The 123027-nt window shown below is 34.6% G+C and overlaps 4 protein-coding genes, 2 long non-coding RNA genes and 1 other non-coding gene across 51 annotated transcripts; 3 read left to right on the top strand and 4 right to left on the bottom strand.

The window, feature by feature from the left end:
* Window positions 1–13810: 13810 nt before the first annotated feature.
* Window positions 13811–20510, top strand: ABI3 (AP2/B3-like transcriptional factor family protein). 6 transcript variants are annotated; one of them, XM_020671917.2, is made up of 8 exons: window positions 14547–16496; window positions 17005–17097; window positions 17209–17309; window positions 17508–17554; window positions 17677–17753; window positions 18327–18487; window positions 19763–19883; window positions 20106–20510. In XM_020671917.2, exons 1-7 carry the CDS (start codon window positions 14994–14996, stop codon window positions 19773–19775), a joined length of 1995 nt encoding a protein of 664 aa, XP_020527576.2. In that variant the 5' UTR covers window positions 14547–14993; the 3' UTR covers window positions 19776–19883; window positions 20106–20510. The 6 variants fall into 6 exon arrangements, with proteins under 6 accessions (XP_006852120.3, XP_020527576.2, XP_088725166.1 ...); XM_088869040.1 differs by having other exon boundaries at window positions 14994–16496; window positions 19760–19883; XM_088869041.1 differs by having other exon boundaries at window positions 14994–16496; window positions 19760–19883; window positions 20121–20241.
* Window positions 14748–17162, bottom strand: LOC148781844 (uncharacterized). The gene is made up of 2 exons (XR_016057148.1): window positions 15544–17162; window positions 14748–15369 (listed from the first exon to the last, which is right to left on the bottom strand). It is a non-coding gene; the product is annotated as an uncharacterized LOC148781844 (long non-coding RNA).
* Window positions 20511–26501: 5991 nt separating the features above from the next.
* On the bottom strand, window positions 26502–31537 carry LOC148781843 (uncharacterized). The gene is made up of 2 exons (XR_016057147.1): window positions 31357–31537; window positions 26502–26907 (listed from the first exon to the last, which is right to left on the bottom strand). It is a non-coding gene; the product is annotated as an uncharacterized LOC148781843 (long non-coding RNA).
* Window positions 31538–47049: 15512 nt separating this feature from the next.
* Window positions 47050–51748, top strand: CLV2 (Leucine-rich repeat (LRR) family protein). Of its 3 annotated transcripts, none has more exons than XM_020672082.2 (3): window positions 47050–47404; window positions 47974–48024; window positions 48410–51748. In XM_020672082.2, exon 3 carries the CDS (start codon window positions 48737–48739, stop codon window positions 51029–51031), a length of 2295 nt encoding a protein of 764 aa, XP_020527741.1. In that variant the 5' UTR covers window positions 47050–47404; window positions 47974–48024; window positions 48410–48736; the 3' UTR covers window positions 51032–51748. The 3 variants fall into 3 exon arrangements, with proteins under 3 accessions (XP_020527741.1, XP_020527740.1, XP_006852121.2); XM_020672081.2 differs by having other exon boundaries at window positions 47057–47404; window positions 47974–48035; XM_006852059.4 differs by lacking the exon at window positions 47974–48024 and having other exon boundaries at window positions 47069–47404.
* Window positions 51749–53120: 1372 nt separating this feature from the next.
* On the bottom strand, window positions 53121–68132 carry ABCI13 (non-intrinsic ABC protein 11). 8 transcript variants are annotated; one of them, XR_016057141.1, is made up of 11 exons: window positions 68079–68132; window positions 67549–67928; window positions 66918–67046; window positions 63824–63919; window positions 63602–63679; window positions 63040–63122; window positions 62723–62798; window positions 55557–55664; window positions 54609–54784; window positions 54372–54456; window positions 53121–53564 (listed from the first exon to the last, which is right to left on the bottom strand). XR_016057141.1 is itself a non-coding variant. In XM_088869006.1 (11 exons), the coding sequence occupies exons 2-11, from the start codon at window positions 67771–67773 to the stop codon at window positions 53526–53528; spliced, it is 1074 nt and encodes a 357-aa protein (XP_088725132.1). In that variant the 5' UTR covers window positions 67774–67928; window positions 68079–68132; the 3' UTR covers window positions 53121–53525. The 8 variants fall into 8 exon arrangements, 7 of the variants coding, with proteins under 7 accessions (XP_088725132.1, XP_006852122.1, XP_088725134.1 ...); XM_088869006.1 differs by having other exon boundaries at window positions 63061–63122; XM_088869005.1 differs by lacking the exon at window positions 53121–53564 and adding an exon at window positions 53655–53813 and having other exon boundaries at window positions 63061–63122.
* Window positions 68133–71062: 2930 nt separating this feature from the next.
* Window positions 71063–86226, bottom strand: FHY1 (Haloacid dehalogenase-like hydrolase (HAD) superfamily protein). Of its 31 annotated transcripts, none has more exons than XM_088869016.1 (9): window positions 85617–85885; window positions 84732–84807; window positions 80737–81320; window positions 80344–80636; window positions 79982–80033; window positions 76136–76250; window positions 75922–75992; window positions 71963–72050; window positions 71063–71325 (listed from the first exon to the last, which is right to left on the bottom strand). In XM_088869016.1, the coding sequence occupies exons 4-9, from the start codon at window positions 80488–80490 to the stop codon at window positions 71157–71159; spliced, it is 642 nt and encodes a 213-aa protein (XP_088725142.1). In that variant the 5' UTR covers window positions 80491–80636; window positions 80737–81320; window positions 84732–84807; window positions 85617–85885; the 3' UTR covers window positions 71063–71156. The 31 variants fall into 31 exon arrangements, 29 of the variants coding, with proteins under 29 accessions (XP_088725142.1, XP_088725145.1, XP_088725147.1 ...); XM_088869019.1 differs by having other exon boundaries at window positions 76136–76242; XR_016057145.1 differs by lacking the exon at window positions 80737–81320 and having other exon boundaries at window positions 76209–76242; window positions 80344–80474; window positions 85617–86226.
* A 25002-nt stretch (window positions 86227–111228) lies between these two features.
* Window positions 111229–111335, top strand: LOC148781842 (U6 spliceosomal RNA). Its single transcript, XR_016058722.1, has one exon. It is a non-coding gene; the product is annotated as a U6 spliceosomal RNA (small nuclear RNA).
* Window positions 111336–123027: the final 11692 nt, after the last annotated feature.

Below are 123027 nucleotides of genomic sequence, written 5' to 3'. Positions count from 1 at the left end.
GCTAGCCCTGTAACTAGTTTTGTTAAAGAACTTTGAAGCCTGTTAAGGAAAAACATGTACCCTCCTGAGATGTTTAGATATTTTTCAGAGCAAATTTCTTTAGTTTTAATGCATTATTTGGAGAATGTTTCTCAAGATGACTGGTTCTTGTGCACTCACGTGCATTTCGTATGGAGAGAGATTTCTTTGCCAAAAGTAGAGAGAGATAATGCACAGAGGGAGATTTCTTGGCCAAAAGTGTAGAGAGAGAACAATGCATGGAGAGAGATTTCTTGGCCAAAAGTGTAGAGAGAGAGAGACTGCACTGAAAAAGATTTCTTGGCCAAAAGAAGAGAGATAGATTGCCCAAACGTAGATAATTTATCTAAGAGAAGGATTTCCTTTGGTCTTCATATATAAAAAACGGTTCATGGAGGTCATACTGAATGCTTAGTCTCTTGGGTGATACTTAAGATTTTTTTTTTTAATCTAATTTTTTTTAAGGGAAAAGTTTATATAGAGCTGAGGTTCTAAATAATCAAATTCTACCTCAAAATTTCACGAAAATAGGTTGTTTTGATGCCCAAATATCTTCAAATTGATCATCTTGACATCAAGATGCGTGATCATGAAAAAAAAAGTGGATTTCAAGTTTTGAAAATAGTGTATTTTGTAATACATTTTTTGACTGTCAATTTTCAAGATTTTCAAGTTTTTATAGATCTGTCTATCTACAGTATTTTTGAAGCTTTAAACTTTATAAATAGAGATGAAAATATATTTTAAGGTTTTCACAAAGATTTCAATATTGATACCATTCTTCTCGACATTGTTTTAAGGTAGGCTCTGATTTGATTAATTAGAGCCTAGGCTTTATACAAACTGCACCCTTTCTTTAATCGTAAATAGAATAGAACAAATAATTAGTTTTTTTTTTTATTTGGCTTAACAAGAAAAGTTCGGAGAGATTTTATTTATTTTTTTAAAACAATCTAAATTGGGCGGGGCAAGCCCAATAAACCTAATGGGTTAGGCCGAGCTTCCGAGTATAATTTGGAGCCTTAACACGTTGTGCGGGCTTTTAACGGACGGGCCTGACCGGGCATAGTTCCGGGCCGGGCAAAATCATGTCTGAGCTTTCCCTAGCTCCTAGTTGGGCCGGCTCGGGCTCTGCCCGTTGGCAGCCCACCAAAAGGTCCAAATCAAGAACATTCCTTATTTGATCCGAAGTTTATTGGTCAGGGCTTCCCTTGACCAAATTTAGTGTCTGACTAGTAGGCCTGAATGTACAATCCGGTCTATTGGGACCACCTAATCATTTTTCCTTCATCAAAATCCAAATCCCTTGGTTTCTTTTTCATTTGTGGTAGTGTCATACAAGACCATTTATCTTTGGAAAAAGAGGTCACACTCAACTTGTTGTTATATGTCAAATCCGAAATTGTCACAAAAGTTTTGAGAATTTTTTATTTAAACATAGGAAATTTATCCCAAAGGAAAGTACATAGTGAGACTATAAGGTGGTCATAATTAATCTTGATCATTGGATGCGAAATTGGGTGGCTACATTTATTTCATTGACCAAGCTCAAATTTCAAAAGAAACTTTTTCTAACTTTGTAATGTACCCAAGCTATTAGATTTCACATTGCATGGTTATAAGTAATTGTGACCTCCCTATATTAAAGGTAAATATTATCATTATATACAATCTCTTAACCAAATGCCTACATACCGATGAATTATTATATATTTTACGATATAAATTGATTCAATTTCAAAATACCCATCAAAATACACATGATGATAATGAGTTGAAATAGTAACAAATATATAAAATATTGAATAGTGTGTTTCTCACAGGGAGTTTGAGTGCCACCCAATTTCAAATTTAATATGATTGTGACTTGTACAAAAAATAAAATAACTTTATTATATGTTTTTTCCATTCCATTTTTAATTTGTTTACTAAAGCCAAACATTTCAAGAAACTCGATCATAAAAGAGGGGTAAAGGGTTCACCTATCAAAAGAACTTGCATATATTTTCAGCATTTCCCTTACCACCCAAATTTCATTTATCGTAGAATTAACAATTCTATGTACTTCATGGTGGAATAACAAAGGAGGCATTAACCCACATGGCTTTTGATGAAAGTTAATTAAAACTAGCTTCTTTTTACCATGATCAAATATCTTATTCAGCAAACTAATGTTGTCCGATTTGTTTCGAAGTAGCTAGAAAAGAGAAGTGCTTCCGACAGATAAGGGGGAGTTTTCATACACTATTTAAAAATAAAAAATAAAAAAGTATCTATATTTAAATTCATTTTAAGTTTTCAATAAAAGAAGTATATTCTTCAAAGTTTTAAATACTACACAAGTATTTTTGTAAAATGATGATTATGTGAAGGGTGCTTTTACAAAATTGGCATATATCAAAGTTGCTTTGCAAGAAGTTACTCCGATATCAAGTTAATCGAGATTAATTCACTTCACATTGTAACAGTTGTAATATTTCTTCCAAACAATCTGAGGATGAAAATAGCATGATTCCCCTCCAGTGTGCCATCCAAACTTACAATGAAACACAAAAACTACATTGGTTTATAGAAAGAGATGGGGGAGATGGGTTTTGTAGGGTTAGGGTCTTCGAAACTTCTTGCTTGCCGTCCGAACTAGGAACCCCTAGTACTGGATCCCATCTAACCTCTTCTACATATGGCTAGATGCGAAATATATGAATACAGCGAAAAAACAAGTACAAGAAATAAAGTACATACAAAATGCACACTGCAATAATATACGATTTATGTGGGTCACCGATCTTCTTTGATAAACCTACTCTGAACACCGGTGATCATCCTCGTTCTCATCCTTCCCACCACTAGATCACTACCGAAATGAAAACCTATAGACCAACCCAGAGACTTTATCTAGAAGTGAAATTAGTAACTCGAAACTCCATGAAAGAATCAGTGTTTGATTACTTAGGCGAGCCAGCTCAGACTCACCCAAATAACTCATGCTTACCACCGTCGCGAGCCTAAGTATCCTTGAGTTGGGTGTCGAACTCAAGGATCTTAATTTTTTTAAAAAAAATATAAAAAATAAGAAATTTATTAGCAATATGTTTTTAATCATTTCGGCAAAGATTAAAAATTGTTTTGGCCATGAATACTTATTTTGAAATTTCCTTTTTTTTGAGATTATTTTAAAAAATACCCCCGTTACAAATTAAAAGTTTTTTTTTGTTTTTTTGACATGATTACAAATATTTCATCAATTCATCAAACACAACATTACATAATTACAGCAATTATTCAAAATTCAAAGCCTTAGAAATAAGCATCCCACCCAAGTGATTTCGCTAGACCATTTGCTAATTCATTAGTCTCTCTATAAACCTGATGGATTGATACTTTCAACTCAATACTAATATCTAATGTTTAAAAAAATAAATCGGTGACCTAAATCGGTCTTATCTATACCCGTATCGGATTGATGGATCGAATTGGAGAATCAGCCGAATCGACAATTTTTGTCACAAAAGTTATTCAAAAAATCACTATAAATTTTTAAAATAGTGTTTTTTTAGTTTCTAAAAGAAATTAGGAGTGGTGAATTATGTACTCTCATTACTTTGTAAAAATAGGTGAATATTGAAACGTTTTCCTGTTTAGATGTATATATAATTATCACTTATAATATACTATTATAATATTGCTTCAAAATAATTTAAAAATACTAGAAAATAGTTCCATATTATAACATTAAAAATAATAATTTCCCATATAAAGTAAAATTAGTATCACATGAAAGAATCAAACATTTATTAATTTGCTTTACTCATCAAAAATTATTAAAACCAAGTAACTATAATATTATATGCGGAAATTGAAATGGTTAGTTTATAATTTATAATTACTTTAGTATACATACAACAAAAAATCTAAAGTATCTTGTAATATCATCTAATTTTAAAAATCTTATTTACAACTATAATACATTACATAATTAATAATATAAATAAAATAATAAATACAATACAATATTTGGTTATCAATATATAATTATTAATTATAATATTATAATAAATATGGTTAAAAATTTATTATAAAACACTTCCATATCATATAATTTAAAACAAAAATAAAACCCCCGTTAAATTTTAATATTATAACATTAAAAAATTCAAAAAATATTTTTTCTCTAAAACTTTTGCCCTAAAAAATAGAAAAAAAAAAAAGGAAAATAAAATAAAATAAAAAAAAAAATAAAAAATATATATATATATATATCAAAGCTTCTCGACAGCAAGCACAACATCTATATAAAATAAATAAATTAATATGATAATAATAATTTGAATAATTTTTAAACCTCTTTCAAACATTAAATATAAGTGATAAATTTTATAAGTGTAGTTTTTAGGCAATGACGATTAGGTTTCAAAATTTTAACTTCTTGCTTGTGTTTAAGGTTTTTCAAAATTCAGTTAAAAAATAATTCAATGATAGAATATTGTTACATTTGAGGCAACTATGTGGTCGGGCTTGGATTTACCGTCGCTTGGGCTCCCTCGGGGACCCGGGCTCGATGAACCCCCTCTCGGACAACTGATAAATCCACGCACGCGTCTACGCTCGCGTGCCACATGCGGATAGGTATTCCAACTGTGAGAGGATTTGTAGAGGAGTAAAGAGGTGAACTCGAACACTTACCTCACCGCGATTGAGTTCGTAGGACGCGTCCAAGCCGTAGCCCTCTTAGATCAATTACGAAACCCCTCTGGCTGTCTAGCAGTGTGGTTTGAATTCCGCTCCCTCAGAAATCAACATCTCACATTGACTCTCACTAAAAGGCTGCTTTTAGAATCCGCCCATGGTAACCTCCTCTTGATTATGCGTATGGGATAGGCATTCTAGTTTTAAAGGCTAGAGTGACGGTAAAGATAGATAACAAAGAGAAGAATAAGAGCGGGTTGATGAGAGTTTAGTTTAGAGGTAAAAAGAAGAAGAAGAGATAGAAAAAGTGAAGATATGACCCAAAAATCTAGCAGCCTCCCAATGTAACATCTCCTAAGACATGTTACCGGAGACAAGAGAAAGTACCAAGCTCAAAACCTTGGTACCTGGAGCGTTTGGGAAGTAGAGTTGCAGGACTTAGCCCATGACTATGTCACTAACTCAAAAAGCCTCCTAAAAGTGATTCTGTGAGAGAAGAGAAGAGAGTGAAAGAGATAGAAATCTCTCACAGCTCAAACATTATGTAACCCGATGGTTAGAGTAGTTCAAGGGTTAAAACTCTTAAAAAACTGTCTCAGGAGGACCCCAGCCTGAGTGATTGAGCACAAGAGCATTTGAGTTTCTTATGGCCTAAAACACTATGTGAATTGATGATTAGAGCAGCAGCCCAAGAGTTAGAACCCTCAAAAGCTATCTCAAGAGGACCTCGGCTCAAGTGATCAAGGGTGAGAGAAGGGATGAGTGAGGAAGTAATGAAATGAGGGGATGTGAGTTAGAGAGAATGGTGTAAGAAAGTGAGAGAAGATAATTAGAGAGACGAAGAGAGAAGGTGGACCCGCTTATGGTACGGGTCCGTGTCGGGGACAGTGAGAGAGATGATGAAAGAGAGAGATGACAAGAGAGGATGGACCCTCCTATGGCGCGGGTCCGTGGCTTGGGGAAAGAGTGAGGGCGAGAGAGGGTGAGGGCAGAGAGGGTGAGGCGATAGAGAGGGAGGGACGGACGTGCCTATGGCGCGGGTCTGTAGCTTAGGAAGGATTACTTCGGTTATCCCAAAACCCTATTTGTATTAAAAAACCAACTCTAGGTATTATGAATAGGGAAAAGGTGGGATTAGCCCACGAGCTCATATGAACATATAAGCCCAATGGCTCAGATTGAATCTGGGCGGATCTGACGATCACGGATGTCCGGTAGTATTTGAATTTTAGTTTTTTTTCTACAAATCTAAATCACTTGAAATTTTAAGTGTGTATTTATCAAAAATAGGAGAATCTTAAAAATATCAAAAAAATATTTTACAGGAAATAAATTGATCAAAATACCTTTGAAAATCTTGGGGGGGTATTTTGATCATTGTTTTTTCTCGAATAAATTTTTTTTTTATATTTTTATTAGGTGTGTCTTGATGAAAAAATACATACCTAAAATTTTAAGTGATTTGAATTTGTAAAAAAAATATTAAAATTCAACCACTACAGGACATCCATGATAATTAAATCGGCTCAGATTCAATCTGGACCGTTGAACTCATGTGTTCATATGAGCTAGTAGGCTAATCCTATATTTTCCCTTATGAATAATCATTTTTTTGACTTCTACTGCTTTCCCATCAAAGACCTTCTAAGTTTCTCTCCTTTCATAGCCCCATAACACAAGACGTCTTCGCAAGTTGCCGTATCATTTTTCCCACCTTGCGTAAATACTGATTCAGCATATCAATACGAGTACGAGGAAACACCATTGAAAACCCAACAGCTGAAAAATCCAGCACAAGATATTATAAGCAAAAGAGATGATCTCCGTTCTCTTCAGCTGCCCTAAAAACACATATTAACCTAACCATAGGTCTACTCCTTTTCATCAAATTACCAATCGTTAAGAGTTTTTTTAATTTGAGCAAAGGTATCAATTTGTGCGAAGGTGTTTGTCTCTCCATCTAGAATAATTCTCCAAATATCACACCAAATATAAGGTAGACAAACTTTTTGCTCTTTGAATTTAACGTGATTCCATTGCAAGTTGCCATTTTTCACCTTCTTCTCTCTCACACACAAACAGTACAAACAATTACTATAAGATTATACTCTCTCTCTTTCTCTCACACAGATAATTACTATAAGAGAACACTCTCTCCCTTTCTCTCTAATTGCTTTAAGAACACTCGCTCTTTTTCTCTCTCTGAAATTCATAGTAACTGACTTCAATAAAGGAACACACACACTCTCTTTCCCTCTTACCCATGCGGGCGCACACAATTACTATCTTCACCCACACCCACACCCACACACAAAGGTTTTAATAAAAGTCGTGCGTTAATGTTCAAAAAAAAAAAAAAAAAAAAAAAAAAAAAAAAAAAAGGTGAGAGAAAGATCAGGCATCCATCCAAAAAAGAGAACGAGAGGTGATGCATCTATGAGAGAGAGATCATACATCCATGTACAAGAAGCAATGAGGTTTAAGAAAAAAGAAATATGCACACGGATCATCCATCATTGTACACAAGCCAAGAGGCCTCGAGAAAAACATCAGCACATGGATGAATCGTTCATGTTCAAAGGCAAGCTGGCAGGTGAATACTAGAAACTAGCGTCCAAAGAGAGAGACTTAAAAGTTATAACCAATGTTTTAAGATTCGCATTCGCTTCGGACAACCTAGACGGAAGTGAAGCGAAGTTTTATTGCATTCACTTCGGCCAGCTTCACAAAATTGTCTTTTAAAAAGGCAATTATGTGCTTTTTATTGTTTCGGTGTTATTCGGCTTTTTCTCTACCCCATAGTCCAAAGCATAAAATTGTCTTGAATTTTTAATTTTTATTATTTTATATATAAATATATACTTGATTAAAATTAAATTTTTTTAAAAAATTTAAAGTCTTCCTCCAATTGATCGAAGCATTGAATTAAAAAAATTTAAAGTCTTCCTCCAATTGATCGAAGCATTGAATTAAAAAAAATGAGGATAGAGATGTAAAGGTGAAAGAAGTGAAGAGATATGTAAAGCTACAAAAATGAGGACAGAGAGGGAGAAATGGAGAGAGGTCTGGGGTGTAGAAAGCGGGCAAGTGGTGGCAGAGGTGTTAGCACACGTTCCGCTTTACCATTGGCTGTTGTGGGCAGACGGTTACGGCGTTAGTTTCGTGTGCAACGTAGGTTTACTATTGGCTGCTGTGCGGAAATGGTTACGGCATTACTTGCGTCGCCATCTGTTGATGCCAGCCAACGCACTCCATTCATTACCCAACTCTTTTGAAATAATGCACCAAGTCCAGTCCCAAAAGTAATTCCTAGACTGAATAATAATAGAAGATGGGATCATAGGATCAAAGCACCAAGCTTTTTCGGACCAACCTGTAGAGAGAGAGAGGGAATTGCAGCTATGGCTATAGTGATAGTTTACAACCAAAACTTCATACCATAATTTGGTGTGGGCCACTCTAACCGGTCTTGAAAAAAAAAAAAAAAAAAAAGATTAATTTAATAAGCGCTTAGATCTCGTTCTCTAAGAATTTAGGTCTTTATTCTATCTTTTTCAATATTAAGGAATCATTTTTTTTCAATCTTGCTCTATCCTATATTTTGGGTTTGTATACTATGAGACTGCTGAGGTCACAATCGTTTTTAGCCATTGGATGTGAAATCCAATAGATGAAAATGCATCACATGAATTTTATTTTAGACTTTGTGCCCAAACAATGATACATCCCCAACCATCTGATTTCAAATCTACCTGTCAACTATTATTATTATTCCTTATATAAAAAATAAATGGTCTCATTGTATACATTTCTTTATATTTTTCAAGCAGAGATAGACTGGTCATCAACTTTATTTGGGTTTCTGCATTGTGATGGCATGTAAATTTCGGCTTTTTATGTTTTTAAAACTTGAATGAAAATGTTTTCCTTAATTTATATAGTACATTATACTTCTATAAGCATATAATTTTTTCCTTTACATGGTTTTGAAAATTAAAGACATTTTCACTATTTGCTGTCTCCCTATGTATTTGCTAAGCTATTTTCTCAAAGGCTAAGGAAGCGATTAAAGGCATAGCTTTCATATTTTTTATTTTTATATATCTAGGCATTAGTAAGGATTTTTCCCTATTTCTTTCTCACTTTTCCAATGCATATAGGTCGGATTTGATAACTGTGAAAAGTGGAAAAGGTGCACAAATTTCTTGTCTATCCATTGCTTCATGTCGGAACCCCAAGTTTCTACTGTTTTCTTATGGACAGTTGCATCGAATGAGCTTCATATATATGAGCAGTGTTATCTTATAAAAAAAAAGTGTTTATTTAGTGAATGGATTGTGATTCGTTTGTATGAATGCTATTAGTTTATGAAAAAGTTCTTGAAAAAGTGTTTCTTTACTAGAAGGAATGTGGTTTATTATGTACGGATCATTATACTATGATAAAGTACATTGTTTTCATATGGCTGATGGATTTATCTGCAATAATGCATTATGTCTGACCATATAAGAATGGGTTTTGTAAGTATTATGGATGAATCACTAATAGACTGCCATACAAGATTAGAGTATCCAAGAGGTCATGGAGATTGTTTGAAAGAAAGTATTACGACAATATGCAGCAATAGGGATATCTCTGTTTTAGCAGCGGTTAACAGACATGTGCTCCCAATATGTTCTAGTAGGATGTTAAGGTTCTGCAGCACACTCTTGAATTCTATATGATACAATCGAGGGGAACAAGCATCCATTAACATTACCTCAATGTAAAAATGATTGACCTACTATTCATTGTAAATTACATACAACAATGACGCTGATACCTTGGGCTTATTAGGTGTAAGAATGTATTACCTTATAGATGCATGCTACCCCACTACACGTGGAATCATTACCGCAAATCATGATGCAAGTTACCACCTTAGTGTAGGAGTCGTTTGCATTCCTGAAAATCTATTACAAGGAAACGGATTATAGCATTTTAAGTGTTTGGGTATACCTAAAGAAATAATAACGAAATGAAAATAATCTATTACAAGGAAACGGATTATAGCATTTTAAGTGTTTGGGTATACCTAAAGAAATAATAACGAAATGAAAATAGATTAACCGCCATTTCCCCATATTTGTGAAAATTATTATGCGTGGGAAAGTTAAGAAATCAATTACCGAGAGTGACGGATAATTGTTTACACGCAAAACTATTGTCTTTCTCTCTCTCGTGGAGCGACCTCTCTCACCCTATTCAAAATTAGCATCTGTCTTTGTTACCGTGTCCAAGTAAGAACAATTTTTTTTTTTTTTTCTCTCTCTCTCTCTCTATTAAAAAATAGGGTTCTTATTCTCTCTTTAAAATGACGATGATTGAGATCAATACTTTGCACTCTCTCTATCTTTGGAACAGTGATTATTAATACTTTTATTTCTCTCTCTCTATAATGGTGATGATGTTATAATTAGAAAATCTTTTTGAAATGGTGTGATGACTTTAATTTTACATTTCAATGAAATTTTGTGACAAAAAATAAGAAAAAAGGGATTGTTTATAAGCAAGTGGTGGTAAAATGTTGATAATGCATTTTTCATATTTCTTCCAGACATAGCTAAACAGTAGCAATGTAATTCCCATATTGCATCTAAGTACTACCCAACAATAACAATCCATTTGCATGTAATGTATTACACACTAATGTATTATGCCAGTAATATATTTTACAAATAATATATTTTCAAGTTTCCAAACGACCCCTTAGAGAAAGAAACTTTAGAAGATATCAAAAGAGTTGCTCAATCATCCCATTAAAAAATATTGCTTAGTACAACTTGAAAATTTAGAAAGTGCAAGTATTATATCTTAAGGTCCGATGTTCAAATTGCCATTCCCAGATAGGTTAGGTCAAAATTGTAAATGCCACTTGTATTTTTTGTTCAATATCATTTAAACGAGCACAACCTAAAAAAAGAACTCTTCAATGTCCGGTAATTAGACAAGGAGAACCATCACATTGCATGCAAGAGGAGGAGAAAACAATGAAGAGGTTGACGTCTGTGAGAAGCTCAATTCTCAAAGTAAATCACCATAATTCGGGGTACAATCGAGGGACAAAATTACACCACAAATGTGTGTTGCATACCAAACCATCATAATGGTTAGTGTATTTGTATGTGTATGCGTGTACAAGTTTGTCCCCACTCACATCAATATTTGGTAATGTCATATTGCTCATGGTAACCTTTTGATATGGTTATATACTTATGTTTTTTATTTCAGTAGTGTGAGTACCATTTCAATTCATTGTTGGGCATTTTTCCACTTACTAACTTATATGGAGATCATAATAATATTACATTCTAAAATGTACATCTATAACTTATGCATTAGATGGGTTGTAATAAAAAAATCTTATTCAGAATAGGGATTTTAACATCTAATAATGAAATGCGTAATGAACTACCAATGGAATGCGTAATGAACTACCAAGACAGTATCTCCCAATATCAAACAAACACCAGTACCATTGGTTATCAAACAAGGTTCCAAGGCTCTCTTTCAAAAAAAAAAGGTATAGGTATAGAAAAAAGTATGTTTTCTATGATTGTCACCTAATTTAAAGGTGTGATGCTCTACATCTTTCATTTTTATTGAATGGACGTATATTTTATATATCTTTTACGCACACCGTTCATTTTTATTGAATGGGTATAAATTTTACATATCTTTTAAGCTAATATTAATAGTTATTTACATATGAACATCAAAACAAATGGGAAAGGGAAAAGCTCCATTTTTTCATAAAAAGTATACGCAAGGACGGTCAACTCCCAACATTTTTTTTCTATATTGTCCGTCGATCCAATATTTCTAACATTGTACCGATCTTAAAATCCTTTTTTATTTGAAAATTTTTGGGAATATTGGACCGGCAAACCTCGTACCTATAGTTCGACACCCTATTGCCACAAGATAGTGATCCGAGGTCTTGATGATTGCACATTGGACTAGGCGGTATGAAGTTTGAAACATCATGATTACCCCCAATATAAGGCAATTAAATAAAAAGAATTTAAAACCGATCCAATGGCAACATTGAACCAAAGGCTAATCTAGGAAGAAAAACAAATTGTGGGAACATTCATGAAAAATTGAAGGATTTTGTATTATTCCTTTTGTTTTCATTCATGTTCATACCTAAATAACCCCGGTATCAACGCATATTTTAAATATTATATATTACTGGAACCTCGCTTCTAACCTCACTTTTCGATATAAGGTTGTAACCCCATATAAACTCGTAATTAGGGTGAAAGAGCATGTGGTAGTAAATAACGCATCTGGTTTCATAATATCCCTAGATTATAAAAAATACATGTATTAGTTTCTTTCTTCATGTAATAATTCATGCTATAAAATCCCCCTCTCAATACCTAAAACAAACTTTCAGCATCTACGGTCACATTTGAAAGTTCTACTATAGAGGAAATAAATAAGGAAAAAGTTTACAGAGAGCCAACGCTCTAAGCCACGTCATCAAAATTTTAGGTGGTTTTGATGTCTAAATATCTTCAAATTGAAGATCTCGACATCAAGGTGTATGGACATAAAAAAAAAATGGATTTCAAGTTTTTTAATATACTGCATACATTTTTAAACAGTCAATTTGTCAATTTTTCAAAATTTTTGTCGTAAAATCAGCCCGAACCTCATTATTTTTTAAGCCTTAAATTTTATAATTAAAAATAAATGTATTTTAAAGCTGCCACGAAAATTTTCAATATTAAAATCACATGCACATGTCTCAAGACTATTTGAAAGTACGCTTTATTTCCATCATTTAGAACCTCAGCTCTATATACAAACGGCACCCAATAAATACTAAGGGGAAGAAAGAAGTAAAGAGGGGCAATTGCCCAAACCTGCCCAGGCTTGAGTCCCAGCCACCGGGCCACCTGGGCCGGCCTTCCACAGGCCCATTCGGAGTCCTGGGGTCCTAGCCCAAGCCTGGTTCTAGCATTGGGCATTGTGGCTTAATGAATAATCGGATCAGACCAGACCCATTCTTGACAACAGGCACCAGATACCGAGCGTGGCTCAGCTTCGGGCCAAGTTCTGTAGCCTGGGCCGCGCCTTTCCCGGCCTGGCCGTCCCAGGCTGAGAAAAGAGAGGCTAACTGATGATGCTCGCTCAATTGTAACAAATTGTAGAAGTACTCTCAAGAGTCAAATGACTGGAATGAGTAAATCTGACTTCCTTAAAAAATTGGCCCACTCACGTCCGATATTTTCGATAACCTCCCTTAGTCCTCCCCCAAAGCCGGCAACACTCCCCCACTCCTTCAAAAACCGGCGACACCACGTTATTATGTCTCCAAACCAGTGGCATTCTCATACTTGCAACCTTCTCTTCCTTCCATTTTCTCTCTCTAGAATTTCTCTCTCCTCATTTTTCAGTATCTCCCTTCGAAATTCACATTCTTAGACCAAAAAATGGAGAGATTTTACAGATACGGCCTAGAGAGAGAAACCCAATGAAGCAAAGAAAGAGATTTTAGAGAGAGGGGTCTAGTGAGAGAAAGGACTAGAGTTTCTCTCCTCAAACCAGGCCTGGCGTAAAACCTAAGAAAAGAAAGAAAATTGAACTCCCATACGTGGGGAATGAAGTAGTAGAGAGAGAAAGGAGAGGAGAGAGGAGTCTACGGTTTACATTTTAGAGAGAGAAAGAGGTCTGTCTTGAAAAGAGAGAGGTAGGGTGGTCCAAAGAAAGAGAAACAAATCAGATCTTGCTGGTTTATCTAGAGAGAATAAAATACAGACGAGAATGGCGCTTACAGAGAGAAAGTGGAGGTGTGTGTTTTTAGAGAGAGAAAGATAAGCACGCAGAGGGGGTTGAGGTGGCAGGTGACGTTGGGTGGTGGCGACGCGTAGCAAGGCGCCGCACCATGGACGAATCAAGACAAGGGGCCTGAGCCCTAACCTCCTAAAGTAACCCTATTATTATTTCTAGAGAGAGAAACTTAGAAGCACCGCTTCTTGGCTCCACCCACCGCCTTACGCATGGCCACTTTCTCTCTCTACAAGCTTTTAGTGGGTTTTCTTTGGCTCACCGGCATGTGCCATTTTGCATCCAGTGAGAAAAGCCACGAAGTAAACCAAGGGTTAGAGAGAGAAAGAGAGAGCTGAGGCAATGGCGGCTATAGCCTGAATCCGGCCAAATATTTTACCCATTTCCGGCGAGCTTATCACCGCCTGACAAGTAGTATAACATGGTGGCTTCTTTCTAGGTTTTGGGGAGTTTGGGCTTTTGCTTTCTCTCATTCTCTCTCTAACGGGTTGCACCATTTCTCCGGTTTTCGTTGTTTTACTACCTCTTTCTCTCTCTACCTTGGCTTTTTCTGATGGTTGGGTACATCATTTCGACTGTTTTTGTTGGTTTTTGATAGCTCACGAGCTCTATCTCGGATTTTTTGTTTCCCATCTTTCATCTTGTCCTATTTGGCTTTTTCAGTCTCTCTCTTTCTGGTTTTTGATTCTTCAGGTGATCTTACCGTGTATCTTCTTCTTGATTTTGATTGTGTAGGTTAGCGATCTCTCTCTGTTGGATCACAGCAGCTATCTCTCACTAAAATTCTTAGGTTTTGGATCACAGGCCCTCTCTCTCTCTAAAATTTTCAAGGTTTGTGAATTACGGGGCACAGTCCTTGCTTCTTTGGTGGCGATGAACCATGTTTTCTCTCTTATTTTAGGGGTTTCATGGTTCTCGCTTGTGGGTGAGATTTGGCCCGAAATACCATTCTCTCCAGTTGGGAGGTTTTCCCTGAGTGACCTTTCTCTCTCTAAGATTTCTTAGGGTTTCATGTTCGGATAAACTCTAACCCTAACGGCCTTTCTCTCTCTAAAATTGCTGAATCTGGGATTTCTTTTCATGATTTTTTAGCCACCTTCATGATTTATTCGGCACTGTTTGACGGCAGTCCGGGCCCAAGGATCTTTTCTTTGGGCCGTCTTTTTCCTTGTATGGATAAACTGATTTTTTATAGAAAACCACGGTGGGGACTCTGTTTTTGTTAGTACGATAATGTTTATTACAGTAGGTACTTTCTCTCTCTAGATTTTTCTCCAGACTTTTCCGTGGATCTTCTTAGAGATATATACCTTAAGGGTTTCCCTAAGATTACAATGTAAAAAATATAAATTAACAATCTTGTATCAACTTTGATCGCCTACTAAGCTTTGAGAGAGAGCACTAAGTTCAGTGACAGAAAGCTTCAGAGTTTAGTGACAGAAAGCTCCACAATGAGCAACGGTCATCTTCAAGAGGAAGAAGGCGAAGAGAGAAGCTCGCCTGCCCCGGAAGAGGAGACACCACCACCACAAATTAAAACGGACGATATGATCGAAAAAGAGGACTTACAGGTCGATATTGTGGCGGAGAGTTACGGAGAATTTCTCCCTCTAGAAGTGGATGATCCTACCCCAGCCATCTTCTATGGTGTCTTTCCCTCTCTAGATGAGTTCCCCTGCTTCTCCGCCTCCTCTTCTCACTCTTCGAATTCATCATGCTCCTCCTCGTCTTCGAGTTCAGCCACCCCATGGTTGCAACAAAACGAGGAGAAACCAGCCACTGCAAAAGCTAGCGGTGAAAGTAGCAGTGCTTTCCTAGATCCAGTGCCTGAAGACAAAATGGAAATTCTCGCAGAATTAGAAGACATGGAGCTCTTGGATACACCGGACCTATGGGATCCACCCTCTTCTCCCTTCTTCTCTGAACCGACGACCTATAATGGTGGTTCCGGTGATTTCAGTGGTGGTTCTCAAGTTTCACCCACAAATGATGAAGACTCACCTTCGGATGAGCTTGCTAAGGTGTTCTTTGAATGGCTTAAATCGAACAAAGAATCAATTTCGCCAGAAGAGTTGAGGAGCATAAAGCTTCGTCGCTCCACCATAGAGAGTGCGGCTCGGCGACTAGGTGGTGGTCGGGAGGGCATGATGCAGCTCCTCAAGCTTATATTAGCATGGGTACAAAACCACCACTTGCAAAGGAGGAGAAACGCTGAGTCTCTCTCTCTCCAAAACCAGCCCCACCCACTTTCCCTCTCTAACCCGCCCCTCTGCAACCCTTCTCTCTCTAACCCACACCTCTCCAACCCTTCGCTCCCTAACCCATCTCCCTCCACCCCTCCTCTCTCTAACGCATGGGTGGCTTCAGCTCCAAACTATGTAGACCCATGCATGAATGCATATCCTCTCCCATCCCAACTCGGCTGCCCTGACCTAGGTTTCAGCCATGGTGGTCCTGATAATATGTTGTTGGGCGATGGGGTGTATGGTGGGAACAGATTTTCTGGTTGTCAGGTGAATTTTCAGGGGGAGCGCGGACATTTTCCGGTTGATCCTGGCCATTTCCCTTTGGATCACAGTAACTTCCCAGCGATGTGGGCGGCCCACCACTCGATCCTCGGCCTGAACCCAGGTGGCTCGTTTCTAGGGTTTTCGAACCCGGCCATGGTGCATGGTGATTGCACCATGGCTTCAGCTACGAAGGAGGCGAGGAAGAAGAGGATGGCGAGACAAAGGAGGTTTCTCTCTCATCATCACCACAGTCATGGTCACCATGGTAGGCACAATGGGGAGCATGGGAGAGGGATGCAGGTTAATGAGGAGGGTTTGGTGAGTAATGGGGGCGAGAAGAGAGGAGTGTGGTCTTCGAGCTCTGTAATGGAGGGCGGTGTATCTGATCATGTTTTGGTGCATGGTCAGGGTTTCAATAGGCATGTGGCTTCTGAGAGGCGCCAGGTTTGCTTCTCTCTCTAGGATAAGGTTTTACTTACTGTTTTTCTCTCTAGATGAAGGTTTGGCTATTACTCTCTTTAGTTGAAGGGTTGTTTTTCTCCCTCTTTGGTGAATGGTTGCTTTGCTCTTTCTCTCTCTAGATGAAGGAAGGCTTGTTTCCTTTGTTCCCTAGGGAGTGGTTGTTTTACATTCTCTTTCTCTCTCTGATTGAGAGGAATCCGCGTTTCTCTCTCTAGGAGAAGGGTTGTTTTGCTCCCTCTTTTCTCCCTCTCTGTAAATCATCATTTTGATGTCTCTCTTTGTGAGGGGCTGTTTTGATCTTGCTTTCAAAGGTGAATGGTTGTTTGGCTCTCTCTTTCAAGGTGAACAGTTGGTTTTCGCTTTTCTCTCTCTAGGTGAAGGGTTATTCTGTTCTCTCTTTCAGGGCTGTGTTGCTCTCTCTCTCTCTCTCTAACGCTCTCTCAGTATGAATGGTTCTCTCTCTCTAAGTTGGGTGTAATATGGCGTACAGGGGTGGAAGCCAGAGAAGAACCTGAAATTCTTGCTTCAGAAGGTCCTAAAGCAAAGCGACGTGGGCAACCTTGGCAGAATCGTCTTGCCAAAAGTAATCTCCGTTTTGTCACCTGTTGCTTCTCTCTCTCTCTCTCTCTTCTCCTTTCTCTCACGCTTAAAACCTCATATAAAACCCTTGAAACTTATTCTCTTGTGAAAACAGAAGGAAGCTGAAACCCATTTGCCTGAGCTCGAGGCAAGAGATGGCATCACCATTGCCATGGAAGATATAGGGACCTCTCGTGTTTGGAACATGCGTTACAGGTATGAATCTCTCTCTCTCTCTCAATTGTTGGATGCCTCTTTACTCTTTCCCCTTCTCTCTCTGTCTATCACATTTCTCATGTTTTTTAGAAAGCTTCTTTCTCTTGTATTTGAAATTCAAAAAACAGTTTTATGGTTCTCTCTCTCTTGTTTTCTAAATTTAAAAACTGCTTTATGGTTTTTTGTGTTTTGCACCAGATTCTGGCCCAACAACAAGAGCAGGATGTATCTGCTTGAGAACACGGGTACGCCATGCACCATCTCTCTCTCTCTCTCTAAAATTAGGCTTTTAGTGCTTGCATGCATGCTGGTGCTTTTTATTCCAAGTGTTTAATGCTTAAGAGTATGTGTGATAATGCAATGGCAGGGGACTTTGTTCGCTCTAATGGCCTACAGGAAGGGGATTTCATTGTAATTTACTCCGATACTAAGTGTGGTAAATATGTAAGATTTTCCTCTAATACTTTTTGTTTTTGTGCTTTTGGAGATAGTTCACAATACTATAGTTCATGTTTTAATTCTGGTAAATATTATGCTCTCTATGGAAGTATCTCTTTGATATTTATCTATTTTCAGTAAATGTGCGAGTTTCTCTCTCTACAACAATTCTCTCTCTACAAATCCTCTTTTGCTTGTTTTCTATTATTCTCAGTACATAAGTTTCTCTCTCTAAAACTATTGGCCTTTGATTTCACTGCTGAACTAAGTGGCCATCATATTTCTTAGCTTGCTGCTATTTCTATTGCAGTTATCTATATCTTCTCTCTCTCCTCTTTCCATCTCTCCCCATAATCAGTTCTCTCTCTCCTCTCTCTCTCTACTCTTTCCATCTCTCCCCATGAATTTCTTAGTTTATGTTGAATCTCTCCCTCTCTCTCCTCCCAATCTCATGATCTCTCTCTACTTTCTCTGCCCTCATATACTCACCAGACTTCTCTCTCCTACATTTAGTGGCTTTTTGTTGAATCTCTCTCTATTTTTTGAGGAACAGTAACAACACACTCTCTCTCTACACAGATGATCAGAGGCGTCAAGGTTCCAAGACAAGAATCGAAGGCAGAAACCAAGATGCCTATGATCAAAGTCCAGAAGACATTGCACGCCTCCTCTATAAAGCCACCACCACCTTCCTCTTCCACTCATGGTGATGATGCCTCCTCTCTCCTCGAAGCTGTCACGTAACACTCTCTCTCTGTAACCTCTCTTCTCTCTCTATAACATACATATCCGTGTATCCAACAAAGGCATTCTCTCTCTCTCTCATCAATGATCAACCTCTCTCATAATCACCTGAATTTCAGAACTAACTTCTCTGCCTGTGTTTCAGCTCTATAACAAATTACATGTTTTCTCACCCCATTGCATCTTTCTTAACCCATTTCTCTCTCTCTAGCACAGGCTCTCTCTCCCTAGCTCATCCTGTGCATGATGTTGGGCGTTCAACTTGAAATCTTCTTCTGGATAAATAATGTATCTAGTTTTGGATATATATTATTCATCTTCTCTGAAGGGTGATGATTAGAAGGGTGAAGAAAAATGAAATGTGGGTATTTAGAAGGGTTAGAAAAGAAAAAGAAAAAAAAAGAAAAGGGAATTGTGTTGTTGTAAGGATCTTGAAGAGAGCCTATGTATTTTTGTATCCTCTTTTTCAAAAAAATTGTTGTTATCAATCAATTGTTAGTATTGTTATTCCTATTTTGAGTGAATTTTGAGGGGATATATGTAAGTTATGGATCTTGGAAATTGTCATTCTCGAAAAATGATCGCCGTGTTTATGGACTTTGGATCTCAAATGTTGACCAGGTGAGATGAAAGAGGTGGTTGGATTTTAGTGAGAAAGCGGGAAGAGACAAAGATGAGAGGGTAGATTAAGAATAAATGCTTGATTTGTAACTAACTTGATTCTTTAACTCTTGACCAAGAAGATCCATATGATGGGTGTCTTTTTTTTTTTTTTTCTTCTTCTTCCTTCAAGTAATCCGTTTTCATAGTACTATGTCTCAAGTTCCAACTTTGTCAAAAAAAAATAAAAGAATTATTTCTTAAAAATAATAATCTAGCTAGCTAGGGTTTTGAGCGGGCATCACACCAGTCATATTAGTTGTTAATGTGGGAAATGAGAGGAAAATAATTACAAAGAAAAAATAAAAGAGGTGGTCAGTCTGGAGTCGCTTATCCGTAAGCAATGGTGAGCAGTAGTGTTCAGAAAAATACAGATTCATTAGCTCGGTGACCCCGGTCATCCGAATTGTATGGTACTGTTATTTTTTAAATTTTTTGAGCGAACTACAAAATGACAAAAATAATATCAAAATTCCAAATGAGTAAATTTTGGATTAAAATTACATGGAAAGTTGCTCAACCTGAGATTTTTTATCTTTTTTAATATTGTCCTTAGGTCTAAAGGTATCATCTTTGGACTGCATTTTATTTTTAGTTTTTTTTTATAGTAGGTTTGTTCCCTAATGTTCGGGATAGTGTTGAATCGGTTTGATGTTAGCATCATCGAATCACCTACTGCTTTCTATGGTACTCTTGGAAGAGGTCTGGAGTTGGCATCCTCGGATCGCGAAGGTAACTTTTTTAGGCTCTAATTTGTCAAGAACGTCAATATTGAAATTTTTTAGGCTCTGATTTGTCAAGAATCTCAATATTGAAATTTTTTTAGGCTCTGATTTGTCAAAAATCTCAATATTGATTTTTTTAAAAAAATTTGAATATAGGCCTTGCCGCTTTTGATATATCCAAATTATAGATTATCCTGAAATGCATATTTTTATGCATGTTTGGCTGAAGCTTTGTAAATACCAGAGGGGGAGGCATGATCACGAAGGGTGGAGAATGCAGTGCAGAGGGTTTTTCAAAGGGAAATTTCAAAAGGCTATACGTTTTTCTCATTAGGATTGGGGGTTTCTTTGCTAGAAGGAAGGGCTCAAAACATGATCCAGTTGTGAAGTGATGAAATAAGGGTTAGGTTCTAACAGAGTGTATTCAGTGGGCTTGGATTGAACTGCAAATGAACATAACCACGGGTAATCCTCTCAGAGAAACCCCATGGTGGTTTTTTTCTATGCCGTTGATTTGTTGGACGAGAGAAAGAGGAGAGGGTGTCTTGGATTTGAAGAAAGGTTAGGCCTAGTGAGAGAGAGAGAGAACCGTTCAAAATTTTAGCATCTCCGAAATTTCGTAGTCTTTACTGAATTTTTGGGAATTCAGATATTAGACGGTTATCTGGATATAGAAGGATACGATTTAAGCCCATCAAACATGGTGCACTAACTTTCATAATTAGAATTATATTAAATTCTATAATATCATTTTTCTTATCTTAAAATATGAATGTTAACAAACATAGCCTTAATAAGCAATCAGCTGCCCATTTTGAGACCACCTTCTCTACTCTTAGATGTCCAACCTCGGATTGCCTTTTGGACTTGGAACTGCCTCTCACACTAGGGCACTGCCCTACCAAACAAAAAACTAAAAAATAAAAAAATGGTGTATTTTTTTTATTTTTTATTTTAATGTCTGTACATGAATTACTCTATTTTTTATTATTTTTTGGGTAATTCAATGAAGGGAATGTGCTTCTACCCGTTTTTGAAATCGTTAGTGGTTTGTTAGGGGAAAATGGAAGCCCTTGGCCGGCCGGATGTGGTGCTACCACCACAACCCCAAGCCCTAAATTACTCTTACCTTTTTAGGGGTCTGGATCATTTGATACATAATTGAAACGATTTGGATCGATACATTAGATGGGCAACCGAAACCCCGATTTTCAGGTTTCAAAACCCTTTTTTGTGAATATCCTACTGATGGAGATAGGACTCATGGATACGATGATGCGAATGTCCATGTTTTTTCTTTGAAAAAGACCATTCCATAGGACTCATGGATACAATGATGCGAATGTCCATGTTTTTGCTTTGAAAAGACCATTCCATATGTTAAATATTATTGAAATATGTATTGTTTTAAGAGAGCATTAGATTTTTAGTTCCACTGGGAGAAAAGGTATCCTTAAATAGGATAAAGACGCGGTTAGCATGCGGCCAAGTTCGCACACTTATAAATGCAGTTTTGGCAATAAATATATTTTTTAAATATAATATGATCTTAATTTTTAGAGAATATATAATCTAGATTATGAATATAAATAAATAAATAACATGTATAAATGTAGCTTTGGCAATAAATATATTTTTTAAATATAATATGTTCTTAATTTTTAGAGAATATATAATCTTTAACATGGAGATCATGAATATAAATAAATTTTAAAAACTTGAAATAATAATTATATTAAAAAAAATATTTGGACCTTTAGTTACAATTGATTTTTAGATAGACCACCTATTTGTATCTATTTTTTAAGATGGATGAAGATGAATGCTTTATATTTCATCATTATCATAATTTTAGTTTTTTTTCAATTAATTGAGGTCGGTTTCATGAATCATGATTCTCTTTCCATTCAGGATGTTTTATACCTATGGACTGGATATTCTACAAACCAGCCCGCATGAAACAATTGTTCATTTGATAATACCCTACTTACAAGGAAAGGATTCATGGATAGGAGTGTTTGTGTTTTTGCTTTGGAAAGGATTCATTGATAGTAGGGTTTGTATTTTTGCTTTGGGAAAGTACTGGGTGTTATTTCAAAATACCATTTTGAAAATTATAATATTTGAAAATGTATTATTTGTTAGTGTGAATTTTAGTCCCATAGTGAGAAGCATAGAAAGCTCCCCCTTAAAAATATACGACACAAGCCTCTGAAACTTTAAAGTTGAAAAATTTTACATCCAAAACCCCATCAAACTGCATCTCTCTGATCCACTTTTTAGCTGATAAAGACTCATCCTCTAATCCTAGCTGGTGCTCAGATTTTAACAAGGCATAACCCCTGATATATTAGAGGTGTAGCAGAGTATAACAAACATGATGCTTTACATTGCAGAGAGATTTTACATTGGTTTGAAGAAATCCTTCTACTGGTATTTACAAGAACTAGCCACAAAATTGAAACCATGTAGAATTATGAGAGAGAAATGCAAACTCTCATAGAGATTGAAGTCCCCTTAAACAATTTCAAGGGTAGGGGCCCACTAGGTCTCCAGCTACCCGGGTTTCCGGATCATTTCACTTGAGTAAATCATAACAATCCAAAATATTGGATGGTGAAGAGGGCCGCAGCCCTGGTTATTTGGATAGGGTTGTGGCCTGAATACTATTTGGGTTCGGGACTGGTTGGACATGAACCAACAATACTTTTTTTTTTTTGGTGTTTTTAAGAGTTCTTGTTTGATAACAAGAATTGCAGCTTACAGGGAATTTGGGGCTTCCGGAAAAATAAAAGGCTCACAGTCCTGAAAACTCGAAAGTTTTGTAATGGTTGAGATTTCCCCAGTTGGGAAATCCACATATTTGAACTGCTCATTGCCTAGTTCATTGATTCTATGTTGAAATTTTTCTATCAAAATCCACACATTTTCTCTCTTATAGTCATTCAAAATTCTAAACAAATGCATATCTTTGGGAACAAATCTAGGAGAATTTTCACTTATATGGACTAAAATGTTCTTGTGCTTCAGCCCGAATATCCCCCAAACTCGAGACTGTTTTTAAGAAAATGAACATTGAAAAGACGAATGAAAATTATAAAAGGGCAACTCCTCTCCAATGCATTCCAATATGGGAAAGGTCCTAGGTTTTTCGTGTCCATTAATCAATATAAATATACAAGCTTATCTTAAATGGATAAATACAAATGATAAGAATAGAAATAATGATGTTTATACTATACCTTTTTACTATAAGTACAAGATATTGTACCTACCATTCTCATATAGTGATTATAATATACACCTTTCGTATTAATCCGGTAGACAATATATATTTTCCTTTCACAATCAAATAAAGAAAAAGTTTATGTAAAGTGTCAACCTTATACTATAGAGTGTAGTGCACCTCAAAATTCATGAAAATATTGTTTCAATATCTAAAAACCTTCTAATTCATCTTTTCACTTCAAGATATATGGATATGAAAAAAAAAAAGTAGACCAACTTGATGTCCTAAAATGAGTACATCTGGTAATATATATTATCTAAACGGTCTATTTTTAAGATTTTCAAGTGTTTAAAATTTCCAATAGCGAAATTACATCTTCAGCATAATTTAAAAGTTTTACTTTTATAGTTTAAAATAGATGCTTATATAAACCTCACCCATCCCATAATGAGTAAGGACCTATCATTCAAAGCCCTTTCGATGTTTCCACTCTTTGAGTACAAATCCAACAAGGTATTATTCACTATTTCATATGTGAAAGTGTGAAGACACAATTCCATGAATCTGCATTCCTTGGTTCAATCCTCAAGCTTACCGAAACTCGAAAACCTGGTCCAATCCTCAAGGCATGACTAAAACTAAGGTTTGCGACAAAAATAATTGGGTTGGGCTAGAGTCTACTTCGATTCATCTGAATGAACATTTTAGAAGCTTATATAAACCTCAGCCGTGAAACTTTGAAAATAATATTTATGTATTTTGGAAAAGAAAATTTCTAAATCGATCATTGTCATGGTTGAGATCATCGAACTCTAAAATTTGGATAAAAAATACTAGTGCTATCAAATTCGCTTCGCTTCGGCCGAAGAGGTCGAAGCCTTCGGATTTTAAGCTTAAATTGAAGCGAAGAGAAGCATGGTGCCACCGCTTCTGTCAAATTCGGGCCGCTTCGGGTCTGCTTTCTCAGAAAATAAATACCTATATAAAAGTATTTTTTAAAAAAATTTATTTATTTTTAAAATTATTTATTTTAAATTTTAAATTTTTTCATTATTTTTATATCTTATCTATATAAATATCTATTTTATTTATGTTAAATTTTAAAAAAAATTCAGAATTCTTCCCTCGAATCGGCCGAAGCGCCGAATTGCTTCATTGTTCTCACTAAACCGAAAAAGACTCCGAAGCGAGTATGATAACATTGAAAAATACATCTTTGAGATAGGTTTCAAAGGGCAACCAAACAAGAATAGTGTGAGTCGACCAAATATTTTTTGTTCTATTTTCTGTGGTTTGCCATTTTGGCCTCAAATTGCAACTCAAAATGTAATAAAAAGTTACTCAAGTCTTCTAAGTGTTGTAAAGATTATTGGAAATTTTATTTTGTTTGGGGTTGTTTGTTTCTTCTTATTTTTCCGTCGCTTTCTTTTTTTTTTTTTTTGAGATTTTGTGATTAATGTGATTTTGGGACTAGCGTTTTAGGGCTATTTCTATTAGAAAAGAAATAGGTTATTAAGGTTCATAAATAGAAGAGACTACAGAATGCTTATGGGTGAAAATGAACAGTATTTTTGTCCATAAGCTGGGCGCCGTCCGATTTTTTCGAATGGCGTAGATTAAAGACAGTCATGAAAATAGCATGTCCGTGACGGTCCGTTACAAATGTAGCATGTTCGTGACGGGATTTTTTTTATGCAAAATTTACACAAAAAATATACGGGCACCGCTACGGCTCCCGTAGGTCCGTGGCAGTTTTTAGGCAAAATGGTCACGGATATAGCATGTCTATGATAGGATGAAACATTATAGTAATTCACCTATAGGTGTTTTTAAGACTTTTCCTTCATAATGAGGTGTCGACTTAAGAAAAGCTTTAATGAGGTGTCGACTTATATTGTAGAAGTGAGGTGCACCTACAAATTCACCCAAAAAGATTGTTCTAATATCAAAAAGCATTTAATTGATCATCTCGATCATGACATACAAGAATATGAAAAGAAAAACAAGGGATTTCAATTCCTAAATATAAGGCACATAGTAATATATTATCTACACTTTCCATTTAAAAAAAAAAAAATAAGTTTTTATAAATCTGCTAGATCTCAAGGATTTTGGCACCAAAACTGCATTTCGTTTTTAACAAGATTTAAAGACACACCTTCCATTGTTCGTTTAAGGTTGATATCTTATACAAACCCACGGATTATGTTTGTTATATGATTTTAGAATTTTGTTGTCATGTGTTAAGGTTGTGGAGAAGCTAAAGAGAGATAGAGAGACATTTGATCCTAGAGAGCAGTCCCTATTGTTTCTCATCTACTCCCAATCCAATTTTGTTTGTTGGTGTCTACCATCATTCAGGGACCTGGCCAAGCCCGACTCGGCCCTTTGTCGAGCTAAGTACCGGGATAAATTTTGGTTAATTAAAAAATATAAAATATAAAAATTATATAAAATTTTGGAATTAATGTATAAACATGAGAAATGTTATTTGTGAGTTTTTCTTACAAGATGCCCTATTTTGATTCAATTTTCTGAAATGTATTTCAATTGTAAATCATTGTTGTTGAATCTTTTTTTTTTTCTTTTTTTACTTCTTAGGATTTCTTATGTTATTTTTTGATTTTGTCTCACTTTAACCATTTTTTTTCTTTTTTTATTTTTTAGAGACTTTTAGGCAGTCCACTTGATGAGTTCCTTGACTAGGGCAAGGGCCAGTTACAGCCGTTTAAAACATTACTATGTATAGCTATACCCATCAATTGTCGAACTTACTAATTGAATGGTGATAACTCTTTAGGTCGGATACTTTATTCTACGTACGCAAAATAAAAATTCTCATATTTAAAAAATAATTATTTTTTATATGTTGCATTGAATTCTCATTTTTTATATTTTTTTTCTATAAAATCGTCATTATTAACTTTAAATTGTGGACGGAAATATCTATTTATGTGGAAAAGCCGAATAAAATTCTAATAAATATCCTACCTAATTCTAATAGATATATTTTGCTAATAGATATATTTGTCTAATAGACAAATTTTTAAAATCAGTCGAAATCTCCTGGCCCATCACTGAATATTTTTTTACTATTTCCTTGACAAATTCTTAAAATCACTCAAAATCTTTTTGCCCATTGTTCCAAATTACTCAAAATCTTTACCACTTAAAATATTTTCTTCTATTGTACATCTAATTCTTAAAATCACTCGAAATCTTTTTGCCCATTGTCCCAAATCACTCAAAATCTTTTCTTGTATTGTACATCTCATTCTTAAAATCATTCAAAATCTTTTTGCCTATTCTTCTAAATCATTCAAAATCTTTACTACTCAAAGTCTTTTCTGCTATTGTACATGGAAAAGCAAAATCTAAAAGAGTTAGAGTTCCAAATCATTCAATGGAGAGATCTTGTTATTTAAAACAACATAGAATTACATTGTAATTTCAGTACAAGATTACATTAGAATTTCATTTAAAAGAGCTACTGTGCCAAATCACTCAAAGGAAAGATTTTGTTATTTAAAATAACATAGGATTACATTGTAATTTCAGTACAAGATATAATTACATTATAATTTCGGAACAAGGATAAAAGAGAAAAAAAAATCCCTAAAAAAAAAAAATTGTAATCTCATATATCTTATGTTATTTCAGTGCATCACAACCATAATCCAGACCTCTTCTTTACCCATCCAAATTAATTATAGATGAATCTCAATGCGCTGGCCCTTTTATATGCCATCAAACTCATCACCGGTTCAAATGTTACAGGTATTGGCGTTACTGCAAACACCAACTGCACAGTTTTGAACGTGTGGATCAGTAAAGTCCATAAGCTCTCTCTCGAATTTTATATAACATAAAAATCATATGGGGTCCATAAGCTCTCTCTCACATTTTATATAACATAGAAATCATACGGAGTTCAAATGTTACAGCTATTACCACTACCGCCAACACCAACTGTGGTTATAAACAGGTAGATCAATAAAGTGAATTTTATATAACATAAAAATCATATATATATATGAGAGATGAGTAAAAAAAAAAAGAGGAGAAATAGTGAATTAGAAGTAGGTTTCTATGAACAAGAAGAGACAAAAAGATGAGAAATAATATTATAACTAATTTTAAGAAAAGAGGGGTTAAAACGAAGGGGTGACCAATAGGGGAACAGATGAGCCGAGATTTTATTTTCTTTTTCAATAATAAACTCTCTTTCATCTCAAGTTCAACTTATTATTAAATATGAGAATTGTGGAGGTTTGCTCTCTAAGTATCTTTTCGTGTTTTACTCTCTAATGAAGTTTTAATGATGTCATTTACCTCAAGACATAGCTACGAACCTCACAAAAAAACTTTAGAAAAAAAAAAAGTAACATCTTTATCTTGAGTGAGGACCGTCCAAATTTTAGACCATCGAAATTGAGTGTTTAGGAACTTAAATTTTTCTGTTCTTTGTAAATAATTTTAAATAATTCCATGTAGCATTCTAAGGTAGTATTTATAAAAGGCCCTATATCTTGTCTCTTACTACATTTGGAGTTAATTCTGTGTAGAGAGAGAAAGGGCATTTTACTCTCAATGTTTTTGAGCTTTTGACTGGGGAGCTATATACAAGAAAAAACAGTATTGGGGTTTAAGATGTGATACTAAAAGTATTGGGGGTATGATATCTAGAAAGTTGATTTTGAGGGAGTTCTATAATTTTCCCTTAATTCTACTCCATGTATTGAGAGCTTTGTGATAATGAAGCCTACCAAAGAGTGTTGTAATAATGAACCTACCAAAGAGTACACTTACAATTACACTAATAACAAGTCATGTTCCATGTTCGCCATAGATGGTCTTTGCCTCAGATTGCACAAGTATGGAAGTGGCCTATACCTCATAAAGTACAGTACTTTATTTGATTGGTTAGGTAAAATAAGATTTTAATCGTAGGCAATCTCGGTAAGGTTTTGCCCAACGTGTGCTTGATGTGTAAAAAACATGGTAAATATGTTTCACATCTTTTTGTTCATTGCTACTTTGCTTTTGAAAATTTGAGAATTCTTTCTTAATGTGTTAAGATTCAAGGTATATCATTCATAGCTAGTTTTTCTGTATTACCAAAGCTGGGGTCTATCTTATGGAAACGTCTACCCTCTCCTATGAAGGATATTATCCTTCTGTATATATTCTAAATCACTTAGACTTGGTTTTTTGTCACTAATTAAAGTAGGGGTATCCTTCAGCATATATTCTATACCACTTAGACTTGGCTTTCTGTCACTAATGAAGGTAGGGGTATCACTGTTCGATTAAATTTAGTAAACCTTGTTTTCTCTAATGTCGTAAGGAGAAGGCATGTTTGTTGATGGTTGCCTCCTATTCAAGGGTGCTTAAAGTTAAACTTTGATGGTAGTTTTTTAGTAATCCAGTTGCTTAAATTTAAACTTTGATGATAGTTCCCTTGGTAATTCAGGAGCTTAAAGTTAAACTTTGATGGTAGTTCCCTTGGTAATTTGGGTGAAGCTAGTATTGGAGGAGTAGTGCGAGACTAGCCTAGAACAATTATTTCCCTTGGTAATCCGGGGGAAGCTTGTATTGGAGGAGTAGTGCGAGACTAGGCTGGAACAATTATTCTCGCTTATTCTGGACCTATTGGATATACAACTGCTAATTTCTTGGAGTTCACATCTTTGCTCAGAGTACTATTGTTCATTAAAATCTAGAGAAAATTCCCTTGGTAATCAGGACGAAGCTGGTATTAGAGGAGTAATGCGACACTAGGCTGGAACACTTATTGGACCTATTGGATATGCGATTGCTAATTTTGATGAGCTCACATCTTTGCTTAGAGGACTATTGTTCATAAAATCGATGAACTTGGGGAAAACTTTGATGGTAATTCCTTTGGTAGAAGCTGGTTCATTAAATCTATGAACTTGTAGAAAACTTTGATGGTAATTCCCATGGTAGAAGCTGTTATTGGAGGAGTTCACATCGTTGCTGATAGGACGATTGTTTATTAAATCTATGAACTTGGGGAAAACTTTGATGGTAATTCCTTTGGTAATCCTAGCGAAGTTGGTATTGGAGGAGTAGTGCTAGCTTCTCGCTTATGCTGGACCTATTGCATATGCAACTGCTAATTTCACGGAGTTCACATCTTTGTTGGACTATTGTTCATTAAATCTATAAACTTGGGGAACTTCATCATGGTGGAAGGTGATTCCTTAAATATGATAAAGTGGTGTAACAAGGAGCAGAGAGGTCCTTGGATGCTTCGGTCAATTGGGTCAAATGGATTTGGCGGAGATATTGTGGATATCGTTACATCATGTGTTTAGGGAGTACAATGATATTGCTTATGGTTTAGCCAAAAGAAGTGTTTCCATTACATCATGTGTTTAGGGAGTCCAATGGTGATGTTCATGGTTTAGCCAAAAGAAGTGTTTCCGTATCTCTATCTTGAATGATTTGGTTTAGCAAAAAAAGTGTTTCCCTTGAATCTATCTCTATTATATAAATCCTGAATTATGTAAATCTAGTCTAAATTTATCAATAAAAATTGATAATTTCGGACAAAAAAAATTACACAGAATGTAGTTATAATTATATTATCAAAAGAAAGAATGTAGTTATGATTATACCAATTATTGGAAGTGTTTTTATTAGTATTAAAAGAATTATTATTGATGAAAGAAAAATTCAAAAACAATAGATATTTACATGTAACAAATAAAATGCTTATAAATATGTATGTATCCAATATGTATTGCTGTAGTTCGATCAATCCATATACACTATATACTATAGAGGAAGTACCGCGCTTTTCATCAATTGAATATACGTACTACTTTTATCTATATAAAAATTATTGAGAAATAAGTAAAACTAAAAATAAGAGAAATTATCAGAAATATATCTTAATTTTGACAAATTAAAAAAAAAAAAAAAATCCTCCTTCACATCATTTTTTCTCAATTTTGGTATTTAAAATAACGGGGTACTCATTACAGTACTTAAAGTACTGTAATTGTAGGGCTTCACAATAATATGATTAATATTAAGGCTATTTTGATAATAATAAAAAAAGGATGTGGATGAGCTTTACGAAAGTTGAGAATTTTTTTCTAATTAGATGAAAATAAAGATATATTTCTGATAATTTTCTTAAAACTAAATTAGTAAAAATGATTGTAGGTGATCAATCACTCTTTCGCAGTGTTATGTATATCAATTACATGGCGTGTACAAATGGAAGGCACGAGAGAGAAGTGGATTTATGTGCGTTGCACAGTAAGAGGTAAGAAAATTAATATAACTTATTAGTTATTCATATTTAACTATGAGATATTACAGATTCTTAAATAAGACCTTTAACTTATAACATTTTCATATCGTATATTTATATATTACTATTGCATGGTTGAGGTATATAATATTAGTTATAAAATATTTTTGAAGTATAAAATTTATTTAAAAAGAATAAAGAATGTTGATTTCCTTTTTGTTCATATTTAGACTGACTCATTATCAAGTCAGAGTCCAAATAAATCGAATACTTGCTGACTTGACCAAGTATTGAAATCAATTTTTTTTTAATTTCATTAAATAGGGAATTTTGAATAATGAGTAGAAAGATTGGTATAAGGAATTGTAAATACTATTTTGTTTTCATTGATCGTAATAGATAAAACAAACAAATGAGTTAAAGTGATCTATTGATTTCTTTCTATTGTATATCTTCTCCTAAAGAAGAAAAAAAAAAAGTTGTTATAACGTCGTTTATATTTGTTGCAAATATTTCAACAAAACTAATAATAATGTTGTATAACTATTAGGGAGGGAACACATAATTCAAAAAGAACTAATATTAATAATATATATTATATAATATACTAATATGTAATAAATATAAGTTAACTAATATACTCAAGTATAAGTTGCTTTCTAAAGTTTTTGTTTTTGTTTAAGATAACATATTAAAATTTCTAATACTAAAACAAATACTATTGACCAAGTTTGAAACTTGAACTTAGTCATTCCAAATTTGAATCAAGCATAGTTTAAAAAAGAAAAGAAAAAGAAAAAGAAAAAAAGATTTGGCTTAAAATATGAAAAAAAATACATATTAAAAATGCCAAAAAAAAATTCATAAAAAAAAAAAATACGGGGCTTAAAATAAGAATAAGAAAACAGACACACTTCTAGAAAACCACACATTATAAGGAATATTTATGAATATTTCATATACCTCGTCAGTCTCCTCCGACATCCCAACATATGTTTTTTATTCTGATTGGTTTTGGCATCCAATTTGCTACTTGTATTCTCCCACTGTTTATATATTTTTTATTGTGGTTGATTTTTGGCATCCAATTTGCTATTTGTATTCTCCCACTGTTTTAGTTTGTGGAATTTGGATTCCAATTTGTATTTTTAGCTTGTGGACTTTGAGTTCCAATTTTGTATTGAGGGTAGAAATTTGGTTACTTATAGAGATTGAAAGTTACATGCATAAAGCATGAATCGTATTCCGACATGGAAAGCATGTGATGCAGGAAATATAGAGTATATGATTCCAAAGTTATGATTCAATTTCATGAAAAAGTCATGTAGATTAGATTTGGGCAATGACAGTAAAAATTATTCACTGACTAGACACAAGTGGACCAATCTAGATCACCGATCCAGGCTAATAGTTTAGAAATTTAATATAATATTTTTATATAAAAATAAAGAAATGAAAAGAGAAATCTACATACAAACCTAATATAAGTTTAGGTATTAAAGAATGATCGATATTTTGGAGGTCAAAACTTCTGAGTTCTTATTTTTGGCTTTTATCCTATTTTACCCCACTTTCTAATTACTCAAAACACAAAAAACTAATTGTTTGGGCAATTTGAACCACCTAAAACATTAAAAGATTTAGTAATTGAGAGCTTTGAAAGCCCCGCTCACCCAAAAAAAAAAAAAAAAAACCGGATGATGGTTTAAAAAATAAACTTTTGAACTGCCTAAACACGTGGTTTATTTTTTGTGCTCAGATTAGTTTGAATGCTAGGATTTTTGGCTACACAAATGTTAGTTATTTTGTGTCTTGCTTGTGTTTTTTTTTGTGTTCTGTACGTTAAAAAATTGAACTTTGGAACGAGAGTAAAATGAGAATTAAGTAGCGCTCATAATTTTTTCGCCTCACCACAAAATGTCCAAAATATGGACCATTATTTAATACAAAAACTTATTTTGGTTCCATATGTAAATTTCTTAGAACAAAATGGGATAGAGTCGGGTGATCAATTGATCCTGATGACCTGGTTCTCTAACATAATTACTGGGTTCTTGGCAAGGCAAATTTGTCAAAATCAGATGGATTCCCCATGGCTAGGAACTGAGTCGTTCATCATTGATTCCCAATTCGGATCAACGATTTGTAATTCGGATAAGCATCTTTTCAATCACTGGTTTAAAATTTCATGACTAAAATTAAAGACTATAAACAAACTTCTAAATAGTCCTTTATTTCCAATAATAGATTACATAAAGATGGTTCAAATCTCTTATTTTAAATTGACATAATTGTAAATTATTTTTAGATTTCTTAATTTAAATTAGTATAATAATTTATAAAGAAAATATCATAATTAATCATTTTAAAGAATTAAGAAGGCTTTTTAAAATAGAAATTGAGGAGTTTCATGCTATTAGGACTTTGTCTTAATCCCATGCATGTGAAAAATCTTATTTGTCCCATATATATGAAGAAAACTTATTTGCTATTGCTTCATTGGAGAAAAATTCAATGGGTACTACTAAATCAAACACATGGTTACCCGGTGATTGTTATCTGGAAAATAATTCTTTTATAATTATAAGAAGGATGCAGTTTGCATACGGACGCATCCATAGGTGTAGAGGTAAGGTGCACCTTCAAATTTTATCATGGTACATAATTTTGATGTAAAATGTTTTAGGATTATCTCAAAATCTATTTTTATATTTAATTATAAAATTTTAAATTTCAAAAATAGTTAAAATCAAGTAGATCTATATGCATATGAAAATCTTGAAAATAAACGGTGCAAGTAATATGTTGTAAATGCACTATTTCTGATACTTACAATCTTTTTATTTTTTATAATCATACATCTTGATGTCGAGATGATCAATCAAAGGGTTTTTCAACATTAAAACTGCCTTTTCCGATGCATTTTTGAGGGGCATCCATAGTTCTACATTATAAGGTAGCATCCTTATATAAACTTTTTCCTTATAAAAATGGACTAGTTTTCATAAACAAAAAAAAGAAGAAAAGAAGGCAGCTTTCATATACATTATTTATGTTGGAAAAGGGGAGGAGATGAACTCGTAAAAAATCTCAGATATGGATGGGCAGCATCGTTGGACTGTAAATCGTAGAGAGCCAAAGCTTTTCCAAAACAATTGAAAATAGCTTTTGTTTCTCTTTGTTTTTCCATCACAGAGAAACCCTAATTTGCAAAGGGGTGGGAGGATGTCGTTCTTCGATGTTTGGCTTTTTTTTCTGGAATCAGTGAGAAGTGGCCTTCAATATCTAGGAGATATGGTAGTTATCCACTATATATTGGAAAAAAGTTTTCTCTCTAAAAAAAATCTTTTAAAAATAGATAATAATTAATACATAATATTTTTAAAATATTAGATTTAAAAAAATACGTGGCACAGGTAGGGCCACACAGATGTTACCAACAATTTAAAATTGAGAAGGATGTAAATTATTGATGTAGGGAAGAGGGAGAACACTTTCCATTAGAGCTGCAAATTTATCTTTTTATCTTCAGCTTCTTGTCCAAGGCTGACATATTTGAAAAAGTTACCCTAAAATCTAATTTACTCACCGTCATGGGTTGAATCCTAAGCCTTTATCTTTTATAGATTAAACTTCTAGCCCTTTCATTATCTATAACAAAAAAAAGAAATAAATACTCAAAATTAAAACTAAAACCCAAGTAGCTCCAAACTATCTTAAAAATGTAATAAAATCCTAACTACCTCAATATTTAAATTCGCATGAATTATTTATAAACACTAAAATGTCATATTGTTGTGATTAAAAGATCTAAAAGAAACTAGAAGTTGTTACGTTATTTATTTTTAAATCTATGATATCTAGATCAACATAAATAATTGAATATTCTCTTTTGTCCCTTAAATTTCATTATCATATGAAAATAAAAATCTATAATTAAAAGTCCCGAAACCCTATTTCCAATACGAAAGCCTTAAATAAAGGCATGTTTTCAAACAACTTTTGTTAGATTGAAATAGTTGTAATTATATTTATATCCCATATTTTAAATTACTGTATATGTCTTTTTTGAAAATAAAAAATCATAATTAACAAATCAAACAATTGAGAAGGTAATATATTTATCGCTTCCAAATTTATTGTATAAATCCTTAATTTATTTTTAAATATAAATTTGCAACTAAGTTATAAAAATTTTGGGAGACTTTATTTTGCTCAGTATCAAGCTCTTTTTCAAAATGCAAATAAGTCTTTTATAAATAAATTTCATAATTAAAACTTCAAGGAAGTTGATTTACTTATGGAAAAAGTTTTCGTAAGGTTAGCAATCTTAAAATGTAGTATCAAAGATTCACCTCAAAAATCAATCGAACAAAATTTGTTTTAATATTGAACAACCCTCTAATTGTCGAGATATATGAATGTGGAAAAAAATAATAATTGAGTCACATAAATAGTGCATCTTGTAACACATTATCTAGACCGGTCATTTTCAAGATGTACATATGTTTATAGATCTACATGATTTAACAAGTTTTAAAGTAAAAATTTTATAAATAAATATGAAAATAAATTTTGAGATAATCCTAAAAAAAAATTTACATCAAAATTACATATTACAATATTATAATAAAATTTGGAGGCGCGTCTTCCTTGGACTGTTTGCGATTGCAATCTTATAGAAACCACACCCTGATATATTCCGTTAACTTTGAAAAGCCAACAAATTGAGGGGTTTCAAACGATCAGGTCTTGGTCATTTATTCCATGAAAGAAATGCTTATTTGATAGGAGCAATGTTCTACTATTTCCAACCCGATCATCACCCTGGAGAGGAATTGGTTGGAACTTAACCTATTCTAGGATGATATGGATTCCGGCCCCTTTGCTTTTTTTTTTTTTTTGTTTTTTTTTTTTTTTGTTTTTTTTTTTTAACATTGTCTAATATTTTCTTAAGCCCTTTAAAACCCCACACTATAAACCCCTGTTTTAATTTTTATTTTTATTATTTTTTTAATATTTCTTGATCACTGATTTAGATTGATTCAAACCCAATTCAAATCATCAATCTAGTGATCTAACTTGGATATGTGGATGAATCATCCACCCTACCTATCCAAATATGGCCCTTGATAGAGCGGAATGTTGGAGCAGAATTCATGTAACCAACTCCAAATAGTTGGGATAAGATTCGAATCACGATGATTATGACGGCATGATCTTTCCTCTAAGGTCAATGTTTTAGGCTTAATTTATGTTGCCATCCAATAATTATCCACATCCCATTCTACCACTTATTTCCGTTGGTAGTCTAATATGATCATTTCTTTTTTTTTCACAAAAATATGAAATGAACAATGGAGAGCAGATGAACAACTATATTAAATGTGGAAGTAATTTATTAAATGTGGAGGAACCTTAAAAAAAAAAGCTCAAGATTTTATTATTTTTATTTACCGTAAATTTAATCTATGTTGGTTCAGTTGCTTCTTAGTGTAAATTTAGGGCTTTGTATTGTTGAAAAAAGATCGGCACTCTTGGGTTGACTGACACGGGTCCAGTTTTGGACCTAAATATTGGTCGCGGTAGGTCAAGTCTGGATCCAAACAACCTCGACCCTACCTGGATCTAGTTTGGGTTTGGGTCTTGGTCTAGCTTGGACCTTTTCGGGTTAGGTCGGTTCTAAGTTAAGGTCAACCCAACTCGACATTTATGTGTAGTGCAATTTGTATATAAGTGACATTATTTATATTAAAAATTATTTCTCTTTATCTAGACCTATCTGAGAAAAAAGAATTGAACCACCGTATATGACACGCATTTGGCTTGGGTTTAGGTCGGGGTTGACTCGGACCCAAAGCGAACCATTATCACCCCTCCTTGGGATGTACTTGTGGTTCTACAAAATTTGTTTGACCTAAGAACTATCGAATTTCTTTATTCATATTTGGGATATTTTCTAAAAGAAAAATAAAAGATCGAAGTTAGAGCTCAATAAAGGGTGAAGTTTTTATAAGGTTTCAATTTTAAACAATCCAATTAAGGTGCACCTCCAAATTTTAAAAATTCTTAAGATTATTTGAAAATCTACTGTCACATCTAATTATAAAATTTTAAACTCTAAAAATGGTCAAAATCAAGTTGATCTATAAACATATGAAAATCTTGAAAACGAACAGTCTAGGTAATATGTTGCAAGATGGATTATTTTTAGGACTTAAAATCTTTTTTTTTTCATATTCATAAATCTTGATGTCGAGATGATCAATTTGATGGTTTTTCAACATTAAATAACTTTTTACGATGGTTTATTGGAATGCATCTTTATTTCTACATTTTACGGTTGCAACCTTAAATAAACATTTTCCCTCAATAAATGCGTCAAATTAACTTATCCTCCAATATACTAAGTTTTTTACAGTGTCTGTTTTATCCGTCACCATCATGCAACAAGACAGTTGATATTTTCTTATTTAAAGATGGTCTTCTTATCATTTTCATTTTACTTGTATAAAGTAGAATCTCCCTTCCAAGATGGACTCCGGATTAAAGTTTCCTTGATAATTTATGTTTTTCAATAAATATAGAATATATCTAGATTCCTGATAGATAATATTTTCTTAAATCATGAGAATTTTGACTGTAGACATTTGAATTCTGACTAGTTCATGGGAATTTTAACTCCCTTGGGTATTCCATTGGGTGAAAACACAATGTAACCTTCTCAAACCCAGATATCACCATCATAACAACAACAAGAATAAGGGTAAGGTTTGTATCGACCTTAAACAAGGTACACCTCGAAATTTTATTAAACGACTTATTTTTGGTGCCAAAACTCTTATGATGGCCAAAAAATCTATTTTTCACCTCTATAATGAAATTGAAAGCCTCGAAAATAGTACAAATCTAGCACATCTATAAGCATTCGAAAATCTTGAAAATGGACGATCAAGATAATGTATTACAAGATGCACTATTTTTAAGAATTGAAATTCTTTTTTTTCTTTCATATCCATATAGATCAAGGCCAAGATGATTAATTAAAGAGTTTTTTAATTATGAAACAGCTTTTCCGATGGGTTTTCATTTGCTTTTACAGTATAAGGTTGACACCTTAAACTTTTTCTTAAGAATAATAATAGTAATATTAATTTTTTATAAAATAATATCGTAGACAGTTTATTTAGACTATATGTGCCTGAGAAATTATATGTGCGCACTCTACTTTTGGCTGAAGGAATGCCAAGTGCTATACCCGAAACCCTAGGATCTAAACTAATATTCACCCTTCTCTAAGCATCCTAAACCTATTTTAGCCTAAAACCCATGGCCTTGTACACTGGTCTTATATTGGGAAACCCGCAAACCAACCTTTGGAGTCCAAATAATATAACCCTCCAAAATAAATCTAACATCTAATCAAACCCTTTATAGTCCACATAATATAACTGTTGATGATTGATGTCTTGTATAATGAAGAAATAGATCTGTCAAAGTGGAGTCAAAAAGACGGTTCCGGAGGGCCGTTAAAAGCCCAAAGGGCCAAAGGCCAGTAGGGCTTGAGGCTTAGAGGAGTCGTCCTGACAGGTTGACTCGATGGACTCGGCCCATGTGGGGGTTCGGGGGCGGTAACCTCCGAGAAAAAACTCGGATATATCCGTACATGAGATTCGATATATCTAGGACTTAATATATATCCGTACATGGGTATTTCGGTAATTTATATCATCTATCTGAGACTCGATATATATTGTTGCGATTGGGGGTTCATCAAGGGTTAAGGGAAAAACGCAGATTGCTTTGTAATCAGATAGGCGTGATGGAGGGTTCATCAAGGGTTAAGAGAAAAACGCAGATTGCTTTGTAATCAGAGAGGCGTGAGAAATAGAGCTTTTGTAACCTTATTCTCCATTGCCAGTACAGAAGTTCTCATCTCCCGTGGACGTTGTCGAACCACATATATCATTGTGTTGTGGTTGGTTGTCTCTTTCTTTTGTGTTTGTTTATTCTTTCTAGTCTTCGTAGATTGTTTTTCGTTTCTACAATAACTAACCTAAATATCACTCAAATTGAGCTAATATTAGTTTAGATTGTAGAGGACTTCATACGCTTTTACTCAGTTTAAGAATCACTTAATTCCCATACAGGGTTAGAAAGTTATGGTCAAAATACTAAAGATTTACATAAATTTCATTTGTTCTCTATATGAGTGAGTGTTGACTAGGTGAGAATCGCGTCCAAATCAATGACTTGAAAATGCTTGAACTTTCAAAGCAAGATAGTGGGTCTATTGACTACTCCTGATGCAGCATATAGTGTATTGTGATGAGGGACAGCTTAGATTGAGTTGTCACTTGGTAGGTAGACAGATATTACTTAATAGTGCATAACAACGGATTAGGATTCGTGTAGCTGATTAAAATAATTGAAATTTTTTTTACATAAGATGATAATGGTCTATATAACCCTTTGCAAGTCAAAATGAGGGTACGTCGATGTCTTTTGCGCCTTCTATACCCCCTTTGTCATTTTCTACCATTTTGCCCTTTAACCCTAAAGACCCTAGGAACCTTAAATCAAACCCAGCAGATTCAAACCTGAGATGCCCTCAAACTCCGGGGACCCTTAGCTTCACCTCTTCATGCCAACAAATGGCTAAGGCCTATACACTAGCCTAATATGAAACCCATCATAACCCTAGGTTACTCTAAGCCTCTTTCCTTCAAGGGACTTCAACTTTGAACCAATACCATTCAAAACCTCACAAACTTTGTTCAAGAACCATGTTCAAGTGATCTCAAGGAGTTAGGAGGACGTTGATTCGCTCTCCTTAGTCCAATCCAGGCCCCAAAGGGTATGGTTTGAGGGTATGGTCTGTATAGGGCTAAGACTCTAAAGTCTAAACAATCAAAATAAGGCACACTTTCAAATCGCGTTGAAACATGTTGTTTTTGTGTTAAAAATTTTTGTGATAAAATTGACAGTCTAGATAATATGTTATAAGTTATAGCCAATGGTTTAAAAAACGGATCGGTGACCAGGACCGGGCTTCCAAAAAACTGATCCGGATCTGCGAATCGGCGATCCAGATCGAGAATCAGGTGAATCGGTCATAATAAAGCTTAAAAAAAATCCGAAAAAATTAGTAAAATTCATTATAAATATTATTTTTTAGGAATTCAATAAGAAATGAGGGTACTCCATTAAGAATTTTCATGTTTTTGAATGAATATGCGAATATTGATATGTTCTTTCCCTGCATGAACCGCCATTCAGCATTTAATTTACATCACACAAAAGGATAAACTTATAATTATCATGGAATAAGTATATCAACATACATGTGGACTACAATAAAGCATAAAATTAGTAACGTATGATCTAAAAATAAAATGATAGACGACGTTATTGTTCTTCTTGGTCACGCTGGTGCCATTGATTGAATTCGTTTAACAATTCATTGATTCGATCTAAAAACGAATCATCGATATTAGCAGGCGTCTGACTCTTTCCAAATCCCTGAGTATTAGTGTTTTGTTGTGTTTCCAATCTAAAATCCCCGAAGATCCCCGAAGATTGTTCATCCTTCATGCTCACCTGCACTGTCGTGCTCATCCCTACGCTGTTGCTGAATAATATGGCTGGGATAGGGTGGCCTCAGAATCATCATCTCTCTCATTTTCTCTTTGAATAATATGGATTAAAAAAAAAAAAAAACAAATTTTCAAAAAAATCGATCATGGATTAAAAAAAAAAATCACAAATTTTCAAAAAATTATATCATGGATTACAAAAAAAAATTTGATCATGGATTAAAAAAAAAAAATCACAAATTTTCAAAAAATTCTACTATGGATTACAAAAAAAAATTTGATCATGGATTACAAAAAAAAACAAACAAAAAAAAACAAAAAAAAAAAAACAAAAAATTCAATCGTGGATTACAAAAAAAGAAAAAAACAATTCGATCATGGGCTACAAAAAGTTCAATCATGGATTACAAAAAACTCTATCATGAGTTACAAAAAAAGCAAAAAACAAAAAATTCGATCATGGATTACAAAAAAAAAAACAAACATTTCGATCATGGATTACAAAAAAAAAAACAAATATTTCGATCATGTATTACAAAACATTCAATTATGGATTACAAAAAATTCTATCATGGGTTACAAAAAAAAAAAAAAAATTCGATCATGGATTACAAGAAAAAAAAACAAACATTTCAATCATGAATTACAAAAAATTCGATCATGGACTACAAAAAATTCTATCATGGGTTACAAAAAAAAAAAAAAACAAAAAATTTGATCATGGATTACAAAAAAAAAAAAAACAATTCGATCATGGATTACAAAAAAATCGATCAAGTATTACAAAAAAATCTATCATGGATTACAAAAAAAAAAAAAAAAAAAGTCCGTACGGGACTCGCCGATTCACTGTTCGGACTCGCCGATTCCGTACAGTGAATCGGCGAGTCACTGTACAGAATCGTCCAGTTCTCTCTAGAACCGGACGATTACCGATTTTTTAGCCGATACGATCCACTTTTGCGATTTCCAAGTCGAACCGGGAGAGTCCGGTTCGACTCGGCGTTTTTTAAAACACTGGTTATAGCTATTTTCAATACTTGAAATCTGTTTTTTTTTATGTCCATACATCTTGAGGTCATGATGATCGAATTGAAGATATTTCACCATCGAAACAACATCTTCAAGTGAATTTTTGCGGTGCCTCACCTTTATATAAATTTTTTTCTTTGATATATATAATTGTTGTATGCATGTATGTCAATATTATGTATAACTTTAAGTCAACACTTAATAGTTGAAAAAAACCTCGAATGACAATGATTTATATTTTTTTTTCTTTTGTTTTTAATCTAAAAATCCTTTGATTTGGTGATTCCTAGCCTACGCAATGAGTGGGTTCGTAAGAAAGATGCCAAAAGCGGACCAATTCTACTAATTTAACGGAACCCATCACTCTAAATTCCTCACTTTATAAATTTTGACATCAAATTTAGATGCAAATGAGAGCGGTGAAAGTGCTAGATCTCTTCGTCCAATGCAAAGATAGTAACATCCCAAAATTAAACAAGAACCATCCAAAATTTTTGAGGGAGAAACCTAAGTCTTGAAGAACTCAATATCTTTTTTCTTTTTTTTTCAAAATTAATCATGTACAAATTTTCAAGTGGTTCCCAAAATGTCAAAATTGGAAAGACCCCCCCCCCCCCCCCCCCCCCCCCCCCCCCCCCGGGGTAGCTATTTTGCCGAAGGAGCAAGTGTATACCATGATCCTATGGGAGCATAATTAAACGGTCGATTATTTTCATTGCAAATGTTTGGGTGCACAAAGATGCCCTAGGATTTATAACTTGAGGGTATTATTGTAATTTTACATTCCCCAAATCTACATCAAGGCCCTTAATTCAAGGGAATTGCTCCGTCTCGCTGTCACTCGCCATCAAACTCTAAAAAGCAACAAAGTTTGAATGAAAGAGACAATCGAGGAGTGAAAAATGAAGAGAGAGAAAGTAGAAAGAGAGGAACAAATGAGAGGAAATTTTTAAAAAGAGCAATGATCCATTGCCATGGTAGTATGATAGTATAAATGCAACGGTACGTTTAAGAAATTATATTTGTGGTATTTGTATGATTTTAAAAAAATTATATTTGTGGTATTTGTATGATTTTAAATTTTGCACGCACACTATTTTCATCTCAATAATCAATCTCAAAATAAAAAAAAAATTAATTTGAACTTTAGATATGGTCAAAATAAGTTATTTTTAAAAACGAATCTAGACTACTCATTTTATGAATTTCAAGATTTTAGCTTTTATAAACTCAAAATCATTTTTTTTTTTTTTTAACATTGTTCATCTAATAATAATAAAGTCATCCAAAAGATTAGAAATGAAAAAATCCTTCTAAAGCCTAGATCTAAGTATCTCATCAAAATGAACGGCCTATGTTAATTGGGCTAAAAAAATACTTTTTAAGTTGTGTTTTCAATTTTTTCTTTTTTTTGTGATTGTTCATTAGAATGAAAAGAGTATATTTTTCAAAATATGGATCAAACAAATGGCTCTTAGATGGTTTTTTAATGTTGTTGCATCATAGTACTACACAATGGTTGCATGATATCATTACTCTTTTAAAAAAGGGTGTAGTTGGCATACGAATGCACCTTCAAATTTTATCATGGTATATAATTTTGATGTAAAATTTGTTTAGAATTATCTCAAAATCTATTTTTATATCTAATTATAAAATTTTAAATTTTAAATTTTAAATATAGTTAAAATCAAGTAGATCTATAAACATATGAAAATCTTGAAAATTGACATTGTAGATAATATGATGTAAAATACACTATTTCTGAGACTTAAAATCTTTTTATTTTTCATGGTCATACATCTCGATGTCGAGATGATTAATCAAAAGGTTTTTCAGCAATAAAACTATATTTTCCAATAGATTTTTGAGGTGTATCTGTAATTCTACATTATAAAGTTGTACCCTTATGTAAACATTTTCTTTTTAAAAAAGAGGAATGAAAGAGAGGAGAGAAAAGAATGAAAAATACTCAAATAGAGAAAAAAATTGAAAAAGAAGAGAGAGAGATAGAGGAGAGAGAGAGGGCATTAATTGATGGGGGATGAAATATCGCAAAAAGAAAAGAAGAATAATAGAGAGGTAGGAGAGACACTTGAAGGGCCTGTTTGATAACGAGAAACAAGTTCGTGAATGGTAAGTTGGAAGTTTTTGAAGAAGTATAAAATAGAAGTTACTTAAAAAGTTCATGGTTTTTGTGTTTGTTAATCTCCTTGGTAAGTTAAGAAGTTCAAAGTTTATGTGTTTGATAACTCTTGGGATATATGGTAAATATCTTATATTTATATTTATATCGATAATAATTTAAATATAAATATATAATATTTATAACATACTATATTATATGATACACTGTATTTTATATTTATTTTTAATATATATATATATATTATATTACATAAATATATATTTTATATAATATATATAACGTAGTATAATATATAATATAGTGTATTTTATATTTATTTTATTATATAATATATTTTATTACATAATATAAAAATATCATATTACATAAATTTATAATATATATAACATAATAATGTACTTTTTATTTATATGATTATTATATATTTACATAAAATAATATAGTATATTATACATTGTATTTTATATTTATTCTATTAATATATATTTTTGTTATATAGGATTATAAATATCTATTATATTTTATAATACATATATATATATATATATATATATATATATATATATATATATATAAGTATCATATATTACATAAATATATAATATATAAATATATATTTTATATAATATATATCACATAGTATAAAATATAATGTAGTGTATTTTATATTTATTTTATTATATAGCATATAATATGTATTATATAATGAAATATATTATATTACATAAATGTATAATATATATAACATAATAATGTATTATTTATTTATTTTATTATATAATACATATTTATATAAAATAATATAGTATATTATACATTGTATTTTATATTTATTCTATTAATATATATATTTATTATATATCATATTATATAAATAAAATATGATATATAATAAAATATATGATATATTATATAAAAATATATTATATATTATACAATAAAATATATACATATATCATATATAACTTAATATAAAATATAATATAGTGTATTTTATAGTTATTTTATTGATATATATTTGTATTATCTCAGATATATTATATAGTGAATTATTTTATTAATTGATATTTTTATTATATAATATACATAAAATAATATTATATAATATATAACGTAATGTAAAATATAATACAGTGTATTTTATATTTATTTTATTGATATATATTTCCATTATATAAGATATATTATATAGTGAATTATTTTATTAATCTTTATTTTTATTATATAATATACATAAAATAATAATATATAATATACAACGTAATGTAAAATGTAATATAGTGTATTTTATATTTATTTTATTGATATATGCTTGTATTATATAAGATATATTATATAGTGAATTATTTTATTAATCTTTATTTTTATTATTTTATATATATATATATATATATATATATATATATAAAATTTAAATATTATAATTAAAGGACTTGGTTTCTATGTGGCCAAGCCCTCATATATAGAAATGCGGGCCTATTAATAAATCTATTTTTGAGATGCAATTTTTTACTTAATTTTTAAGAATATGTAATCTCTAACATAGACCGTTAGTTTCCATTATTTTTAGATGGAGTACCTACTTGTATCCATCTTTAAAATGGGTGCTTTACACTTTTTGGACCGTATATATAGAAATATTGTCTAGCCTGCATGAAACAATTTTTCATAATTAAAATATATAGTTATATTTAAAATAAATATTAGTTAAATATTATCAAAATATTATATATTAAATATTATTTATATAATAAAGCTATTCCAGTTGAGTTGTATGCGGTTTACATGGATCTGGACCTAGACCTGAATAGGGTTCAAGTCTAATATTTGGACATGGACCCGACCCGTTGGGTTCAATTCTTGAACCCATACCAAGACCTGTGGTGGTCTGGACATCAGGTCGTGGGTCGGGTCCATTGCTACCCCTAGCTAGGATTGGCCCGGTACTTACCTTGAGAGAGAGAGAATAATAGAGAGAAAAAAAAAAAAAACATAGAGGTATTAGAGAAAGGGGGGTGAAGAAGATAATGAATTGAAGGGTGAGGTTTGTATACGGTGCCAACCTTAAACAATAAATGCTGCTCAAAATCTTGTTACAAGATATATTTTTGATGTCAAAACTCTCATTATGGCCTAAGTGTTTATTTTTTAATGTATTATGAAATTGAAAACTTTAAAAATAGTGTAGATCTATCAGATTTATGAACACTTAAAAATTTTAAAAATGGACTATTTAAAAAATATGTTATAATATATATTATTTTTAAGATTTAAAATTTATTTATTTTTTATATCCATAAATATCAAGATTAAGATGGTCAATTAGAGATTTTTCTAATGATAAAACAATATTTTTTTTTATGAGTTTTTGAGATGTACTTTACTTCCACGTTACGAGGTACGCATCTTATATTATTTTTTTTTTTTCTTAATCGATGGAATGCAAACTTCGAGAAAAATAAAAAAAATACAAAAAAAAAAAAAAGAAAAAAAAAGAGAATGAGAATGAAGGAATAGGGAGGGGAATTAATAGGGATAGGGATAGGGATGCCAACTCTAAAACGAGGGAGAATGAAAGCTAAATGGAGAGAGAGAAAATTAGTGATGGGATGCGTGCGATGAAAGGCATATTTAGAGGGCACGGATTTCAAACCCATTAAATGAAAGGGGGCTTTGGGAGTGTTTTGGAGTCCGTATGTCTGTCGGCCGTTAAACCACGCTTCTCAAATTTTTTTTTTTTTTTTCCGTTTTCTCTCTCCTCTCTGTCAGCCAAAACCTTTCATGCTCCCAAGGGATCATACTATACCAAAAAAACAAGTTTATGGGACTTAACTATGCTATTCTTCGTAAAAAAAAAAAACAAATGAGATTGTTTACAAAGAGATTATTTACTTTTTGTACAAAAAGGCCATAACTATTCCCACTCAATAGAATAGCTATTCTCACAACAAATGGAATTTCGTGTTTAATCAATGGTGCTCTTACAATCATATATTTTGAAATATAAATGACAAGAATAATTTGTGACTTTTTTGTGTAAAAAGTAAATGGTCTTTTTTTAAACAATCCCATATAAGTTATATTTTTTATCGGCTTGAAATAAATAATGCTAAATATTGAAGGGAAACAATCAAATTTTTGAAAGGTGAAATCAAAGTGTTAAAAAAAATTTAATTTTAAAATTTGTAATATAATCATATGGAGATTTTTATGTGGTTCTAAAACTTTGGATCAAACTTTTTTTTATAAATTAGTCTTCTTCCTGAAGTAGAGAGATTGAAAAAGATTGAGGAAGACGTCATACATAAAATTAGAGTTGGATGGACGAAGTAGAGATGTGCATCCAAAGTTTTATGTGCTTGCTACATATCATTGAGATTGGAGGGGAGTTCTATGAGACCGTTGTAATACCAACCATGCTTTAGAGGACGAAATTTAGGGTGGTCAAAAAACAATATATCTATAAGATGAACATAGCTAAGATGGATAAATGGAAAGACAAGAAAAGATAAGAGATAATACGATAAAAAGTAGACTTAGGCAAACTAACTACGTACAACATACACTTAATACAATGTCAGTTAATATATAAAATTTGGTTCAAATGGAAGGATATAAAAAAGCAAGAAGAATTCTTAAAAAGATGTGGATATAAATAGTGTAAAAATATTATAACATTTGATCTAACTAAAATATGGCTCTTGATAGAGAAAAATAGAAAATCAAAATACATATAAGTAATCTCGAATAATTGGGATAAGACTTGGATGGTACCGTCTTCTTCCTGTACCGTCTATGTTCGCGCGGGAGCATAGTATACATGAATTCTTGGAATTTCAAAACATTCCTCCCTCTCTCATATTAACGAAAAAAATCTCTGAAAAAAGAAACGAAAAAAAAGGCAATTCTTCTGAATTTTAAAATAAGACAGTGAAACGAGAAAAGAATGAAGTGAAAACCCTCGGGAGCGACGCTTGCAGGGACGATTACCGCAAAAGTGGAAGAAGCTTTACTTTCTCTCTCTAATCCTCTCTGCTCTCTCTCTAGAAGTGGAGTACGCTTTTTCTTCTCCCCAATCTCTCTCTAGGAGTTGAAGCTTTTTCAAGCTCTCTCTCTTTCAGAAGAAATGGGAGAAGTTTCTTGAAGCACACTCTCTCTAAGCTTCTCTCTCCCCTGAAAATTGACGAGGATTTGAGGTTTCGGAATGCTTGGGCGCTTTGGTATTCTGCTTTAGGTTCGTCTCTATCTTAATAATGGTTTTGTTTCTGCTTCATGAAAACTCTCTCTCTCTCTCTCTCTCTCTCTCTCTCTCTCTCTTAATTCCAGGTCTGCTCTCTCTTTCTCAGTTGAATGTTTTGCTTCATGATTTTGTCTTCACATCTGTCTTCTTGGTTGAGGTCATGTTCGTTTAGAGGACTCTCTTTCATGTGACTCTCCTCTCTCTCTCTCTCTCTCTCTCTCTCCGTAATCTGCTTGAAGGCTCTGATTCTGTCTCCCTGCCCTTTACTCATTGAAACCTCTCTCTCTCTCTCTCTCTCTCTCTGGCTGAGAGCGAATTGCCTTCAATTAAGGGAAAATACCCTGAATAACCTCAAATGTTCTCCAGAAATAGATGCCGAGGAAGCGTTTCAAGCCTTTTTTTTTTTTTTTGCCAAATAATATCATGCTCAAGTCCAGGATATTGAGAAATTTCACACCATTGATTTTCTTTCTTTTTACCCTCATTTATATTGTCACTGAATTTGGAATGTCCGTTGAGCCATTGTCTAAATTCTAAAACATTAAGTTTTATTTGCCCGACAGGCCAAACTGAAGTTTTTGGGGCTGAAATCCGGCGTTCTCATTGAAATTAAGGTCAGTTTCAGGTGAGCGTTGTTTGAATTTCTGGCAAAATGGTCACATTTGATCCAAATTTGATCAAATTTTCACCTGAAATTTTAATGTTTTCCTTACCTCGGGCAATTTTACCCCCTAAATTTGGATAAACTCTGGTTCGAACTACAGTTGGGGTGTTGGCAAATTTGGTTAAAAATGAAAGGAGGGAGGCAAAATTTGGGGGGCTTTTCACCTGATTATGTCTTGGCTGAGTCTTAGTCTCTAGTAAAGTAAGATAAATGTATCAAGAAGATGGCCCTGATATTGGAATAGATATTGGAATAACAAATATTGCTTTTTCTTATATATCTTGTTCAGAAGGTATTTGTTGGTAAATAATTTGTCTTTTTTTAATTATTTGCAGGCCATTTCCTTGGATTTGGCGATGGATAGGGCCATCCCGTGCTATCTCCTACAATTCCCGTCTGTAATTTTGCCCACATTTCTGAATTCTCAGTAAGCTTTTTTTAATCCCCAATAATGACTAAAAGAATACCCTCATTAACTCTCTGCAACACATGAAAACTCCTACCAAGAGAATTCCTATACTGTCTACTCTTTTATAGAAGCAGGTTTCATGAGGCATTCCTGCTCTTTGTAGTTGTACACCTTTTTATCTCAGTTCATGGAAGAGAAAAGCTAAGGCAGAGAGAGGAAACTGGTGGATAGTAACTGTAGTAAGAGAAAACCCATGCATCAAGTTTGCAGAGAAAGAGAACCCATGTATAGAATTTGCAGAGAGTTGAAACCCATGTCCATGAATCCAATTTCATTAGTTTTGCTACTGTGTTTGGTTCTGAGTTCTTCTGCCACTGAAATGGGGAACAGCACCATGATCCATGTCGGAGACAAGGAAGCTCTTCTAAGATTCAAGTCATGGTTGAAGGACCCAAAAGGGAGTTTGACAAGTTGGGTTGGCTCTGAATGTGGCCATTGGAATGGCATTACTTGTGACCATGAGACTGGAAGAGTCCTCCATATCGATCTGAACTCGATGGGTCTCGCGGGCCCGATTAATCCTCAGCTCTGTGAGCTCACCATGCTCAAGACCTTGGTCCTTTCCTCTAATAATATCGGTGGTTCAATCCCTTCTTGCTTAGGTTCTCTCTCATGGCTGCAAAGGCTAGACATTCAAAGGAACCAGCTTCAGGGCAGCATTCCATCAGAGCTATCGGGCCTTCTCAATCTCGAGAGTCTCATACTTGCTGATAACCCAAGTCTCTTGGATGGTGGGAATTTGGAATGGGTTGGGATTTTGACAAGCCTCACTATGCTATCTATCTCTAATTGTAATTTGTCCATAACAAAGATCCCTGATTCATTCTCTTCTCTCTCGAAACTATCAGTTCTTATGATGGCAAATCTCAGCTTGAAGGGGGATGTTTCAGAGGGTATTGGCAAGCTCCCCAGTCTGAAGCATGTTGACCTCTCTTACAACCAATTACAAGGAACCATACCGGAGTTGAACCAGTCTCTTGTTACAGTATCCGTGGCTTTTAACAATATCTCTGGTACATTGCCCTGTTTCTCCAAATCCATCAACTCTCTCTCTCTACTGAACCTCTCTCACAATTTGCTTGTGGGTAGTGTTCCAACATGCATAACCTCTCTACGGGAGCTCACTGTGCTCAATCTTTCCTGCAATTCCCTGACAAATCAGCTTCCGCCCATTCTCTCTTTCTCAGACAAGCTCCTGGTTCTTGACGTTCACTCAAATTCCCTCTCTGGTCACCTCCCTCCAAGAATCGCTGAGACCTCTGAAAATTCAGGGATAATTCTCTTGAACTTGGCCTCAAACCAATTCTCTGGTGAGATACCCACCGGAATTTCTGACCTGAAAATGCTTCAAGGCCTCTTTCTCTCTCATAACCAATTCACTGGAAAAATCCCTCCAGCCATTGGAAATTTGACATTCTTGCAAGTTCTCGATGTATCTCACAATAGGTTAATTGGCTCTTTGCCCCTCGAATTGGTTGGGTGTTATCAACTGGTTGTTTTGAAGCTCAATAACAACAATCTCTCTGGTATTCTGCACCCTGAATTGGATGCATTAGCTGGATTGAAAATCCTCGATTTAAGTAGTAACCAATTTTCTGGCGAGATCCCATTGCCTTTAGCTGGATGCAAGTCATTAGAGATTGTCGATCTTAGCTGGAATAATCTTTCCGGCCAAATTTCCGATGCATTTACAAGGTGGGTGGCCCTCAAAAGCCTCTCTCTTGCTGGAAACTGCTTTTCCGGTGAGCTCCCGAGTTGGGTTCTCTCCTTTCCATCCCTACAAACCTTAGACCTCTCAGGAAACAACTTCTCTGGCTCAATACCAGATTTCGAACCGAACCACAATTCTGGATGGTTCTCTGGCGATGATTCCTGGTTTTCTGGTGGGTGTAGAGCCAAAGCTGTGGTTTCAGCCACTCTAACTGGATCCCATGAATTGAGGGTTGTTTATAGTTCACAAATTGGGTTGTGTGTTGATTTATCGGAGAATTCTTTTCGTGGTGGTATTCCTTCTGGTCTGTTAAGCTTGAAGGGGCTCAAGTATCTGAACTTCTCATATAACTACTTCTTTGGCCAAATTCCAGCAAAATTAACAGAATTAAAGGGCTTGAAGAGCTTGGATTTGTCTCATAATTTGTTTTCCGGTGAGATTCCAGCTGGTTTATCCGGCATGGAGAGCCTGGTTTTCTTGAATCTTTCTTATAATTGCCTGTCTGGTTTTGTGCCAAAAAGGCAGAGGTTTTGGCGATTTCCAGGCGCATTGGTAGGAAATCCTGGTCTTTGTGGGGAATTTTATAGAGAGGGTTGCCCTGACAGTGGTTTCTCTGTGAATTCTGGGGTGGTTTTGGTGGGTGAAGATGATGGTTTTATGTCACTCTCGGCTTTTGGAATCAGTGTTTTAGTGAGTTTCTATGCTTCTTTTGTGGCAATCTTTTGCTCTGCTAAAGCAAGGAATTATATTGTAAGACCATGGAAACCAGCTTCCTAAGGTATTTCTTGGGCAACTAAACAAAAGAAAGGTGGTTTTGAGGTACATGATCAAGTATCAAAGACAAAAGAGGGGTTTTCAGGTCCCACCACAAAAATGAAGATGGTTCTCAGGTACCAAAAAAAAAAAAAAAAGGTGTTCTTGAGGTCCTTGGACCAAAAGTTGGTTTTCAGGTACCAGGACAGAGAAAGATGGTTTTGAGGTACCAGAAAGGTGGTTCTCAGGTACCAAAACAAAAGTAAAGGAAGGTGGTTTTAAGGTACATTATGGTGAGCAGCAAAAGGAAAGGTGTTTTCTGGTACCTGGAAAGGAAATAAAGCTTTCAGGTCCTAGAGAAAAGATGTGGTTTTCAGGTACCTAGACATAAAGGTGGTTTTATAGGCACCCGGTCAAAAAAAAGGAGAGTGGTTTTCAGGCACCTAGACAAAACCAGCTTTCCAGTGCCTAACTGAAAGTAGGGCGGTTTTTGTTTTTTTTTAGGTGGTTTGGAGGCAAGAAGCCCCTGTCTTTATGAAGCTGATCAAGCTGGAGAGTTTGTGATTGAAGTAAAAAATTTTCCCTTGTTTAGAGAATCTTTTGTTTTGTTTTGTTTTCCTTCTTTTTTTATTCTTTATATTTTTTTTTCTTTGTATTTCATATTTAGATTGTGATGAATTTGTGTTTCATAACTTTGGAAGGATTTATTATAAGTTTTAGTAAAATTTTATGTTGGCTGTCTACCTAACATAAAATTATGATTAAGTGAAAATTTAACCCAACCTTTTTATCCGTGCATAGGATGGATTAAAGAAAAGTTTAAGATCTTTATCCGGACATGACAGACCAAGATTCATATAGCAGACTCTAATTAATTAGAACAAAAAATATGATGATGATGATAATGAACTTTGAAAGGAAATGGAAGATACTGATGCACAATACCCTAGCTCCCTATATTCATTTAGGGGTGACAATGGGCAGGGTAGCTCGCTTCGGATTGCTCATCTTGGCCACTGAATTTGGGCAAGGCTTGAGATTGAAATATAAACACATGTCTGGGCCAGACTTGTGTCATGCGTCGGGCCAGCAAAACATTTGTGTTTTATGTTTTCTAATTATAAGTTTTTTTTTTTTGGTAAAAAAAAAGTGAACATGAAAAAAAAAAGGAAAAAAGAAGAGGATTTAGGGCTAGTCATGTCATTTCTGATGACATTTTGGATTATTTTCTTAGAACCAGTGGTTGTTTAGGGTAGTTTTTTCCATTGCAACTTTTTAGAAAATGAGGAATTTTCTTATGACGATTCATGGTGGTGGTGTTTGATTGACTGGTCACTGCTTGGCGGTGCTTGTGTTTGACTAAACTCTACTCCACTTTTTCTGCATGGTGGTATTTGTGCTTGATTAGACCCTAGTCTTCTCTTTTTGTTTTGTTCTTCGATCTTTTCGAAGAAAAACTCTTTACCCTGTGATCCCATCGCAGTCTAATAGAGCTGGCAATTGGCTAAAAGACCTGGCCCTAAAAAACTTGGGGCTTGGCTACAAAATGTGACCTGAGACTGGGCCATGAGGGCTAAGCGGGCCCAAAAGCCAAGGCTCAGGCTCCAAAATGCGGCTCAAGGGCCTGGTTTGAGCCACCTCAAGGCCAGCCCAGCCTATTTTTCATTTGAATCTATTAGGCCTGGGCGACAGCTCCTTTGGCCTACTCCACGATGGGCCCATGATACCCTTAGGGAAGGTTTGGCCCTTTCCACTGCCAGCTTTACCATCCAAACCAAATATGCATTTTATTCATGGGATAGAAAAAATATCATCCAAGGGGTCAAAATCTCTCACAAAATCATCCACAAGGTGCGGTTTTATTTATCTTTATTCTGTTCATATGCCTCAAAAACTATTTTTACCTCTAATCAGAGTTGAAAATCTAAATGAGGGCCTGTCAATAAGAGGCAAGTAACGCTGCTTGTTCAGGATGGGCAAATCATTGTAATGTCTTGTTTAGAGTGCTATTTTTCAAGGGGATCACTGGGAAACGAAAGTTAAAAAATAAACCCTCTAATTCATTATAGCTTTGATCCCTTAATAATTTTGTAAGGAGTTTTAACCAGTGATATTTTCTTTTAAGACCAACCCTACCTGTAATATTAATTTCGTTAAGATCAAAATGTTATCATTCTTTTCAATGAGACATGCAATATCTCTCTTAACTCGAGAGATGTAATGATTCATCTCTCTATACAGTAACCAGTAATATATGAATTAAAACGAAGCAATATATCAATAAATTGCTCCACAAGGGAGGCATTCTAAGGCATGTGATACAAAAACACGGGCCCGTAAATAGATTTGTACACACACCGACGATTCTCTTCATATCTCTGCCCCAATAACTACCGGCATTTGAAGGCCCCATCAACCCTACACTTCCTAACTGAAACATCCTCCATGTTGGGTTTACGGGGCAATCTCTTCCTTGGCCAAACCCCTCAACAAGCTTCATTAACATGGATTGAGATGTTCAGTATTTGATTGGCCCATCCAAGCTTCCTGATGCAAACTGCAAGAACACCAAGTGCAATTCATATGCAGGCTTTATTCATCCTCTCTCTCTCTCTCTCTCTCTCTCTCTCCACAAGCACATTTCATATTTTAAGTTTTACGAATCATCTCTCCTCAAATAGAACTTTATAATGACGTCTCTATCTTTCTATTCGAGAAAATTAAGACGTAACACCAATAGACGATAAAATGAGAGAGAGCAGACTTAGGTGGGCTGGCCATGTGTCGTATTGAATAAAGACCGCACCTTTTAAGAGATGTGAGTTAATTCAAGTGGAATGACTGAAAAGGGCAAAAGATAGACCCAAAAAGACGTAGTTGGAAGTAGTCCGAAAAGATATGAAAACTTATGGCCTCACTGAGAATATAACATTTAATAGAGTAGAATGGCGACCAGGATACATACAGCTGACCTCAATTAATTGAAAAAAGGCTAAAACGATGATGATGAATGACCTCTCTCTCTCACACACACCAATTGCATTTCATATTTTAAGCTTTATGAACCATCTCTCTTTAGTGACCTCTCTCTCTCTCACTCTCACACAAACACCAAGTGCATTTCATATTTTAAGCTTTATGAATCATCTCTCTCCTCATTCTCAAAATGCAACTTCAAAATGAGCTCTCTCTCTCTCTCCAAGTGCGTTTCATATTCAAACTTTGTGAATCATCTCACGTCATACTCATAAGCAACTTCAAAAGGACCACTTCCTCTTTCTCTCACACATATACACACGCACACACACACACACGCTTAAAGGAAAAACAAAATAGTGAGATTGGATTGATAATAGGATATTACCTGTCTAACAATGGGATTTGACGAGGTTGCGAATTCATGGGTCATGCCTTGCCAAACAATTTGCCCCTCGTAGAGAAAGATCAACCTGTTGAACATATATAGTAGTTTGAAGTTTCCTAATTTCCTTCTAAAACTAATTTTTTTCTATGAAAAGATAGCCCCAAGTCAAAAGATAGGCGAAGACCAAAAGAAAGAAATTGAGAAACAATTTCTTAAAATAAAAGCACCCAAATTTACCTATCGACCGCTCTTCTTATGGTGCTGTGTTGGTGAGTAACAACCACATATGAAGTAATGTTGCCTGGCTTCCCAAGAGCATCTTTACCTTTTAAGTGAACAGAGCGTATGAGATCTTCAACCACTGTTGAAGCAATTGGGTCAAGTCCCGCTGTTGGTTCATCATACAAGAGGACCTGCACACAAAGCGCGCGAAGGCATTTTTCTTGATTCTCTGATCTCAGAGAGAGAGAGAAAGAGAGAGAGAGAGAGAGAGAGATTTATGGTCCTAACATTATCATCATAAACAAACATTTTTTTAACTAATTGGGGTCGGCTACATGAATCCTAATCCGTCATTCTGCTCTATTAAAGATTATACCCTCATCGAGGCTATAATCTCCATATCTTTTCTCACTACTTCCAAACATATCCTTTTGGGCTTACCCCTTGTCATTTTTTAGCCTTCTACTTGACGTAACTTGTACCTCCTAACAAGTGTTATATTAGCTAGGTCTGTGCCACACTTGGTCAGCCCAACCAAATCTACTTTCTCTCATCTTATTGCCTATTGATGCTACATTTAATTTCTCTTGAATGTATTCATTTCGAATTGTATCGATTCTTGTATTGCCACATATCCATCTCAACATTCTCATTTCAGCTATACTCATTTTATGGGTATGTTTTTTTCACCGCCCAACATTCCGCCCCATAAAGTAAAGTTGGTCTCACAGCTTTCATATAGAATATTTGTGGTCCTAACAAAGAAAAAATAATAATACTGAAGAGAGAGATTTATGGTCCTGATTAATAAAACCTCTTTTTATCCCCTTGATTAATGACAAAGAAAACATATCTATCGTCATATAAAAAGAGCTCCATAAGCCACCAGACTGATTAAGTATTAACAATAAAAGAAGAATCCCGAAATCGCTAGGTGATGATGAATAAACGCATTCTCGGTACCTCTGGTTCTACAGCTTCCTTTGAGTTGTCAAGAATGATAGATCGAGCTAATGCTACTCGTTTCTTCATTCCTCCTGACAATTCTGAAGGTAATCGGTCCTCAACTCCCTGCACAAAGATCAATAGAGGATTTCTTATCTCAACCAAGTGGAGCTCACATGGAATGACATCCTAGAAAATTGCCTATAGAGACTACATTAAAAATAGAACTATTGTAAAACAGAAGAGGCGAGTAAAGATGGTTATTTTTGGCTCGAATTCAGATCATTTAGACACAATAATTCAAGGCTGCAACAATGAGCACCTTGCAATCAATCTATGGGTTCGAGCCCTTTCTTTATTTTTCTTTTATCAACCTTAAGAAATAGAGTATTGAACCTTACAAAGGAACCCAAAAAAGGCACTGAATGTGTCAGCTTGAAACTGCATGGGTTCTCGTGAGCTAACTCTCTGCATGAGCTAAGGACCCATGCACATGAGGGTTTACCTAACTGGTTGTATTAGTGTAAATTCAGAGGGAGTTTGTGGTGTTTATTGTTTATACACTCCTTCCGATAGGTGAACGACTAGGGTGAGAGAAATTAGACTCACCTCCTACAGTGACTAAAAAAGTTAGAAGGCATCGAAAACTGAATACTTCTTTTGCTTTGCGGAAGAGAACATCAGACATAGACATAAGAATTGGGTGAATTGTATCAATTCTACTATAGTAAAGGCATATAAGTTTCTTTTCTTCATGAATTCCGCCATGGCATATTTAACACATTTTAACTCCATTCATGAAACCCACAACTCTCAATTATCCCAGCAAAAAAAAAAAACACAACTCTATACAAATCACAATTTTAGAATATAAAAGAAACGATAGTGAGCAGACATAAACATGAGCTTATCTATGAAACTAGCTTCCATGAGATTGAAACTGGAATTTCTTAGGTCACATGAGTTTTCATGAGAACCTGAAGCCCCATAAAAGAACTACAGCCGAGTCAGAAATACCTGAATCAACCTCCAAAAATGAAGGCGAACCATTACAGGAGTACAATTGCGTCCTAAACAAACGCTACTATTGACTTGAGAAACAGTCCCCATTAAATAAAATCTCTTCTCCATGAAAGTGCTTTGCACTTTTCTTACCGCATTTAGGCGAAGATCACCTGATTTCAACCGCTAAAACATCCCCTTTTGCGGCATAGCCTTGGGATCTCCCAATGCCACAAGTTCCACCCAGTTATGCAAGGCTAGGGTGCAATCGCATCAACCCATGTACTTGAACAAGAATCAACTCTTAGTATTGCCATACTATTCTACAAGACTCTTAAACAAAGAGAAGTACTGCTCTCGGTGGAATAGGTGGATACTATGGACTTAAAAATTGGAGAAATAGGAGGAAATACAAATAAAAATACAAAGAGTTCAAGGTCAATCTCCAGGCTGGCTTGGGAAGGGAGCAAGGTAACATAGGAGGAAAGACAAAAAAAATAGAGTGACAGTTCAAGCTCGATCCAAGGGTGGCTTACAAAAGGAGATTGAATTATGAGATACTAGGGGGGAGGAGGAGAGAGAGAGAGAGGTGTTTGTATGTATGTTCTTAGTGGTGCGGGTGTGGGTGTGGGTGTGGGTGCTATAGTGGTCGAATTATGAGATAAGAGAGAGAGAGAGAGAGAGAGAGAGAGAGAGGTGTTTGTGTGTTTGTATATGTGTGCCTTAGTGGGGTGGGGGTGGGTGTGGGTGCTGTTTATGGGTGGATATTTTGTTGTCATTGAGAGGGTGGCGAAGGAGCAGGGAATATATGAGGGAGTCAATTGTGCCCCTGCCACTTTGTAGAGGGAGACAGATTGTAAATTTCCTAGAAACAACAGTAGATTTTGTGATTTTTTTAATACTATTGGCATATCGATAGCTTCCCTTTTCTTTATGGGATGGGATACATTCTCCATGTATTCTTAGGCATATGGGGTATGAAAACTGTCAGGAGTTTTCTTATACTAAGGTTAGAAAAGTTGGAATCTACTTTATTTAAGAGGCTGCTAAAATGTCGATCCATGAAGAGAATGATCTCAAAGATTAATCGCAAGGAGTTATTACTGAGGCCACATAGGAAGCATATCTAAATTATCAAGAGTTCATCCCAGTAAGAGAAACTTAATGAACAGGCTTTTGCACTACTAGCTATGAAGCAATGAATTCAATTTAGGAATCATTTTGTGAAAGAAAATGGTATTGAGAAACCAACCCAACTTTTTTTTGAATAAAAAAGGAAAAAACTATTCAGTCAGTTTTCCTGGTACTCAATTGATCTTCAAGAAGTTTAATCTGGCATCTTTTCTTGGTAGCATGTTAGGTCTAGTTGTATTGATGGGCACTTATGTAGCTAAAAAGAGGCAGTTTCCCCAATGAAAGTCCCTTAAAGAACAAAAAAGAGGTGTCTAAACTCAAATGCCTGATGGGTCTAGCCCCATCGATCACATAAGAAACATGATGAAATGCAGTGCTCCAATTCTTAAGAAATGAGGCAACCTCTGATGGAATTTCAAAAAAGTAATTGATGGCCAAGCATATTGAATGGAGTATCATTTAGGCCACAAACACGCCACATTATTGAAGCCTAGAAGTAGTTTACATTTGTTCAAGAAATTACTATAAACAAAATACAAAAACACATCAATGATGAGAAATATTGGATGAGAAAGGTAATGCACTAGCTTTCAAAACTGTGGTATTGGGCAGCTGAATAGTGCATCCTTTGTGACAAAAAGGTAGTATCTGATCTGATTCATGTATATGAGTATATAAGGCTCTTATGGAGTGATTTTTTACTTTCAAATAAAGCTTATTGCTATAGCAAGTAAGCCATCATTGTGATTACCAAAAGGATCCAGGGTTTGAAATAAATAGGAAGAAAATGATTTAAATGCTTTGGCATATCATTATGCATCATGATACACATCTTATTACGCTTCAATATCAGAACGAAGGAAAAATGTTTGGTACATTGATGACATGTTAGAGGGACCCCACAGGAGAAAATCAACATTACTCTTAAATTTGTCTTATTTCTGAAATCTAAATGGCCCATGAATTTTTCTTTTTTTAATGGGAAAATATCCCCTTATCCCCTGTTTTTAACTTCTATATCTTATGAGACCCAAGAAATGAAAATATTACTTATAAGCCAACCCCCTGAACCCCTTTGACTATAAATTTTTGTCCCTAAAAAATACTAAAATGACACTCTATCCTTTTCTTCTTTTCTTCTCCATTAACGTGCACCACCCCCTCTCTCTCATCACCGTCTCTCTCAAAACTCCATCTCTCTTTTACAAAAACCGGAGGCCACTCTCTCTCTTGCAAAAACCAGAGGCAGCTCGCTCTCTCTTGCGAGCCGAGGCAGCTCTCTCTCGAGACTTCTAGGGCTTTACATGCTTTGACTCTAAGAGATTCAAAGCTCTCTGTCTCTCTCTTCTGCAATCAATAGGGTCTTCAATTTGGTACGAATCTTGAGTCGTTTGTCTGCAATTAGGGTTTATTTGCATAAAGTTAGGGTTTCTTTTCTGATTGTACAAATCTTGGATCAATTCTCCGGTCAGCTCTGAAATATTTTCTGAGCTCTGAGGAAATTATTGTTTCCTGTATTTTGAGGTACATGGAAACCAAACAAGTTCACTACCTGTGTCCATGATGAAAGAAAGAGGCTGGGGAGGTGATCTGAAATCGAGAGTGACAGTGTAGGCACCATAGCTTAGAGGAGACAGAGGAACCCCAAATGTAGTTGCATGTTTGCCAAATTTGGGGCGTTTGAGAAGTTGGGCTCTTGCCAGCGAGGTGGAGGCATAGATGGAGAGCTTGTGATAGAGACCTGATGTGGGTTTTGGGATGAGTCTTTCTAGAGAGAGAGTGAGACTTTGGGGGTCGTTTTGAGAAAGAGGGGTTTGGGATTGTTGCAGAGGGAGAGAGAATGGTAGAGAGATAGGGTCATGGCTGCTGAGAACCAGAGGAAACAAGAATTGTAGAGAGAGAAAGTGGGTGAAGAGAGAACATGGTGGCTCCTGTGTGGAGCTTTAGTCGAGGAACCTTCAGTGGAGGGACAATTTTATATGCATGAAGTCTCATATGTAATTGACAGATGGACAAGGTTCTCCTTCTCCAATTTTGCAAATGAACAGTTTCTCTCTTTCTCTCTCTTGCTATGGCGACGGTTGTTGCAAAAGCTGAACCAGTCCGGCAAAAGAAGTCGAGGAAGCCACTCAAGCCGAAGAATGAGAATGATACCCTTTTGTTCAAGTCTCCGGGCTTGTGAAAAAAATCTTGCTTTGCTTCATTGGGATTGTAAGAGAGAGAGAGGTGATGTGAGAGACAGGGTGGGTGGTTCACGTTTAACGGAGAAGAAAAGGATAGAGTGTCATTTTAGTTGTTTTTAGGATAAAAAAATTATAGTTAAAAGGTTCCAGGGGGTTGTAAGATAGAAAAGATGGACTCTTTTTGCTTGCAAGTAACATTTGCATTTCTTGGGTCTCATGAGATATAGAAGTTAAAAATAGGGGATAAGGGGATATTTTCCCTTTTTTAATTGAATCTTGATCACAATCGATTCCTAGTATCATATATACAATGGAAAGACTGACAGTGAGAGACTTTAGTGGATTTATTATTTCATTGTCTTGATGGAAAAGTGATTTTCTCTTTTCAGAACATAAATTGTATTATGGCAATGGATTGACAATGTCAAGACTCAAAACTAGAAGGCGAAAACATTATTCAGTAATCACAGATAATCCCGAAAATTAGGTAGAAGAGAAAGCAAAAATAGTAAAAGAAACATGTTTCCATTGGACACCTTGTGTAGTGGAGTCGTGCATCAATCCAACTGTAGTTCATAAGATGTAATAGAGAACATTCCTTTGTTTTCTTTTTCTGAAATATTAGATAAAAGAACAACATTTTGATACCATATGTAGATAGTAGAATTGCTGATGAAAGTCATAAAAAATACAGCAAATCTAAGAGCTTTTTTTCTGAAAGATTGGAGAAAAGGACAATTTGATGAGCTTTTTTTCTGAAAGATTAGAGAAACGAACAACAATTTGATACCATATGTAGATAGTAGAATTGCTATGAAAGTTATAAATGATACAGCAAACCCAAGAGCATCCACTGCATACTTTCTGACCCTGAGGAACCAATACTACCAATATGATGGTTCTTGGATGCAGCAGCATGCAGTTTGCTTTGGTTGAATTTTATCTTTATGAGAGAATAGTTTTGCACATATGCATGACAGTGTCATGTTAAGGTTTTATTGTTAGAATTAAAAGAAGGAAAAATGATATAGAGAGCAGAAAACTTGACCAAACTTACAGTTTGGTCCATATTTTTTGATATTTAAAAGGAGGTCCTTCACTCTCATCTCCCTTTTTTTTAATTCTATTTTTCCACCGGTCTGGTGTTTGCATCTGTCAAACATTGCAAACACCAGACTGCTTTTTTTCATTTTATTCTTTTATTTTTGTTATTTCTAGGGCAGTATGATGTCCTAGATATTGAACCGACCTATTTCTGAATCGATTTGATATTGGAAATATCAGACCGCCCTATACTTCATACTTTTTAAAGTATACACTCTGATTTTGGAGGCATTGGACCGATTTTTTTTTAAATATGGTGATCCGATATCTCAAATATCAGACCAACCCAACAAACAACTAATGTACTTCTACTAATATCCAAGGATCTTATGGTCTAGGTGGTCTGCTGGACCACAAAATTTTTGAAACTTTTTACAGTTTCCTTGATCCCTAGAGAACTCTATTAATTTTCTAAAATGATGAGCCTACCTTAGTTCTTAAACTTCATGAAATTTCGCCAAATTTTAAAAGGTTTTTGTGATAAACTAAGGTCTTTGCGGTCGGGCAGACCACCTAGGACATAAATTCCTCGAATAGTTTGGCGGTAGCTGTTTGTTGGGTCAATCCAATATTAGAAATATTGGTGCATCCTATTTTTCTTTTTTTTTTGAAAAACTTCAGTCAGATTTCTCCAACGCGGACCATATATTTCTTTTTTTAAATGAAGCATTGGGCAGTCCAATGTTCCCAAATCCAACCACCCAGAAAATGGGTCGGTTTAATATTCGCAGCATCAGACTGCCCTAGAAACAACAAATATAAAAAAAGGTGAACTAAAAAACCAGTGACGTAGGCATGGCAAAACCGGAATTAAAAAAAAAGGCGAGATGAAAGAGCAGGACCTCTGCATAAAATATCCAAAAATATGGACCAAACTAAAATTCTGGTAAAGTTTTCTGGTCTCTACACAATTTTTCCTTAAAAGAATTTTATAGGAAGAAGACTTAGGGTTTGGACATTCCAATCTCTCTCTCTCTCTCTCTCTCTCTCTCTCTCTCTCTCCCTCTCTCTCTCTCTCTCTCTCTCTCTCTCTCTCTCTCTCTCCCTCCCTCCCTCTCTCTCTCTCTCTCTCTCTCTCTCTCCCTCTCTCTCTTCCCTGCCCTTTGCTTTTGCATCGCCTATCTAAAATATTTATGCAACTAAGAGATTGATGCTTCAGCTTAACTGATTTAAGTCTCAACCTTTAAAATTATCCAAATTTTTTTTTACAGCCATAAAAGTGGTACCTCAACTACTCTGTCCCTATTGTTTCTGGATGAATTAATGTAGTAGGCATCCATGCCCAATTTCATTATACCAATTAAAAGAAATGGTAGAAATGGACCCAACATGCACCACCTTAGGCGGCGAAACCCACATCAAACACATCCAAGAGAATAACCAAAGTGTTCAAATCCGATGGTAAATCTTCAGGATAAGAGTTATCAAAGAATAAATAATTAAGTGATCTTAAAAATTAATTAATGAACTAAACCTTTTTATAGTAGCTAATGAATGAATAAAAGTTGCATGTTTTCATAAAGAATCAACAGAAGCTGCATTATTTTTCTGTTCACATGAGTTCAGTCTAATACCTCTAAATCAGACTAAACATACCAAACCTGAATAGTGGGGACTAAACTGCATTAGAAGAATAATATAAGAATGAAGAATGAAATCTATAAAGCCAGCATATTGGATATATGTAAGCACCAGCATATATGTTATATATCCAAAAAATGAAACAGTAACAATATTTGTATCTCATATAATCTGCAATACCTTCAAGCCGACAGCTGCCAAATTCTCTGTAACAAGCTCTGCTATTTGATCCTCTGGCATGTTGGAGTGTTCATACCTATCAGTACAAAGAATAAAGAAACGTCGTGTAAGGCACATTATATATGAATCCACTCAAAACAAAAAAAGCAGGTTTATGGTTGTCCCATAAGATCATCAACACAGGTTCCCCCGACCAATATATGTAATCAGAGTTCTAACAGTGTTTTAGTATAGAAAAACGTGCTTTAACAGTGGCCTCACGAGACCACCTCATCTTTTTTCCAAGGAAAGCGGGAAAGGTAATAAGACAGGCTCACAAAATTGAAAATGGTGCTCACAGAGGGAAGCCGACATTCTCACGAACTGTTAGAGAATCAAAAAGTGCAGCACTTTGAAATACCTGTAATCCATGAACACAAAAATGGGAGTTAAGATATAGGCTTTATTCTTTTAATTTATTGGTAACAAAAAGCACACTTCAACTACATGAAGAGAGGGAAGTTGTGTCTCGCTGTCATTGAGATCAACAACACTCATCCTGAATGCTACTAGCATCCTCATGATTAGACTCTGATTTTATTCTCTAAAATTGAGCGCTTACTATTTCATAATAGAGCCACTCTAAGCTCATGTAATGATAATTGAATTCATTTTCTTTATGGGTGGCAATAAATGATATCACAAAACAGATAATCAGCAACTCCCGTAAATCATGCAATTCACATGTTACTCCCATAAGCATTTGTAAGTTTCGCACCAAGTTGAATATTCATGACACATCCATGTGCGTCACACACACACACACACACACACACACACACACACACACACATATATATATATATATATATATTGATAGAGAAAGAGAGAGAGAAGGACCAAGCCAATCCGCAAGCCTGATATTTCTTCATCACTGATCAAACCATGTCTCTTCCTTCCTCTAATACGAACCTCCCCCTGCTCATTGGAAGACAAAACTTCAAATAACCAAGAGATGATTTCTAAAGATGCCTGAAATCTAGAACCCAGCCAACTAGCAAAGTAACAGTACTTCAATAGAAACAAAATTAGGAAGTGCTGAAATTAAAGAGGACCACTTGCCTCGTCAGGAGCAAGAAGTCCGGCCATAATCTTTAAAACTGTTGACTTCCCAGTGCCAGATGGACCAATTATTCCAACAGCTTCCCCATGTCTGATCTGTCAATCCAGAAGAACTATTAAAAGAATAAGAAAAACATATCAATATATAAATATTATACTCTAAGGCAATCAAGCACTAGATGAAGATTAGGATGAGAAGAACATGTAAGATATTAATCCATAAGAAAAAAAGAAAAACAAACAAACTTCAATTCCATCATGAATAAGACTACATGACCACCTTCATCATCATCCAAGCTTATCCCAATTGCCAACCAATGGGAGAAAATCTTAGGTACATATTATTTGACCAATCTTGTAGTATTTACACATGGAATAACGATTCCTTATTTCACTACTTCCATTAGTTGCTAATTCAAACTCATTTTAATTGGCATATTCAGTTTAATACAAGATAAACTAACGCTCCCCTATGTGCAAAAATTCTTTGCAGCATCAGTCTCCAGACAACGTAAGCACCAATGGGAACTTCAGTGTACCACAAAATACAACAAACAATTTCTCGCTGTTGCATATTATATCAGAGATGGCTTGCTAAGTAATATTTTCTCAGTGTTAGTATGAACCAGACAACTTTCATTGTCCATTAATATGCGCAGTTACTGAAAAATATCAATTGCCATTGTGTGTTTCATTGTTCAAAAAGGCATAGGCACCCACCTAGGGACAGGTTGCGACTATTATTTAAGATAAAAGTTATAATATAATATTATTTACTAATAAATATCCATAAGATTTCATTTTGGATATCAAATATTCAAGAAATATCGATTTCATCCAAAATTTATGAGTATTCACATAATATAAGTCCAAATCGGTAAATGTTCCATCTACAAATATGTAAAAATATAAAAAAAGTTAAGCAAAACTAATAGGATATCAAAACATCACACATTGTACAAAGTAAGAACCCGCTATTCATAAAAAGAATTCGATATAGGACCAATTTCATCGTACAAACAAACGACTTAATAATCAATTAATCACAAACATGCAAAGATATCATAAAAGAAAAAAAAAATGAAAAAAAAGAAAGATCAAATGATTCAAAATATAATACGTTATAGCAAAAAACCCTTATTCAAATATCATAATGGCCTAATGCTTTGAACATATCAAAATGAAGACGATGTCGGCCCAAACCTCATCTATTCAATCGCCAAAAGTCCTCACTATTGGCCACTAGAAGCTCTGAAAACTACCACGAAGCATTGCCTTTCATTTCAGAAGTAATCGAAAATTTATCGATCTTTCGATAAATAAAAAATAGAGGTTTTTGGGAAGTTTTTCTCTCTATATGGAACGAATTTGGTTTTGGGGTTTAGAATGCCCCCCAAAACCCTTTTCCTCCCTTTTCTAAGGGGGAAAAATTACTATTTTGACCATAGCCGAGGGCATGGCAACCTGCTCCAAGGCAGCTGCCTTGACTGAAGCACCTAGACGCAAGCCGCCTAGGTGCCTTGCCTAGGTTCTAACTAAGCATTTTAGGCGATTGGCCGCTTAGGCAGCTGAGCGGCCAAATTCCGCCTAGGTGGCCGAATTTTCGAACATCGGCGTGTTTTATAAGACTTGTAGAAAAAGAGCAACTTAACAAGGTCCCAACTGTGTATTATTCAGTTATAAATATGACAACTATAAAGCAAGCACAAGCACAACAAAAGGACCAAATCAGATACTAATGATATATTGGTGCTCTCACCTCATCTTTGGATCCGAATTCCATGACCCACCCGAGTCCAACAGACTTGAGCGAGTTACTCGGACTTGTCCTAAGGGAGAGACCGAGTAGAAGCGAGTTCCATGCAACTCGTTATAAATATGACAACTATAAACAAGCACAAGCACAACAAAAGAACCATATCAGATACTAATGATATATTATTGCTTTCACCTTGTCTTTGGATCTGAATTCCATGACCCACCCGAGTCCAATTGGACTTGAGTGAGTTACTTGGACTTGCCCTAAGGGAGAGACCGAGTAGAAGCGAGTTCCATGCAACTCATCTTTAGGGACCAAGTAGAGGTGAGTTCCACGGCCAGTCACCCCACCCTTATAATTTAATAAAATAGAAAAAATGCAGAAAATGTGGAAAATAGCACTTTATTTGTTAGAAACTTAGAATTAAGTTTTCAGATAATTTTGGTAGTTTTTAAGATGATTTGAGTACTTTCATAGCTTTTTCTGTTTTTCTAAAAAAAATTGAAATATTCAAAATCTAAATAAAAAATTTCAATAATCCATATTTTATAGATTCTTTTCATCTTTTTAGTCTTCTAATGCTTTCAATTAACTCTTTTTTTTTTTTTTTTCTTACTTTTAACTATTTTGAAAAAAATTACCCTTTTTTGACCTATTTTTTGGTTGTACATCACTTGGCTTAATCCATATGGACTTGGGCGAGTTACTCGACTTAGCCAAGGGCTGAATACCTTGACCGAGACGAGTTTCTGAACCTTGCTTTGGATAAAGCAATTTTTTGCTAATGTTATTCTACTTTCTTATTTTTCTTCTTATAGCTAATTTGGATTATTTGGGAGCCACATTCCTCACAAACCAACTGACACATCATAATCATTCTAGGAGTTATGTGTATGAAGAAACACAAATCGTATGCATGACAGAATTCGATACATCAAACTATCAAAGATATCAAACTTCTATCTTCCAAACCCAGAACTGATATTCATCCCAAAGAATCATTGATTGAAAATTTATTTCTATAGAACACCACATAACTAAAGTCAGACAATGGAACAGACTACAGAAGCATAGTATACAGACACAATCACTTAAATCCATCATTTCCATATACATGGAATGTGGCACCGTAAAGCTAATAAGAGCAGGCCCTGTATTACTGTATTACATGGAATGTGGCAACTAGTCTCAAGCACGTTCCTACTATTCAATCATTTTTGGGGAGTGTAATGTATTCCACAGGAGTGAAAATTTATTTTCAAGATTCCTTCCAAGAACAATTAAACATTCTACAGAAAAGGTATAGAGACATATAATCCGAACTTAAGAATTTACCTTGAAGCTGATACCTTTCAAAATTTGTTTCTCACCAAATGACTTGTGAACATTTCTACACTCAATCAAGACATCGGAATCATCCTCAGGCTCTCTGCTCAGATGTTCAACCTCTGAGACAGGCGTATCCTACAAGCACAAACCCAAAAACCGAACCAGTCTAAATTCAAAAACCCCCAATATTAAATCAAAAGAAAGAAAACTAGAAAGCAAATAATCATCCACCCAAAACAAATCTAAAAGATTCATTCAACCTAATACAACTGAAGGACTTATATAATTCAAAACCCACTTTGAATAAGCATATCATCAGTGAAATTCAGGGCATCCTAAAATTATACTCTTAATATTCTTAGAATTCAAATAAATTCAATTCTTTATTCATAAAAAAAGTCATAAGAAAGAGATTGGGCATCAAGAAATTAAAAAGTCAAATTATCAATGACATCAATACCTATCCAAAACTAGAACAACAAAGAGTATGAAAAAAAAAAAAATCCTCGAGTGTTTTTCATTAAAGAAAAGAAAAGCGCAAAGTATCTCAATCTGAAGAGAAAGAAACAATCTTTTAATGGAAAGCAACAACAAAGAAAGAACCAAAATCTTATACAAAGAAAAGGGAAAAACATACATTGAATTGAATAGCCGAGCCGTCGTTCCAGTTTCTTGGAGGAGCTGTACAGGCACAAACAATCTTTCTAACAGGAGGTTCACATCTCCCTGTCGAATTAAGTCTCTTACTACAAATCCTATGGCTTGGAAAAGCCAATTGACCTGATTTGAGTGACGAGAGAGAATTGCGAGAAGTGGGTAATGGGGCCAAGCCAGAGCTTGTAGAAACCATGCTTTTTGCCATGGCAAAAAGCTCAAAATTCCGTTTTCGAAGAAGAGCCAGATCAGTTTCTAGAAAGAAGCAGAAGATTCAGCACATGATTGACGTAATTGAAGAAAAGATAGAGGGAGTCCATGCGGTTTCAAAGTGATCGACGAGAGAGAGACTGCCACAATCGCCTGTCCAAAAAAGCCCAAGATCTGAAACGCTCAGGGGTTAAGTGAGAGCACATTTAAACGAGAATTTAACAGACTCGCCTCTTTTCCTTATTTTTATCAGGAATTGGGTTATGGTTCAGCCTAAATTGTGGAAAAAAGAGAAGTATATACCATTCTGCCCAAAAACTCCACCTTCTCTCTCTAAAACTCCACCTTTTTTCCTCTCGCCATGGACCCTTTTTCTCTCTCTCTAAAACCCGGCCTTTTTTCTCTCGCTAATAAAACCCCTCTCTCAAAGGTAAGGTGATGGGAGATACAGCTAAGTCGAGGTATTCCGGCTTGAAACGTGCATGCTACTCTCTATATGAGCGTAAACTACGATCTACACACTCTCTCTCTATGGACGGTGCACAAACTCTCTCTATGGGCGGCTCTCTCTCTCTCTATGGACGGCGCACGAACTCTCTCTCTCTATGGACGGCGCACAAACTCTCTCTCCCTCTATGGACCGCACAAACTATCTCTCTCTATGGACGGCGCACAATCTCTTTCTCTCTCTCTCTCTCTCTCTATTTTCGGAGCGTAGATCCCTAGCTTCGGCTCCCAATCTAGCCCCCGAACCCTCTCTCTCTCTCTATAAACCCCAAACACAGACTCTCTCTCTCTCTAAATTGCCGAAAGCTCCGTAGAACCCCAACCCTTCGCGTGGTATTGGACCCAGACGCCCAGACCCGACCCGGGACTGACTGGTAGAACCAACCAGTAGGGTCCAAGTCCATCTCTATGGATCTGAAATAGGCACATGTTCCCGATCGAGATTTATATATAAAAATAATAATGCTTTTATATTTATAATATAGATTACGTAACGGATCTAGTTTCTTTGCAGTCAAGCCCATATATGTAGAAATACGGGTTTATTAATAAATCTATTTTTGAGATGGATTTTAAGATTTATTAAGTAGCACTCATTTTTATATATGTGGGCTTGACTGCATAGAAATCGGGTCCATAAAATAAAAAAAGACATGCTCGTTCTAAAAACAACCTCCTTGAAATGATATTTGGAAAATTACAAACCTCACCCCAAGTACACTATCTATGTAATTTAACCCCCAGCTAATTTTTCCTCACATTTTTATCCCCACAACCCCTTTTTTCTCGCAAAACCCCTACAGTAAAAAATTGTTATTTTTTGGATAGAAATGCCCTTCCTATATAAAAAAAATCTATTGGCGATCCCAAGTAGTGTATTACCGGAGGGACCAATTCAACCGTTGGAACAATGTCGCTCCAAAAGGTGTACTGCGGGAGTGTGTCTTTGTATTGTCGGAGCGCTTGTCTTCATTGTCGGATCGACCTATTCAACTACGCGGAGTGTTGTGGCTCCAAAAAGTGTACTACCGGAACGAGTCCTTGTATTGCTGGCGTGCGTGTCCTCATTGTCGGAGCGACCTATCCAACCGTCGGAGTGTTTTGGCTCCAAAAGGTCTGCTGTCGAAGCAAGTCCTTACATTGCCAGAGCGCGTGTCCTTATTACCGGAGCATTTAAATGGATTGCCGGAGCATACGGAGAGAGAGTCGTCAGTAAAAACCACTAGGAGAGAGAGGGAAGCAGTTTAGTCAAATTTTTTTTTCTTTTTTGAATTGGGGGGTTTCGCGACAAAATGTAGTTGTGGGAAAAGAAGTGAGAGAAAAGATTAATTGAGAAGTAAGTTGCAGCATACGTGAGGGGATTTTTGTAATTTTCCCAATAATATTCCTACGTCACCTAGGTATAACTTTTCACTCCGATTTTGAAATGTATCAAGACGACATTTTGAAACCAGCAGTGGAAGCCCTATAAGCTGAAAATTGATTTTCTCGAGCAAACAGGGCCCAAAAATGCCTCTAACCCTGGGCATCCATAAAGTCAGTCTATATGAACTTTGGGTGCTTTCGTAACTGCCACTTCGTGACGAAACAAACATAAAAATTTGGTGATCAAACAAGAAATCTCTCTCCTAGAAAGAGACTTCTTGCTATCCAATCGTGCCCTAAACTACCCGAAGCACACCTTAAGAATACATTTCTGCCCTATCCCTTTCCTTTTCTATGTTTTAGCCGTCTAGAAATAAATTCAACAAGAGAAAGAAGGAATTTAGGATGACATGCTTAGTCAATTTTTACACGATTTTTTTTAAATAAAGCAGTTTCATTTACAGTGTGATGTCTTGAATTTCATTCTTACCACCGCTAAATAGCCTCTTCCTAATTAACTACGTAAAAATAAAAATGCAGTTCCATTCAAACCATGCATCTTAAACCTGTTACTTAAAGTCCCATTTTGGACTTGTCACGTATGAAATTCAAAAACTTCATTTTTTTACTTGTATCTATGTTAAATACCGACATGCCTGTTCCTGCACATTATAACATAGTAATCACCTTTGTGCTCTCAAGGGGTATAAATATCACCTGTGAACCAATTTTGGAGGAGCTTATATGAAGAGAAATATTGGAAATTTTGGTAAACAGTAACTTGATCAATGACAGATTGAACCAAAACATGTTTATCTTTTTTTGCTCGTACTATTGAGCATGACTTAGACATCGCTTTCCAACTTCCAAGGAATCATTTTGTACCATTATTATTCTTCTTTTCTTATTTTTATTATATTTATTGAGTGTTATCATTTATTATTATATATTGTAAGGGGAAAATGTGGAATAAGTCACATTTTTATAAAGATGGCAAGGTGGAGGTCAATTTCCTGATTTAACGTATATGACATGACAACTGTGGAGATTTTCATTCATTTTCCACGTTTCCGAAATCCATAAAGAGAAGTTGGAAACGAAAGTTATTGAAGTGGAGCCCATGAAAATGTGTGTGAGAGAAACAGATTAGGCAGTACTAGAAGTGGAAGTAGTGGAGAGAGAGAGATTTGGTAGTACTCTTTAAGTGGAAGTAGTGGGTGGAGAGAGAGAGAGGGAGAGTCGTGGTGATAATGGGGGTACGTATATGCAAATTAACCCTCATAGAAGCAATGGTGGTACATATATGCAAATTAACACTCATAGAAGCAATGGTGGAGAGAGGAGTAAAGGTTATGGACCTAAGGTGGTGATGCTCGGAGAGAGAGAGATTCATAGCACTTTGCACATGTGACGTGTTCGATAATTGCAAAATATTATTTATTCACCACCCAACAACTTATTATTATTGCAGAAGTAGCTAGCGAAACCAGCAATGAAAGACATCATTAATCAGGTCCTCGTATCTTTCTCTGATAAAGAAGAGACGTCAGTTCTGGTTCTAGGCTCCAACCCACCTGTTTCGATTCCTAACTCTAAGAGCTCTTGTTCAAGCACCATTGCACCTTTGAAATGTATTCCATTCATTCCTGTGTTTATTGCAGCCTCTACGTTTGTCTCCCTGAACAAAGGGAAAAGAAGAAGAGAGAACCAACTTGTAATCAATACTTCAATGTGGAAAAATAAGGTAAATGCAAATAGTTAATGAAAGAAACGATTACTATGACAAGTTAAAACTTCGTTTCCATCTTTAATTATGATGGGAAAGAACATGATCATATAAGAGTTGAAGATTAAGGTTTCACTCAGTCTTTTAAAAATCGCCGAGCCAGTTCTGACAGCCCAATCCTGCTCAGAACCACTGGCCTGCCAGTCTGGATCTTAAATCCCCCCCCCCCCTGGTTTTTGCCTTGGTTCCCAATAGTTACACCTCCCCTCCCCCCCACCCCCCCACAACTTGTCTATACAAAAACCCATAAAAGTGGCGAGCCGGCTCGAGCTACTCTGAGCCAGCTCGGAACTGGTGGGTGACCAATTCGAGCCAACGGTCTGGTTTTTAAAACACTGGTTTCACTAATATAAGCAAGTGGATCAGTTGCAAGTTAAGCTGAGCCATCTCTGCTCTTTGATAAGATGTTATCTCCGAGAGAGAGAGAGAGACTCATTTCTAAACTAAAGTTCATCCTTTTCTTTCAGCAGCCACACAATCAAACAATAGAAACCCCACTTCTATAAATGTCTCAATAAAATAAACAAACCTGTCATCAATGAAGACACAACTTGCTGGATCAACTGCAAGATGTTGAAGGACTTCCAAGTATGCATCAGGTTCAGGCTTTCGCCTACCTGCACATTTACAAGCATAGAGTGAACAAAGGATCTTACTACAAGAAACAATGAGAACCCAATTGAAAGATAACATCAACTCTTTCCTTCAATTAGATGGCTTCTGAATATAAAACCATATACGTGTGTGTGTGTGCGCGCATGCTGAGAAGGCTACAAATAGAATTGAATAGTGTAGTTTATGAATGCATTTCCAACATCTAGAAAAGCTTCTAAATCAGAAGACCCAAGCAGTTATCCAAAAACCCAATAAGAATGGATGAGTCACAGTATCTTAATACATGAACTGAACTTCTGAAGAATAAGATTATCCAACATAAAATTAGGTGGGAAATATCGAAACACTGCTGGAACATATAATATGTCGTGCAGGATCTTCAGACTTGGAATCTCAGGAATGTGCTTAACCAGACCTTTTTTCTTTGGGTAGAAGATCAGCTTCCTCCTAGTACAATAGTTGAATATCGAAGTACCATCTAAGCGAAATGTCAATTTTTCTCAAGAAAAAGAGGTACCATCTAAGTATAAGTATCATAAAGAACCTGAAACATGACAAAATCATAATTTTGCAAAGTAACCTCACTTTTCCAGCATTATGAACACCAAACCAAAATAGTCATTTTCCAAACAATGACTGATCCAGGCCGCTCACTGATTTAAATATACAATTCAGGCACCAAGAACCACAGTACCTTCAGAAGCTTCTCTTTTACCGACCTCTTCCACAACATGCATAACCTCTTGAACATCAGGGCCCAAAGGAAAACCTCGTTCTTCTCTGTGGAGGCCGCCTGAAGATGCGCCTATAAAGCTCAATTTTGATGGTTGCTCCCTTGACAACCCAGGCCCCTCCGGTGTTGGAGGCATTTTTAGAAACTTTGAAGGCTCCACCCTCCTTTCCTTCTCCCTCCCTACCCATTGGCTCATCTGATTCTACCAGTGCAGAGGCTCTGGCCTAGCTTGAAGGGCTTCGAATGTTTGAACCTAGCTGGAACACGGACCTGGTTGCTAATGGCGACTCTACAAACATAATCACTTGGGCTACCGGTGCTGCTCCCTGCCCGTGGAGACTTAAGCATGTCTTCAACGAAATAGCTTTTATGTCCAATACCTTAAGAATCACTTGGAAACACATTTTTAGGAAAGCCAACGTTGGTTCCAACGCTCTAGCTAGGCAAGGCGCAAGCCTTAACAGTCCTCGGGGCTTGTAGGCAATTTCAAGTTTCTATCCTGTCCCCCTTTTCCCTTTTTTAAGCTGTTTCGATGTAGAGTTTTTTTGTCTTGGCCCTTTGGGGGCTTTTTGTACAGGGCACCTGACAAGCGGGCTTGCCCAATCATGTATATGCTCTATCTGTACACGATCTGTTTTATACTCCTTTTATTTTATTAATACAGCAGTTAATTTACTCAAAAAATAAAAAAAAAATTCAGGCACCTTTTTTGGGGTTGAAGGTTTTCTGCATTTCCTGCATGATTCATACAGGTGTTCCAAGCAATTTGGGTTTAGCAATTATTAGAAAACATTCCTTCAAGAGAAAATATACTATAAGCAATTTTTCATAGTAGGTTAAGTATATGTTCCTTTCCAGCCTCATCCTCAGTAATGAATGGTGGAGAAAAACCTGTTCCTCCACGTTACATACTCCATTTTAAGTCAACCAGAAGAAACATTTTTTTTTTTTAAATGTGTTAAAACCAATGGTTTAAAAAGCGGATCGGTGACCCGGATCGAGCACCTCAAAAACCGATCCGGAACGGCGAATCGGCGATCTGGATCGGGAATCGGCGATCCGGATCTGGAATCGGCTGAATCGGTCGGATTAAAGCTTCAAAAAAATCCGAAAAATTATTAAAATTCATTATAAATGTTGTTTTTAAGGAATCCAATAAGAAATGAGGGTACTTCATTATTAACTTTCATTGTTTTCATCAATTTATGAATATTGAGATGTTCTTTCCCCGTATGAACTTATGTTGACCATTAAATTTACATCACACAAAATAAATCATAGAATTATCATGGATTAAGTATATAATCATATATGGACTGCAATAAAGAGTTGACTAAATTGATGAAAAATTAGCCACTAAAATCTCGAATTGGCGGAAAACCCTAATCAGCTAGAAAAACCCAAATTATTACAACCTAACTAACTATAATATTATATACCAACAATATTTTATAATTATTTTATTATATAAATAACAACAAATCCAAAATATTTTATAACATCATATAATTTAAAATGTATTATTGACAACTGTAAAAAAAATAGTACACTACATGATTTATAATACAAAAATTAATAAATAAAATAAAAGATTTGGTTATCAATGTAGAAATTATTAGAATGCGTACCAATTTAGTTAATTTTTTAGGTTTCTAGAATAAATTAGTGGAAGAGATTGTTAGCAGAAAGAGAGAGATTTCAAATGGCCACATTGTATGAATCCTATCTTTAAATTAATATTACTAAATTTATGTTAAAGACCATCATGTTATAAAAAATAAAAAATATAATTAGACCATTTATTCCTAGGTTGAATTAAGAAATACCTTTTATTTTTTTGACAAGAAATACTTATTGTGTTATCTTTTATTTTTTTTTAACAAGAAAAATATGATACTTGTTGATTATCTTCTTTTTTTTTTGACAAAAGAAGAAGATGTTGTACTACATTTTTTTTTGCTTGTTGTATTACTTTTTATTTTTTTTATCCTATGAGCTAGTACTAATTTTTTAATCCTAATTAAATAATTAATTAATTATTACTCATATAATGAAATAATACACATGATATAGTAGCTTAATAGAGTTTTTATGTTTTTTTGGTGAAAGATAGGGGTGATGGGCACCTAATTATTATTTTTAATAAATTTTTTCTTTTTTTAGCATCAAATTTCATTGCCACAATCGGACATACAACTTTCTTATTCATGACGGGCATACACCGTCGTGCATACATCATCGCGCGTACACCATCTCGCTGCTTTATCCCAAGCTAATAACATTTGCAAGCGATTTTTCAATTCACAGGTATATCCCACATCGAAGGGATGTGAGAAGAGTGACTACTATAAAAAACCCAATGAACTGCTTTACGGTATGCTCTCTTGGCCATGTGAAGCTTGAGACTTTTTAAGCTGGGTCAAGTGAAGTGCCAGGTGTCACTCGCATGGGGGGTGAGTGCAACGTGTCAATCACGTGGGGGGAGGTGAAAAGTGGAGTGCATCATGTGGGGGGAGGTGAAAAGTGGAGTGCAAGGTGTCACGCGTGGAGGGTAGGTGGGGAGGGAGTGCAAGGTGGCAAAACAATCACATGACGAGGGGGGGTAAAGTGGTATAAGTCACATTTCAAAAAAACCAGGGTGGGTTCATAAAAAAAATCGGATTGAAAAATAAAAAAAATAGGAATTGAAAAATAAAAAAAATAGGAACCGCCGGTTTTACCGATACTTTATTTGGATCAGTTATAACCGATACCCGATCTGAATCGCCCCATTCCGGATCGGATCTGCGATTTTTAAAACACTGGTTAAAACTGTTCTAATGAGTAAAAGGAATTTACAAGAGTTTAGGCAACTCACAGGCCAGGTGCTCTATTACAAGGAACAGTTCATCTCAAGGTCTATGATTAGGACGTAAGATGGAGATGATCCTATATTACCCACTAGTCTGTCATTTAACAATTTACATACAATTCTTCCCATGGTAAGAAATATATTGCAACGAATAACCCTACAAATGATGCTGAAATAGAAATATATTGCAACTAATAACCCTACAAATGATGCTGAAATAGAAATATATTGCAACGAATAACTCTACAAATGATGCTGAAATGGTGTCTACCTCGGAGAAAAAACTTACCAATTTCACAAGAACAGAATGACCAGGATATGTAAGCAGAAAGTTTTAGTTTTTCCTCAATCAACATGTACCTAAAGAACATGTATAGTCAAGCAAGAAGGTTAATGTAGTACCCAAAAAAGAACAGTAGAACTTAATTACATGGCTCGAGGAATGAAGAAATTTATAAACAGAAATATCAAATATATAGTTGCATAACACCAAGATCACTAACCAGTTGGGATAGTTTGTAAAAGCATGCATCTCATACCCATTATGTTTCAAGTGGCAGAGCAACGACTCCATACCTTCAAGATATGAATAACCATTCTTCATGCATTCCTTTAGACCTTCCACATAAGTAAACATCAGAATGAATGGATAAGAGAAAAACGAAAGAAACTTGAAAGCCCATAAGCATATATAAGTTATATTTAATATATACTATCATCTCAGGTTATTAACTTATATCCACAAATAACTAGAAGAAAAATAAAAGTACCCCTCCGCTGATCCTTATTTGTTCATGAATCAATCACAACCACAGGTTTGGACTGAGTTATCAGAACTTTCTCCATTAGGAGAACCCGGTCTACATCGACCGATTAAAACTAGATGTCAAAAGGTTTTCTACGGTTCATATAATCCACACAATCTCTTCCCTAGTTAAGTTGGGTAAATGCTGATTTTACCCCTAAAACTGGGGGCCTTTTTCAGCTCAGAGAGCCCTTGACTTAGAGACACCCAGGGCCAGGGGCCTATATAGGAACTTAGGGTTTTCTAAATAAGGAAGAGCCAGGTGAGATGCCCAAGTGGCACCTCACTTCCTGACCACACATCGACACGCACATAGCCCACTATTCACATTCATGTTTCAGCCTACCACTAACCTTGCTGATGAAAATTGCATCCAAGGGCTGAGTCAAAGCCAAAAGCGGGATGTGTTTGGCATTCCATCCAAGAGCTAGGATGAAATGAATTTTGAAGGTGGACATATTTGGAATTGTCTCATTTGTAAAGTTTGGCATGTTGGAATTGTCATGCTTGTTAAGACATTTTTCTGTAATTTGTAGTGAAGAGACTTGATTGGGCTTCATATAATGTTGAGGTTAAAGGTGTCCGGCATAGAGTCGCAGCGGGTTAATGTTGTTTTCCCAATAAATCAAAAGAGTCAACAGTATGGAGCTCCAATGGGTCAATTTTGACTCAAGGTGGTCTGTGTTGACGTATTGTGGGTCTCCAGGTCAAAGTGGTGAGTTCCCATGAATGAGGACTTGGATGCATATATGCATGGGAATTTGGAAGCATGAACGCTGCATGCATGTTGACTTGGATGCATGGGAAAATTAGAGAGCTAGGGTATTTTAGTCATTTCTCTTTTGTTTAGAGGGTATTTTGGTCATTGTTCCAGAAACGTCGTAGGTGTGGGAGAGTCCTATATATACTTCATTTTGCTGCAACAAAAAGGTGCTTGATTGATTAATGAAATGGAATTATCTTTCCCCTACTTGCCATATTTGAGATTTGCCCAACATGTGCATTGGAAGACATCTAGTATGTGTACCGGTGCTGCCCTACTTGGTCTAGTGGTGTGGTTAGGGCCGAAAAAGCCCTTGTTCCTATCTCCTCTTGACGGTGATCAAGAAATATTTCTCCTCGTTCAATTGACTGGCATAATCAACAAGTTGTGGCTAAATCGGTCGTGGATCTTCCGGGTCTGTGCTCCTGATTTTGCATGAGTTACTAAAAATAATAATCAATAGTCCCCCAGTCCAACTATACATTGCTAATGCTCTTCTACAAGTGTACAAATAAAAATCGAAAAGACTTTCTACATCTGTCTCTTAAGGAAGAAATGCATATGTCTCACCTTCGAGGTTTATTCTCAAGCTATTTTCCCAAACTTCAAAATGGTATATATAGCCCAAACAAACACAGCACTACTCTACTTTCTTCAAAGACATTGCAATATTAATACTAAATCCTTCCTATTCTTAGATCTTATTCTCTCAAGGAATTACATTTTTTTTTTTTGTTTGAAAAAGAATAACAGTCTCAAGGAATTATTGCCATTTATATATTTGGTTGCTACTAGAGAAGATCAACAAGACATTGCCTGCATTCAAGCCTTGCATAAACATTTCAGATAATTATGTTGGCTGCCAACCTACCATGGGCTCCCATGTTTATGTTAGGGCAAATTTAGAGTCTCGAAGCATCATGACCAGAAATATTGCTGAACTTTGTGCACTTTGTTAAGTCTTTTCACACAGCTCAACAGTTTTAAAGTCTTACATTAAGGAGGAAAAAGAAAAACAGAACCATCTTACCATTAGCTAGAAAAAATATGACAAAGTTGAGCTCAGTAGTTCTATCCTATGAACTTGATTCGGTATTTGAAACTACTGCTAAGTACAGTGGTTTAACAAAAACTAAAGAGCATAGAGAAACGTGTAACATAAATAACACAATGAGAACTGGTATAATGTTTCCACAGAGAGCATTTTCTACCACTCTGAATGATTTCCTTTCTGAGAGAAAGTTGACTATATTTGGTAAGTAGATTTACCACTCCAAATGATTGAAGGCCATGTTCTGGTTCCTGAATATTATCGAAGCAGGATATCAATGGAGATCAACAAAGAGGCGGCTAAGTAGGTAAATATGCACCCCTGTGTATATTAGGAATGCTCCCTGAAGACATCTGCCTTTTGCGGTGAATCATTAAGGACTCTCAGTAAATTCGCCAACAATATTTTTAGCGACTAGAAAAAATTTTCAAATAGAAAATGTGAAGGATCCAAAGGAATACTAGTTTTGAAAGTAGTCCCACTGAAAGTACATGATTCTAGCAAATATCATTACAATATCATCAGAGAGCAGAGCATTATATTGTTAAGTCAACTCAAAAAAAGAAAATATCAGCCTAAAAAAATTAAACGATGTGGTTACTTCTTAAAATCCTTTCATTAGGTTCTTCCTCAAGAATTTTGTTAACAAATTACAAATTGCCCTTGTTCTGGCTTTGTAACCCTGAAAAAAGTAATGACAATTTGGTTATCTAATCCCACTTAAGTTGTCCGAGCCAAAAGACATAAAAACTCCTACTTTTTCTGGTTCCAAACCTAGAAAAAGATTTTTTAGTAAAAACATGTTCCAAGTTTGAAATGGGAAATGAGCAGGGGTATTTAGGTCACTTGGCTTGAGTAGCTTAAGTGTCTAAATTGGCAAGCTGCCCTCACTTCATACATAAGGTTACAAATCTGAACAAGTCCAGTTTGGGCACTTACTAACATAATAACTAAGAAAGTACCTAAGTGAAATAAATTTTTTTTTCAATGATCACTTTTTGGTAAATTATCCAACTTGAGGTGGTTTGACCATGTTATTGATATTTCCCCAAATAAAAGCATACTGAGATATTTATCAAACCAATAAATTATACAAAGAGATGTTAAGATACTATATTGGTAAGCCTCTAAGCGACAACAAAGGGGTCAGGGTAAATGATTCGGACCACTTGGATACCAGATAATTAACAGCGATTTTCTAATAATGACACTATTTTCAACAAAAATAAAGATCTTCACACACATAGAACCATGTAAATGTGCCACAGTGTGCAGTTTAATGAGATGAACATGATAAAGAAACTAGAAGAAACTTTATAGGCACTAAATTTGACATGTATCCCAACTAAATCTATTAAGGATTTCAACTAAAATATAAAATATTTTTCTTTCTCGTTTCCTTATCTGATTCATATATGCAAGGCAAGCTAGTTTCGAAGTAAAACTAAAGAATATCACATTAGTAAATAAGCAAAGTTGGTGTCATAGTGTAAAAAGAGTGACTCGGATTGGGACTCGCCATAGTCCTGAACCAAGTCAACGCAGAGGACCTTGGCAGATTCTCAACAGATTCTGTGCAGTCTCACCAAGACTCAGTAGACTTGGAGCCAACACAAGGTGAGCAGACTCACCAAGTTTAAGAACTCTGGTTGGTACCATCAGAGCAGAGATGCTTACTAGTAGATGGATACTGGTATCAAATTTCAACTTTCTCGAATATCAATGTCTACCTTGCAAATCAAAATGCCTTCCATCTTTGAAGAACTTCTTAGCCAGCTCCTCCTATAATGAGGAATAAAGGAACCACCGGTCAACATTTAACATCATTAATCATGGCCGAATCAGTGAGATCTCATATCATCTGTAACACACAACATTTTCCCAGATACAAGAGAAATGTTCATAAATGCTCATTGATAATCTCATCAACACCCAAATAAGCAACACATCAAATTGCTATGGCGTTAGGCAGAGTGTAGAGGTGCCAGGAATGTTGAACTACAGTGACAATTTCAGTGGCTCAAAAGCAAGTGTAAAATTACAGCTCACACCTTTGCCAAGTAAATGCGAAGAAGAAAAAATCACGACCTACCAAAAAACAAGGTACTTGAATAGTAAGAATAACTCTTGCAAAGTCCATGGTCGAAGTTCCACCACCTTTACATGGTATTCCAGCGACCCTACGGCCACAGTTAACATATTTTGCAGCGGCATCTTCTTTTTCTGTAGTTAACCTCATTAATCAAAACATAGATTTACAAGTAAAATTCGTTAACGAAAATAAATTTGCCTCCAGCTTGAACTTTAAGAATTGAATCTTGTAACCACCAACGATTATTTAAAATCTTCATCTCTGGTTGATAGATCAGCCACCTCATTTACTTCCTGCATGAGAGATAAAAGGAAACCCTAGAATTGCTTGTGAAGTCAAAAACCTCTTAAAAAATATTGGTAATTGGCATGGGCATTTTGTTTTTCCACTAACCCGTGAGAACATGATGAAGGATTCACCTCTCAGTATAGTCCTCCAACTTGAATGTAGAAAACATGGTCCAGTTTCTTTTTTTTCTTTGGCTGCTTCTTTGGAATCACAATTAGCAAGGGTCCAGAGAAGTTCAATGGGACAAATCCCCTGATATCCCGCCCGACTCCTCCAATCCCAGGCCAAGCTTTCCACTAGAACTTCCATCAAAGTTCAGTATAAGCCAAACGACTTATACATTGCAAACTGATGTTGCAATTTGGAAAGGAGATTTTACATTTATTCTGTCATGCAATATAAATTGTGAACTGTGAAAAACAAACCATTTCTTAACCAGTTAACCATGGTCAAGTCATAAGAACCTAGAAACATGTTCCCTTTTTTTTTCTTTTTTTCTTTTTTCCAGTAAGCAGGATTATCTAAAATCGACTAAGCAGGATTATCTAAAATCGACTGGTGGAATCATAGTGCCTGATTAATGACCATGCGGTTATCATATCTTGCCACTAGGGAGGATTCTTAATTTCAGCACATTCATTGCTTTTTCTTGGGGGCCAATGCTAACAGCAGCCATGTTTGTTCCATTCCTGCATGAAACATGGGTGAGAGAATCAGAACCAGGGCTGAAATCCACCCATGCACATGGTTCTCTCACCAGGGCTGAAATCCACCCATGCACATGGTTCTTATAGCAAAATATGACTACAAAGAGCAATAGCTTTTATTTTCATTTGATAAGTATCCACATCACTTGTTATCTTATCCAAATGTCGGATATCATGGATGATCAAACCATAAAAACATAATTGATAAATAACTTCCTGAAATGACCCATTATTCCTAAGGAATTACTTACAATTGGAGAAAACCAAGAAGGGAGGGGAACTACACAACTAATGAACAAGTCCCTTCTTAAAAATCAGCAAATCAAGTGGTCTTATGTAATGATAATTTCCTCCCCATGCATTACATGGAAATCCTCTAGAAATCTCTAAAACCAATTAAGACTCCTCGAGAAGCCCCTCAAACCAATCATGAATCCTCTAGACTTAAGGACTCCAACTAGTACATCTCAAAAATATCCCTTTCCAACAGGAATTATCATCATCATCATTCGAGTCTTACCCCAACTATTTGGGGTCTACAGGAGTCCCGTTTCTCTATTCAACTTTATCAAGGGTCATACCTTGAGTCAGACTATTAGTTCACTACTTCCATTCATGTCCTTTTGGGCCTCTTGTTGGCCCTGTTAGAGCCTTCCACTTGAACCAAATTATCCCTCCTAGCTGATATTGTTCTGGGTCGATGCTGCACATGGCCAGACCACCAAGTCTCCTGTCGCTCATCTTATTGCCTATTGGAGCTACTCTTAAGTTCCTTTAGTTGTATTCATTCTGAAATCTATCATTTCTTATCTTGCCACTCATCCATCTCAACATCCTCATCTCAGGTATAGTAATTATATATATATATATATATGGAAGATACTACAAAACGCCTATAGGCGAAAATGAACAGTGACTTCGCCTACCCTCATCACCACCCAAAGTTCATCACACGGTCACGATTCTCATCACCACCCAAAGTTCATCACACGGTCACGATTGTCGGGTAGTGTTTCATTTTTCTTTTTTTTTCTACAAATCGGAATGACCTGAAATTTGGAGCGTGTGCTCATAAAAAATAGATGAATCAACAAAAAATATCAAAAAAATATTTTACATGAAAAAATTGACCAAAATACCCCTGAAAAGTTTTGGGAGTATTTTGGTCAATATTTTTTTTGCAAATTATTTTTTTATATTTTTATTCGGTGCACCTCACTAAGATATACACACGCTCAAAATTTCAGGTCATTCTGATTTGTAAAAAAAAAAAAATGAAAAATGAAAAATGAAACACTACCGGACAATCATGACCGTGCGATGAACTTTAGACGGTGATGAGGGTAGGTGAAATCACTGTTCATTTCCGCCTATAGACATTGGGAAGACTTTTCATATATATATATATATATATATATATATATATATATATATATATATATATATATATATATATATATATATATATATATATATATATATTGTTTCTTGACTGCCCAATATTCCATTCCATAAAGCATAACTGGTTTTACAGCCATCTTATAGAAACTCCTCTTCAGTTTCACTGGCATGCAACGACTACATAAGACTCTAGAAGAACATCTCCACTTTGTCACACAGCTCTAATTCTATGCGTAACATCTTCCTCAATCTCTTCATTCTCATGGATTATCGACTCAAGATATTAAAAATAATCTCTTTTAGTTCCTACTTGGTCATCAATCTTAACTAATTTCTCATCTCCACTCCTATTATTACCAAATTTGTATTCCATATATTTTGTCTTAATCTGGTTAATTTTAAAACCTTTAGATTCCAAAGCATCCCTCCAACGTGTTATCTTTGTGTTGACGCCGTCGCTAGTCTCATTAATCAAAGCTATGTCATCTGTAAACAACATATACCATACTACCTCATCCAAGATGCCTAGTTAACTCATTCATAACCAGAGCAAAGAGATCGTTCAATGCCGACCCCTGATGTAGGCCAGTTGTAACTGAAAAACTCACTTATCTCTTTATTAGTTACCCTCACACTTGTTAGTACTCCCCCGTACATATCCCTCACTATGTCAATATATTTTCCAGAGATTCCTTTATTTTCCAACACCCACTAAATTAACTCTCTAGGTACCCTATCATATGTTTTCTTTAAATTAATGAAGACTATGTAGAGGTCTTTTCTCTTCTCCCTAAACTTCTTAATCAATTGCCTTAATAGGAAAATAGTCTCAATGGTTGATCTCCCTGGCATAACCCTTCTAACATGAATGGCATCAAAAAAGACAAAATTCCACCTTTTGCACGTGCTACACAGACCCAAATGGGATATCAAGCAAAAAGAGTAAATGGCATGGGCCATCCCAGAAGGAATACATGAAGAGACCCTTAAAGTTCTATACTCCTACTCTCATCTGGTTACAATTAAAGATACTAATAGCACACATGCGACTTTTTTTTTATTTTAATTTGATCATTCATTTGACCATGCTTAAAACCATCATTAGTATCATACTAGAGCTAGAGTTCCTTGCTTCTACCATTCTATGGACCCCAAGGGGCTCGTGCCCCAAATCATAGAAAAGCTACAATGCCAAACTTAGAAATATTACACATGCAAAGAAACCATTAAGACACTTCAATATATATGATGGCAACAAATGACATCAAAAATGAAATTACAATAGTCATTCATCAACATGGTGAGACCCTCCAAAACCACAACTACTAATAACAATATATATTTCTGTGAACATTTTCTCATCTTAATATTCCTTTCCACATTTTGAATTATAAAATAATCCTTTCCATCGTTTTCATATTTACTTTTTTATTTCAAATAATAAATTCAACAGTCTTCTTCTGAATTTGACAAATCACCAAGCTGGTTCACTTCTCGGAATGAATAAAAGCATTTTCAAAAAGATTGGTCTCAAAACATGTCTGCAAAATTATGCCTTCAACTTACATTCAACAAATGCCTATGAGTTAAAAAACAATTACGTATTTAGTAAATGAATCACTGCATTTAAAACTAGCCCAGCTGACATGGGGCTTGCTCAAAGTCGGCACAGCTCGGGAACCTGGAGTGTCCTGAGTCAGTAACTCGATCTCGCCCAAGTCTCACCTTTTTTCTGGCCCTTCTTTGTTAACTTTTATAGACTCCGCTGAGTCTTGTTTATATTCGACCGAGCTGAACTGGTTGACTCAGGCTCAGCACCCAGAAGCTGAGACAACACAACAAGTCCTCACCCGAGTCTGGGTTCTTAAACACTGAATCACGATACTCAATACATGAAGCATGAAAATAGACATGAATTCTATCTAAAGTCTAGCCTTACAATAAGTCAGCTTTTTGCCCAAATAATTAATTTAAATAAGCTGATAGGCATACCTCATTAATGAGACCCTCTTCAAACTCAATCCAAGCTTTCGGATGCTTTTCATTGAGTAGCTTTTTGAAAGGCATCCTGCACATGAACAAAACAGTATCTTCAGGTTGTGCTCCTAACAACAACTAAGAGAATTAAGAAAAAGAATGCAACAATATGGTGGAAGGATCTCATTGTAATCAAGGCTAGAGGAATACATGGCATCCCAATATGCAAACTACATGTAGACTACACATCCTACGATCCCTCAATTGACTAATTTATTTGTCATTTTACAACCCATTACAATGCAGACATGAAATAGTCAAAATTCACAATCAGAAAACATAAAGTTACATTCTCCTCAACAAAAGAAATCTGAAGCTTAATTATATCAATCAAAATGATTGATTTTTTAAAATACATAAACCCTTTAAAGTGAACAGACATGTTAAGAGAATAGGAAATATCAGACCAGCAAATAACAGAAAAACGCAAACTTGGATTCAGAGGAAGACACAATAATTCTCCCAAGAATTTTTTATCCCAATCCATTCAATCTTCAGAAAAGCCACAACAGGAATAAAGACAGGATAGTGCATGAAAAAACGAATAAAATTTATCCACATTCATGATCTTAATGCATTCAAAATTGCAAACACTTTAAAAGAAAGAGCATAAAGCAACAGAAAAAATAATTAATCTACACATTGCTGGGGAAAAGTAGGAAATGTCTCCATAATAAATTCTTTTTAAGTCAAATAAACAAAATCCAAACAATAGTATTAACATTAGAATATAAACATACTGAGAACAAACATGGTTTAATCTGTTAGAAGCAGAGAAACAAGATCAACAGAACAAAGAAGCAGAAGCAGAAACAGGAGAGAGACAGTTGACCAATATACCTGAAAAAGGCTGGCACATCCTGGTAAAATGGGTCTCTAACAATTGTGTCCATAACATCAAAAAGCAAGATGGGCAGCCTCCGGTTCTCTCTCATGGAGCCCATAGTTTTGGACGATGTTGCATAATTTGGAGAATGGGAATTGGCCATTTTCACAGAGCTTGACGATGGGATACGAATTTGAATATGGGAGTAGCAAAATGAAGTTCTCGGAGCCAGAGCCATTAACTCCGAAGTCTAATAGATGAAACCCAAGCAACCGTCTCCCTCTTAAGAGAACCACAAAGCCGTCGCTTTCTAAAGAAACCAAGAAGTCATCTTTCTCCCTCTCTCTCTCTGTAAAGAACCAACTAACCTCTCTCTCCCTCTCTCTCTCTGTAAAGAACCAACTAACCTCTCTCTCTTTCTTTCTCTCTCTCTCTAAATTTCTCTCTCTCTCTAAACCAGTTGGTTTCAGAGGTGTTATTTCCGGGAGAGAGTCTACTTTCTTTTTCTGAATTGGACGGTCTGGATTGAGTGTTTATGTCAGGTAGGCAGTTGGATTATTTCTTTCTTTTTGGATTGTAAGAGTGGGAAATAGAGCGGGGAGGAGTATGCACCATCTACGAGTTGCAGAAAAATTGGAATATGGTAATATAATAATATCTTCTATTATTTGTGGATACTTTTTAGATGGGTAAATAATGGGCGCCCATATGTACAAATAATACTTTTAGATGGGTAAATAATGGGCGCCCATATGTACGAATAATACTTTTAGATGGGTAAATAATGGGGCCTGCCCGCGGGACCTGCTAACGAGCCTCGTGTCAGCGTTGGCCGGAGCTATTTTTTAATATAAACTGTTCTCAGGCAGGGCCGGGCGGGTTTGATAAGCCCGGAATTTGTCCAACAGGCTGGGTTGTTCTAGTTAATCCGTTAAAAAATCTCCCTATCTAGAAACTCAATCCCTCGCTTTCTCTTTACGTAAAAACCCAATTTCTCTCTTCAAAAATCAAGTCTTTTTCTCTCTCTAAAAACTCAATTTTTCTCTTTAAAAATCAAATCTCTCTCTCTTTCTCTCTGAAAACCCAATTTCTCTTTAAAACACTTTATATCTCTTTAAAAACCAAATATCTCTTTCTCTCTCTAAAAACCAATATTTCTTTCTCTATTTATCTTTCTATCTCTAATTTCTGCCTCTAAAAAGCCAATATCCTATTCTTTCTCTTTCAAAAAGGTGAATTCAATTTGAAAAACTCAGCTGAAAATTGGAAGAATTTTGTTGATAACATATAATATTTATTATTTCCAAACCTAAGGTTCCCAATAGAATTATTGGGTTATTGGGAATTTTACTGGGCTTATACTATTCCATAAGCTAGTGGATTCATCCAAGCTTTATAAATATATATATACACACTCTATTATCTATTATTATTATTTTATATATAAAATGAGAAGAGGTCCCTCTTATTCTCGTGCCAAGTATCTTTTTTATTTTGAAATACATCCTCTTACTATGTAAATTATACATATTTTAGCCATTTATTATTTGTTGTTTCCATGGTTCACTTCGTCCTTTATCTCTTCTCATTAAAATGCAACACTTTCTCTCACTTTCCTTATATAACGTTCCTCTCTCTTTTCCATATTATCTATATCTTATCTCTCTTTATTAAGCTATAACAAACCTTCTCTCATTCCCTTCATTATATCTAACTTCCTTTCTCTCTTCCATATGCTCCCCAACATTTATCTCTCTTCATTAAAAATCAACATGTCTCCTCTCTCTTTCTTTTTCTTTTTGACATCTAACTCCTCTTCTCTCTTTCTCTTTATTGAATCTAATGTTCCTCTCCTTCTTCCATATTCTTTGTATCTTATCTCTTTGTTTTTTCCATAGTTCACCCCATCTTTTATCTCTCTTCATTAAAATACAACACATCTTCTCTCTCTTTTCCTATGTTCCTCTCTCTCTTCCATATTATTTCCATCTTATATTTCTTCATTAAAATATAATATATCTTCTCTCTTTCCCTTCATTGTATCTTGGCAAAAGTTTATATAAGGATGCAACCTTATAATGTAGAACTACGGACTAACCTCAAAAATCCATTGGAAACAGTAGTTTTAATGTTGAAAAACTATTTGATTGATCATCTCGACATCGAGATGTATGACCATGAAAAATAAAAAGATTTTAAGTATCAGAAATAGTGCATTTTACAATATATTATCTACACGGTCCATCTTCAAGATTTTCATATGTTTATAGATCTACTTGATTTAACCATTTTTTAAATTTAAAATTTTATAATTAGATATAAAACATATTTTGAGATAATCCTAAGAACATTTTATGTCAAAATTATATACCATGATCAAATTTGAAGGTACACCTTACCTCTGCAGCTACGGATGCCAACTTCACCCTTGTATCTAACATTCCTCTCTCTCTTTCTTGTTTTTGACAAATGTTCAAAAGTATTATTGATGACTAAGCGAAAGAAATTACATCAGAACAAATCAACAACGAAGGTAACGATGCATCTCCTTTAGCCAAAGAATCGACAATGGAGTTTACTTCCCGATAGACATGATTGAACGAAATAAAAGGTCCAACTAAATCCATTATTTGCAACCACAAAAATCGCAATTCCCATGGAACCTTTTGTTCCAATTGGTATCATTTTATCACATTCAAGGAATCCCCTTCAATCCAGACATTATCAGTAATGTTCATCCCAAATAAAATTTTCAACCCACACAACAAAGCACTCAATTCAGCAAAATTTGCTATTTTTTGCCCTATCGGGCCAGTAAATGAGAGAATAACACAGCCAATGGTGTCACGTCCAACACCACCAATGCCAGCCCTACCTGGATTTCCAAAGGAACTTCCATCGAAATTTAGTTAACTCTCCCAAAGTCAGGTGCCAACCAAAAGCTCTTCGATTTGGGACAAGAAATACCAAGAGAAAACATATTGTGAAGATTAGACAAAACATCCACAATTGGAATACCCCAACCCTCCTTAGTCACTGATAGCCATATCCCAATGGATAGCTTAATTTTGGCGATGAGATTTTCAAAGGACAATGAACTCTTATTTAAGGTTCTTCTATTCCTCTCCTTCCGTATTTCCCAAAGGATAACCCTTTTAGAAATCTTCCATAGGACCTTCCCACCTACTGGCAAATGGCTTAAAGACATCTGAGAGATAATACCTTCCACTGAATGGGGCATGACAAAATTTTCCCAAGTGTGGAGAAAAGCCAGGACCACACATGAGATGTAAAGAATCAATGGATCAAGAGATGTGCCACTGTTTTCTTCTTTGCACAAAATACAAACATTAGGCAAAATTTTTCTTCTTTTAATCAAGTTATCAACTGTTAAAATCCTATTCAGAGAAGCAAGCCAAATGAAACACTGTACCTTATGTAGTATTGGCCATTTCCAAACAACAGTAACATTGAAGTTAGACCATCTAATCTTATATTGGAATAATAGATTATAACAAGATTTCATCAAAAAAACACCATCACTTTCAATCTCCCATACAATCTCATCCTCAGCATCAGTAGTAACATAGGTGTTATCCAGCATTTCCATAAGAGAGCACCATTGAGATAATAGGTGGTTACTTAGTCAGCCATAAGATAGAGAAATATTCCAAGAACTTTGCAGACATCTTCTTTCTAAAGCTTCATGAATGGTCACTGTCAGCTGAGTTACCAATCCAAAAAGATCAGGAAAGGCCACTTTCAACGGATAATCCCTTATCCATTTATGATGCCACAGAGATACTTGCGTACCATAACTAACACTCCATTAAGAATAACCTGAAATAATGGGCCTGCATCTAAAGATGGACTTCCACACCTGTGAAACCTCTCTTTTGTGCCCATTACCCAACCACACATATAATCTATCAACTCCATATTTAGCGATAAGAACTTTATACTACAAATGGTTATCGAGTTTACGGCTTCTCCACCACCATTTATATAATAGTGCTTGGTTAAACACCCTAATTCTCCTTAGTTCCAACCCACCATTTTTTTTAGGTATACATACTCTATCTCATCTAAGCAAATGGAACTTCCTCCCAATGGAACAGGAGGCCTAGAGAAAGTCTCGCATCATTTTTTCCAATTTTCTTGCAACAGAGGCAGGCATATTTATCAAAGACATCTGGTAAACAAGAAAATTTGATAAACACGATTTCAAAAGAATAACCATACCACCCAAATAGAGATACTTGTACTTCCATAAATCCAACTTTTTTTAAACTCTTTCAAACATTATATCCCAGACAGCAATCGTAAGTTTTGAATCAGAGATAGGAAGACCCAAATAGGTCACTGGGAAAGAGCCAACCTTACAACCCACAACAATAGCCATATCCTCTATCACCCCATCCTCACAAAAAATAAGGGTATTGTTTGCATATTGAAAATGAGAGATTTAGATATCAGAGTTATCAATCTGAAACCCAATGAAATAGCCTTCATTCTCCACTCTCTTTAACATTAAACTAAAGCATTCAACATAAATTGTATAGAGGAAATGAGATAAGCGATCCCCTTGTCGCAACCCCCTAGAGGCATTAAAGAATCCTACGGGACTACCTTTGTACAAAATAGAGAAATGAGCTAATGATAAGCACCAAAAAATCCAAGATCTCCATCTCTTGCCAAAGCCCATAACTCTCATAATTTCCAAAAAGATCCCCCACTCCACCTTATCATAGGCTTTTTCCATATCCAACTTAAAAAGAATACCCGACTTCTTACTAATAACTCTTGAATGGATGCATTCTTGAGCTAAAAGAACACTGTCTGTGATTTGATGATCCTTAATAAATGCAAATTGGGTATTAGAGATAAGAATAGGCAACACCAACTTCAGCCTCTTTGCCAAAACCTTAACAATGATCTTATACAGGCTTGTCAGCAAACTTATGGGTCTAATATCAGCAAGACTAGAAATCAACCCTTTCCCAGGAATCAATTCCACAAAGGTAGAATTGACACCGTTGAAAATTTGACCCCTAATCATAAAACTTCTCTCTCTCTCTCTCTCTCTCTCCCTCTCTCTCTTGCATATTTATCGCATCATTTATCTTTCTTCATTAAAATATACAACATAACTTCTCTTTCTTTCTTTCCATGTATCTAATGTTCTTCTCTTTCTTTTATATTCTCTATACCCTATCTCTTTTTATTAAAATACAATATATCTTCTTTCTATTTCTCTTCATTGAACATTCTTCTATCTTCCATATTATGTATATCTTATATCTCTTTTCATTTAAAACCATTTACATCCTCTTTCTCTCTCTTCATTTAAAGCTATCATCATCTTTTCTACTAAAGCTATTAAAATTCTTTTATTTTAATAGAGCTAACTTCGATTAATGAAGGTACTATTCCCCTTTTCATTTATGTTGATGATATTATTGTTACTGGTGATAATTAAGATATTCTAGAATGGTTCATTGTCCAACTTGGAAGGGAATTTGCAATGAAAGACCTTCGACCTCTTCACTACTTTTTTGGCATAGAGGTATCTTAGTTTACAGGTGGGATTTTTCTCTCATAAAGCAAATATGTATGGGATCTTCTTGATCATGCTCAGATGCTCGATGCCAAACCTATTTCAACACCAATGGCATTAAAGAATAGAATTCATGGGACTTTTGATCCATTTCCTGATCCATCTCTTTATCAGAGCATTGTTGGTGCACTCCAGTAGATTATCATAACACGGTCAGACCTTTCTTATAGTGTTAATACAATGTGTCAATTTATACATGCCCCTACAATTACACATTTTGAGGTAGTTAGGCAGATTTTTCGTTATCTCAGTGACATGCAATCCTGTGGTATAAGACTCTTATCTACTAGTTATCTTGAGTTATATGCCTTCTCTGACGCAGACTGGGCTGGGTGTCTAACTACTCGTCATTCAATTGCTGGTTTCTACATCTATCTTGGTTCCAACAACATATCTTGGAGTGCTAAGAAATAGGTCATTGTGGCTCGTTCTAATGTTGAAGCTGAATATCGATCTATAGCATCCATTGCTGTAGAGTTTGACATAACATTCTTTTATTCTTCGGGATATCGGGTTACTTCTTCCTCAACCACCAATACTTTTTGTGACAATATTGGTGCTCTCTACATGACAGTCAATCATGTTTTTTATGTATGGACAAAGCATATTGAGTTAGACTATCATTTTGTACGCGAAAATGTTGCTTTTAGATTACTTATCACTCGTTTTGTTTCCTCTCACAATCAAGTAGCTGATATCTTCACTAAGCCTTTGCCATGAGATGTTTTTTACAATCTTTGCTTCAAACTCGGGCTTCAAATACCTCCCCAGACAAGTTTGAAGGGGAGTGATAGAAACAAAATTCCAAATCTCCAGTTTTTGAAAAGGCTACAATATTAATATTGCTCTTTCCTTTTGAGAGAAGAATGTAACAAGATAGGAAAGTGTATATTATATGTAACAAGATAGGAAAGTGTATATTATATGTAACAAGATAGGAAAGTGTATATTATATGTAACAAGATAGAAAAGTGTACACCATTGTGTTATTATTATACAATGAGATAACCACCACATGAATTGTGTGGGGCAAAATTTTACTTTTAAAAGTTCTTTCTCTCTCTAAAAATCTTTATGGTATCAGAGCCATCTCTGTGATGCAATCCGTACATCAATGCCGATAGAGAGCAAATTTAAGTGTGATCGAGGAAACAATCGCTTTTTCTTCTCTTGTTCATCTTTAAAGGTTAGTCCCACTCTCACTTAATTCCATCATGTCTCTCATCGTCCAAACCTAATTGTACAATCTTTCATACTCAACCACCATTCTTTATTATTATTTTTTAGTTCCTCACTTCTCTTGCTGGCCAACACGTAGCCCTTTAAACCATTTACTCCCATCATAACCATTGCATAGGAGGCATAAAACCATTTCCTACATCTCCCACCATTGAATGAAAGTGATTATGTTAACCATATTATTTTGTATGTACTTTCTCGCAAGTTCTCCGGCAGTCTATTATGTGGCGATGTGGTAAAAGTTTCCCTATAAGCGCATTGATACCTTCAATATTTGAGAGTTGGGTCAAAATCCATTTTCGATCAACAAGATTACGTAATGTTTGGATCTCTCTATTCTCCACAACTATCTGGCTCCTCTGGACTGAGAGGAATTTATGTATCTTTGAAGGAAAAAGACCCAAAAGAAAACAATTGTTGCACCATATCATTTCTATTGTTGCGGGATTAGCAAAGGTGAAAGGATGGACTTTCCACCCATCAAATAAACCTATAGTTGATAACCTCAAAATTCAGTGGCACCCAATACATCCTAAAACTTTGATTTTAGTCTCATGGTCTCCACCCTCTGTAGGTATCTATAAACTAAACATTGATGGCTCGTCCCCTGGCAACCCTAGAACAGCTGGTTGTCGAGGAATAATTAGAAACAATATGGAAGGGTTTTGTGCCGTTTTTGCTGCTCCTTTAGGGCATACATCCAACAATGTTGCTGAATTTGTTGGGTTCATGTGGCCTTTAAAGGCCTTATGAGTGCTTTTAAAATGAAATGATAGAGTGGAATATGAACTCAGTGGGAGTGTGGTCCCTCGTAGGCCATACTAAGCAAACAATGTTTGTAGATACGGGACTGTGCTTGACGATCTCGGCTAGTCGTTGGGAAAAACCCATATTACCTGGGTATAAAGAACAAACCGAGAAGATTCTAATGGGTTGGCCCTTGATGAGGTCGGCGAACATGCCCGGATGAGTGAGCCGAGGGATTGTGTGACTTTTATGTGTGATGGTGGCCTACAGAGACAAGGGTTAAAACCTCATCCATGTACCATCACATAACACATATATTGATAGATCGTTAGAGAAAGCTAGAAATCCACCTTTTAGGGTAACCTATGCGTCATAGAGCTGTGGTCGCATAAGGTTTTGGTGACCTTGACTTGTTTCTAAGGGAGGACTTGAAATCCACATACTGGGATTGCGATTCCTTGGCTCATTGGCCAGACTTTGATGACCCGCTAATGAGTGCCTACTTGGACTATGGGTCATGAAAAACATTGGGTCGATCTGATAAAGCAAGTGTGGTCTGTAGTCTACAGTTGAAAGTGGAATGTCCCATGATTGTTGATTCCTAAACCATATAGATCTTTTTCCTATCAAATTAATTTAATTGTGCTTGTTTTATGATGAAAATTATTTTAAAATTATTATTTGAATTTTTATGAATCTGTGGATATTTTATTTATAATTTTTGGATTTATAAAATTTAAGATATTAATTTTACAATTGTTTAAATATTCAAAAATCCTTTTATTAATTTTAAATATATAAAAATATCATGGGGGCCTATTGTACACATGGGCCCACCATATTTTTAGAAAGTGGGGCTCATGAGTGCGTCCCTTAGGTGGCACGCCCCACCCGTATTCTCTTTCCTATTTTTTGGTGATGTAATATGTGGCGATATTGACTAAATATTGACTTGATATATCTTTGAAAGATTTTGTGGAAAAATTGAGTAGACTTGTGCTATTTTATGATATGCACAATATTTTGATTAAATTAAATTTATTTATTTTCTATTGATGAGAAAATGGTTTAGGAAATGGGGATAATGGTTCATGCATCTTCCATAATGTTGATGGCTCATTTATGGAATGAATGGCTCAGATCTCTCACCCCACAAGTCACCCTTGATCGACAGTCTATGTTCAATCTCACATGAAAAGGCAAGCCAAAGAAAACCCTAAAAAACCCTAATCTTATTTAAAGCTTATAAAAAAGGTTTGTCTTTACCAAAAAAAAATCTCTACACTTTATCTTTTTATCTCTCTCTCTTGAGAAAGTTTATCTCTCTCATGTTTGATCTATCTCTTTCACATTGTGAAAGAACCTAAGGGTTTATGTTATGGAGTTCTTCTCTTATATCTCTCAAATATGGATTTATGGCTAAGGTTTTTAGGGTTTAGCAAAAAGAGAATCCATCTCTCTCAAACTAGGTTGCTAAGAGAATTCACCTAGGGTTTGAGTTTGTAATCAAAGGGGTTTATGTTCTATTGGTGTGGCTTGGGCGAAATTTGCTTTCCCAATTTAAGATTGAAGCTAGACCATTGATCTCGTGCCATCGGATGGTGGTGACTCGGCCGAAATTTGCTTTCCCGATTCGAGATTGAAGCTAGACCGTTGATCCGACACTCTTCCTTTTGTTTCTTGCGATCTTATATTTTATTCTCAAGCATAGTGCATAGTTGTTTCAATGATATCAAGTTGTTAAGATCTTGGTTTTATTGTTATGTTTGATTTTATTTTAAAATTTATCTTATAATAATAAAGACCACATGTAAGTGATCTTTTGCCAAAAGAAAGGGGTAAAGAAAAAAAAAAATGTATTCCCCGGAAAAAGATCACATAAGTCTTTCTTTCATTGGTATCAGAGCTATTGATACTTGATGTCATTAGTTATCTTTTCTCTTTATTGAGTTTAGATCAAGCTTGAGAATGAGATATAAGAAAGCTAATGACCTTTGTGGTCAATAAATACACCCACGGTTAAGAAATATTGAAATATTCTAACACCAAAAAGGCACTTTGCATAATGAGTATTCTGGGCTATTTTGGAGTAGTGATATGAAGAATATAATGAGGTATTTTTCTATTACATACTTCAGTGATAATTTGTATCTTTAAGAGTGGGATCTACTTGAAAAATTTCAGTGGCAGATCCTAAGGGAATTGAGAATTATGGCATCATCAATGAAGGGTGTCAGTTCTGACCCTGCAAAATCTAGGAATTATCCATTGAGTTTCGTGATTTTTTCTACCAACGATATTATTTTATTTCTTGCTGAAATTTTATTATAACTCACAAAATTGAGTCTACTTTCAAGCAAAAAAAGTTTCATCAAGAAAGTCCTTGTGGTTTGAAAGATATGATCAATTTATTGAAGAATGTGCAAATATTGTTTTCTACAACAAAAATTATTTTCAAGACTTGGAAGTTAAGATTTAATTTCTATTCTGAACAGAATGTTTTATGGTTCACACAAAGTTTTTAAACTTCTATTCTGAGTCTAATTTGGAATAAAATTTGTTTGAGAGAGAAATATCTATGGGAAGTGAGGAATAAAAATTTTAGATTAAAAAGAGGTCTTCTTGAATTTTCTGTAATTTAGTATGTCCTTCATTGAAGACATGAATATCTATATTTATCAAGCCTACGTAACATAGTGGTATAAGGCTTGTGAAAATATATGTATTACTATTATATTTCTAATTTTAAAAAAAATTGGTTTGAAAGGAAAACTCCATGATGATAGAGAGAAAAAACAATTTTACTAGATAGTATTCATCCTGGAATTCTGCAGTATGATTTATTTTGTGATGTGAATGTCACTTATTTATTTATCTGAAGAAAAATATTATTTGGGATTCAAACTATGATGTTATGATTTGGTTTTGAGTCTAATTTTTAACACAAAACAAGAAGAAATTCTTTGAGGATTGAGAGAAATAAAATTTTCATTGAAAAGTGCTCAACTTGATTTTTAACTAAAAAAATTGCATTGTGACTTAAATGTCACTGAAATGAATATTCATTAAATGGTATGATTCAGGGATGAAACTGAGTACTATTTTATATATTTTTTAGTCTATTTCAATACTCAAAAGGATTCGAAGATTAACTCTTTATGAGTTAAGAAATATCATATTTTTATCATGGGATGCTCAAGTTATATGCTGCAATAAATTAAAGAGATGTGGCATGTTAAGACACATATTTGGATTCCTAAATATGAAGACCTTTTTTTTTTTTGGGCTCATTTAAAAAGGTTTTATAGTGTCCTATGAGTATGGTTTATTATAATAAAACTTCAGAAAGAGGTAATACAGAGTTGACAAGATATGACACTCTATGTGAAGAGTATTCGATCTGAGAATAACAGAAAGAAGAAGAAACACAATACCTATAACATCTTGGTTTCTTCGAAATGAATGGATATGTAGAGAGACTTGGTGGTAGCATAGAAACGCTAAAAATCAGTGGAAGAATCGAAATTATGATATTTCAAATAATATGATGAAGAAGATATTTTCTTCATGATATAAGACAAGAGAATCCAAGTACTGAAGAGATGGACACTTCGTGACATGTGAAACTAATGACCAATATATTTTCCATCAGTTGCGTGCACTTCCAAGATCACAAAAGCTTGCCAAACAAGTAAAAACGATGAATCAAGAAAGCTCAGGTACCACACTACATGATTTTGAGGTATGAAATCTATCCCATATTATCTAGTAAGGTCATATAGGGAAAGAGGATTTATAGCTTTGTTTAATGTGCTTTGGTTATATTTTGACTAATTGTTTTATGAATATTTATGAAGTGTATGGACATTAAGTGATAAGTGCTAACAAATTTGAAAGTGCCGGTTTTGAATATCTTGTGTTTTTGTGCCTCCTTGTGCTTGAGTGTGAACTACTTAATGTAGTGATACACATGGAGATGTGATTTGATCAAGGGCTTTGAGCCCTAAGGATGAAACGCGAGAGATGGGTGTGGCTCTTTCAAATATGTAAACACAAAGGGACTGTTCTGATGGAACTTGGTCTTGGTGACCATCCTCTCAATAATGTCTATAATATGATGTGTTGCATGTGATGATGATCTCTTAATAAATTCTCTATAATTGTTAAAAAGGAAGTATTTTGTCAAGGCTTTAATAAATAATATTTAGTCCTACTTTATTTTGAATAAAATTATAAGATGATATTTATTTTTATGGCCATGAACTTGACTTGGTAGGAAAGTAAAGATGAATGCGGTAAAATGATTCATGAAGACTAAGCATGTATTTTATAATTAAATTGGATAATTTGAGAAAAACCTAAGTCTATGAATATGGTTTTGAGAAAACCATATAATCTTGCAAGGTCCATTAAGTCATTATGAAAATTATATGACAATGTCATACTATTATATAACTATTGCTTGTGAATGTATATATATATATATATATATATACCAATTCAATTTTTTTATTAAAAAGAAAAACATTCTATGTTGAAGGTATTTATAAAAGTGGGAGAAAAACTATCATGTTCTGTTTTTCTTTTAAAATACCTATATGCCTTGACCCATGTTTCTAGTTATTTAGAATCCTCTATTACTTAAGACTTTGAACTATAGGGAATGTTGTAGAAATGCCATCATGCTGGGCTTCCCTAATACATATTGTGTTGATTAGATAACTTGGTTTATATGAATTTACTACTAAGATGTCTAGTGTGGTTGACCCTTTGTGGTTTATTAAGGTTTTTGCATATTGTGAAACCAACGGGTATTAAATTACAGATTGCATGAGACTTGATATGCTACCTTATGATGTTTGTAGATACCGGACTGTGCGTGACGATCTAGGCCAGTCGGTTGAGAAAAACCCATGTTACCTAGGCATAAAGAACAAACCAAGAAAGGTTCTAATGGGTTAGCCCTTGATGAGATCGGAGAATATGCCGGGATGAGTGAGCCGAGGGATTGTGTGACCCTTCTATGTGATGGTCGCTTACAGAGATAGGGGTCGAAACCTCATCCATGTACCATCACACGGCATGCATATCAATAAATCATTCGAGAAAGCCAGAAATCCATCTTTTAGGGTGAAGCGTATGCATGTGCAAGAGATACCCCTATGCGCCATAGAGCTATGGTCGCATAAGGTCTTCGTGACCTTGACTTGTCTCTAGGGGAGGACTTGAAATCCACAGACTGGGATTGCGATCCCTTGGCTCATCGGCCGGACTTTGGTGACTCGCTACTGAGCCCCTACTTGGACTGTGGGTCATGGGAAATACTGGGTCGGTCTGATAAAGCAAGTGTGGTCTGTAGTCCACAGTTGAAGGTAGAGTGCCCTATGATTGTTGATTCCTAAACCATATGGATCTTTTTCCCATCACCTTAATTTAATTATGTTTATTTTGCGATGGAAATTATTTTAAGATTATTATTTGAATTTTTATGAACCCCTGGACATTTTATTTATAATTTTTGGATTTATAAAATTAAAGATATTGATTTTACAATTGTTTAAATATTCAAATAATATTCTAAAATCCTTTTATTAATTTTAAATATATAAAAATATCATGGGGGCCCATTGTGCATATGGGCCAGCCATATTTTTAGAACGTAGGCCCATGAGTGCCTCCCTTAAGTGGCACGCCCCACCCTTATTCTCTTTCCTATTTTTTGGTGATATGACATGTGGCCATATGGTTAGAAGATATTGACTAAATATTGACTTGATATATCTTTGAAAGATTTTGTGGAAAGATTGAGTAGACTTGTGCTATTTTATGGTATGCACAATAATTTGATTAAATTAAATTTATTTAATTTCTATTGATGAGAAAATGGTTTAGAAAATGAGGATAATGGTTCTTGCACCTTCCATAATGTTGATGGCCCATTTATGGAATGGATAACTCATATCTTTCACCCACAAGTTACCCTTGATAGACAGTCGATGTTCAATCTCACAAGAAGAGGCAAACTAAAGAAAACCCTAAGAAACCCTAATTTTATTCAAAGCCTATAAAAATAAAGTGTCTCTATAAAAAAAAATCTTTATACCTTATCTTTCTATCCCTCTCTCTTAAGAAAGTTTATCTCTCTCATGTTTGATCTATCTCTCCCACATTGTGAAAGAACCTAAATGTTTAGATTATAGAGTTCTTCTCTCCTATCTCTCAAATGTGGATTTATGTTTAAGGGTTTAGCAAAAAAAGAATCTCTCTCTCTCAACCTAGGTTGCCAATAGAATTCACCTAGGGTATGTGTTTGTGATCAAAGGAGTTCATGTTCCATTGGTGTGGCTTGGGCAAAAGTTGCTTTTTTGGTTTGAAATTGAAGCTAGACTGTTGATCCTGAGCCATCAGATGGTGGCGACTCGGTGTGGGGTATAATAAGCCCGGTTGAGGTAATCTCCGACACTCTTCCTTTTGTTTCTTGCAATCTTATCTTTTATTCTCAAGCATAATGTATAGTTGTTTCAATGACATCAAGTTGTTAAGATCTTGGTTTTATTGTTATGTTGATTTTATTTTGAAATTTATCTTATTATAATAAAGACCATATGTAAGTGATCTTTTGCTAAAGAAATAGGTGAAGAAAAAAAAAAAATGTATTCCCCAATAAAAGATCACATAGGTCTTTCTTTCAGAATTTTCAACCCTTGAAAGGAGCATTCAGCTAGCTATTGAGTTGCATTGCTTTCCATTGCTCATTGAGAGTGATTCGTAGATTCTAGTGCATTCCCTTCAAGTCCGCCATAAGCCCCCCTTGAATCTCCATATTATGACAACAAACTGCCTTTACCACCTAGATGTCTAGCCTTGAAGTATTAAGCATGTCTACCGAGATGCCAATCAGTGGTCGATCACCTGACCAAATGTGTTACAAGTGTCTCTGAGGCCACGGTTTGGCATGCTCGACCACCTGATTTTATTTCTCCTCTAATTTCTTTTGATATGGCCATGACTTCTCATGAAAGAACTGTACCATAAACCCTTTATCCATTTGTACTATTCTTACGTATTAATGAAAAACAGATAGGGGCCCAAATCCCCACTGACTTACTCAAAAAAAGAAAAGAAAAAAGAGTTAACTTTTTCTCTCTTAATTTACTCTTCCTCATATTCTCGCTCATCATCTCTCTCTCTATTTACTCGCTTCTTCTCAAAGTGATTAAGTTTATCTTTAATAGATGTATATCTCTCTCTCCTCTGCTCTCTATCTCCCTCCCACGTTCCCCTTTTACTAAATATATATTTTACTTATAAGAAAAAGATATATATTTATTAATATAAGTGAATATAAATTTTTTTTTCTAAAAATATAAATATTATAGACAATAACTTTGTAGGTAAAAACATAAATATAAAAATATAAATATTATAGGCAAGAACATCTCTCTATCTCTCTCCATTTATTTTTCAACTTTCTCTTTTTTGTCGTTAAAATTATTATCATCTTCTCCAATAAAGCAATTAAATTTGGCTTTAATAGATAAAAAACTTCTTTATCACCCTCCCACATCTACCTTTTAGTATATTATTTATTTATAAGAAAATCTAAGTAAAGATGAAAAGTTGTCCAAAAATATAAATGCCATAAGTAATAATATAATTAAAATTATAATTTACTAGCAAGAAGAATTATTTCCAGATAAATAATATAGTTTGAAATTACAGTATTTAGTTTACTATTTTGTCTGTCTGTACTGTTATAAATAGGATACATTCATACAAAGATAATTATATGTTTGTAGGTAATGATATTAAAATTATGTTTATTTTATTGACATCTAATGAATGAGAATACTTGTGACATTTATGTACAAAAGATAAACAGTCTCTTTATAGATAGTTCCTTATCTTTAATGCAAACAAAATAAAGAAGTTTGTGGCCATCTATTCTTGCATTTTACATCCAACCATGTGGATGCGGTTCTTTAGTGAGCTGGGGCTCTCCATAACTATGCCCAAAACCACAACGAGTCATTGAGAAATTATTTGGAAAGCAAGTAGAGCAGCTTTACTTTGGGAGGTTTAGAAAAGGAAGAAATAGGAAATAAAAAATGAGATCAGTTTAGAAAGAAAGAAATAAGAGAGTTTTTGTAAAGTAGAAATGATAAAAAATGAGATCACACACACTTTGATAAGCTGGGTTATACATAATAAGGAGTGTTGAGGTTTGTCCCTTTGGATATCATAATTGATACTCATGAGGTTATGAAGATGGGATTAGTGAAGAGGAGACCATTGTCAATTTGGACTGCCCCATTGGTGGGTGTCTGCAAATTGAACTTTGATGGAAGCTTTTTGAGCAATGATAATGAGGCAAAAATGATGGAAATGTTGGAGGGTTTGAAATTGTTAGAGAGAGAGAGAGAGGAATGGGTAAAAATTTCTTGAATACTATTAATTGGTGTTTGAGATCCTTTGTTTCCAAATTCTCGGATACTCACCGAGATTCCTTGACTATTATTAAGTGGTGCCATAAAAAGCAAAAGGTGTTTGAGATCCATTTGTTTCCAAATTTTGGATATTTGGGAGACTGCAGTTTCTTTTGAACACGTATTTTGGGAGGCTAATGGAGAAGCAGATGAACTAGCAAAACGAGGTACTCGCTGTAGGGAATTATTGATTAAACTGTTCTAATTTTGTAGGGTCGTTCTTTATTTGTTATAGCTTGTGAGCTCATGTTTATTAACAAATATGGAAGTTTTTCCAAAAAAAAAAGAAAAAAAAAAAAAAAAAACGTATGTTTTTTAATATCATTTTTGTTTAGGTGAGGTTAGGCAGTATCTTTGATGTGTGAACCCTTCCAAACTATTTTGGAAATGGAGTGACAGTCTAAAACTCTCCATATCTATTGAATTTTGAGTTTTGATATAAATTGTGTTGTGTTTCATTGGGACCATTCATTCTTTGAATATCAGACGTGCAGTGTTTTTTAAGCTCCAACTTGGAAAAGACAATGAGCCAAACTCTTATCCTTAATGCCATTATAGGCAGGTATGTGATGCTAGGTTGGGTGTTGGGCGTGGAAATTGGCTGTGAACCCCATAGGTCGACCCAACCTGGTCCAAGTATGAACCTAGTCAATGTACACAATGAGTCAGGTTTGCGTCCACTTGCCCTTAACCCAACCCCGGTTCTGTGTCTAATTCCAACTTCCATCACGTCGGGTCGGATTGGGTCAACCGGATCTGACTCAAGACAATATATATTAGTATGAAATATATATAATTAATATTAATTATATACTATAAAATATGTAAATTAATTTTTGTTTTCTATTTATTGACCCAGACCCCACCCAACCCAGTTGGTCGAAAGTTTGGGTCTTCCTCCAACTGACTTGGACCTGACCTAGGTCTCGGCCTAACTCAGACCAAGTTTGGGGTTGACTCGGTGGCGACCGGACCCATCCGCTCCTGAAGCTCCATGCACATAAATTAGGCCAACAGTGTTGTGAAGACCGTGCTGAACTAGATAGTCCAATTGGTGGATGATCCAGTCAATTGAACTGCCAACCAGACCCTTGGTCTTGTTTGGTCATCAAGCTAATAATATCTCAGAACCAGTGTTCGACAACCCAGCCGGGTTGAGCCGCAACCGACTACGTTACCGGGAATTGGCCTCTAGCTGGTTTGGTTTTAGTCGGAATGATTAAAACAAAACACATTGAAGTTGAAAATTAATGAAAAAATATATTTTAAAAGTGAGTATTAATGGCCAAAACAAATTTTAATATTTACCGTAATGAAAAAATTATTAAAAAATATATTACAAATCCAATTCCTTATTTTTAGGATTTTATAGATATTTTTTGAATGTTTATTTTTTAAAAACCTGAACCGGCAAGGGGCCGGTTCCGATCTAACAAGGCGGTTACCAGTTAGATCGGGCAGTTTTTTAAATAATGTTAAAACATAAACTTATTTGTAATGTGTTTTTTAATCTTTTTTATCATTTTGGTAAAGATTAAAAAGTGTTTGGGTCATGAACACTTAGTTTTACATTTTCCCCTCTTTTTGAATTATTGCAAAGTACCCTTGGATTTTTTAAAAAATAGCCCCATTCACCTTTTCCAAATTCCATTTTTTTCACTAATTTTTTGTATTTAAGTTTACTCTAAAATGTAATTTCTCTAGTTTTTGGATTTATTTTTTAATAATTTTTTGCCCGGCCAAGACCTGCCTGATTTTTCCAGGTTACTCGAAACCGGTTCCAATTTACTTGGACTGGCCCACGTCCAGGTTCGAAGCCCGTTTCCTGTAATCGAACATTGCTTAAACCAATAAAAAATGGTGGTTAACTGGTCAGGACCGCTATGATTGGCCAATATTGTTATTATTATTAAACTCTTCTATGTTTTCATTTTTCACCGACCTACCATATTTGTAACAGAATAATTTATGAAAAAAAAAAAAAAAATCTCATTTTACTATTGAGATTTAAAAATAGTCCTTTATTGCTCAAGTCCCACTTTTTGATAGTGCCTATTGTATTATTATTTCATTTTATTTTCTATACATTAACCTCGAATTTGGAGTGTCTATACTTCTCACCACTATACAAAGTAAAAAAAATACATAAGAAATAATATGAAAAAAATAAAATGACAAAAAAACTCTGATACTCGAGTATTTTGATTATTTTATTTGATTGAATTATTTGTTGGTTACGGTAGTAGCATTACTTGTACCCCATTAAAGTCTAAGCTTTTATTCTCACATAACACACTCCAAAACCACTAACAATTTCCCGACTGAATTACCCAAAAAAAAGATATTAGCAATTCCTATGATTTAACATCTTACCCAAGTCCATATTAGTTTGATCAAATTTCAAATAACATCAAATGACACATCAAAATGGGTTTTTAAATTATCAAAATGCACTTAGGGTAAATGTTAAATAGTTCAAACTTTAAGTCTATTTTCATAAATTTCCCTTATTTGTTTTACATTTTTTACATATGTGTCATAGTCAGAAGTACAAGCGCTCGAAATTTGAGCTTTAATCGGATCTATAGAAAATAAAATAAAATTAAAAATCTAAAAAAATGGAACTTGATCATAAAATATAAAATAAAGAGAAGTATTTCTAAATTATGATAATAAAATGGGATTTTCTGTGAATTTCCTTGAAAATATAATCCTAAGATTTTAGGCCAGAAATATTGGCATTCATTGAAACCCTGAATTGTTTCTCTGTATATTCTATCTCATGTGAACAAATATTTTGCCATTTTACTGAGTTTTGGTTAAATCCCCAATTTTAAACCAAAATCAAGACCCCATGTACTTGACATTCTATTTTATGTTCTTTTGTAAATCATTTTTTTTAATTATTTAGCATGATTTGGCCTGATTGTTTTGAGAACCCTTCGTGTTTTTCCCCACTCTTGAGCACAAATTGTGTCCATCCACAACTATTGAGCATAAAAATCATACTATTGTGTTAGAGTTGGAGTCGTAATCCACTACTTTGAACCTGAAGTGTGATCACAAAAGTTGCAACATTCAAACTCTAGTTCTCTCTGTCTCTCTCTAAAAAAAGAAAATGATTTGTAACTTATTTTTCTTTTCTATGATATGTGAAGCATGATAGGAAGCCTCTTATTCTTAAATTTTTGTAAAATTGTAGGGATGTAATTTGGGGTTTTGTATAGTTAGTTTTAGTGTTTTTAAGTTTTTTAGGGGTTTAAGGTTTTTTTTTTTTCTTTTTTTTTTTTGTTGTTTTTAGGATTTTAGATGTAGTTTGGAAAAGTGATTTGTCTCTTTATCAACATATCAGGGGTAAAAGCATCATTATAAATTTTGTTTTAATTAGAATGTCTAATTGTATAAGTATTAGGATTCTTGAGGGCTAGGGTAAGGTTTTAACAATAAATGGGGGTCAGTGTGGGATTTTAGAAGCTGAATTGAATTTCATTTATTTTGAAAGTCCTGGTTAAAATACAGAGCTAAGAAGCTTGACTAGTAAGCTTCTACCATGATTTTCAATCAAATTTTCGGGCTTTTTAATTTTTTTTTTTTTTATGAATTCCCCGGGACATCTCAAAGCACTTTAGAACGACCGCAAGTTACATGATGGCTACTAGAGGAGGTCAAGGTGGCCGTGTTACTTAGTATTTCTTAAAACTTGTCCTTTCCATTGATGAGATGCCTGATGGTAAGAAAGCAGTAGAGGGCTAAAATCAAGGCCTTTGAAGGCCTCAAGGATACAACAAAGTTGGAGAATTCCATGGTTTCAGGGCATTGTGTAATTGTTAGTATAGTGGGAGAATGATGAATTCATAAACCACAAATCCTGAGCTTGGATTCAAAGAGTAATGAAGCAAATGTGAAGAAATTGCAAGAGGACCTTGTTCTTGAAGTTTGGAACGAGCAGGCAGCATGTGAGTTGATTTGAGTGTTGTACCTTTAAATGGAGCAGGATCTTTCCCTAGTAGCTCACTACAATTAGTAATTGTTGGAATTGAAAATCAAAGTTCTTTGACATTGAAAACCAACTAAGCCAATTCTCTGTAGAATCCCAAAAATTAATTTTGAAATTTCTAATGAATTTTTAGTGTGAGTTCAGATATAACCAAATCTGATATGTTTATACCAAATTCTCAAAGGGTTATGTTAGGGTACTGACACTATGTGAGCACCATAAATAATCAATATCAATTTCTCAAAATATATCGATATCCATTTCTTAAGGATGCTTTCCAACCATAAATAATTTTACACCGAACAAAGAAAAAGGTTGAAAAAGAAGGTGATCTTGATGTAGGATTCATCTTTTCATACTTTAGAATTTGAAGATGAGTTTTCTCCAAATAGAGGACTCTGATGCAGGATATGATGCTTCTGATGTGGGACATGATGCGATCAGTTAGGACTCTGATGTGGAACAGATTGACCTCCAATTAATCGGAGTTCTAGGTGCTCATCACTTGAATCGGATATAGGGAGCGGGCTCCATATGACTCTCTTTAGGGTTTTCTTTCTTTATCTAAGAGAGAGTTAAGGTAGAGAGAAATTTTGGGTGATGAGAAAGCAAGTGAAAAGAGAGGCTTTGTAAGAGATTGGTTTTCGAGTAAGAGCCATACTGTACATTTTCTTTCCATTGTATAGTGAAAAACTATCAGCTGTACATTTTCTTTCCATTGTATAGTGAAAAACTATCAGCTGTACATTTTCTTTCCATTGTATAGTGAAAAACTATCAGCTGTACATTTTCTTTCCATTGTATAGTGAAAAACTATCAGCTGTCTTCTCCTGAAGATGTCATCACTCTATGACGAACCACATAAATTTTCTAGTCCTCGCTTTTTTGTTTTGTATTTCCTCTTGTTCTTGTTGCTTTCTTGTGGTTCTTATTTTCTCACACTTTGCTAAAATACATCTTATTATGATTTAGATAATCATTATCATCATCATCATCATCATTTATGTTTTCATAAATTCCTCTTTCTTTTGTTACGCTTATTTGAGGCTTGTTAACGTTATCGTATTAATAAAAAAAAGGACAAGAACTCAAAATTCAATTAAAGTGGCCAAACATGACCAACTCATTTCATGCTTGATTTTAATTCGAGTTGGACTGTCTGGTCTCATGCATTGCTTTCATTTATATCACCATCTATTCCTTGTTCTCAAATCTAATGCTAAAATTGGATATTTTGTGATGCTTTCTTATTTTCTCTTCGAACGAGTCCTAGCTAAGTATGCAGTGTTGCAATCTATTTATTTTATTTTTTAAGTGGGGAATATAAGCCTCTACTTGTTTTTAGAAATAATTAGTGGTTTTTTAATACGTCAGTAGAAATGGAAACCTAGACTCGTAGCTGAAGCTCAAGTAGTGCTACCACCATGATCTGTAGTGCTACCACCATGATCTCAACCCTAATCTCATGTTGCAATCTAATTTGATATCCCTTCACTCACTATGATACTAGTAGACGGTGAGATGTGCTCCATGTGTTCTTAGGTGTCCTCTATAAGCTTGAGTGTCCTCTATGGTGTAAGCCAATGTACATGTGACATTTCTATGTAGTACTTAGGTGTCCTCTATAGGTGTAAACTACAATTTAGATTTAGTAATCATATGTGCACAAGTATCCTTGTAATTATAAAAGGGAGCCTATGTGTGAAGTGATTAACAACCAAGAAAAACAAAGATCTCTTATGCAATTTTCTTCCTAAAAGTTCAAAGTTATTTCATGTGAGGTTTTATTGTATTTTGTACATTTTCATTGCCAAAAAAGTGAAGGATCTAATCCATTTCTATTTAAGTGATACCCGAGCTTCTTGTTTTGAGAGCTTCAAGAGATATTGGAGAGAGTGCGTAGGGCTGGCAATAGGCCGACCAGCTGGCCGGCTTCCGGCTTTAAAAACTAGGATCTGGGCAACAAAATGTGGGCGAGGGCTAAGTCAGGGCCAAGCCACCATAGGTTGAATGCTTAGTTGGGCAAGGGTCACAGCAGAGCATGCCTGGCCTGCCCCTATCCCACGCAATTTTTTCCCTACGTTTTATTTGAGCGTATTACACCCGGCCCGCCCCCCCTCCCCCCCCCCCGGGGCATAGCCTCTTTGGCCCAATTAGGGCTAGGCCGGGCTAGGGCTGGCCCTATAGAAACCAGGATCGGTCTAAGGTGAAGGCTGGCAGGCCTAGACCCGGCTTGCTATCAGCCTAAGTGTGCGGAATGTCATCCTCAAAATAGACACTCACAATGTTTAATGGAGAGAATTATGGGTCGAGATGATCAAATGGAGGGTTTATCAACACTAAAACAACCTTTTCCGATAGATTTTTGAGGCGCATATATAATTCTACATTTAAAGGTTGTAACTTTATATAAATTTTTTCCATATATAAATACATATATGTTATGGAAAAGTATATAATAACACCATTTACCCTTTCTATAAGGTAGTCACAATTAATCTTGACCATTGGATGTGAAATTTGGTGGCTGCATTTATTTCATTAACTAAGCTCAAAGTTCAAAAGAAATTTTCTTGAGCTTTGTGACACATCCAAGCTATCAGATTTCATATTGGATGGTTGTAAGTAATTGTGGCCTCCCTATTCCAAAGGTAAATGGTCTCATTGTATACAATCCCATATATTATATAGTATTTTTTTGTTATATATATTTTTGTAGATATAAAATAATATATAAAATAGTTTTTTTGGATCCTATAGGGCCGAATACGGATCAATTCTCATGTATACTTTTTGGATATGGATCAGAATCTAAATATCATGGACACAAATCCCATGTACACTTTTCGAATCCGAATCTGGATCCCAATGTATCCGAATGTGATGTGACCAATTCTCAGCCCTAAATTTACCCCAGTAGGAATAATGCAAATGTAACAACTATTAAGCTTCAAAACATTAGTAAGGAAATTTGAAAGTCTTAAATTTGAAAGTATTTGCATGAAATTTGAATGACCCATTAAAATTATTTGCAAGGAAAGACTCGAAAGAGTTAAACCAAGTATCTATTAGTGATTTACTAGATTCTCTCAGATCACATGAAAATAGAATCAATATATGGTGTGCAAGCTCTATTGAGGATGCTTTTCACACAAACTTGAGTTTGTCAAAGGAAAGAAGAAAGAAAATGAGTCTGCAAGTGATTGAAATACTAGGCAAATTAGTGGTAAGGGAAGGGGAAGCGCACATTTTTTTGAAGGCAAATGAGAGGTCGGTGTAACTTTAATGGCAGCAATGGCATGGTCATATTAAGTGTGTTTGTTGAGAAAAGAAAGTTCAATTGAAAAGGAAAACGAGAAAAATGAACTTTTCATGTTTGTTATGACAAAATAAAATGCAAAAGGGAAGGAAAAGCCATAAGATGAGTTTATATGGGGAGGTCATAAGAAATCAAATGGCTAAGGGTATGGAAAATTTTTTGTCGGATCTTGTTGTTCCATTATATCGCATACGATGTTGTTATAATTAGTGTTGTTAGATTCACTTTGCTTCACCCAAATGTGCCGAAGCTTTGGGCTTTGGCCTTTGTCCTTTGTCCTTTGTCCTTTAAAAAATACTGAAAGGTTATTTAAAATATGCTTCCAAGAAAATAAGAAATATCCTTGACATTTTAAAAAATTATAAAAAAATTGCCTTCCTTCTATTTGTTTTGAGTTAATTACATACGGATCCTAAAAAAGTTCCGAAAATACAGGATGCTCCCTTTTTAGCCAAATATTACCAGAAAGGTCGGTCAACGTGCGGTTTTTTTCCCTAGTTTGCCCCTACGGTATGAGGTTGAAATTTTTGGATTGGTTTACTTTTTTCGAAACTTAAGTTGCGGTCTAAGGTTAAATTCTCGGATCGATTTTTTTTTTTTCTTGCGGTCCGAGGTTAAAATTCTCAAACCGCTTCATTTTAAAAAAAATTTAAGTTGCGGTATGAGTTTCAAATTCTTGGACTCCTTTTTTTTATTTTTTTCAAACCGCCATGTATGTACTCACAAATTATCATGTACGTGGAATGCATGTCATTCTTTCTGGTAATTTGAATAAGGCTTAAATTTGTATGTACATAGATGTATGCATGTCATTCTTTGGATACATGTGGATGTATATGCATGTCAAAGTCTCCGACCTCTTCCATGAGGAAAAATAAGGCTTAGATTTGTCCAAAACAAAAGGTTTGCAACTTAAAGTTTTTAAAGCGGTTCGAGAATTTGAACCTCGGACCGCAACTCAACTTTTTTTAAAAAATGAGCGGTCTGATAATTTCAACTTCGGACCGCAACTTAAGGTTTTGAAAAAATAAAGTGGTTCGAGAATTTGAACCTCGAACCGCAATTTAAATTTTGAAAAAATAAAGCCGTCTGATAATTTCAACCTCGGACCGAAACTTAAATTTTGAAAAAATAAAACGGTCCGAGAATTTCAACATTGGACAGTAAGAGCAAACTTGAAAAAAAAAAAAAAAAAAACACGTGTTGACCGACCTTTTTGGTAATTTTTTACTAAAAAAGGAGCATCCCATATTTTTCGTACTTTTTTAGGATCCGTCCGTAACTAACTCATCTGTTTTTAAAATTTTTAATTTTATGTACATCAGAATTTCACTCGGCCAACGTGCCAAACTGGTGCCTCTCTCCGGCTAGACTTTTCGAAGCGTATATGACCTTAAACCATTATTTTTTAAATACAGCCTATCACACCATTATTCCTCATTCGGGGAGTGATTTCATGCATCTGTTTTGTAGTAATATAATGAAATATATCTTCAAACAGAGGAGCACTTATTTGACCCTAGTATTTGAACATGCACTCAATTCACTATGATCAAGAATAAAATAACAAACCAAAATTAAAAAATGCACTATAGAAATTACTTTTATTAACACAATAAATATAGGCCGTTTATTTAATGGAATGATTAGATCTATGCCTTAGAAGAACTCTTTTTTTGCCCCCATTTTTCTAGATGGCCTTATAGACATTTGCTGAATAATTCTAAAGAACAAAAAAAGTTGATTTTAAGTTTTTAAAGGCCTAGATTTCAATATCCACAAAATAGACAGTCTAGATTCGTTATTATAGAGTGGCTCATTTCAAAATTTTCTGTCTGTGCAAATTCAATTTTTTTCGTTTTGGTTTTAATTGTTGGGATGAAAAGAGTATGAATGCAAAATTTGGAATCACACAAATGCCACCAGCATAGTTTTATCAAAAGAGCAGTCCCATTATATTATAGTGAAACGAGGATTCCCCTTGTTTAAATTCAGTCCATTAAAGATAGCACATAATTCATTCTCCTGTTTCAGATCTGTTATAAAACTTTTCATCGTTACATATCTGCAAAGGGGCCTGTCCAATATGGTCCTTCATAATGGCTATTTAAATCCACATACATTTGCATTTGTCAAAAGATTTAACACTCATTGACCATTTACTCCTCGGGTAAATCTCAATAGTGGAGCATTATCATTAGTGGAGCATTATGAGGACTTTGAATTTTGGATATCCATTCAATAAAATCAGAACGATACAGAGAAGATTAACATGGCTTCCTGCACAAGGATGAGACACACACAAATTGAAAAATAGCCCAAAAACTTACAAAAAGAAAATTTTCAAACGTACTTTCAATGAGTGCGAAAGAAAACATTCATAAAATTGAATGTTGGCTGTCACATTTGTGGACAGCCTGATCTAAGTGTTAAAGAACTCAAAATCCATTTTTTTAAAAAAAAGTTCATCTGGATATTCTTAAGTGGATCCCAAAATTTGAGATCCAAAACATCTTGCTAAGTAGCTTTTTTACCTGGGGTAGTAAGTAGATACTATGCTCTAGCAGGATCATAGTAGTCACACACTTTACATTTATACATGTGCTCCCCCACCCACACCTATACACATATTTAGATTTCTTTTTATTTGTGGTATTGAGTCGGTGATTCATCCCAAGCTAACCCACTAGAAACTAAAATATGAAAAAGTTAAATGGTACGTGCATAAGCACATTAGTCTTCTTACTTTCTTATGCAATTATGCACCCATTATATCAACATCACTCAGGCTAACTGCAAAAGCAATTTGTCCCCATAACATTATTATTATTAATATTATTTTTATTTCTTAACGGTGGCTAAGCTAGACCTTATGATTATTAATATTATTTTTATTTTTTCAATGGTGGCTAAGCTAGAGGAGAGCAAATGACAAAAACAGGCCTAATCCATGATAACTTGACCATATAAAGAGAATCCAAAACAAACAGAGTCGGGGCAACTCAATTGCCTAAAAGCCTAGGTAGCTGCTTTTTGGCTGTAGGGGCTAACCTAGACTGAACACAAAGCAACAATGTGGCTTCCCTAAGCCCAAACTTGACCACATAAAGAGAATTGAAAACACAGAGATTTGAGGTAGTGGGGTTGGGGGGCTTGGATCAATTGCATAAAGGCATTAGTTTAATTGAGTTGCCTAGACTTGACCTTTATAGAGTCATGAACTAAACACTCAAGAAGAAGAAAAAAAAAAAGAAGAAAAAAAAAAGATGGTTGCCTGAATGATCTTTTCTTTCCTATGAAAAAAAGGTTGCCTGAATCTTCACCCCATTATTGTCCAAAAAAAAAAAAAGAATCTTCACTCCATTGTGTTCCATGTAGTTCCAGTGCTGTCGTCGTGGGATGCATTTAGCACAAAAACAGAAAAAGATAAACAGTTATGAATAAGGTCAACAACAAGGGGACTACTTGGCCCTAACCCTACCCCTTGTACTAAAAGAACCACTAAAACCTTCTCTTAAGTTCAATAGACAAGGTCTTAAAATGTGGGGAATGCATAGCATAGTAACAGAGTCTACTATATGCCGTGTATTGCATATGATCTGCATCGTTTGTAGCGAACAATGGAAGTTTAAGATGAATGTGGCGCCACTGTCCATTCAAACAAAGTTAGTCCATTTAAAAGATCTCATTTCACGACAGGAGTCTGAGACTATATGTAGCATACTATCTGCGTCCTGACAAATTATAGTAGTTTTCCCTCGAAGGAACCTTTTAATGTACACATAGTATCCAATCATTGTACAACATGTAATTTCAACCACTCGTAGTCAGCTATAGAAGGTTGAGATGTAGGATTTCTCGGTTCAAGTTTATCATTATCCCCAAGGATTCATCTTAATGGGCCGTTGTTAAGTATGGATGGTTGAGATTGCATGTAATATAATGTGTAGGCACTGCATATAGAGCATACTTTTCCTCAAAAATCATCCTTTAAATTTCTGAAGGGGCCAATTTAGAGTTTGATTCAACAACTGCATATTCCAGTTCCCAATTTACAGTCCCTTAAAGAACCAAAGTATCCTATTAAAAAATTCCATTGAGTGAAGGGTGCCTAAATGACCTTTTTTTTTCTTCCTCATGCTCAAAAAAGTACAGACAAGCTAACCATTTGTTTCAACATTTAAAGTTTGTCTTGCTTGCAAAGTGCAAAGCAAGGGGACCTACCTCAATAAAGAAAAAGAAACAAAAAAACAAAAAAAAGGAGAAGAAAAGTGAAATGGAAACAAGAATCAGAAATCAGGAGTCATGTCATAACTCTTGTCCAAAAGAGTGAGAACTGAGCAATCAAAGACAAAGACAAACATTAAAAATATAGACTTTCTTTCAAACTGCAATTAAAATTTCAAGTTGCCCATGTGATTCCTAATGTCTCTAGTTTACAAATCAAGTTAGTTGACATATTAAATTAATGAGTTCATGGGTTTAAGTTCCAATATATTTAAGAAGTAAGCATGGTGGCACCACAAACTGGTTTAGTTGCACCCAAGTCAGCATTTTCTTGGATGGATGAGGAGTTGCGGACCTAAAAAATCTTCGAATTATCTACAAACAGTCTCCATCACCCCCCCAAAAAAGAAGAAGAACAGAAAAAGAAATACGAAAGTTGGAGTTCCTTTAGTACTGAAAATTCAATGCATCCATCGAGGCACCGACCACTGAAATGATTAATTCAAGTGTGATATTGGGATGGTGATGGAGATGGAGCAGCTTTAGAGCTTCAATTTTTCCTTTTATTCTCTAAAGGAATTTACCTATTGCTTTTCTCTTTCAGGTGATTAAGCTAAATTGATGGACAGGACAACATGGTTACAGCCTGGCACAGTATAACTTGACCACATAAACGGAATAAAAATCAAAGAGATTGTTAATAAATTATCTGGAGGCTTTTATTTTGCCTAAAGATGACCAGAAAACAATTTTCTTAAATCCAAGAAACATGATTTTCAAAGCATGGAATGAAATAAACAGACAATATATGTCTGTGTGTGTGCATACACGCGTGTGTGCGATGAAGAGCACCTTACACAAAAAAAATATTGGATATAGTCATAAGTGTTACTAGTTAAGATTTAACACTCTTCTGATCCAGTCCATTGCCCCCTCAAATGGAGGACTAGTTTTTGCAACCACCCCTTCTTGAGTAAAACATTTGATAATATATGTAGTGCACTATTGGAATAAGATTTACAGTGCATTATCTTTCTTGCATGCAACTAATAACATACTTGTAGCATACAAAAATTAGAATCCATGTAGCATCGATCTTTTGTAGTCAACAATTGATTGTTAACATGAACTATTTTTCCATAGACATTTACTGCTTAAATAGAGGGGCGAGTTGTTGACAATGGATGGTTGAGATTACATGTAACACACTCTTCGGACACTGAATATAGTATGGTATAATTTCCCCTTCAAAATTTACCCTTTCATACTTCAAAGGATGCCAATGTAGACTATTATTTAGGAATCGGCATACAACTCGAGTGGTTAGCAGTTGATGTCAGCAACACGATATCTTAAGTTTGATTTCTACCCCTAAAAAACGAAACAAAAAACTGTATAATTTGATACAATGGCTAAAATTATAGCTTCCTTAAACAAATAAACTATTGATGGTTGAGATTACATGAGATACACTGTTGGGACTCTACCTATTTGGCATAATTTATCCATCAAAATTTACCCTCTGATACCTCAGAGGATACCAATGTGGACTATAATACTGTACGAAATCGGGATTGGGCTCGAATGGTTAACAGTTGATGTCAACAATACTACATCTGGAGTTCGATATTTATCGCTGAACTACCAAAAGAAAATGTAGAATTTAATGTAAACGTTAAAATTACAGCTTCCTTAAATAGCATTTAATATTTCAAATTCCACAAATAAAAATTCCAAAATGTCCTTAGCTTGCCCATGAATAATCAAGGTAGCCCAATAACTCAAAATAACCTTGATCTCATGCACAAAAAAAGTAAAGATTTTCTTATGCAAAGAATGGAGACCTACTTCAATAAATAAATAAGGGACAGAACAAATGGAAGAATAAGAACTCGTAGGCATGATCCTTATCTAAATTCTAAAGCAATAAAAAGTGATCAATCAATATAAAGAGAACCTTTAAACCATGCGTGCATATAACTTAAAATGAGAAAACTTTGACGAAACATGTGACTTCTAATAACTCTAGTTTATCACTTGAATTAGTTTTTTTTTAAAGAAAAGTACAAGTAAAGCAGTATCATATTAAACGCCGAAGGATTTTATGCTCCCGTGGGTGTGTGTTGTCCATTTACTCCCCGAATCTTGGGTATGTAACCTCTTTCAATCCATAAACCAGCTTCAGAAAAAAAGAAAGTCCAAATTGCACTATCTGTACATTAGAAAAAAATAATGTCCCGATTGAACACAGGCCATCCAATTTTTGAAGAGTGAGATCTAAGTGTTAGAAAACTCAATTTGTTTTATTTTTATTTTAAAGTAACCATCTAGTGATTCTTAAGTGGTTATAAACATATCTTATTAAAAAAACATTTCCCAAGTAGGTATACTGACCGAGGGAGTAGGTGTACAATTTACTCCCGTGGGAGCATAATACATGTGCACATATTTAATTTGGGCCATGGTTTATGAAACCACATAAGCAATATATACAAATATCCCTAGACTGGTCCATTGTGCGTGTTTCTTTTGTATTTTTATGACTCAATCGATTGTCACACTTCTCTCCATGACTTAGTAATAGCTGAATGGACCCCCATTATCACAGTCCAGCCTTACAATATGGTAAACAACTTCAATGAAACAATGTACGTTTCATGGCCCAAACAGTTTAGGTACATATTGTAGGCCGGTAATGATCACGTATTATTATTATTTAAATTTTAATTTTTTTATAAAAAAAAGCACACAAAGAGATAATTTATTTTTAATATTAGGAGGTCACAATTACTCTAGTTGGTCGGATTTCAAAATTGGGTGGTTGTGAGTGTGTCATTAAGTAAACTCAAAGTTCAAACAAAGAATTATCAAACACCACAAGCCATTAATTTCACGTGTAATGATTAAGAGAATTGTGACATCCTTATAACAAAATAAATGATCTCACAATATACAGTCCTTTTATAAATGGAATAAACTTGAAATTCAGTTAGGTGTGTCCTAACTTGATGTGCCTAAAAAACATTAAAAAAAATTTATAAAATAAAATTACCAAAAAATACTGTAATAATAATAAAAAATTTACAAAGGTATTTTTGGTAATTTATTTTTTAATTTTTTTTCTATTGATGCACCTAAGTAAGGTGAACTCACTCAAAAGTCAAAACATTTCAAATCAATCCTACATTAAATTTAAATACAGGCATGTGGCGATTGTTAAAAGATCAACCCAAATTGAATATAGGATATTGAAAATCCACTTTTTCTTTTTAATGTTATTGGACATAGATCGTTCCATACGTGAGCTGGTGTATGGAAGCTCACATATATATATATATATATATATATATATATATATATATATATATATATATATATATATATATATATATATATATATATATATATATATATATATATATATGGAGAATATGGTTCATCTAGACTATTAAATTCTATGCACTAGACTGCCCAAATTAAATATAGTCAAAGCCCTTATGATTTTTAACTTTCTTTTTCCAATAAGTTTTAACTGTATTTTTTCTTTCCCAAATCCAACTGACCTAAAAATTTAGGGGAATTTAAAAAATAAAAATAAAAATTAAAAAAATCAAAATGCACTTTCCCCGTAGGTAAATTGTGGTTGTCCAAATAAATCAATGGAAAAGTTTATATAGAGCCGAGGCTCTGAACAATTAAATTAGAGACCATCTCAAAATTTCACTAAAAGAGGTTGTTTTGATGCCCAAATATCCTCAAATGGATCATCCTCGACATCAAGATGCATGGACATGAGAAAAAATGGATTTCAAGTTTTGAAAATAGTACATCATGTATCGTATTTTTGGACCATCAATCTTCAAGATTTTAAAGTTTTCATAGATCTACAAGATTCACACTATTTTTTAACCTTTAAATTTTATAATTAAAAATGAAAATATATTTTAAAACTGTCACAAAGATTTCTAGTATTGAAAACACATTTCTCAATCCTATTTGAAAGTGTGTTTTACTTTGATTGTTTAGAGCCTCGGCTCTACACAAACCGCACCCTATATATATATATAAGATACAACAAAACACCTATAGGCGAAAAGAAACAATGATTTCGTCTACTTTCATCACCATCCAAACTTCATCGCACGTTACAGTTATTCGTTAGTGTTTCATTTTTTATTTTTTTTAACTAATCGAAATAATTTAAAATTTGGAGCGTATGTACATCTTAGTGAGATGCACCTAATACAAATATGGAAAAAAATAATTCGTAAAATATAAATTGACCAAAATATCCCCATAAATTTATATTTTACGATTTGTTTTCATATTTTTATTAAGTGTGCCTAACTAAGATGTACATAAGTACTAAATTTCAAGTAATTTGGATTTGTAAAAAATAAAAATACTACCGGACAACTGTGACTGTACGATAAAGTTTGGATCGTGATGAGGGTAGGTGAAATCAATATTCATTTTTGTCTAAAATTTCAAATGATTTAGATTTGTAGAAAAATAAAATAAAAATTCAAATACTACCAGACATATGTGATCGTTAGATCGGCCCAGATTCAGTCTGAGCCGTTGGGCTCATTTTTTTCCTGTGAGCTAGTGGGCTTACCCAAGCTTTTATATATATATATATATAAGATGCATCTTGATGATGATAAGAATGAACATACCGAGTTTTATGTGATTTGAATTTATAAAAAAAATAAAACAAAAATTTAAATGCGAAATACAGTCGTGACTGTGCGATCCGCCTGAATCCAATCTAAACCTTTGAGCTCACTCTATTATGTTAGTCCATGGACTGACGCGATCTTTTCCCATATATGTGTGTGCACGCGTATGTTTATACGCGCGCCGGATAAGAAGTAGAGGTATATATATATATATATATATATATATATAAAAGATGCATCTTGATGATGATAAGAATGAACATACCAAGTTTTATGTGATTTGAATTTATAAAAAAAATAAAACAAAAATTTAAATGCGAAATACAGTCGTGACTGTGCGATCCGCCTGAATCCAATCTAAACCGTTGAGCTCACTCTATTATGTTAGTCCATGGACTGACGCGATCTTTTCCCATATATGTGTGTGCACGCGTATGTTTATACGCGCGCCGGATAAGAAGTAGAAGTTTATGAACCGCTTGGGCCGATGCATTCTCGAGATATATGACCATGGTCAATTTCACATTTGAAAAAGTTTCTTTTGTATCAATATTCAAAAGGCTTATTACGTTTAGGTACATTTTTTCTTAAATTTATGCAGTGGTCCGACAATGTGTATTTTTAATCATTTTCGCCCCAAGTTCGACATTGAAAGGACCGTACTTTTTTTTTTTTTTTTCCAAAGTGCAGGGTTGTTCTACGAAAAAGGGCTCATTTTAGGGTCCACCTTATTTTTCAAACATCAAGACTGCACCAAAATACTGCTGATGCCCTCTTTGAGTTTGAGTTTGCCGTATTTTAAAGAATAGATAGCGGTCCAATGTTGAGAAAATTAGACCCCATTGAACCTAATTTTTTTAAAGCTTAAAGGCAATCCTATGTTCTAAACCTTGGACCGTATTTTAAAGAACAGTTTGATATTGAGAATATCGCACAGCGTTGAATATAATTTTTTAAAGCTTTAAAAGAATTAAATGTTTGACACATCGAATTTACTTTTCAATTTATTAGATAAACCTACCTTTCAAAAAAAATTTAAAATATATTAAAAATTAATTCAATATCTAAACCAATGTTTGAAAAAACACCGAGTCGAAACGGACTCGCCCGGGTTCGACTCAGGAATCGCCATGGACGGATCGAATCGGCGAAAAAAAGAGAACCGGACGATTCTGTACAATGACTCGTCGATTCACTGTACGGAATGGGCGAGTCCGTACAGTGAATCGCCGAGACCAGTAAGGTTTTTTTTTTTTTTTTTTTTTTTTTGTGTAATCCATGATAGATTTTTTTGTAATACTTGATCGATTTTTTTGTAATCCATGATCGAATTGTTTTTTTTTTTGTAATCCATGATCGAATTTTTTGTGTTTTTTTTTTTTTGTAACCCATGATAGAATTTTTTGTAATCCATGATCGAATTTTTTGTAATCCATGATCGAAATGTTTGTTTTTTTTTCTTGTAATCCATGATCGAATTTTTGGTTTTTTTTTTTTTTTGTAACCCATGATAGAATTTTTTGTAATCCATGATCGAATGTTTTGTAATACATGATCGAAATGTTTGTTTTTTTTTTATAATCCATGATCGAAATGTTTGTTTTTTTTTTTGTAATCCATGATCGAATTTTTTGTTTTTTGCATTTTTTGTAACCCATGATAGAGTTTTTTGTAATCCATGATCGAATTGTTTTTTTCTTTTTTTGTAATCCACGATTGAATTTTTTGTTTTTTTTTGTTTGTTTTTTTTTGTAATCCATGATCAAATTTTATGTAATCCATGATCGATTTTTATGTAATCCATGATCGAATTTTTTGTAATCCATGATAGAATTTTTTGAAAATTTGTGATTTTTTTTTTTTAATCCATGATCGAATTTTTTTTCGTAATCCATGATAGAATTTTTTGAAAATTTGTGATTTTTTTTTTAATCCATGATCGATTTTTTTGAAAATTTGTTATTTTTTTTTTTAATCCATATTATTCAAAGAAAAAATGAGAGAGATGATGATTCTGAGGCCACCATATCCCAGCCATATTATTCACATATCGAGTCCCAATAGCAACAGTGTAGGGATGAGTACGACAGTGCAGGTGAGCTTGAAGGAAGGACAATCTTCGGGGATTTTGGATTGGGAACACAACAAAACACTAACACTCAGGGATTTGGGAATAGTCAGACGCCTGCTAATATCGATGATTCGTTTTTAGATCGAATCAATGAATTGTTAAACGAATTCAATCAATGGCACCAACGTGACCAAGAAGAACAATAACGTCGTCTATCATTTTATTTTTAGATCATATGGTACTAATTTTATGCTTTATTGTAGTCCATGTATGTTGATATACTTATTCCATGATAATTATATGTTTATCCTTTTGTGTGATGTAAATTAAATGCTGAATGACGGTTCATGTAGGGAAAGAACATATCAATATTCGCATATTCATTCAAAAACATGAAAATTCTTAATGGAGTACCCTTATTTCTTATTGAATTCTTAAAAAACAATATTTATAATGAATTTTAATAATTTTTTAGAATTTTTTTTTAAGCTTTATGTTGACCAATTCACCCGATTTCCGATTCAGATCGTCGATTCGTCGATCAGAATCTGTTTTTTGAAAACCAGATCCGAATCACCGATCCGTTTTTTAAACCATTGATCTAAACTATCGGACCACGAGCAAAATTAATAAAAAAAATTACATTTTTCTGAATTTTCGCAACGGAAACATAGAAAAAAGAACGTACTACGCCCGTGATATGATCGTCGAAGTATGATAGGGATGCAAGAGGGGATTTGCACGTGTTTATTAATTATTACACAAACTGTATTTTTTAGTCAAAATATTCAACCATTTTTAACGTGGCACAGCACCGGGAGTTGACGAAAATGGAATAAAAAATGATCCAATATGTGCACGCCCGCTCTTGGAGTTTATGCGTATACGCTTTTACCTTACCCTGCACTTTTTTCTCTTTTTTGTTTTTGTTGCGGTTGAGATAAGACTTTGGTAGACCCCAAGTACATTCATTATGAAAAGAACGATCTTGGAAGGACCTCATTGTGAACTTCCACAAATCTATAAAATTGACCTCTCTTCTCTCTCTACCCCTCAAACACTCACTCAATCTCCCTCTCCCTCTCAACCATGTTTACTACTTAATCAAGAAAATTCCTCAACCATGTTTACTACTTAATCAAGAAAGTTCCTCTCTTTCTCTCTATCAACTCCTCTCATTTGCCCTCTCTCAAATTCTATCTCTATCTTTCTCTCTCCCTCTCAACCATGTTTACTACTTAATGAAGAAAGTTCCTCTCTTTCTCTCTATCAACTCCTCTCATTTGCCCTCTATCTTTCTCTCTCTCTCATATGCAACTATACGATAATAGACTGGTTAATTTTGCGCTAGCCGAATAGCACTAGCGAAATCGCTCTAATGGGTCACAACTAACCATTTGAATGAGCCTTTTGTTTTGGAAATCTTTACACGTAGTGTCACCCAGATATAAAACACGTGTGATGAAATCCAATTGAAATAGCATAAGTAATATTAAATCACAAAAAATAAAATTTAAAGTTTGTACTCTGCATCAAATAAAAATAAAAATATATTTTATAAAACAAAAAAACTAAAATACCGAAATAAAATTTACTCATAATATTATCATAGTTATTTTATTAGGTGCACTCCAATTAGAAATGAGCACCATCCCTATCTCATACCAAATGGTTTAAGACTAAAAATTTAAAATCAAATGTGATATATATGCGGAGCAGTTCTATCAAGATTGGATACTCAGAAGCTAACTCGATGGCTCTTATGCTAGCCCCATTTTGAGTTATGTTCATGCCACATTTTAAGGCCTGCAGGCCATCCTACTTGGCCCGAAATATTTTTGGGCTGAACTCAATCAAGCATGGGTCCAATTACCCAAAATTTTTCAAGTATATATATATATATATATATATATATACAGCGTTTAGAAAAACGCCGAGTCGAACCGGACTCGCCCGGTTCGACTCGGGAATCTCCATGGACGGATCGAATCAGTGAAAAAAAAGGGAATCGTCCGGTTCTAGAGAGAATCGGACGATTCTGCACAGTGACTCGCCGATTCACTGTACGGAATCGGCGATTCCGTACAGTGAATAGGCGAGTCCGTACGGGTTTTTTTTTTTTTTTTGTTTGTAATCCATGATAGATTTTTTTGTAATACTTGATCGATTTTTTTGTAATCCATGATCGAATTGTTTTTTTTTTGTTTTTGTAATCCTTGATCGAATTTTTTGTTTTTTTAGTAACCCATGATAGAATTTTTTGTAATCCATGATCGAATTTTTTGTAATTCATGATCGAAATGTTTGTTTTTTTATCTTGTAATCCATGATCGAATTTTTTGTTTTGTTTTGAGTTTTTTTTTGTAGCCCATGATAGAATTTTTTGTAATCCATGATCGAATGTTTTGTAATCCATGATCGAAATGTTTGTTTTTTTTTGTAATCCATGATCGAAATGTTTGTTTTTTTTTTGTAATCCATGATCGAATTTTTTGTTACCCATGATAGAGTTTTTTGTAATCCATGATTGAATTTTTTGTAATCCATGATTGAATTTTTTGTAATCCATGATCGAATTGTTTTTTTCTTTTTTTGTAATCCATGATCGAATTTTTTGTTTTTTCTTGTTTTGTAATCCATGATCGAATTTTATGTAATCCATGATCGAATTTTATGTAATCCATGATCGAATTTTTTGTAATCCATGATAGAATTTTTTATAATCCATGATCGAATTTTTTGTAATCCATGATCGAAATGTTTGTTTTTTTTCTTGTAATCCATGATCGAATTTTTTGTTTTTTTTTTTGTTTTTTGTAACCCATGATAAAAGTTTTTGTAATCCATGATTGATTTTTTTGTAATCTATGATCGAATTGTTTTTTTCTTTTTTTGTAATCCACAATGGAATTTTTGGTTTTTTTATGTTTTTTTTTTTTGTAATCCATGATCGAATTTTTTGTAATCCATGATCGAATTTTTTGTAATCCATGATTGAATTTTTTGAAAATTTGTGATTTTTTTTTTTAATCCATGATCA

This window comes from Amborella trichopoda, chromosome 6, assembly GCF_054954075.1.
Source record: "Amborella trichopoda isolate Santa Cruz 75 chromosome 6, AtrichopodaSantaCruz75HAP2 v2.0, whole genome shotgun sequence".
Classification (NCBI taxonomy): domain Eukaryota; kingdom Viridiplantae; phylum Streptophyta; class Magnoliopsida; order Amborellales; family Amborellaceae; genus Amborella; species Amborella trichopoda.
This window is presented reverse-complemented; position numbering and strand designations above follow the sequence as displayed.

What these genes read in the sequence shown, in the direction of transcription:
- ABI3 (XM_006852058.3), top strand. Translation starts at nt 14,994, where the DNA reads ATGAGCAACGGTCATCTTCAAGAGGAAGAAGGCGAAGAGAGAAGCTCG. An exon ending in TGGCTTCTGAGAGGCGCCAG is followed by an intron (nt 16,497 to 17,004) that starts GTTTGCTTCTCT and finishes TATGGCGTACAG; the next exon opens with GGGTGGAAGCCAGAGAAGAA. An exon ending in TCTCTCCTCGAAGCTGTCAC is followed by an intron (nt 18,488 to 18,707) that starts GTAACACTCTCT and finishes TCTCTAGCACAG; the next exon opens with GCTCTCTCTCCCTAGCTCAT.
- FHY1 (XM_088869010.1), bottom strand. Translation starts at nt 85,840, where the DNA reads ATGGCTCTGGCTCCGAGAACTTCATTTTGCTACTCCCATATTCAAATT. An exon ending in AAGAGGGTCTCATTAATGAG is followed by an intron (nt 80,475 to 84,731) that starts GTATGCCTATCA and finishes GGTTAACTACAG; the next exon opens with AAAAAGAAGATGCCGCTGCA. An exon ending in AAGGCATTTTGATTTGCAAG is followed by an intron (nt 76,243 to 79,981) that starts GTAGACATTGAT and finishes GAAGGTCTAAAG; the next exon opens with GAATGCATGAAGAATGGTTA.
- CLV2 (XM_020672082.2), top strand. Translation starts at nt 48,737, where the DNA reads ATGCATCAAGTTTGCAGAGAAAGAGAACCCATGTATAGAATTTGCAGA.
- ABCI13 (XM_088869004.1), bottom strand. Translation starts at nt 67,773, where the DNA reads ATGGCAAAAAGCATGGTTTCTACAAGCTCTGGCTTGGCCCCATTACCC. An exon ending in GCTCGGCTATTCAATTCAAT is followed by an intron (nt 67,047 to 67,548) that starts GTATGTTTTTCC and finishes TTGTGCTTGTAG; the next exon opens with GATACGCCTGTCTCAGAGGT. An exon ending in GACTTCTTGCTCCTGACGAG is followed by an intron (nt 63,680 to 63,823) that starts GCAAGTGGTCCT and finishes TCCAATGAGCAG; the next exon opens with GGGGAGGTTCGTATTAGAGG.